Here is a 119080-nt window from a genome sequence, read left to right as displayed (position 1 = left end):
CTATGAAGTTAAAAGTAAAAAAAAGATAGAAATCTTGGCACAATGTATACCAATAAGGCAGGACAGAAGAAAAAATTACGAGAATATTAAACAAAAATAACAAATGTTAACGTGAGGTCTCTGCTTGGAGGGAGAGGAGGTGATTATACAGGTGGGTTTTAAAGGATGAAAAGGAGGCAGAGTGACGAATAGAAAGGGGAAGGGAGTTCCAGAATTTAGGGGCTCGGATCAGAAAGGATCTTTCGAAGGTATGGGTTGTATGTTGCGGAAGGATAAGGTCGATTGGGGATGAGCGGGTCTTACGAGTGAGATGTGAGGGATTGGATGATGTGAGGAGGACGAGTGTGGAAGGACTGGAAAAGAAAGCAACCTAGGAAATAGGGGTGCACGGAAGGAGGGGAATAGCCAGGAAAGTTGGGAATACAATTCCGACACCCAGGATCCCGTGGGGTGGCGTACACAAATCTTATGCAACAATTCATAATACTTCAATCGCGCGTTCTCCCCCTCCGAGAGACCACCGTATGCCAAACAGCTATAATCGAAGAAGGGAAGTATAAGGGAAGATACAAGGAGTTAACGGGTGGAGAAAGGTAAGAGAAGCCAGAAATTCTTCGGACAATTATTACATTTCTTTCTTACTAGAACTTACGAGGGATGTGTAGACCCCCTCAAAAGTCAATAGCTTCAATTTCGCCCTTGTAAGGCAGGCCATACGAGGCGCTTCCGTTTTCCGACCAGCAATGCGATCCCACAATCCATCAATCCTGAGCCCCATGCCATTGACCTTATTAAATTTGAATAAAATCAAATTTTATTGTTGCAGAAAGTTGTCACGTACACTTATATTATTATAAAAAATCATGTTATATTTTTGTAATCAGATTGGATTACTTGACCAACTCGAAAACATTATAGATGTTGCTGTCATCATTAACATTATGTTTATCTCTTAATTGGAGAAACATTCCATGAGTATGTGATTAGTAGGCGCCACATTGTGGTTCGGTGGGGCTCATGGCTCATAAGGTACCCATGAGTGAGTCAACGACAAGTAAAGTTTTCTTTTTTCTTATTTTTCGGTTTCATTTCGCCTAGCTTTTTGTTTCTCGTGCTACTCCACTCTCTCTGTCATTGCATTTAGATATATTTCTTTTTATAAAAGAGTTAAGGACACTGATACTTCATGGGCTCTTCTAACTGTGGTGATTTTTGAAACTGGTGATTAAATGCAATGTTGATTGGGAGGACTTATTTTTAAGACTTTAATATTAGATAAATTTTAATAATACGATGAAATGTTTATAATATATAACTTCACAGATTTTTATTAAGACTATTTCTTCATTAACAACTTACATTTAAACAGACAAACACACATCAAAACTCTTAAATAAGTTCAGCTAAATTTAAAAGTTCTGAGGTCTTTTTTAATCCTTTCTCAACATTTGCTTATAAACCTAATATAATTTAAACAATTATAAAAATTGAAGCCAAAATCGACCTATAAGAAGTTGAAACTGAAGGGATATGGTGCAATTTCATCGACAAGGATGATTTTTGGTTTTGATCAGTATGGTTTGGCCGAGTGAATGGTTTTCTATTTAAAGTGTTTTATTTATTTATTTTTTAATAAAAAAAGTTTTGCTTTGCTAATAAAAAAAAATACAAACAAGTTAAGATCCCAAAGCTAAATTTATTTTATAGTCAATATCCTGAACTCGCAGAACCTCTATTTCAGACAATTCTGCTTGAGATTCGTGATTGAAATGTTCTCTGATGAAGACCTGAAAAAAAATCCTTATATAAAAATAAAATAGTCTAATGACAAATTTTTCAATGTTTTCTTGAAAACAAAATGAAAAAAAAAAGGAAATATTAATATTGACTAAGGGCAAATAATTTGTATTTGGTTCACCATTTGAGATTTAAGTCAAAATAATAGTGTCACCAATATTTCTATTTCTTTTCATTCCCCACTAAACAAGCTTTTAAAAAAAATCTAGCATGTACCATTTTTTTGGAAGCTTCTTCCACACTCGATTGCAGCGTAAATAGCGTTTTTGTATGCATCAGCCGCATGTAGTTCGCTGTCGCTCAGCATGAGCCTGACGCCTTCCAGAGCGGGCTCGCGGCCTGTGAAATACCTGAAATATGGCCATTCTGGAAAACTCACTTCATTCTTTGTAAAGCTTTTCAACCCAGAACTGAATAGCTTGTAAAAATAAAATCTGACAAAAAATATTTGTCCAATTCTGTGTTAAATTGTGGTGAGATCTGCATGGGCATGTAGCATAACCATTTCATCCTGCTCTGCCCATGGCCTCATTTATGATTCAATTTTGTTATTTTATACCGATTTTTCAGGTTCTCAAAAGTGATGAATGAAAAAATAAAAATAGACACCCTGAGGATGACAAAAGTGGTTGTTTGAGAAGACAAAAAAAAAAAAAAATGTATCCAGCCCTTATAGTTATGCTAATATTTTGTTGGAGACGGGTGTTCAAAGATGATCAAACAACATTTACTCATCTTGTAGGCCTCACTTACATTTAATGTAATTTAATTTTAATCTAATTTAATTTTAATTAATTTAATATAATTTTCATAATATTTCATTTGCGATAAGTTGTCTTTTTTTATTTTAATTTATTTTTAAATTATATTGTCTGTGTTGAGGTTATGTTAATTTATTGGAATAAATATAATTTATTAGCGTGAAAGAAGGGGTGGTTACCCGAGGAATATGGGGTTCTCAGGGGTGAGTGTGCGTCGTCTGGAGAGTAAAAGTAAGTTATTAGCGAGAATGGAGATATTTTTAGATTGATAGGCCAATTTTTTTTTTGGAGAGGGTCTGGAACTTGGCCCTTTTTTTCAGTTAAGTTTTTGTTTGGATTTCATGAACAAGAAATATTACAAGAGTGGTCATATGATTTTTGCTTTTAAACTGTAAATTTTTTTTAGTTTTTAAATTTTGTGACTATCAGTTAAATTATTTATTAACCAGTTAGGTAAATACCTCGAGAAGTAGTTTTTGACGAGAGCTGCATCCGCGGAAATCCTCCTCGTGGGCGAAGGGTCGAGCATAAGCTTTACGATTTTTTGACCATCCTTCGGCAATTCTTCTATTTTCCTGTCGAGCTCGGGAAACTTGCCGGAATTCCAGCCTGCGAGACGAGATCCTATCCCGTCCGGATCCAGCCCGAATTCTTCGTAAGAAGCTACAAAATAAACTTATTTTGATATCGATTTTTATTAAATTGGTCCTCTTATTCTGGCCGGTTTCTTGATCAAAAGATTGGTTAATATTTATATTTTTTTAAAGAAAGGCATTAATAGGGAAGAGTAGGTACCGCAGTAGAATGTGCTTACTCATAGGAATGGCAGTTAGGATAAGTTCAAGTTGGTGGATTGTCGTCGTTCCTGGAAAAAGTGGTACCCCGTTGTGCATTTCGGCGATTATGCAACCCAAAGACCAAATATCGACCGATGTTGTATATCTGAAAGCAAATGAACTTTATGTATCTGCAGCTGGACAAGAGCTTGCGAAGGTACTTCTTGCCGTTGAGCAACAGTTCCGGAGCCCTATACCATCTGGTGGCGACGTATTTCGTGAGAGGAGATCCGTTCTCGACCGTCCCTCTGTCTTCCAAGGATCTGGCCAGGCCGAAATCGGCGATCCGGACCTCGCACCGCGCCCCGAGCAGGATATTGGCGGGTTTCAAATCCCGGTGCACGATATTCGCCGAGTGGATGTATCTGAGAGCGGATAGGATCTGGTAGGAGATGAAGGACACCTGGGGGTCGGTGAGAAGGTGACCCCTGTCCATGTAAGCTCGGAGATCGAGATCTGCAAAAATGAGCTTTCAACACTCAAGGCGAACTGCCAATATGGGCTGTTGTACCCATGTGTTCGAAGACCAAGTACAAGTCTTTGTCGTTCCACGCCGGATGAACGGCCAGGAGCTTCACGATGTTCCTGTGCCTCCGCAGTGCCGTGAGGTATCCGATTTCGCGGAATGCCATTTGTGCGTCGGAATCCGCCGAAAAAGCTTTCTCGATGATTTTAATAGCGACAAGTCGTGCTCTAGTCCTGTGAAACGCCTTCCACACGATGCCGTAGGACTGAAAGAAACTGGGACTGTAAATAAACCCTCGACCCCACAACCGAATTCTCTGCGACTCACCCCCTTGCCAATTTTTTTGATGAGCTCATAACGACACTTGAGGTCTAACTCGTAATCTCGGATATTCTCACTTTTGTCCGACGCGTTCATCTTAATTTTTTGGGATTAAAAACCGTTCACCACAACGGGTAAAACGAACAAACAATAACAGCAAAAGTTGAAATGTTGATTAAATCAAAACAAGATAAAGTGACACTGAACGCCAAACGAAAAAAAATGTTATTAACAATCTAAATCTATGTTTTCATACTCTGTCATCTGTTTTCCTTTTCGGTGATAGAACAAAACTGTTTGCATTACTCCTTAACAACATTAACATTGAAAATCTGCACTAATATTAACAAAAACCGCAGTCTTCGTCAATTTTTTATGAAACAATTCTGTAGCAAATCGTACGGCGTCGATCCTGAGTAAAGATCTGAATCTTCTGGTTAAGTCTGCTTAATAAGAACACCTTGGGCTTTTGAAAATATGACAAATCGAAATAATCAACTGATACTCGATTACATGGTAGGCTTTGTTTAAGCCCTTTAACTTAAAACTTTTAAATACTTTAAATGAAACACTCTTAACAATGTTATGGAATAAATCTTTTTTCAAAGGCTTGATTTTATGTTTGCTATAAAAACATGGGGTTTTCAGACCTTGATGATGACGGATTGCGAAGAAGCGGGGGTTTTATACAACCACTCCAGCCTTCTGCCTTTTTTTTACCTCTCGTAGTTATTTCCTTAGTTCATTTCAGTCGATCTATCCTTCTCTAAGATAATTGAACATCATTGATGCTATTCCCTTCCCTGGGTCTTCTTGATGCCATAAGTTTTGTTTCTATTGAGAGGTTGCTTCACAATCGAAGATAATATGGATGACAGTTTCATCCTCCTACGTTCTATAACCTACAAATGAAACCATCATTGAATATATTCATATTGTGTAAATTGTGTGGGTATTTTCCCATATGACAATGACCGGTATAGTCCCATCACTTCCCTGAGTTTTATCCTTTATAGCTGTATGTGTTTGCCAGTTTGTTGAGGGTTTTTAAATCATAAGTTTATTGTGTCTTGAGTGCGGCCACCTCTCTTTATGCTTTTTATGTTCGCATTCTGAGATGGAGGATTCTGTGCTTCTTACTATCTAAGCCCTATGCTCTGGTCTTGCATGCAGTTTATCTGCTTTTTTTCATAACTAAGAACTCCTTTGTGTTCTAGCACCCAAGCAGATATCAGGATATCTCTGGATGTGATGCACCTCACTAATGATGACCGAACGATACAGATCAACAACCAAAGAAAAAATACTCATTAAAATATAAACTCCCTCGCATTATTATGAAAACATGTCCTAGATTTAGCACGATGTAATTTCAACTCTTTCTACCAAATAAAAACTTGGGCCCCACCAAAGGTGGTTTTGCTTGCAAAACCAATTGAATTATTAAGCACAAACGACTCGATAGAGTACCGAACAGGTCTTATAGCTATGAATAAACTTTAACCCTTTCCTCCAAATAAGGACTTCAAAGGAAATAATTCTCAACATTCAGAGAAGAATCACCTGGGGATTAAGTATTAAGGTCAGACCCTGGTGTGATGACATCCAATGGTCATTGCTCCGAGAGATCACAGCAAGATAATTTCCGTTATTGTTGGAACGTGAAGGATCAGCACGGGTAGGCACGTCAGAATGATTGAAGACACGTATAGGGTACGTTGATGGATCTTTGATGCAAAAAGGAACAAGTGCAGTACTCAGTTCGTAAACGTAGTCAGAAATCGTGAGATGCGGTCTGGTGTGATGTAGGTTTCAGAAAAACATTTTCTTTATCGTGCCAACGTTTCGATCTTTATTGAGATCATCTTCAGGGCCTGGGATTTACAAACATTTTTTACATTTAACAAATACATTTAGGATGTGAAAAAGTGAATTTATACAATGCAAAATATATTTGTTATATATTCAATCAAAGTATTTCTACTTACTCGAAGTGTTTGTCCTCTGTGTAAGTGCCATTCTTGCGTGTCGTGTTGAGAGTGCCAGTGAGATATTGCTGTTTTATGTTTATATATGTTGGATTTTGAAGGGGTGGGGAAAGAAGTCGGTATAGAAAAGACATTTTTGTATAAGGCGTCGGCTTCTTTGAGGAAGATTCTTTTTTTCACCTCAAAGAAGCCGACGCCTTACACAAAAATGTCTTTTCTATACCGACTTCCTTCCCCACCCCTTCAAAATCCAACATATATAAACATAAAACAGCAATATCTCACTGGCACTCTCAACACGACACGCAAGAATGGCACAATTTCACAGAAGACAAACACTTTGAGTGAGTAGAAATACTTTGATTGAATATATAAAAAATATATTTTTCATTGTATAAATTCACTTTTTCACATCTTAAATGTATTTGTTAAATGTAAACAATGTTTGTAAGTCCCAGGCCCTGAAGATGATCTCAAAGATCGAAACGTTGGCACGATAAAGAAAATGGTTTTCTGAAACCTGCATCACACCCGACCGCATCTCACGATTTCTGACTAATTAATTATAGAAAAATATGATTTCAAATAGGTTGAGCTACTCCTGGGATTTTTATTCACACACCTTGTTTTGGTTGAGATCATCAATCAGCCCTGCTTGAACTTAATCATCTGCAGAACTGAAGTGGATACTACCTGAGACGTTTGGACGGTCTCACAGGACACAACTACCAAAGTATCTCTTAGCAAGAGACCCAATGGACATCTGAAGGTTGGAATCAATGAACAAGAGATGGTTAGATTGTGCAAAGAAGCAGAAGTGAACCTGGCACTGTTGTTCGAATATGGTTTGTCCTTCAAATAACCATTGCCAATAAGCAATTTAATCGTATTCGATCTATTAAATTCGTACCAGGTTACATACCGTACTAAAGTCAAAAATAAATCAAAGGCATTGTTGTAGGGTGATACAATATCTGCGTCAGTTTTATTGAGATTTTTGAATATTAACCATAGACCACTTTACAGGACGAGAAATATTGTACGGCTGAGAGCCTATTTCGTCGAATTCGTAAAACATCGAACTCATTGTTGGAGGGAGTCGCCGAGGGTACAGGATCCATTTGCCTGATTGTCCGTTCGCTGTTCATTGTTGTTCGGCTTTTGTTGATTGCAGCCACTTCTCTTTTCATTCTCTTTCCTAAAACGGAGTATTTTTCAGTGTTATTTCTTTTTTAGTCAAGGCAATTAAAATGAAATGGTATCTCAATTCGGGATTGTACCGGTCTTATTATTTCGAAGGAATTGATAAAGTAGGTTGGATAATAAAACTCATTTCTTCTTGCAGTATACCAATATATTTGATTACAATTAAAATCTTGCCCTTAACAATTAATTAACCGATCCTGTTTATATATATCTTTTTTTAGAGAGAAAAATATCAATAGAACCAACAGAAATCACCGAATGGGTAAAAGTAATTAAAAATAGTTTAAAAAAGCCATAAAATCGAATAAATATGGAAAAAAAGTGTATAAATTATGTTGTATTTTTCTCCCGAAAAAAAGAATCTGAAAGACAGTTTTTCTTGGGTAAACCCAATAAATTTGTTTAAATATTTTTATTTTAAACTGTTTTTATATATTTTTTAATATAAGATATGTAGAAATTCCTTACTTTTCCGCACCAGTTTATTAAATGTTTTGTCAATTTCATTTCATAGATTTTTGCATTATTTTAATTGTACTTATATTATAACGCCTAATGCTTCAAAATCGAGTTGGAAAATAATTTATATAACCCAAATATTAGGGAAAGACTAAAGAGACAGATATTATTTAGAATACTGTAATTATAAAGAGAGAAAACCCTTCTAATCGAACAAATCAATTATTTTTATTTAATTAGCTTTTAAATTTAATTATTTTTAGCTTTTAAATGTTTATTTCTCTACAAATAAAAATGTCAACGAGAAAAAGGAGCTTTCCGCGAGGCCTTTTCCCAAGGATTAATCGCAGCGTTGTTGCCTTTCTAAAACTTTATTTTCGAGAAAACTAGGTCCAATTTTCAACTTAGAGTTATAAAGCTTTTGGGCAGCAGCGCGAATAAAACCGGGTATTAGGACTTGAAAAGTATCTATCGATTAACTTTAGGGTTTCGACTTGGGTATTTTTGGACACAAAACAGTGGAAAATGCAATTCAGACGCTAATCCCAAAGTTCATTAGCCGTCTAATCGGTTTATTAATTAATTAGTCACCTGCACATTGGTTTAATTAAAGGGTTGCATACGTTTCAACAAATTTCCATGAACCGGACTGAACTTTGGGATTTAGTTGAACCCTAGCAAACTTGAAACTACGACATTGTTTTTTTTTACGGGCAACAAAGCCCTAGAGCTAAACACTACATCAAATTTATTTCCACTACAAAGTACATTAGCACAATTAAAATTATAATGAAAGTATTTCATATGCTAAAATTGCAATTTCCAGGTTTTCCGTACGTTTCAAAAGTGCAAAATAATGTGGCCAGTATTCAAGTCCGAAACCCTATCATTTCTCATAAATTAAAAAGCCTCGCGCAAAACGTTCCACTACGCATAATAAAAACACGACATCAAAAGCGGTTTTTAAGTTTCTTGATTTTTAAACATTTTTTTAAATTTTTTAAAAATGCTTTTTAAGTTTTTTAAAAAGATTTTTTTAATACATATACCTTTTTTTTTAAATAACTTTTATGCGCCTCATCTAAAAACATTTATGGGACAAACCAACCATGTTAAAACATTTTTACTTAAGTGTTTTGTTTTTTTAAATTTTGTTTTAAGTAAATATAACAATTATTAAATAAATTTTTGAGCACTTTCATGAAATAATATAATTTTTTTAAAAATTAATAATAATTAAAAGGTTAAAAAAAATATCAAGGAACTCAAATCCCTATTTTTATTTTGTTTTTGGTCCTGACACTCAAAACTTCGTCTCTTCATAAAACCCCCTTTGGCCCGGTTTTCATTTCGTCTTTTTCTTTGGTCCATATAACAATTAATAATAGTTACCAGCTATTAATTAATTATCGTTAGTCAATGATAATTATAACATTAATACTACAATAGTTAATAAGTGTTAGAAAAAAGAAGATAATTTTTATTGCACGTTTCTCCCTTGGGACCGGTTCACAATGTCAAGGTCTCGCTCTTTAGTATTTTATATACTGTTCCATTGGCTAAGAGGGGCTCATTTGAAATAATCCGTTTTGCGGATTGTGTGCGAACAACGTCTCAAATTTATAAATTTGGTTTTACTAAATTTTGTTTAAGAAAAAAAAGTTGTTGGCCTTGGTGCTTTCCGGGTTTGCCTTTTGACCGTCTCACGAAGCATCTCAGGGAAGCGGGTGTCACCGGATGCGAGGTCCATACGAGGGGAAGAGATGAAGTGCCAAATGCAAACAATAAAACTAAAATATTTCAAAAAATAAAGAAACGGGGCAATATATTATTTGATAATTTAGAAATTAAGTTTAATTAGGAGTATTCGAGATAAGCAGATGCTAGATATGAGAAATACATAGGATCTTTTTTTTTAATGAATATTTCAAGGTTTTTTCTCATTAAAACAAAAGATTTAAATCTATTTGAATTCTCAAGCATTTTTCTCTTTTAAAGAACAATTTACGTCAGTCAATCAAAAATAATTGTCGCCCCTTGTCGTTTTGAACTCGCCCGGTTTTCCACCCGAGATCCTGAAAGTATTTTATCTTCAAAACGCCATTCGCCTCACATCGCAAAAATATTTGTTTATATTAATTATTTAAATAATCGAGAGTGAAAAAAATGAGTCCCTCCGGCAGAAGCTCGACGTTGTCCCGGCCGGGAGAAACGGGGTCGCCCCCTCTCCAACAATTTTTATACTCAAAAATTTTACTCTTTTTTTTTCTTTTTTTAAAAATGGTTTTCTTGTTTTTTAAAAGTTTTTAGTCGTTGGTTCAGAGTTAAGTCCGGATCGAAAGCCTTTAGGTCCACCGTTTTAGTTCTTGTTTTATGTGTCTTCTGGCTCCTTCCAGAAACCTTTTTTAATTGATGATGATGTTGCCCGTCATCAGATCGCCCCGTAGTGTCGGGACGACGAAAGGGCGCCTGTAACAAACAAAAAACAATGCAACTGAATTTAAAAAAAAGATATATATGTCAGTTGTAAAAAAAGATAAAATATGAGGGCAGTTCCAATTGGAAAAAGATGTCTATGAACGAAGCCAATTGGCCTGCTGGAACACATAAAAGGCATAAAAAATCTAGCTAAGGACGATTAAAAACTTTCATTTTAAATACAGTTTTAAAAAATATATAAATTATGACTCTTTTTAAATCAAGAAACAAATTCTAACTACGTTTTCATGACCCAACATTTCATTCTAAACCGAAAATCAACCTAGAAAATAAATAAACAATGAAGTCAAGTCTATGCTTAAACTGATGATTTATAGGGGGCAAGATTAATTCGATATTTAAGTAAAGTTTACGCTTGAATTTATTCTCTTATAAACTATGAAGTGTTCAACTCGCTTTAAAAGCAGACAAGGGTGAAAAAAAACACCCCGATAGTAAACTCCAATTTATTTTTTATTCTGCTTTTAAATCCGTTGGTGTTCCAAGCCACTCGGACGAGATAAGGTGGGGGGTTCAAATTTTAAAACCAGCGCCGTATTTATTAAAAGGGTTATCTTTTTTTTTTTTTTAAGAAATCAATTTATACGCAACATTTGCAAGTATTCAATTGTATGCGTGATTGTTAATATTTAAGACCAATTTCTTTGTAGGTTGTGCTCGTTATCTAAACACAGACGTTTTCGGTTTTGAAAATCCAACAATTAAAATTAATAAGACAATTTTGGTCAATAAATGGCGAGGGTGAAGAATCCGGCAGAGAAATATTGTTTACATCTAGTGCTGTTTACTTGTACAGTTCTTTTCAATATGGCTTATTTTCACAGCGATGATCATCGTCAACGGCTGCCTGGAAAAAATTGATTCAAATTCGAACCCGTCAATAATTTAAGATCATACCCAAAGAAATCAAAATTTGGCAATTCCGAGCATAAAATCGTGCAGAGAAAAACATGTTTTGTAAAATTGAGCGATAGAGTCCGTTTTGCGCTTCAAAACTAAATGACATGCTTAATTTTAATTATTTCTAGATGCTTATCAACTATTAAATATCAATTAAATTCTATTGTGAGATTTTTTCTTGAGGTTTGCTGGGAGATGAACCTGTTGCTTCGTCGTTTCCTATCATTTTATTTACTTAATTTTGTTTGAAGCACCGAAACTAGTCAGACGGACGAAATGATCAAAAATCGAATTTGTAATTTTTGTATGTCAGATCTTCCAGGGCAAAAAGACACTATCGGAGGTGGTGAAGAGAATCAAGGAACTCCTAAGTTTACTATTAATTATGTAGGAAAGCTACTAAACAGTGGGATTTGGTAGATAGGTTTACTTATGCTCCAAGATTAAATTGTTGAGAATCTTAAGTTGGGGGCGTATACGAAATCCTGGACATCCTATACCAGTTGGATTGGGCTGACTGACGCGTTTTGGCACAGTGTCATTTTAAGTAATCATCAACAAGTATTCTTGATCAATCAAAAAACACTGACAAAATATGTTACACTTTAAAGTAGGTAGACACTCTAATTCGCCAGTCTGGCTATCGTGGTACTGGCAGTATCCAAATAAAAATTTCTAATCTAAGGTTCAATAGGTACACAATATTCGAACTATCGAGGCTGGTAGTATCCAAACCACATACCTAAGGTTCGATAGGTACAGAATATTTGTCTATCGAGTACTGGTAGTATCCAGGCCATATAACTATCCTAAGGGTCGATAAGTACACAATATTCGGACTACTGAGTATTGGTACTATCCGTACTATTGTATATGACTACCTTAAGGTTCGATAGGTACACAATACTCGACTATCGAGTACTGGTAGTATCCAAACCATATACCTAAGGTTCGATAGGTACACAATATTTGACTATCGAGTACTGGTAGTATCCAGGCCGTATAACTATCCTAAGGGTCGATGAGTATACAATATTAGGACTACTCAATATTGGTACTATCCGTACTATTGTATAAAACTACCTTAAGGTTCGATAGGTACACAATACTCGACTATCGAGTACTGGTAGTATCCAAACCAAATAACTAATCTAAGGTTTGATAGTTAAATAATATTCAAAAATCGTGAGATGCGGTCTGGTAGGATGTAGGTTTCATAAAACCATTTTCTTTATCCTGCCAATGTTTCGATCTTTATTGAGATCATCTTCAGGGCCTGGGATTTACAAACATTGTTTAAATTTAACAAATACATGTAGGATGTGGAAAAAAGTGAATTTATACAATGCAAAAAAAAATATTTTTTATATTCAATCAAAGTATTTCTGAAACCTACATCACACCAGACCGCATCTCACGATTTCTGAATAATTATGGACTAACTGTCACTAATCACCACACGTTATATAATATTTTAAACTATCGAATACTGGAAGTATCTAAACCACACAACTAACCTAAGATTGATGAGTTCTCGATGAATGGAATATCTAATTATAGAAATTACGTAAGGGTTGTTGATTACTTGAGATTCTATGCACCGAGTAGTGGTAGTATCCAAAGCATATAACTAACGTAAGATAGATAAATAAATTTGTACACTACGTCTATTAAATTGGACTGTTGTTCCCCTTCTTGTGTGGGTTATAGCTTCAAGCTGGATCCTCAGTAAGATTTTACTTTTCTTTGCTCGTGAGTGAAACCTTTTCCTTATGAGGCCTTTACTATATAATATGCACTGCGGTTTCCTCTTCTTTTTGGATGTACTTCTTGTTCGGCTGCAGTACGCCTGTAGTAAGTTTAACATAGACTAGATTTTACTGACCAATTCTTTTGCTTATCCCTTTCCTTGGGAGTTACCCGAGAGTTGCTCCTCTTTTTACAGAAGTTAGAAATTTTACAGAAGTGACCTTTGGTGTTACTGAGTCTATCATTCTTCAGCCCTAATACCCAGACAATAAATTGTTTTCTATTTCTCCCAACGTGGTGTCAAAGTATATTGTTTTGTTATGTGTCTACTTCCAGCATTTAAATCTTTCCTGCGCAGATTGCGACGTAATACTTAAGAATGATTGATTACCTGATTCCATCCATCGAGAATTGCCATTATTCAAACTATGCAACTAACCTAAGAGTTGATGACTTCTCGATCATCGATGAGTATTGGTAGTTTCGAAACGATATAGCTACGTTTGGTGAAATCGATTCTCACATGTGATTATTTGATTATTTTATAAAAGGATACAAGACAAAAAATAACGAACAGACCGACCTGTAAGGATGGTTCAATGAAAGAAGCTAAGAAAGGTTGACCAGTATGAAAGGAAACGGCTAAACTAAAAGTTGGTCACTCCACAGACTTCCACAAGAAATCTCTCAACTTAATATTAAATTATAGTGATTGATTTTTTTGTACTTTACCGTATAGTTAAACTTACGGATGGATGGATCTGAGGGCGCCCTGGTTTTGAGCCGCGCGAGCGAGGATGCTCAAGACAGTGCGTTTCGTCGGAGACATCTGGGCCAGGGCGAGGAGAGGCCTTTTTCTTCCGTTCCTGGCAGGGCTCTCGCCCCGTTCTTCCACTCCGGTCCCCGGGCCCGGAGGTTCTTCCTGGGCCGTGGGCGGTCCTCCGTTCTTCATGTGTGCCATCTCCCACATCTGCTCCTGCCGGATATCGTCGTTCATGTCGGGTACGAGGAAACGACGGATTTCAGCGAGGGCGTAGGCGATCCTGGCGTGCGCTTCCGCGGGTGGAGCGAAAGCTGTCACTTCAACGTGAAGTTCGTCGAGGAGATGGGAAAACTTCGGATCCCCCGAACCTCGAAGCTCTTCTTCCTAAAATACGATAAAAGGTAAATGAAATGCTTCGAATTTTTGAAGATTCAACTTATACCTTTTGGCTGTCCTTCATGCTTCCACGGCCCAAAATGGCCATTTTCGTCATCGTCTCTTCTTGGAGCCTTTTGAGCGAATTTCCCCTCGGCCCGAGAAGTTTTCCGACAAAGTTAAACTAAAATATTAACAAAGCATTTATTTATTATTATTTTTTTTACTTCATTCATTTTTATCAACAACTGAACATCTATTATATACAACCTGCAGATTGGATTTCAATTTATGTTTATGGCATAACGTGCGTTATAGAAAAAGCCATTGGCAGCCGCTCCGGATTAATAAAATGATATTAATTTGTTGAAGTGGAGTGGTCAAGAATGAGGTAGTTCACAAAAACACGTTTTTCATGTTTTTTCAACGTTTCGACCTTCGGGTCATCTTCAGAGCCTGGGTAAATTACCAAACATATGTTGATTGGAAAAAAATACAATTTAAGCTATTTTATATGATTTGCTATTAATATTATTTGAACCTGACGGTAAAAACCATATTCTAAGTTTGTTTGAATTAAAAAGGTTACTTCTTTTTATAGATCATGTAGTTTTGTTTTTGTATGTAGAACAGATACAACAAATTATGTACAAAACAATTAGATGTATAGTTTCTACATAAAAAAGAAAGCTACAGTTTGTACGGGGTCCCTATGATCTTGAAGTTGTGTTTTTGTAACTTTAAGAGGATAAATACGATTTGTAGAAGTAAGACCAACCACATTAATTGACATTATTTATCCGTTCAAATTTTTTTTATATATATATAAACTACGGGAAAAGTTATAAAATCAAAACAATATGGATGCCGTAAATTTGTATAAGTTTCCTTTCTTTCTGGATTTGAGGGCGCAAGTTTAGCTAATATTGCATACATGAAGCATAAAGAGTCATCGTTTTTTACATTAATACATGCTTTTTTATGTTTTTATTGATCTCGCCAAGGGAATCCGTTTTCAAAGGGCAATGTTTATTTACCATTATTCTTATACCATCGACAGTTACGAATCGCCATCCACTCTTTTGTAAATTGCTCTCTTCAAGTTCTTGTTTTAGTTCAGTAAAAGAATTTTCTAAGAACTCATCTATGTCAGAGTCTCTGTATAAAACTTTATTTTTCGTCTTAAATGCTCGGTCTGTACTTTCATTTAAAAAAACATTCTACTAAAAAATTGATTTTTAAAGAATTGTAATTTTGAAATAAACCTAAAATTTTATTAAAAATCTTCGGTTTTACGTTATTTAAAAAAAAGAGGTTAAATCAAAATTGTTTTCAGAGCGAAGAAAAGAAGATTTAATGGGACCTTCGAATGCGGTTTCATATTCATCGTTAGAAGGAAGGGCTAAGACTTCTTTTTTCTTTGGTTCAACTTTTCTCAATGGAATTTGTAGTAGACTACAGTTTTCTTCGTGTCTTTGTAAATTATGGTAATCGAAAAAAAAGCTACCACATTAGGAACATAAACCAACTTGATGCCGAAGAGTACAGTTGTTATTTTCATGTATTTCCCTGCCTTCAGGGATGAGAAACGATTGCTCACATCGACTACATATCAATGGAATTGCCTCTTCTAGATCTATAGAATTTTTAATAAAATCTTCCCTACATCCTCCTTGTTGAGAGCTAGTAGATGTCTACTAAATTTTGCGTTGCAAAAAGGATACCACATATATAACAAAAGGAGGGAAAACTCATAAGGTGGGGTTGAGATGGGGAGTTGATGTCCGAGTGGATCGAGGTCACGATAGCTCAGGTGGTAGAGCAGCGGCGTATCAAGCCGAAGGTCGTGGGTTCGAATCCCTCTCGTGCCATTAACTTTTTTCATCTCAACTAAAAACCTTAATTAATTGTAATATAACAAAGGGACTCATTTTTACAATTTGAATCTGTGTTACGCAAACAAGGATAATTTTTACATAGAGAGCACAAGTGAAAACTAATTCTGTCGTCAACTGCCATATTGCGTTTTTGAAATCAGCAGGATATCATATTTTACCAAGATATCAATGGAAATATTAAATTTGGAAGAACGTCCTAATTTCGATGAAACTGTAGAATGTATAGAACTAAATTCCCATTATCCTTATGCATCGACGAAATTACAACCTGGCGATGAGATTAGAATCACTGTTCAACACCAAGATATTTACACGTTACCATGTGAGTCTTATCTACTTAGAGGGCAAATTTTTAAAAGAAGACGGATAGGGTTTACCAATGAACAGTGAACTAACCCAGAATGCTTTTTGTTCGATGAAATCAGAAGTTCTGCGGAACAGAAATTGATAGAATTAAAAATCCCGGGATTGCCAGTACTTTAAAGGGATTGTGTTCTATAAAACGTGGGGTGTTATTGAGAATGCTGGATGGATCGCGGCAGAATCTAAGCATCTTGCTGTAAATTCATGTGAAGGACATTTTAATGTTTCCAAACCTTTAAGATTGCTACTCGGGTTTGCAGAAGATTACCAAAAAGTTATTATCAACGTAAAGCAAGAACTTATATTGATACGATCAAGAAGAGATGAAAATTCGTTCATTTCTACAGACCAGTCGGAAAAAGCGAAAGTAGAATTGACAAATCTACCGTGGAGAATACCTTATCTCTATTTAAATGAATATCAAAAACTCGTGATGTTGAAACATCTGAAAAGAGAAAAAGTTATAGAAAGTGGGAATTGTACGATTACCCACTTCTTCCTACGACTTAAAGACAATTGTGGGCTGTTAAGACTTCTACGCAAACGGGAAAGCTCCGTTTTGTACTGTTGGCTTTTCAAACATCGAGAAAAAATAATTCATTGGCGGATGCGAGTAAATTCAATCATTGCAATTTGACTAATGTAAAACTTTTTTAAACTCGAAATCTTATCCGTATGACGACTTAAACGTGAATTTTTCCACTAACCAGTACGGAATGTTATATTATATGTGTACAAATTTTCAAAAGAATTTCTATTCAGATCTTAATCCATCCCATTTATTTTCATTATCCCAGTTTAGAGATGATGCTTCCATAATTGTAATTGACTGTGCTCAACAGTCCAAATCCATAAAAACGGGCCCAAATTCAAAGTTAATAACCTTTCCTCCCAGAAACAACTGCATATTGTCTAATAATACATGATAGAATAATGGAATACAACCCACTGTCCAACATCGTTCATAAAATGGTATAAATAAAAAAAAATTGAACCTTTCAATCTATTCACCATGATGACTTCGAACAGAGCATGTCTCGTAGAAATTCAATGCTTTAGAATGCATAGATAGTGAAAGAATTGTCGATGGTGGATCTCGATTGCGAATCAAGTCAACATTGGAATTTCAAACCTCCGGAAGAATGCGTACTGAATATTTCAAGTCTCAGGGTAAATAATTGGTTGTATCGGTATTTCCACAATATAAAATGGGAAGACGGCGATGCAGACTACGTCGAAATAAATCATATTCTGCACTGTAATCTTGGTAAAAATCCTAAAATATTTGTCAATGGTTTGGAAAAGAAGACGTTTCTTTCAGTGTTTACTGATTGTTATCGATCTCGAAGATTTCGGTTGTCCACAAATTAAAATTTTGACATCAGTGGAAAAAGGTCCACGGTGTTTACTGCACACTTCTGCAGTTAGATGTGTACTCATTTTCGGGCGCACGTGTTGGCCAATTGGATAGATAATAACAAGTTACTACAAAGGTTATAAATTAAACTCATTTTTTTCATTTATTTATATTCATTAAGAATAATTCAATTTTTTTTCATTTTATATTCTTTAAAGTATAAAATAATTTCGTTCAGTATTTTTGTTTTATTTGAAATAAATTTCCTGTAATTGTGTGGATGTTTGGTCACTGGCGTGGTCGTAAATACCCGTAAACCATTGATATTACAATGAATTTATTTCAAATAAACCTCTTTAATCCCAGGATTAATTACGCTATAAATAAGAGTGATACAAATTTAGGGATTTATAAATGTATCAGGTTCTGTCGAAAGAATGTGCTTCCTGTAGAAAAGGTGTTCTGGCAACAGAAATACAACGTCAAGTGTGAATTTTGTTAAAATATGTTGTACCATTTATGCTTTAAAAAATATATTATGTTAATTTACGTGTTTATGTTAATTTATGTTAATTGATTTTACCACAGTGAAACCCATGAAAGATGCAAAAGCATGCTCGTTTTCTCCACGTAGTGGACAGGGCATGCGCATACACAGTAGTAAACGGAGTTACTATAAAAAACAATTTTAAATTAAGAAAAACAACTTCGATTTCTAGTGACTAATACTTAAGTAGAAATCGAAAATGTAACTATATCAACACATTTCGTCAACTCCCTTTTTTTTTTTTCAAAATTGGCTCCTCCGCCTTGTGATCTGTCAACGTCACCACTTCTCACACACTAGCTGGCAACACCGCCACCCTCCCCCCACACACACACCTCTCGTGTAACGCACATAGAGCTCACGGGGTCTGACAACGTCGCCACCTCCACCTCTACCTCCCCCCACCACAAACACCTTCTCATAGAACGCACATAGGACCCATGGGGTCTGACAACACATCCACCTCCACCTCCACCTCCTCCACCACAAACACCTCTCTCACGGAACGCACATAGGGCCCATGGGGGTCTGACAACACTTCCACCTCCCCACCACCACAAACACCTCTCTCATGGAACGCACATAGGGCCCATGGGGGTCTGACAACACCTCCACCCCTCCCCCCACAGAAACACCTCTCTTATGGAACGCAAATATGGCTCACGGGGTCTGAAAACGTCGACATCTCCACCTCCAACTCCCCCCCCCCACCACCACAAACACCTCTCTATTGGAACGCACATAGGGCTCACGGGGTCTAACAACACATCCACCTTCACCTCCACCTTCCCCACCACAAACACCTCTCTCACGGAACGCACATAGGGCCCATGAGGTCTGATACACCTCCACTTCCCCCACACAAACACCTCTCTTATGGAACGCTCATAGGGCTCACAGGGTCTGACAACGTCGCCATCTCCACCTACACCTCCCTCCCACACAAACACCTCTCTCATGGAACGCACATATGGCTCACGGGGTCTGAAATCGTCGCCATCTCCACCTCCACCTCCCCCACAAACACCTCTCATGGAACGCTCATAGGGCTCACAGGGTCTGACAACGTCGCCATCTCCACCTCCAACTCCCAACCCCACCACAAACACCTCTCTATTGGAACGCACATAGGACTCACGGGGTCTGACAACACCTCCACCTCCATCACCACCACCACCACCTCATCCACCATGCCTACTGTATTTATTGACGTCAATTTGTAGTTCAGGAGGCTAATGGCGGAATATTAAGACCCATCGACCCTCAATTAGTTTCGTTATATAATAAGTGTAAAAGATGATGGAGGAATTTTAAATTTTAAATCCTAAATTTTATTGATCTATGATCAATTCTACATCCATTATCAATTGGATATATGACCAAATCATGTGGGTGAACAAAAGGTCTAAATTTCTTCCATGCATAATCCCTAGGACATATCATTTCAGTATCCCAAGGTGATTCATGAAATTGGAAAAATTATGTAAGAAACAGAGGTGTACTTCTAGACAGTCAGGCGACAATAACAGCATCAACATTTTATAAAATAAATTTGGGTGTAAGCGCCTAACAACTCGCCAATTTCTGGAAAAAGGCAAGGAGACTGTTACCGTACAGGAGAGTACCGGAGGATTTGGGAACAAACTAACGTTCCTAGATAAAAGGAGCATTGCAGCCCTTTGAATCTTCTAGGCACCCCAATACACGATAGAAGTGAAACTGAACTAGGCTGTACAAAAATCTCCTTCTGTTCAGAAAACATAATCAGGGATGAAGCAATAATATAACTATCTTCAAATAGATGACAGACGTGTATTACTCAGCAGACCATCGAGGATGATCTCATTTCATAGTCTTTACCTTCTGTACGTTTGGAACGGAAAGAAAAATTAAAGGAATTAGCTAAGTACACTCAGATAGTTTCTCATATTTCCAAAATAGAATGTATTGTTCTTTGTTTTTAGATGAAAGGAATGTCTTTATTTGGCAATATCAAACAAATAATATGGTTATATATATACCTAGAGGTGCGCCGAAAAACGCCCCAAAAATTGGCAGTTTTGTCGGGGCGAAATAAAAATAAGAGCAAAGGGAAGGAAAGAAAAAACATCTCAACGCAAATGTAACCAGTATGGTTATTGGTGATCCAGAAAAATAATCAACATAAAAAAACTATTGTAGATAGTTTAAATTTCCTCGGGCTATTGGCTTTAACGAATTAATTGTATGCAAGTAAATTTTTAAACAATGTCACTTGTAGTGTTATTTTTAAGCAGACAAATTAATCAAAAGTTTTCACGTGTCATTAGTGTTTTTGTTATTGTAAAACCGCCGCTCCACCCCCAGGCCGAATGCCAATTTTCAACAGAAATCCGCACAGATCTCGATTAGGACGAGTTGACGGGCCGATTTGGGGGCGGTTGAGCTGAAATGGGGGCGGAGAAGACAATCGATAAGCGTACGTCGTCGGTCTACCTGGGCGTTTGTGGGGAGGAACGTCTTTGTTTTTCTAGGGAAAAAAAGGGCGCGTGTCACATTCCATGTCCCATTTCGACATTTTGTTTTAAAAGGGTTTCGACACTCGCACGACCCCAGGTTCCGTGTGGGCTTTTCACCCCTTTCCGTCATGTGCACGAGTGGAAAACTTGTGCCAACAATTTCCCATTCGATTATCGTTAACGTTCGAGTGTATTTCCCTAAACAAAATTGATGGATTATACTAAGGGCCTGTTAACAAAGATCCTGAAAAGGACGATGGATGATTAATGGACGGGACGTTATCTTAGTAGCTACATCTAATCAATGAGGAAATACCTTTTCAAAAGATTCATAACTCAATTTTTTAACGTTTAAAACATGTTAGCAGAATTACGCCCAATCATGTAAGAAAGGGAAAACACTCGCTCGTAAAAAAAAATTCTTTTGCTTCAGATATTTTTGTTGAGCGATAATATATTTAAGATTGGGGCGCCTTAATTAGTTACCATGTATACTAAACCCGCACGACCTGTCAGTCTTGCAAAAGTGTTAGGCTTGCGCGCCGTTAGAACAGACTTACAAGCTAAATCAATAGCTAATATATTAATTGTTTATACAAACATTAATAAAAAACAAGTAAACAAAGTTAATGATTAATAACAAAGAAGGACAGGTGGTCATAAACCTGATTTACTGGTTGAAAATTGTTTTGGGTAATTTCCTATCTTTTCCTCTTTCCATTTACCTTTTTGACTAGAAATGCTCCTTGCTTAGTTATTTCTGTTTGACATCTTTTGTTCTTTGATTATAATTCTGAATGGGTTCGACAATAAATTTGTTGAAATTCTTTTATTTCTATTCATAAAAATTATATCATCATAATTAGATGATATTGTTATATTTATCTTCAATAGTTTGTTGTAAAAAAATTATTTTTCATCTTATTGCCTACTCGATTGATCGATGTTCTTAACTAGTCAACTAATGAAATAGTTGATGTATTAATTGCTGGAGCTGACAGGTCATATGCGGAACGCTGCACATGCAGAAACCACCATCCTCGCCACAAGACACTTTCGCTTAGTTGTTAAAAGTAAGGAAGGAAATTTGTCTGGAAAGCGCAGAAAATGAAAGAATTGCGACATGAAGTGAACAATAAACCTCTATACAGTCATTCTTCTTATATCCAGGACGCCTAGGGTTCAATTTCTCTTGATGCGATTGTCTTCTGCAGACGGGGACTCAATCACAAGAGTCAAATCTGGGTTTCTGTAGAAACGTTTTCATATCAGATGAAGCTACTTTTAATAGTAATAGATAAAAAGTGATGTGAAAAGAAAATGAAAAAGAAAAATGTAAATAAATTTGTCACTTCTAATCAATAATGATTATTTTGAGATCGTGATATGCGGTCTGTTGTGACGTAGGTTTAGAAAAACATTTTCTTTATCGTGCCAACGTTTCGATCTTTATTGAGATCATCTTCACGGCCTGGGATTTATGAACATTGCTTAAATTATACAAACAATGTTTTCAGTAATGTGTATAAATCCCAGGCCCTGAAGATGATGCCAATAAAGATCGAAAAGTAGGCACAATAAAGAAAATATTTTTCTAAATATACGTCACAACAGACCTCATCTCACGATCTCCAAATAATCATTAATTAACTGTCACTAAATACCACACTAATCAACAATCTTAATATGACTTTAATTTTAAGTTTTAATGTTTTAAGTTGGAATAATAAAATAGATAAATTACATTATTTTTCTTTTACTAAAACGTCCTCGTGGCATAGCAGAAGGCACAGATTACTTATCGATATCTCAGGGTTGTAAGTACAGTATAAATCGTTTAAATGAACACCGATTGTAAAAACATATCGATTATAAGAACGAAATTTCCAGTTCCTTTAATGCAACTTAATGTATAAAATATCTGGTTATAAGAACATTGTTAGTAAGAACATATCGCTTTTAGTGACCTAAAGTTATTGTATTTCTGAGAAAACAAACCTTTTGTAAGAACTTCATGAGAAAATAACAGCACAGCAGAAAATAAACACTTCAAAACTGGGCTCAAGGTTTGCCCATTGATACCAGTTTGCTTCAAGGGTATGAAGACATAGACTTGAGTCTTACTACCCATGGAATCATCACAGATGAAGAAAGTGTTGCAGGGGTCAAAGCAGAAGAAAATGATTTAGAAGAAGACACACTGCCATAACAGATGATTCAAGCGAATTTTCGTGCCCCACTTTGAAGGAAATGTTCTCAGCTATAAATGTGGTAAATAAATTTTTAACATGTTGTTAACAACAATTTTGCAGAGGAATCTATGAAAATGACAGTGAAAGAACTTGTCACCATTACAGAAAATGACTATTTTTCAGTTTTGCAGTAAATAAAATTTTTTTGATTAATCCTTTTGTTTTTTATCTTAAAACCTAAACAATGATAATTAAGCAGGGTTTGAAATTCGTAAACGCTTTTAGTTCTAAACTTGTTACTAAATGGGATTGCTAATTTCAACCCCTTAAAAGTAGTTCCAGAGGAATGACTGAAAAAGCCTTCAACTTTCAAAAAATTGATCAATAATTAAACAGAAAAAATTGATTAAATATGAATATAGCAACTATCGGGCTTAAGAACCATGTTCAGACGGTCCCTTGGATGTTCTTATAAACGATTTTTACTGTATTTTGAATTGTATAATAGATCTTTGCGCCTTTATGTATGTGGTATTGTATAGAGTATTCTGGGATAATCTGAATGAATATTTGAATGAAATTTATTAGCGTGAATGGAAGAGCTTATTTCTAATTTATCCGAGAAATATTGAGTACTGCGGGGTAGTGTGAATAAACTGAAACGTGTGATTGTAATTTATTATCTCAAATGGAAGGGGCTTATCTATTTCCCCGAGTATTTGTCCTATTTGAAACGTAGGTAAGTGGAGAAAAAGATTTTGTTTATTTTGTAAGCTTTTCTAGGGGGTACGGAATGGATCCCAAAAAGATAGTTGCGTTTATCAAAGAGCATTGAAAGGATGTGAAATTAAATAGATCATTCTGAAATTATCTGAATTTACAGGAAAATAAATTCGCAGGTTTAAAACGGGAGAAGTACAAGAAAAGAAAACCTATGAAAAAAAAAGATTTGATGTATTTGTCCTTTTTGAAACGTAGGTAAGTGGAGAAAACGATTTTATTTATTTTGTAAGCTTTTCTAGGGGGATGACGGTATGGATCCTAAAAAGATAACGTTTATCAAAGAGCATTGAAAGGATGTGAACCTAAATAGATTATTCTGAAATTATCTGAATTTACAGGAAAATAAATTAGCAGGTTTAAAACGGGAGAAGTACAAGAAAAGAAAACCTAAGAAAGAAAAAAATAAAAGATTTGATTTGTCCTTTTTGAAACGTAGGTAAGTTGAGAAAAAGATTTTGTTTATTTTGTAAGCTTTTCTAGGGGGATGACGGTATGGATCCCAAAAAGATAGCGTTTATCAAAGGATGTAAACTTAAATAGATCATTCTGAAATTATCTGAATTTGTTATAATAAATATTTACATTTTAATGATATGCACTATTAACAATAATGCTTTTCATACCTTACTCGCTTATGAAATAACATTACAGCATATAATTTTATTTTTAAGCTGTTGTATTATATTTGTGTTACTCTACCACAGCAAAGTGTAAATGCTTATTTTATTCAAAATTAGTAATCTGTACTTGGTATCATAATTTTACATAATGATTATAAGCGTGTATTTTTAATTTTTTTTTTTGAAATTGCACAATTTTAGTTTAATTTTTGATTGGAACTTCTCTTTAATGTGAAGAAAGTTTAGAAGAAGATTGAAGAAGAAATAAAAAGAACTTTTATCTTATTATTATTATTATTAGTGATGGATTATTAAATCGCTACGATAGCCAGTGATGTTGAACATTAACATTGTTGGTCGGTAAATGCTTTGGTAAAATTTAAGCTCTTTAATACTCCCTCTTTGAGAGTATTGTGAATGGACAGATGTATGAAGAACTTTTGAGGGAAAATCAAGCTAAAGTTTTTGTGAGGACTAAGGTAAGAAATTATAACATTAAAGGAATTGTTGCCTTTTGAAAACCATCTCATCAAATAATACTGAAGATTATTTGCTACTGTAAGAATGTGTTCAATTTTATTTCTTGTTCAATTATTTATATTTATTTTGTCTTAATCTAAGAAGGCAAGATTCTTATAATAAAACTCTGCCTTTTATGGGTTGCAACTTTTATGTTTACGTTTATGGTAACTTTGATGTTTTATGAGTTTGCTAAGGTCAAATCATGTTCCACTGGGGGCATTTATTCTCCCCCCCCATTTTCAATTGTACAGTAAAGTAAGAAACACTTGCACGAATTCAATATTGACAATGCCGTCGGGTTGAAGAGACTTTCCTCGGTAGATTAAAAAAAAATCTTGGTTGTTTAATTATTGAAGTTATCCTGGGGCGAGGGGTGGATCGAGGAAATTTGTGTCCCTGCCGAAGAGGCCCTCTTTTTACAGCCGCTCTCGTAAAACGTGCCCCGGCTGTGAAACTAGCACCTGTCACGCGATCGCTTTTACCTCTGGCATCCTCGACCGTATTTTATCACGACATTCTTGCACCCCGATCTTTTGGAAAGGGCGGACAAAGAGTGTATTTAAACGTAGATAAGTCCAATCTACACTCACACCTTCAAAAAATGATCAACAACATTGATTATATAAATAACAATAATAAAATGCTGTGGTTTCTTCAAAAGGATTCATTCTTCATCCTGTACATAATTGAATCCAAAGAGAAGTTAAAATATTGTTTTGTTAGGTTGAAGGTCAACCAAATTGATCCGGCGGCATTTGCCCGGTTGTAGTTCATACATGGAAAGATCGAACAGAAAATATGGGCAGACATATCAATGTTTACACTTAAAAAACCCACAGTTTTAATAACGCTTCCGAATTTTGTTCAAGGTGATAATTATTGCCAAATTATTCTCGATATATGAATGAATAAAGCGTTAAAACCATCAATTTTCCTTTTTACCAATATTTTTCGTATGCTCAGAATTGTGTTTTTATGATATAAATGTCATCGGATGGACAAATAATATTGTACATATATTTTCCATTTGTTATCTCCCTCGTCCCTGTCTACTACATTATTCTTTTTCTGTACATCATTCCCTCTATATCACGCTCACCCACTATATTTTTCACCCTTTTTCCCCTCTTTTTATCAATCTATCGATGTGATGATCTTTGTCTCTATAACGTCCGTCGGTCTATCATGTTTCTTTATATCGTTATCTTACCTGCCTACATATATCAGTATCTTTCTGCTCTATTTTATATAATCTCTCTCTCTCTCTCTCTCTCTCTCTCTCTCTCTGCCTAGGTTCATTATTCGTCCTTTTCTCTTTCTTTTTCATTACCCCATTATAGGGCATTCATATTCTCTCTCTCTTTCTTCGAATTTTCTCCATTTGTTCTTCTTATTTGAACACTTGATCGCATTTGCACACTTTTGTGCTTTTATATCGCTCTATAAAATTCTAATTTTTAATTTTTCTAACTCTTTCTCAATCACTTTTTCCAATATTTTCCGTTCTCTTTTTTATATACTCCTCTCACTCCTCTCTCTCTCTCTCTCTCTGTCTGTCTCTCTCTCTCTCTCTGTCTGTCTCTCTCTCTCTCTCTCTCTCTCTCTCTCTCTCTCTCTCTCTCTCTCTGTCGATCACACTTTGTCCCTCTATTTTCGATTCTATTATACTCTCATTCACTCACCCATTCTTTTCCCCTATATTATTATTAATATGATCTTCACAATTAACGTGGTATTTTATATAAATATAAGTACTAGTGATTAATTATGTAATTTTGCACAATTTTTAATATGTATAAATATTTTTACTTATACATAGAAAAAATAAATCTAATTTTAGACAACAATAATTTTATGTAAGATGATTTTTTAAAGTTTGCGGAAGGATGGTTCAGTAGTCTTTGGTTGTTTAATAGGTTCTCACGATTTATATTCATTTCTCTCAATCTTTCCATCAGTGAATAGAATATAACGAATACGCAACGATTTTAGCTCTTGTTCCTTCCCCTCTCTCACACAGCGCACTCTTTCTTTTTCTCACTTTTTTCTCTCCCTACCTGTCTGTCTGTCAAATACTGCCTCATTGTATTTCTCTCTCTTTCTCTGTCTGTCTGTCAAAGGCGCACTACCTCGATTTCTTTCTCTTCCTTTCATGGACGCTCTATTTTTTCCACTTTTAAACTTTTTCTTTGTCAATTATTTCCATGAATTTTCACGATTTTCGATATCTTTCCTTTTTCCTTTCCATTATTTCTCTCACTCCCACACACACACACACACACACTTTCTTTATATCCTCACTTCGTCTCTATTATTTTCGATTTCAATTACTCTAATCACACTCACACGCTGTTTTATTTTGGTATATCTCCCTCCCTAACCCTCTCTCTCTCCCTCTCTCTCTCTCTCTCTCTTTCTTTCTCTCTCACTCTCTCTCTCTCTCTCACTTAATCTCTCTCCTTTTCTCTCTCTCAACCTTACAAACTCTCTTTTTGTCTTATTTTTTTTCTTACTCGCTAGTCTGCTTTACCGGTTTTCTTTTTCTTCCTTCTTTCTCATACTCTTTTTTTCTCCCTCATTACTTGTATCTATCTATCTATCTCTTGTTAATTTTCTGAGAATCATCATAATTACTCAATATCAATTATACGTTGATATTTTGTAGTTTTTCATTTATATATTAATTTTTCTTCCAGATAAACTGAAAGAGAAAGACTCAGCGCTTTCAGAAGCGAAAATTTGGAACAAAATTCAATCCAAATTTTCTTTGCAATACACTTTATTTACTAAACCATACAAGAATGAGGTTAACAAGGTAGAGCATGTCTGTCTGTGATGAGAATGCAGCAAGTTCAGAGCGACGTGGTATCTCGTTAATTTAAATATTATATCAGCGCACAACTTCCGCAAACCCTATTTCTCAAGACGCTAATAACGGCCCTTATTTTCCCTATGTTAATAATTCAAAATTACTCCTAGCGTAGTTTTAATTAGCCGTTAATATTTTATTTGTATGCCGTGTCCTACATCATCCCGTGTGTTGAGGTAACGAACATTAATCAGGCGAATTTAGTACTGAACGACTAGCTCGAGTTTTCGAAATTTTCTTTGTTTCTTTATGTTGTTTTCTTTTCTTTTTTGTTTCTTCCATTTCATTATTTTAACATGTAGACTTATAAATAAAATATAATTGAGATGTTTACTTACAACTGGATGGTCTTTGACTGGTACGACGACCCTAATGCTGACTTTGATCGGCTTGTCTTTGGTTATGTCCACCATACGCCTTCTCTCCTCCCTCGTGTTGTTTCTCATATCTGCAAAATAAACAGAGCCGGGTGAGTCATCTACGAGAAAATGGGCGAAAAGAAGTCGTAAAATTTATCCGCATCGAGGATTAAAGGCCGTTTGTAGTTTGCTGGACTGGCAAAGATAACAGAATGCAAAGAGTGTAAAGGGGTCGTTAAAAGTGTTATCGATTAATTAATTAGGAGGATATCTCTTGAAGTCTGGGAGAAAGGGGGAGAGAGTGTGTGTCAATGAGACAGATAATATGAGTGTGCTTAACTAAGGGATGGAAAAGAAAGAACAAAAAAGGCCAAAATTATGGCATAATTGGGACGGAGAGAGAGTGAGAGAGAGAATATGAATGTGCTTTAGAGAGGGTATGGAAAAGAAAGAAAAGAAAGAAAGGAAAAGAAATGACGAGATAATGGCATAATTTGGAGTTATCGAGAGAGAGAGATAGAGAAAGAAAGTAGATAAAAAAGAGAACGGAAAATATTGGAAAAAGTGATTGAGGAGGAGATAGAAAAATTAAAAATTAGAACTTGATATAGAGATATAAAAGCAAAAAAGTGTGCAAATGTGATCAATTGTTCAAATAAGAAGAAAAAATGGAGAAAATGGAAAGCGAGAGAGAGAGAGAGAGAGAGAGAGAGAGAGAGAGAGAGAGAGTATATAAAAAAGAGAACAGGAAATATTCGAAAAAGTGATTGAGGAAGAGTTACAAAAATTAAAAATTAGAATTTTATAGAGCGATATAAAAGCACAAAAGTGAGCAACTGTGATCAAGTGTTCAAATAAGCAGAACAAACGGAGAAAATTCGAAGAAAGAGAAAGAGAGAGAGAGAATATGAATGCCCTATAATCGGGTAATGAAAAATAAATAGAAAAGGACGAATAATGGCATAATTGAGAGGGACCTAGAGAGAGAAAGAGAGAGAGAGAGAGAGAGAGAGAGAGAGAGAGAGAGAGAGATTATATAAAAAAGAGAACGGAAAATATTGGAAAAGTAATTGAGGAGGGGATAGAAAAAATTAAAAATTAGAACTTGATAGAGAGATATAAAAGCGCAAAAGTGAGCAAATATGATCAAGTGTTCAAATAAGAAGAAAAAAATTAAGAAAATGGAAAGAGAGAGAGGGAGAGAAAGAGAGAATATGAATGCCCGGTAGTGGGGTAATGAAAAAGAAAGAAAAAAGGACGAGTAATGGCATAATTGGGAGGGACGGAGAGAGAGAGAGAGAGAGTGATAGAGAGGAGTGAGCGTTTTTTTTGCTTCTTCGGCTGAAAGAACGAAAGAAATACTCCACTTTCTTGACAAAAATTAAGACATTCATCAAGTTACAACTTCCACAGAACCATAGTCCAAAATCTGTACCCTTATGAGACAAACGTTTACATATTAACAAATACTTTAATTATTTAAACAATATATCTTCTTTAACAAATAATTTATAATTAGAAGACTTGTTTGTTCCTATCTTTATCCGTAAATATTTGATCCGAACGCCACAAATGGAATGTTAAATTAAAGAGAAGAAAACGTCTTATGTGACATAATGGACGGGGTGTTATCTTAGTGGTTACATCTAATCAATGAAATACCTTTTCAAAAAATTCATAACTCAATTTTTTAATGTTTAAAGCATGTTAACAACATTACGCCCAATCATGTAAGAAAGCCAAAACACTGGATCGTAAAAAGAAAATTCGTTTGCTTCAGATGTTTCTCTTGAGTAATAAAATATTTAAGATTGGAGCGCCTTAATAGGACACTCTGTATATTAAACCCGCACGACCTGTCAGTCTTGCAGAAGTGTTAGGCTTGCGCGCCGTTAGAGCAGATTTGCAAGCTAAATCAATAGCTATTATCTTAATTGTTTATGATGATTTGGAGATGTGAGATGCGGTCTGGTGTGACTTAGGTTTTATAATAACATTTTCTTTATCGTGCCAACATTTCGATCTTTATTGAGATCATCTTCAGGCCCTGGGATTTACAAACATTGTTTAAATTTTGCAAATATATGTAGGATGTGGAAAAAATGAATTTATACAATCAATTTTTACATTCAATCAAAGTATTTGTACTCGCTCAAAGTTTTTGATTTTCTGTGTAGATGAGTGAGTACAAATATTTTGATTGAATCTAAAATTTCTAGCAATGTATAAATTCATCTTTATTCACTTCCTACATATATTTTTAAAATTTACACAATGTTATAAATCCCAGGCCCTGAAGATGATCTCAATAAAGATCGAAACGTTGGCACGATAAAGAAAATGCTTTTCTAAAACCTACGTCACACTAGACGGCATGTCACGATCTCCAAATAATATATTTAAGATTAGAGCGCCTTAATAGAGACCATATATACTAAACCCGCACGACCTGTCAGTCTTGCAGAAGTGTTTGGCTTGCGCGCCGTTAAAGCAGACTTGCGAGCTAAATCAATAGCTAATATATTAATTGTTTATATAAAAAGAAATAAAAAAACAACAAGTAAACAAAGTTAATGATTAATAACGCTGAAGGACAGGTAGTAATAAACTAGATTGACTGGTAGAAAATAGTTTTGGGCGATTTCCTATCTTTCCCTGTTTCATTTAACTTTTTGACTAGAAAAGCTTCTTGCATACTTATTTCTGTATGACGTATATTGTTCTTGTATTATAATTCCGAGTGGGTTTGGCAATAAATTTGCTGATATTCTTTTATTACTCATAAAAAATTATATCATAATTTGATGATATTGTTATATTTATTTATCTTCAATAGGTTGTTACTAAAAAATTATTTTAATTATATGTCCTTCTCGATTACTACGGACGGAGGTAGCCAAAAGAGTTTTATTGCTATGGTTCTACTAGTCAGCTAATGAAATAGGTGATGTATTAATTGCTGGAGCGGAAAGATCATATGGGGAACGCAGCACATGTAGAAACCGCCATCCTCGCTACAAGACATTTTAGCTTGGTGGAAGGAATGTGATATGAAGTGAGCAATAAACTTCTGTTATCATTCGACACATATCCAGGACGCCTAGGGTCAAAACTCTCTCGAAGCGATTGTCTTCTACAGTTTTGCAGATGGGGTCTCAAGTCATAAATGTGAAATGGGGGTTTCTTTAGAAACATTTTAATTTCAAATGAAGCCACTTTTAATAGTGATGCATAAAAAGTGAGGGGAAAAGAAAATGAAGAAGAAATAGAGTGTAAATAAATTTGTCACTTCTCGTCACTAATCTTAATATGTGTTCAATTTTAAGGTTTAATTGTTGTAGGTTCGAATAATAAAATAGATAAACTACATTCTCTTTCTTTCATTAAAAGGTTCTCGTGGCACAGCACATGGCAGAGATTGCTTAACGATATCCGAGGGTCTTAAGTATTTTGAATTGTATATCAATATACAATACAAGGATCTTTGTACCTTTAGGTATGTGATATGTATGGAGTACACTGGAATAATGTGAATGTAATTTATAAGAGTAAATGGAGGGGCTTATCCCAAATTTTTCCGAGGAATATTTTGAGACGAGGTAATGGCATAATTTGGAGTAATCGAGAGAGCGAGAGAGAGGGGGGAGGTATATAAAAAAAGAGAGAACGGAAAATATTGGAAAATGTGTTTGATGAGGAGATAGAAAAATTAAAAATTAGAACGTGATACAAAGATGTAAAAGCACAAAAGTGGGCAAGTGTGTGCAAGATGGAAAAATGGAGATAATTCGAAGAGAGAGAAAGAGAAAGAGAAAGAGAGAGAAAATGGAAAATATGAATGCTCTATAATAGGGTAATGAAAAAGAAAGAGAAAAGGACGAATAATGGTATAATTGGGAGAGAACTAGACAGATATATATATATATATATATATAAGGTATATATATATAATTGGAAGGGACCTGGACAGAGAGAGAAAGAGAGAGTGAGAGAGAGAGAATATGGATGTCCTATATTGAGGGAATGAACAAAAAGAAAAAAAGACGAATAATGACATAATTAGGATGGTCCGATAGAGAAAGAGAGAGAGAGAGAGAGAGAGAGAGAGAGAGAGAGAGAGAGAGAAAGATAGAGAGAGAGAGTACATAAAAAAGAGAACGGAAAATATTGGAAAACGTGATTGAGGAGGAGATAGAAAAATTAAAAATTAGAACTTGATAGAGATATAAAAGCACAAAAGTGAGCAAATATGATAAAGTGTTCAAATAAGAAGAAAAAATGAAGAAAATGGAAAGAGAGAGAAAGAGAGAATAGTGCCCGGTAGTGAGGTAAGAAAAAAAAGAAAAAAGGACAAATAATGACATAATTCATAATTAAGAGGGACCGATAGAGAGAGAGAGAGAGAGAGAGAGAGAGAGAGAGAGAGAGAGAGAGTGTATAAAAAAGAGAACGGAAAATATTGGAAAAAGTGATTGAGGAGGAGATAGAATTAGAACGTGACGAATAATGGCATAATTGGGAGGGACCTAGATAAAGAGAGAGAGAGAGAGGAGAGAGAGAGGAGAAAGAGAGAGAGAGTGATAGAGAGAGAGAGAGAGAGAGAGGAGGGAGAGAGAGTGTGAGAGAGAGAGAGGAGTGAGAGTGTTTTACTTTTTTACTTATTCTTTTGAAAGGACGGAAAAAAGCCTTCATTTTCTTGACAAAAACTGAAGAAATTCATAAAGTTACAACCAACCATCATTCCACAGAACGTAGACGAAAATCTATACCGTTATGGGAAAAACGTTTACTTATTGTCAAATACTTTAATTATTTAAATAATATTTCTTCTTTAGCATATGATTTATAATCAGAAGTCTTGTTTGTTTTTATCTTTATCCGTCAATACTTGATCCGAACGCCACACAAATGGAATGTTAAAATAAAACTAAGAAAACATCTTATGTGACATATTTTTAAATTAAATATATATTATTTGCATTGTAGTAAATATATTTAAAACAAAAATAGCAGAAACAAGGGCAAAACATTAGGATCAATTTGCCAACAGTATTGTAAACTCGAACTCGCATCGAACTTCCAAGTTAGAATCGGGAAAAGGGATTTTCTTGACTTTACTTCCCTTCTTATCTTATCCGATTCTTGATCGGAGCCGAGTTTAACTCACTTGTTAAGTTGAAGCAGCGAAAAACATATATATCTTTACCTTTTTTTTTTGTACATCTAGGGGAGAAAACTTCGCCAACTAAGCACTTTCTTTTATTATTTGTACATGGTGACAGATTGATATATTAAAACCGCCCCTGTTTGGACTCTTGCCGAAAATGCACTTTTTAATAGTTATTTAATTTAAAAAACTATGAAAATTGCTAATTTAAAACAAAAAGTTACATTACAATACTTTGCATCACCATTTTCCATTTGGCTTTCCTGTGTTGACAGGAATCAGATTTGTTGGAAAATTAGGAAAACTGTCAAAATATCTTTATTTCTTTGAATCTTTGGAAATATTTGTAGAAGTTCTATTTAAGAGAAGAAGGAAAAGAAGCGATTCAGTAGTTCGGCCACGTCCGATCTATCGACGAAAGCACTACTCCATCGAGAAATTGACGAACTGGGAAATGGGAAATGAGGTGGCAATCCATCGTTTTCGCCAGATGTTTTGATCGAGCCTTTTTACCCCGGCCGGGAAATGTCCGTCGTATGCTGTGATTTACCTATCAAACTCTGTTAACGTCCTTAATATATGCTGCCGTCGCTGTCCCGACATACAAAAAACGGACGAGCATTCGAGATTCAGCCAGTAGATTAAATCACACCGATGGCAATTGCAGTGGAATCCAGGTAGACACCCGGAGAAACGGATAAAACATAAAGAAAAAAAAATTTCCCCCCTTGGTGAAAGTAATGTTTGTGCTTTTACAAAATTCCAGTCTTCGCGGGTTGATTTACGTCCAACGGGGCGGTGAGCATTTTTTTTTTGGAAATTCCGCCGGTTATTTGTCAACTCCGTCCATTCTTCTACCCCGGGCAGAAAAGCACTTCTGATTGACTCAGTGAATTTTAAAAATAATTTTCTCAAGATTTACGACTCGCCATTTTTATTTATTTTTCAGCCTCTCTACCTTAAATCAAATAGAACGTTTCCGCTTTATATAAACGTAAAAAAATAAACTTTCGAAATGAATATTCCAACCACTCTTTTTTACTCTTACTGGGAAATAATGTAAACAAATTAATGTTATAGAAGCAGAATGAAAGTTAATCTTTTGATAAATATGTTAAAATCTTTAAATTTATCTTATCACCTAATGTATCTGTTTAAATTATATATATATATATATATATATATATATATATATATTGGGTTGTATATATTGGGTTGTCCGGAAAATAATGCAGGATTTTAAGTTTTCATTAAAAAAAATCTATATAAAATATTCTGTTTACGTTTACAGGATTACTCATTTGTATGAATGTCAACACTTATTAATCCTCTTCCAAATGATATTGTTTGTTTACCTCTGTAGCATTCCGCTACTTGGAAATAATTCAGTCATCCTTATAATGTCAAAGCGAGAATTTCGTACGATTTTCTTTTACGAGTTTAAACTCGGCCGAAGCGGAGCCCAAACGGCTAGAAACATTAACCAAGTCTGGGGCGAGGGTTGTGTTAATGAGTGCACTGTGCAAAGGTGGTTTAAAAAATTTCGGGAGGGAGATTTCAGCCTTGAAGATGAAGAAGGTCGTGGAAGGCCTTCCTCTCTTAATGATGATGTTCTGCGATCAGTGGTGGAAGAAAACCCCAAAACAACTGTTCGAGAACTTGCAGAGCAACTCAAAGTCAGTAAAACGACCGTCGCTGACCACCTCAAGGCGATTGGAAAAGTGAAAAAACTCGAAAATTGGGTTCCACACTCATTAAACGATCGCCAAAAAAATCAGCGCTTTGATGTTTGTGCATCACTTCTTTGTCGAAACAAAAATGACCCATTTCTGGCCAGAATTGTTACATGTGACGAAAAGTGGATTCTCTACGATAACACTAGACGTTCTGGACAGTGGCTCGACAAAGGAGAAGCTCCAATACATTTTCCAAAGCCCCCAACTCATCAAAAAAAGGTAATGGTTACGGTATGGTGGGCTTCATTTGGTTTAATACACTACAGCTTCTTAAATCCTGGCGAAACCATCAATGCTGAATCATACTGTAACCAAATTAATACCATGCATCAGAAATTGGCAGTAATGAAGCCCTCTTTGGTCAATCGGAAAGGGCCCATTTTGTTGCATGACAACGCTCGACCACATGTGTCACGTGTAACGTCACAAAAATTATTGGAGCTTGGCTATGAAACTTTGCCTCACCCACCCTACTCTCCGGACCTCTCGCCTACTGACTACCATTTTTTTAGACACCTGGACCACTACTTACAACACATAATATTCAAAAATCAAACGGAACTGGAAAATGCATTTATTGACTTTATCAATTCTAAAAATTCTGAATTCTACTCAGACGGAATTAATAAGTTACCAACACGTTGGGAGAAATGTATTGAGAGTATGGGAAATTATTTTGATTAAAGAACATTGCTTTAAAGTAACTAGTTTCTTTTTTTTTGTTTAATACCAAAATCCTGCATTATTTTCCGGACAACCCGATATATATGAAAAAACACAGTAAATCAAAATGTGAGACAATAAATTCTAAGATAATAAATATATAAAGATAGGCTACCACATGGTTCGAACCAATCTTGATTGCTATTTATCATCACGATAAATTTAATTATTGAAAATTTAAATTTCTTTAATATCATAATTTATTGATGATTTACAAATAAATGTTACGAAAAGGATAAAATTGTTGGAACTTTATGCTCAATAAACGCATAATTAATTAATATTAATGTATGGTGCAAAGCGCAGTGTTTACTAATCAACCCTAGTAAAACACAATCAATAATCATTGTAAACACTAGAATCTCCCAATGAACTACAAAATGCTTCTATCACATTAGAATTCAACAAATCGTTTATAGTAGAAGCAATTTCAAAAATTTAAATGTAGAACAAGAAATAATAGCAAGCAACAGAAGAAAAAATATTTATTACGTGTTAAATAACTTCCTATTGATGTACTTGTTGTGTATAGAGACGGATTTGATGCACTGTAAATGTACAATTATTAGATTAACTATTTATTTATTCTCATTGTACTGCCTTATTTATTGTATTGTTAAACTTTTGGGAAAGACGACACACTTTCAAATCGCATACTTTTGTTATTAAGTAAATTGTTTAGATAAATAAATGTAAATACATAATGCAAAAATATACATAGCACACTGTAACTCGATACAACACTGCACGTTAGGTAAGAAAGGACAAAAATGTCCAAAAATGTGAACGTAGTATAAATAAAAAGAAGCCAAGTCTTTCTCACTGTTTCTTCCTCTTTCACCATCACGTTCTTTCTTTCTCTTCCTTTCCCTTTCTCCATCTTTAATTGGAAAGAGAGGTCGTTAGGGACTTAAATTGTGAGCTTTTTGAAAATAAAACAATATTCCTTCATTCTCTCTCTGTCTCTCTGTCTGTCTGTCTCCCTTTCTCTCTGTCGGTCTGTCTCTCTCTCTTTCTCTCTCACTTTCTACCGAACAACTCCATAAATATTTATTTACCTAATCTTTCTCTTTCTTTTCCTGTCTTACTGACCCTCTCTCACTCTCTCTCTCTCTCCCTCCCTTTCTACCGAACTACTCCATAAATATTTATTTACCTAATCTTTCTCTTTCTTGTCCTGTCTGACTGACTTTCTCTCTCTCTGTCTGTCTGTCTGTCTCTCTCTCTCTCTCTGTCTGTCTGTCTCTCTCTCACTCTCTCTCTCTGTCTGTCTGTCTCTCTCTCTCTGTCTCTCTCTCTCTCTCTCTCTCTCTCTCTCTCTCCCTCTCTCTCTCTCTCTCCCTTTCTACCGAACTACTCCATAAATATTTTTTTACCTAATCTTTCTCTTTCTTTTCCTGTCTGACTGACTCTCTCTCTCTCTGTCTGTCTGTCTGTCTGTCTCTCTCTCTCTCTTTCTCTCTCTCTCTCTGTCTCTCCCTTTCTACCGAACTACTCCATAAATATTTTTTTACCTAATCTTTCTCTTTCTTTTCCTCTTACTGACTCTCTCTCTCTCTCTCTCTCTCTCTCACTCACTCACTCACTCTCTCTCTCTCTGTCTGTCTGCCTCTCTCTCTCTCTTTCTTTCTTTCTATCTCGCTATCTCAGTTTATTTCTTCATATATGCGTATATACCTCTATCTTTCTCTTTTTTTACTGTCTCTCTCTTCTTCTCTCTATTTTTCTCTCTTTTTTCTTTATCATCTCTATTTACATATCCAAAGGTCCGAATCTTCATTGTATAACAGTAATGAATGAATCACTATCATGCAAAGAATTTGTAAGGCATTTTTTGAGTATTATCAATATAATGATATGGTTAATACTAGCCTATTTATCTGTACAACCTTTTGCCATTTTTTGATCTCTGTGAATATGTATATTTATTCCAACTTTCATTTTTAATGTATTTTTCTCCCTCTCACTATCAATTTATTTATCACTTGCATGGAAATTGAAAACTATACTAAATAAAAATATACAATTTGGTTCCTGAAGATGGCCAAAAATTTTTTAAAGAGATCTGAAACAAAAACCGGAAAAAGAAAACAAAATACAATGATTTAATATTAATAGTTAATTCGGATTATTTTGACTTGTATTGTATTTAAACTCTAATAAACCACGGTGGAGAAAAGCACTCCTCTTGGCTAAATTATTCAAAACGTATTCGCTTAAGTGATTAGAAAACAAATTGGCCCAGTTTATAATAACACAATTTGCATATTTCATTATTATTTTACTAACATAATAAATAGTACAATGTTGATCATTTGCGACATTGTTTGATGTACAATTGTTTCAATATTAGCTGATTTAATTTGCCTATAGTTACAGTTTAAGGTTTAAGATTTATTTTCATGATTACGAAGTGAATACTAAAAATACATGTTGCAGAAGGTACAATGTTATATCTGACATTTTAGATAGTATTGTTGAACATGTTTTTCACACCATACGAAGATAATACTTGAATATATTTTATATTCGTTTTATGTTTGAAAAGTCAAAAGAGGTTATTTAACAAAACAAAGAACTTTCCGACTTGAAGACTTCCTAAGTGCCTTTGTAACAGGGTTTCGTGACTTCTCCGTTTACAATATTATTTTTTATGACGCTGTCGGCAAAGATAGAAATGAAAGGAAATATCTTGTCATCCCAGCGCGGTTTTCATGTGTAGAGTTTTCGTGTCGGCGAGTTTTCCCTTTTCTTTTTCTGTTGGCCCATTTCTCACCCTACCGCCTCCGGGCTCGCGTATTTATCGTTCACGGTACCGTCAGGCGATCAGGGACCGTTAAAAAAAACTTCTATTTTAAGAGATTATCGGTTTTCTCAGTGTCGGGCTGTCATGAATACAGGAGGAATGTGACGATGTATCGCATAAACATGTGAAATGACATGATTCATGTACTTGAAGTTATGGGGGGGGGGAATTCCTTACCGTTTGAGCCGTTGTACATGCTCTTCTGGTGTTGCTGCCTTGAGCTTTGCCCGAATTGCACTGGAACTTCTTCACTTGCAGGCACGACGTCCATCTCGGTCATTGTACACCTAAAAACATCAACATATAAAACCAATATTTAAAGATTATTAATTTTTAAAGCCATAGCTATAAAATGTTTATGACATTTATAATTTATTAAGTCGAATTTTTTTCACAAAGGCTAATTTTATTTTTTTTAAAAGAAGTTTTTTTTAAACGTTTCATGTTTCTCTTTTCATTTTTTTGACCAGAAAATAACAAAAGTTAAACATTAACAACTTTCAGAATCTAGAATTACAAGGTAAAGTTATTTTTATAATTTCATTTTTAACAAGTATACGATTAACAGCAAAGGTTGGGAAGATTATTAATGAAATAATTAAACAAAAATATCGTTTGCTACCTAAACAGTCTTACCGAATTAACTTAAAATATTGTTATTGATCTGTTCAACTTGAGTAGGTAACAAATCCGATTTTGTTGATTATAATAAATAAATGCTTGCTTTGTTATTAGAAAGTATCATGAATTATGTAATTTTTTTTTCACTTCCTCTGGAATGTTTTGAAAATGAAAATGTAAGATGAATTCAGCATTTCTCGCATTAACTTTAATAATTTATTGTCGTATGATTATTATATTCTGGAAATTGGTAAAATTAATTCGTAGTAATTTAACACGAGAAAAACTTAACACTCTCAAAAATTAATTTAAAAAAATTATTTTGTACGAAAAAAATTAAAACTTAATAAATTTCATACGAGAAATTTTAAAATGGATATTTAAGACGATCGCAAATAGTTCTTATGTAAAAAAGAAAAGAAAATCCACTATATTTTATATATAGCATTGTTTAAAGCTTGTGATATTAAGTTAAATTAAGTTTCAAATTACAGCTTTCTAAAAAAAACTGCCTTTTTTCACTAATATGTTAGTTTCATCCATCAGACCTGATCAATTGAAAAGACATTTGATTCTTCTACATTTGATGAAATACATCAAATAATTTATATATTTTCCTCAAATCCACCAGCACAATCGTTTTGCAGTCAGCTTCCACATCGTTGTAGGGTTTTTCGTTGAAAATAAATTAATAATAATTCATTTTAAATAGCTTTTAATATTTCAATTGTTGTTGGTAAATATTTGCTACTGATTTAAATTTATTCTATGGGAAAGTGTTTAATATTGTAGTAAAACTAGTAATAAAAGTCAGTTTCTAGTTCAGGGATGGTTCCTATGCTGGTTATGATTTGATTTAGTTTACTATTCGAATGTCTTATTTTAATAATGATGTTAGAACAATTGAAGAAGAGGATTGTTTACAAATTTTAACGAAAAAGAGAAGAGATTTATTTAAACTGCTGTGAACTTAATTGAACTTGGTATAATGAAGTTGAATGTTTTCAATCGCCAAAACAAAAACAATTTTGAGCTGTAGTTCAAGTAAAGTACAGATTACAGATAAAACATTTAGCTTACCTTTGTAATTGTCGTTGTAGCTTTAATCCAAAATTTGAGCTTACGTTACAGGGTTTTATCACACTTTTAGTCTTGAGATTTTAATGTATAGATTTATTTGGAATAACTAAAAATTTTGGACCCCGTGAAGAGTTGAAATAAATAGAAAAACGACAACAAAAGGTCTTAAGAGTCGACCGGTGTTTATCGGTGTATCAGTTTTAAGCTTTTTGGGGGAGGGCGCGGGAGGGGGAAACTATAATACGAGCGAAAAAAAAATTCAAAAACCGCCCCCGGATTGTGCTTTACGGCTTCACGAAGGGTTGTTCCACGAGAACGGGTCTCTCCCGGGTACGGGCCTCTCTGTGTGTAATTGGGTCGTAGGGTTTTTGGGTATTGTCAGAAGCGGGTGCTGGGAGGCCAGCAGGGGCGGCGCAGGCGCCCGTTTCCGCCCCCACCAGGGGAGGAAAACTGGGGGCCAGACCCGGGAAAACACCCGGATTGGGTGGACGTACTTTTTTCAAATCCGAAACGATCTTTCCAACTGTTGGAATCCAACCCGAGGCCAAGATCACCTGAGAATCAGTCTCAAATTTAAAAAATATGTCAATGTTTTTTACAATCCAACAATCAAAAAGTATCCAGTATGCAAATCATGCATATTTTTTGAAGTTTTGAAATACACAATGAAAACGCATATATTGGATTTTTAAATTTAGGCTAATTTAACATCCACACATTAAAAACGGTAATGTTAAATTTTGACGCGAAGCACAATCTCGGATACGTTTTGTTAGTATCAACGAGGGTTGACAATTTGAATCAATCATATCCGATTCCCCTATCCACTCTTTTCATCTGTCAGAAGCTTTCAGTACGTCTTTTTACACAGAGATACCTATCGCATACCTATCATACAACATTATTGACGGTTATTTGGACGCATTTTCTCCAGAAAGTATTTTCTTGGGAGCTGGAAATATCTGGGTCAGGGGGAGAATTTTCCGCAATTTATTTCAGACATCTACACTTCTTTCGAACATTTGCTTAATCTATGACAACACTTGATTGCCTTTTATTAATTACAGATACCCAAAATCCTTATCATTCAAATTCTTTTATCACACCAATAAATGAGTCCTAATTTTAATAATTCCCATGGGTAATCAATTTGGTAGCCTATCTTCCTGGAAATTCCCAATTTTCTTAATAATCAATTTTTAAATATTTTGATATATGTCCTCCATTTCTTTTCAGGCCTTAAAACATAAAAATTCATAGTAACTTTGAATAAATGTTTAATAAAACATTTCCTTTGCAATGGCGCAACATTTTTGCAGAACTTAAAATTTCGCTCAAAATAAATTCGATTTAGTCCCCTGTTTGCCAAATAGGTTGTTAATATATATAATAATTTTAAAGTTAACATTGTTCATCCTATGGGTGATATAGGGTGTCTTTTTTACATAAATATTAAATCCTGTTCCACCGCCCTCTAGGGACGTCATTGTTAAGCCGAAGCGCTTTTTTTAAAAGCAAATCCTCATGAAACCTCACTTGCAAGATTAATTTTGATTAGATCCTTTGTCAAAGGGAGAAAAAAACTGTTTCCATTTCAACATTTCACAAGCCCAAATTCGAACCAATTGTAAATATATGATATGAATTTTCTCAGAAAACATGGGGGACAAATAAATTGTAATATATCCTTGTCCTTAAAGTGAACTGGAGCAAATTACAAAAAGTGCAAAGATTATGTGGATTATGGAGGCGTCACTGGGTCAGCCACCTATATACATTCAGAAGATAAAAAAGTGCAGACTTTTTGATTATGGTAAGAAAGAGAAAACAGTTTTAATGAAAATCGATAAGAAAATTTTGGACAAACGAAGGAAAACACACAACCGCTCGATCATATTGAAAAACAGAGATTTTTCTGAAAAAATCCAAAATTTAAAAAGTATCCAATAAAGGATTTTAAAAAAGGTTGTACGAGCAATGGGGCAAAATTTGTAGCTGGTAAGGTCCTTTTAATAAATCAAGCTAAAGTCAACGAAATGAATTCAGAACATTTTAACCAGATTGGATGTCCACGTTCTTTAAATTTTAAGCATTTAAAACTAACATTTTTAGGGCCATGGGAAAAAGTAACAAGATGAGAAGAGTAAACTTGCAAAAGATGAATCATTCACTCCTATGGAACTTGAGCCAGAACGAGTCACAGAACGAGTTTGCTCAAGTTAAACGTAACTCATAGTGGGTAGAGATAAAGGAAAGCTCGCAATGAAATTAAATGCCAGGTATGTTGTATCGAAAAGTCTGGTATTTTTAAAATATGTCTTTTTCTCGAGGAATCATTCTCGAGACGTTCGGCCATTGTCCGTTGAAACACAACCTTGGGCCAAACTGAGACATGATTTTTCATGCCCTCTGAAGAAGCATAATCAATGGACCTGGGATATCACCACTTTGCAAAGATGTAAAGAAATTCGTGAACATAATCTACAAAGTGGGGAAACTCCTGAAAGAGAGTTTTTTAAAAATATTTTTAAAGATGTCCATTAGGAGTAATGGAACGCATGTGTATCCACTGGTTAGGTCGCGGTTTTAAAACCACCAGAAACGCCAAAATTAAAAAATAAATCCTTGTCATTAAGAAAGATCTGTATTTTTCTTATCTTTAAAAAAAAAGTATTATCTAAAAACATGTTGATTGTAAATTATTAGGCTTATCTTATTAAAATTATCCAAGTGATTACATGCTGAGAGTTTTTAATTGATTGTTTGTCAATTTCTGCAGCCTCAATCACATTTTTTATTATCTTTTAATGTTTGTTGTTTCGTTTTTAAACGAAAAGGCATTTTCGAGGAAAACATGTAACATTTTAATACTTTTTTTCTAACATAAAAAAACTAATGTCGGAAGAAAAGGAAATATTTTTTTATATTTATTGTAGATGTTATCTGTGATAATTAATATACGAAAATAATAAAAAAACGGGAAATGCTAGTACGTATCCTCCCTGGGTCTAAATTCGCAACATTCTAACTAATATGGTTACCACAATACTGATGTTAACTCAATCAAAATGATTCTACATTAACAATTGTATTGCAGACTAAAAACAATGCCTATTTCTCCTATATAAAGCCCAAAAAATGTTCATCAAACATAAAAAACATAAAAAAAAAAAAAAAAAGATCAATATAAATCATTGGAAAAAAAAAAAAAAAACATAAAAAAAAAAAAAAAAAAAAAACGTAAGCGAAAATCTCCTCACACATGTACATACATACTACATGCGTATACAGAGTTGAGCCTGTGACTTGTAGTCAGCTGCACTGGCAATTCACTTTTGTAAGTTACAATAAATTACAGCGGGTCTAGAGAATCACCCAACCCGGGGTCAGACCAAGGTCTTATCCGTCTCCATGGGCTCCAGGGGCTGTCAGTCAACTGCTAGATCGTTTCAACCCCCAACAGAATCGTTCCTGAAAAGACGGAATTAGATATCCTTAATCCTCCTTTTTAAAAAAGATAGTTCCTACTCACAGAATGTTGTTTTCCAACGATCCGGATTTCGAGCCCTTAGCTCATTATCAGGTTGAAGGATTTCTACAACCATGTCTCTCGACATGAATTGCAAAAGTGAACCCGCCAATACCCCCGCCAACGCAACGTTCCAATGAGAAGATGGTTTTTTAATGGCGCTCAATTTGAACGTGCGAAAAAGGGGAATTACAACACAAGTGCTCAATATTAATTACATTACGCCACTTAAATAAATTAAAACACACGCTATGGGATACGAAAATACCGGTACTATATAAATAAAACAACCCTGTTTCCTCCAAGAATCGTAAAAGTGGACCCAAATACTCGCTGCCGTAGCACAATTCTCATTCGGGCGGGATTCCTACGTGCCCTCTTCATTAGGTGGGAAAACTAGCAAACTTGCTCTATATAAGGACACACAAGCGGACTTTGGCCCAAAAATGTCAACCTCAGCCAACCAAATGTCCTATCCTTAATTGGGTGAGGATGACCCTTCTTCTACGAGTACTTTCAAGGTCTACCTACCGACTGTGCTCTTTGTACGTTTTAGCTTCTCTGCAGATCCAGCCCACCGATACTGCCCCTTTTTTTTAGTCATACTTTTTATTGCATTTAGAGAATCAGGGGGCCGAATCGCGGGAGTTAATGCTTGGTTAACTGGATGGTCCCGCTTTAGCCCCCTCGACCATTAGATATGAAAATAATGAATAATTGCAATAAAAAAATTATAGTTTCCTGTTTGTTTCATAAGTTACATTTGAATTGTTTACTTCCCCAAAGCAATCAGCTTCAAGATCCAAACACTCCTAGTTACATACTATTCACTCAATTAAAGTGGAGGAGCATATACCTATTATGGAACTAACCTAATTGAGGGTCGATGGAGTACTCAATATTTCGCCATTCTCTCACATTACACGTTCATACACAACATACACAAGAGGACACCAAACCATACATATATCAGTACTATGTACAATAAAACAACCTTGTTTATTCCGAAAATCGGAACGGGGTTTCCAAAAACTCGCTGCCGTACTCAAGCACAATTCTCATATCAGGAGGCATTTCTACGCGCTCTCTATATGGAGCCAATGAATAGCACCCTTCGACTAGGTGGACACATCGAGTAACCTTTCTTTACATGAAGGACAAATACGTTGCTTTGGCCTAAAAGTAAGTCCCCGTGTGACTTACCCTTCCATAAATACGTATGAGCCTCTCTGCCGATCTGGCCCACCTACACTGTCACTTTTAAACATGTTGTTAATGCATATTTAGCGTAATAGCTGATGGCAAGCCGCTAAGTCCGGAGGTTGGGAACTTAGCCGCCTCGTCCGCCTTTTTGTTACTCTTTAGACCTATTTATCCTGGTACCCAGTCAACAACCACCACTTGATGGCATCTAATAAAAATTATTTTCTAAAAATGTGGGAGGTAAATGAATTTTCTCAAATTAATTAACTGCAGGACAATTATTGTTTCTTTATAGATTTCTACTTTATTAGCTTTTTTATTATATTTTAGTTAATCGTTTATTAATCTTTTCGGTAAATACAAAATTTTAAAAAATGTTCAGGTTTTATTATATTTGTGATTATAAGAAAAAACTCATGTCGGAAGGAAAGTAAATTTATTTTTGTACGTTTATTATGGATGTAATTAACAATAATTATTTTAAAAAAATAGACGAAAACAAGTCACGGGAAAAAAGGGGCATTTCAGAGCCGGCGGTTTTTATGTTGGCCAGACTGCAGCTCCAGGTGCCGGCCATAATCTTTCTCGACTCTCGTTTGTTTACTTGACCCAAGTTCTCCTGTTTTCGGCGTTTTCCCGATTTGTTTACATTATCGCTTGGAGATCCGAAGTTCGTCAGGTCTGTCTCTTCTCTCAGAGGTCGGCACTTCTGTTTAAATGGTGGCCGAAATGGATCAGAGCAACCCAGCGGAAGGCAAAACGGAGTTCGACCCCAGGACGGCCGAGTTCATAAGAGATTTGATGAAGGAGAAAATCAATCTCGACCCGATACTTTTTCCCAACGCGTCCCGGCTCCTGGAAGAAGGTGAGTGGAGTTCTTAAAGTTTATGTTTTCATTTCAAACAGTTATAACTCACCGTACAAGCTCTGATACCGCTTAACCACACTTTTCACTAAGTTTTTTACACGACATTATTACCCTATATAATATTCTCCTTGTTATGCCTGTTTTAAATCCATAATATCGTCCTAAGACTATTTCAATTCAATACTAGTACGAAACTCTTGTGAAACTACCACCCTGACAAACGTAATAATTAAAAACGCGCAATTATAATTAAAGTCGAATCAAATTTTGTTAAATTTTGAAACAAGGAAGTTAATTATTTATTATTGAAAACAATAAAAGACGCTAGACACTGTCTGTCCGTTAGAATTCTCTATTTTTCTTATAAGCAGGGTTGCCAACTTACGCTACCTATCCGTACCGGCGCCCTCACCTATGCCACGATAAATAATAAAATACATTTTAACACAAGGCGAAGTATTTTCGAATGGAATTGATTTTAATCGGTGTATGGCCGTAATGTACAAATGGAACAAGAACATGAAAAGCGCATTAATGTAGAATAGCATAGACGTCGGAAATGCCTCTATAAAACATGGATTCGGCTCTCCTCTAGAAACAAATGAACTAAATTATACTTTATGACGTTGTAAAACTTCCGTAATAATAAAAATGGCAGCTTTAGACTTCAAACAATTCAATTTTAATAGATTATCATAATGAACCGATATAACATGACATAGACGTGTTCGATAAGATGAAAAACATAATAGTCCATTAGTTTTTACGTAGTTTCATAATTTTCGTATTTCTAAAAAATATAGACGTCAGAAATCATATCTGTAAAACATGGATTCGTCTACTAGGAACAAATGGATGAAATTGATTTTGAAAACTTTTGGTTTAAAACAGGAATCTAAACAACACAATTTTAATTGATATATCATCGTCATGTATCATGAAATTCAGACACGTTTGTTAAGGAGAAAATCAATTTTTTTCTTGGTTTTTATATAATTTCATTATTTTGTCGTATGCTTACTCTCTAAAATTAAGTCAAGACAAGAAGAATTTTAGGTAAATTGTAGATTTTCATTGATTCTTAGAAGATCAATATGAAAGTTAAACTTATAATAAGTATAGAGATTTCAGAAATCATTTCTCTAAAAAAATGGGTTCAGCGTCGTCTCTGAAAACAAATTTTTACATTAATATTCTTTATGTAGTTGCAAAACCTTTTTCCAACGAGAAAAACCGCAACTTTAGACTTAAAACAAGGTGAAGTACAACCACACACTTCACTCCTCATAGTCATCTCCTCTAGGAACAAATAGATTAAATTGATTTTGAAAACTTTTGGCTGTAAACAAGGCGAAGTACATCTAAAAAACAATAATTTTATTTTATATATCATCGTCAAAAACCGACATAACATGAAAATCTGGCATGTCTGTTAAGAAGAATAACTAGTCATAATTTTATTATTTTCTTGTATGCTTCCTGTCTAAAATTAAATCAAGATAAGAATTTCAGGTGAATTGTAGATTTTCATTGATTCGTAAAAGATTAATTAAACTTAAAAAAGTACAGAGACGTTAGAAAACCTATCTCTAAAATATGGATTCAGCGACGTTTCTAAAAACAAATTTTTATATTGATGTTCTTTATGTCGTTGCACAACATTTTTCCAACGAGAAAAACCGCAACTTTAAGCTTAAAACTGGGCGAAGTTCTTGTAAACAAAATTAATTGATATATCATAGTAATGAACAGAAATAACGACATTAGACGTGTAAGATAGAAAGACATAATAGTCCATTAGTTTTTACGTAGTTTCATTATTTTTTGTTTGCTCTATGAAATATAAAGACGTCAGAAATCCTATCTTTGAAAATGAATTCGGCATCGGTTCTAAAAACAAATAGTTTAAGTTACTATTCTTTATGTTGTTGTAAAATGGTTCCAGGCGTGAACAACCTCCAACTTTAGACTTAAAACCAGAGAATTACATCTAAAGAACATTAATTTTAATTGATCTATTCTACCCAACTGATGTAACATGAGTGTGAGATGTGTTTGTTAAGAAGAAAAACAATTGTATATTGGTTTGTAATTGTTTCAGTTTTCTTACAGGCCTACTCGCTAAAATTAAGTCAGGATAATGAGAATTTTTCGTAACTCGCGGATTTTCATTGATTCTTAATAGATCACTAAAAATGGTTAAAGAAATATAAAGACGTTAGAAATTATATCTCTAAAAATGGATTCGTCGTCTCCTCTAGGAACAAATGTATTTAATTAATTTTGAAAAGTTTTGGCGTAAAACATATATACGACATTAATTTTAATTGATATATCTACTGGCAAATTTCATTGATTCCTATCAGATTATTACAAAAAAAAAATTAAACTTTAAGAAACACACAGTCGTCAGAAATTGTATCTCTGATAAATGAATTCGGCATCTCCTCTAGAAACAAATTGTATAAATTCATATTCTTTATGCTGTAAAATGTCATGTTCATTAGTTTTTACATAGTTTCATTATTCTTCCAAATTAAATTAATATGTCGTAATGAACAGATGGAGTAGGGACATGAGAAGTGCATTGATGTACTTGTATTTTAGGAAGGGAACCATTATTGTTAATTTTTGACCCAGTTTCTTTTTTTATTATTATAAACTACTCGCCAAATTTAGTCAGTATTAAAAAAATTCTTCTAATTGTTGACTTTCAAGCTTCTTAGCATATCAAAACATAAAAGTTCAATTTAAAGAACTAATGCGACGTCTGAAATTATATCTATTATAAAACGTGGATTCGGCGACGCCTCGACTAGGAATAAATTTTTAGATAAAATTCTCTCTGACATTGCGGAAACGTTTCGCTAAATTAAAGTACATCCTAATAAAATTAATTTTAATTGGTGTATCGTTGTAATGCACCAATGGAACATTAAAATGAGAAATATATTTATGTAGTTGTATGTTTAATGGGAAATGTTTGTTACTTACTGGAGTTATTACGTTTTAGAATAGGAAGAAATTTTGGCAAATTGCTGACTTCTACGCTTTGTTATGCTTTAACTAGTTAAATATAAAATGTTTGAGATATATAGTAAAGAATCTTATCTTTTATAAAATATGTACATATTCGGCATCGCCTAGAACAAGCAAATGGTCTAAATATTCTTTATGCCGTTGTAAAATGTTTTCGCAACGAGAAAAAACTTCGGAAAATCGTACATTCAGAATCGGACCATTCTCGTAAACGGTTCTCGAGACGGTGTCAGCATCAACAACGAGCTTCGTAGAATTTTTTCAAAACAACGTCGAACGCGCATTTATTTCTTGACCCAAAGTCAGGCAGTTTTATTTCACACCCGGTTGTGATGTTTTTATGGACTGTTTTATTACTATTTCATCGATTAAATTTGATGAGAAAATCATTGATGAGAAAGGAGAATTGTAAAGTAAGAAATATTAGCAAAGAAAAATCAATGATAACAATTTCCTCTCAACCTGAGTAAAACGATAAATGTAATTCATGACAGAAAAGGTCAATCCTTATTCTACTACCTTATTTATGGTAAGGCCATGAAATCAACGGCACATTCGTAATAATAACTTTTGTCTTGGACATTTTCCCTAACTCAGCAAAATAGATTAAAAGAAAGAAAAGTATTTTCCTGGTTTTATCCACTCGAATCCCGCGATTGGCTTGAAGGAAATTAAATTAAGGATGAAACGGTATAATCGACCCTTTATAGATCGACTGCGGCTCCCGGCCACATGGGATTTTCCAGTTATTAACGTGGATGATAGGTTCTGGAAAACTCGATCGAACATCTGCCCTTCAATGCTGCAAGTAAAGGAAGAAAAAGAAGGAAACTCAATTTGCAATAATGACCTCGCCAAGTGGTTCCGACCACCATCTGGACCCAATGGGGAGGCAGCCATTATTTTTTTCTTCATTTTTCACCATCTCTTGTTACATTCCATAAAATGAAAATTATCAAAACGCTATGTAGTTAGCATTATTTTGACCAACGTTGAAAATAAATATTAAAAAAATCCTAAGTGGTGTCTTCGGCTTTGTTTACATATCCGGGGATATAAACGTAAAAGTTACAATGGCTAACTTAATAGATAAAGTCTCAGATCCGAACAATAAGATCGAAAAGCCCTGTTTTTTCCTACAGCCTACGTCAAAATTTCTTTCTTCCCTTTTCCTAAAAACGTCGCATACCCTTTCGATTTTACAGATTGTGAGATCTGCTTTAAAACATTTCTATGCTTACCCAATATTTTAAAGCTTAAACAAGTAATTTGATTGCATTTGATATTAGTACGACAGCGTTGGTAAAATTTAGCCGAATATTTGCATGAGTTATCGATTGTGGGATTTTTTGTCGAGTCTGCACGGATGATGAATCTGTAGTTTGGTCGACTCAGATCATCCTAGTTCCTTTGGTCTGTTTCAGAGGGTTGACACCTTATGAAAAACACAGCTGAACAAAAAACACACAACCACTGACTTCTTGTTGATGTCTGCGGGGACATTGCAATGTAGTCCTCTCTCATCATCTATATTCCTTGTGAGGGTCGACGCCTTATAAAAGGACACAACTGTCAAAACTGCACACAGACCACCCACTGAATTATTGTTATAAACATGTAAACTTTTGTTGTTGTTCTTGTCAACAACTTGTAATTTGATAGTTTCCGACCGTTTAGGTCTTTGCTCTGTTTGTGAGGGTTGACACCAAAAACACAACCAATGAATTTTCTTTGATGTCTCGGGGTTATGGACTTTACAGTTTAGTTGTCTCTCAGCATCCCTCTCTTTGGTTTGTTTAATGCCTTCTCCTGATTATCATCTCCATACAAAAGAACACAACTGCCAAAACAGCACTCAGACCGACCACTGACTATTTGTTTTGCAGGGTGATGAACATGTAGGTCGTATCAGATCATGTCGGTCTTTGGTCCTGGTATTTCTGTTTCTGAAGGACAGAATAAAAGGACAGAAATAGACACCTAATAAAATATCACAGATATCAAAACAAAACACTGAATTTTTGGTTCTGCGGAATGACGATTCTGAAGTTTAATCGTCTCATCACCTTGATATAGACCACTTTATCAAAAGACACACGTCAAAATGGACCACTGTCCTCTTGTTATGCAGTGTGAAATATTGTGCAACCTGAAATATTATTCTCTCAGATCATGCAGGTCTTTAATTCACAGCTGATAATAAAACTAACCGCTGAAGTCTGTTTGGTCGGGAGGTCTTGAAGTTTTGTCATTTGGTTTTTTAAGTCCATTTCTTAGGATCGACACGTTATCAAAGAGTACAACTATAAAATTAACACATCTATCTTATAAAAGGACATAATTGTCAAAACAGTAAACAGACCAACCACAACTTGTTGATGTTTGCGAGGTGCTAAACTTGTAGTTTGATATCTCGGAAAATCAATTTAATGCCCTCTTTTTACGGTCGACTCCAAAGAGCATAGCTATGAAATTAACACGGCCAACTTATAAACTGCCACAACTGTTAAAACAGCAACTGATCAGTTCGGTTCCTACTGTCAGCGTTGATAGAATGTGTTATTTTTTCAGACAACAAGAAATCGTGGGCGATCAAAAGACACTGATAACCATATTACAACTAAGTTTAATCATTTCTTAATATTTATTGGGTTGTCCGGAAAATAATGCAGGATTTTAAGTTTTCATTAAAAAAAATCTATATAAAATATTCTGTTTACGTTTACAGGATTACTCATATGTATGAATGTCAACACTTATTAATCCTCTTCCAAATGATATTGTTTGTTTACCTCTGTAGCATTCCGCTACTTGGAAATAATTCAGTCATCCTTATNTTATTTTGATTAAAGAACATTGCTTTAAAGTAACTAGTTTCTTTTTTTTTGTTTAATACCAAAATCCTGCATTATTTTCCGGACAACCCAATATTTATAAAGTGTTTTTATTGTGTTTGCTTGTGCGGTCTCCTAAGGCAAGCTAATTTGAAGTGTAGGAGCAAAATAATAAGCATAAAACTCTCATTGAACCTCAGCCTTGAAAGAAATGCAACACCGTTTCCTTAAACTCTTCTGACGGATAATAATACACACTATCACAATAGAAAAGGAAATGTGAATTTTGACGGTGAACTGTAGACACAATTGACATTTAAACAAAATAAACTCAATAAAGAAGTGAATTGATTTTGCAGTTCTGTTCTACAGAATCATTCACCGACACATTGCTCCCCCCTTCGGAGAATAAAATGTTGCCGAATCTACAACTCAACAGTTGGCCTGAAAGGAAATACATGGCCTCAATTGGCCCATACCGGGGCAATTGAGAAAATTAATTGTTGGTTTAGAACTCTCACCGGTGTACTGTAAGTACTGAACAGTGGATACAATAGCTTTAGCGCCCTGCAGAGCTGTATAGAATTACTACATTGTGAGTTTGGGTTTCTAGTTGATAGTTGGGTCGAGTTTAAACGTACGTTTAATTTAATGTGATGTTTATAGTTTTCTCCTAATCTGTCATGATCAACAAACAACCCTTATTATGTTAAATTTCAAATTGTTATCTCTCCCCAGTAAATCCTGGGCAAGAGACCGAGACAGTTTATTAATCTCTACATATGATCTACATTAGAGGTCATGTAATTAATTGTATATGAGTTAGAAGTGACTCTGGTATTTATTTTATTTTTTAGCTGAGAATTAGGAAAAATAAAAATAAAGCCAAAATGAAACCAAAACATTGTGCACTGTACATCTGCTTGATAAATTTAGTATTCTTGTCTGCCTTGAGATGTCATGAACATCAAGTTCTTTTATATATCCTTTTTTTTTTATTCTGCTTCTGTTCCGTATATGCTTACGTATCAAAGAAAAGTATTCGAAGTTTTTCGAATAAGTGTTACCAGTTCTTGTTCGTGATATTGATTTTTTGCCACATAAGAAGTAAAGAGTAGCAGATTAAAATTGTCTTGGTGGAAAATGTTTGATGGAAATTAATTTTATCCTACTTTCACCACCTTTTGACCCTTCCATTCTCAATCTTTGTTTTTTCCTTAATGATTATTTCGCTAACACTTTTATGATAAACTAATTGGCGCTCGATCACTATAGTTAATACGAGTTTTGGCTTCATGCCATCGTCATTGAGGCACAGAAAATCTATTAAAACGTATTTTCAGGTTCACCAAGTAAGTTCTTCGTCGTGATTCTATAACAGTTGATTATTTTTGTTTTAAATGTCAAATAATAACTAAGAATATGAAACCAAAATATTTCCAAATGGGCTTTTTTAAACCGAAACCTCGAGGGTTGAGACGCGTCGTAAAAAAATAAACAAGAGATACTAGATTATCTGTGTAAAAGTAGCTTAATTGAAATATTTGATTAAATTAAATTTTATCCTGCTTTCACCACTTTTTCGTTCTTTCCTTTTTTCAATTTAGTTATTTCTTTCTTTCGGCTTCTTTTGTGAATCTTTGCATTATGAAGAAATAACTGAAGCTTACCGTTAAAAGATATTACGAAATAACACTCAGCTTAGCAGACCACAGGCCTAGTGTCGAGTTTGTAACAAAAATTCTCGACTTTTAACCAAATTTAACACAATATTCTTACTTTGAACATATTTATCTGCTTTTAAAGCTTCTCTTTTAATAACTGGGAGAGTTTCTTGTCTATATATTCGTCATTATTCTACAAATAAGCTTAAAAATGGAAACATTTAAACTCGAAGATCTGTTCACTGGTTAACCCCTCCACAATTCATGCTGTTTCATATTCATTGGAAGAAAATGCATAGAGGAAATCAATACAGCTACATCGTTCTGCCCAAATACGGGATGTATGCAAATCCAAATAAAAAAATAAAGGTTTATTTACTAATTCACTGGAACGGAACATATCATGGTTAGATTGAAAAATGTACATGCTCAGAAATTGGGTTAGTTTTTAATTTGCCTATGGGGGTAGCGGGGATTCGGAAATGGGAGCGGGGGTCGGAAATTGAAATTGGTATCTCTCCGCCCCCGAGAACGGCGAGGGGTTCCAAGAGTCGGAAGCACCACCTTCTGATAACGTCCCCCTTTGTCTAAATTCCGCTCAAGTGGTACCCTGATGGTACCAGCACACAGTTTTGCCCCATAATTTACCTATTATATTATAAAAAAATAAGCACATATATGGTACTAGGATTTTAGTGATGCGGAGCTCCTTGACCTATCGTGTGAAAATTTTTAAATATAAAACTCCAAAGTTGTAAGCTTGTGCTTTTAAAGAATAAATTATTGTGTATTTAATTTCACCTCCTTTTGGTGCACTATGTCATTATCATATTGCCCACCCTCTTTGAATTATATTCCGTTCTATTTTCTTCATCGACAGACCCGATTTTCATGCAACATTAATTTGAATTTTATCAGTTCAATAATAGGACGAGTTGAACTGACCGCTTGATCACTGAATTGGATCTGTCTATTCTTCTGAGTAAACAAGCTAGGACTTGAAATCCCCACACAAGACTGCAAAGACAGCAAACGATCAAAATTAGGCATTTCAAAAAACTGTTCATTTACAAGGCAATGATGATTGCCTCTCTGGGCGTACAGTTGTGAAGTGTGGAGGTCAACCAAGGATTTCAATTCCCAATGTCTCCAATCAATTCAGTCTAAAATTCTCCGACAAATTATATATAAATGCTCCTTTTTATGTAACAAATTATACCATTCATCACGACCTATGAAAAAATTGCATAAATCACTGAACATACACTACAATCTATTAATACTTCAGTTATCACTTCCAATCCCATCCGAATATCTTCCAAGAAGATTGAAGCGAAAGTGGCCCCGAGATCTTCTCATTGAATGAAGATTGAGGAGGTTTCAGTGTGAAGGAGTCCACTGGGCAACTTCGACAAGATGCTCAAATGACAAATTCAGCACATATGATATTATTTACTTAATAAACTAATTGGAGTTGGAAATATCAAATAAACTTAATTTTTAAAAAAATCTTAAAAAGAGTGTCATCTGTTGATTCGCTTAGATGATTATGAGCTCGTTTATAAACAGATCTGCTTACAAATTCCCAACTTTTCCCATTTCCTCTTTAATCCTTCTTCCCGTTTCACAATATCCCTAAATTCTTTGTTCCTCTTGCCCTTTTATCTCTTCACAACGACTTTGGATTGCGGCGCGTAGGATAATAAAGCTCATCATCTTCCTTGTGATTACAAAATCGATCTTCTATTTTTCCCTGGATATAAACTTTCACTGTTTGCTCGAGTTTGGCAGATTCAAAAGGGTCCTGTCGGTAATCAAAGGTCGGATAATGGCTTTTTATGAAAAGAGGACAAGTGGTTTTGGCTTCTTGCCTTAAACTTTGCTCCGTCGTCTCCCACTTCAGCAATGGGACGTTAAAAATTAACACACGGATAACCATAATAGACGTTGAGAAATTAGACCCATCTGACTGCTGCTTTTTTGAATAAACGTCGAAATACTAGAACGTAAAATTTTCAAGTGAAATTTAGCAGCAGTAACATAAGCTTCGTGCAGGACATGCAATAATTCATCTTTTGCATAACGGATTTTGCCGCTAACGCTAAATTTCCTGGCGAGTTTGGCGTAGTTCATGTTAAGCCGTATCTTTCAAGCTTGTAAACACGTTGTCGGATATTATGGATTTTGTCTTGATTGCTGACGATAGTTTTGATGCTAAGGACTTGATTAGTTCTAGAAACTCTAACGTACTAAGTAAACATTAATTACTGGGCAATTCGAGGCAAGTTGAGTTAAACGAAATTGAGGAAGAAAAGTCTAAAATATTACATTGCAGTGAGTTAACCATATACATACTTATTATAGCCACGTTCTATACGTTTCTTAGAATCTCAGCTTTTAAATTTTATTTAAGCGGTTCAGCCAAAGGTTCTGTTTTACACAATTACTGTGGCCTCATCGAGGGAAAGATGTATACATTGGTTGTGGTTGCTGTATTTCTAGCCAATGTCATTCCTGATTTTATTTAAATAAATAGCTAAAGATTTTAATGTTGTTAAATTGTACATACAGTCTTAGGAAGTATTCTTGAAAACTTGTACGAATTGTTACAATGTTAACTACAAAATAAACAATTTTATTATGTTTCTGTATAATATTAGTTTTTTTATAATTGGACAATATCTCCAACAAAAAACTATGTTTTGACTTTACCGTTCCCCGTTAAAAGCACGCTATTATTGTAAGACAAATAACGTTGGACGCTATTTCAGATAGCTTCCATTAAAATCTTATTCGTACCGTTCACGTCAATGTTATGCATAATCTCCCTAATGTCAGCTTAAAAATGTTATATATAAGGTTTTTGTAATTTAACCCTAGTTTTAAAAGAAAAGGAAAACATTTAGAGAAATTAACATGAAGATTCTTAAATAAGATAACAGTTGTAAGTTAGTATCTTCAAAGAACTAACTCCTATCGGTTCCTTTTTGCCGTGTTGTTGTTAAATTTGTTACTTTTTGTGATTCTAGTTTCTTTTTCCAGAAATAGTCAAAGCACAGAAAGGTAAGGCGTACAGGGATACTCGAACCCCCGTGGACCTGTACAGAGAACGCCCCATCCGAGCCGTTATAAAAGTCCAAGTGCCAATCAAGGAACACCCAAGGGTAAGTCGGACGCGACTCATTGTTCCCCATACAAAATAAACCAATTCTCAAAAACAATATTTCTAGTTCAACTTTGTTGGGAAACTGCTCGGACCGAAGGGAAATTCTTTTAAGCGGCTCCAGGAGGAGACCATGACGAAAATGGCCATCCTAGGCCGGGGCAGCATGAGGGACAAGCAAAAAGTGAGTGAACCACTTTCACTTTAAGTAGAAATTGTAGTTAGTCTATTAAGGCCGAACCGAGTAACAAGTTTGCACTTGGTTCTTACTTTGTTAAAACAAATTTTACACTCATTTTTAATTATGAACTCTTTCAGTTTATAATCTTCTGAACATCTTTTGTCCATAGTGGTTAATGAAATTTGTTGAAAAAGCAATCCTGCTTAAATTGTAATGAACGGACAATTTAGTTAGGTTAAAATCTTTCTACTAATATCTGAGAAATTGTCTGACGCTTTTATATATGATCATGGGCAAAATATAACAGAGGACGGGTTCTTCAAATCTTAGGATCAAGAACATTGCAGGCTGAAAAAATAATTAAAAGTTTTTAATTTAAAATTTCCCTGAGAACTAAATCAAACAGGTCTTTCGGTCATCAGTAAGATTATTTTAAAGAGAAAAAAATATATTTTACGCGTGTTCATATTACCATATTTGCTCTTCTTCTTCAGGATGTCCTGCAGGTTTACTTCTGAGACTTTAAAAGCAAAGTATTGGAATAATGTCAGGCATTGCATCAGTAAAGCAATTTAAGCTCTTTAGTATCTAATGTCCCACTAATAGACGAAGTTGTAGAAATGCGTGTAACTTTTTCAAGAGGAGTTATTTCCCTGCTCTCCTAGGAATTGCAGCCCAGACTTCCACCTTTCGAGATAAACCCAAGTTTTTACGAGTTCGTGAAACTTCTGACATTTTACAACGCCATAAGGTGTTCTTTAGTGGTCGGTTTTGTAAATTTGAACGAAATACCTGGTCTGACGAGGCGGAATTGTACACCGCAAACTACCCCGATCGTGCACTGTTCGTTTTCTTGTGGTGTTTACGAATCGGCAAAATCAATAATTTCACAAAAATAATTAAAGTTGAATTATGATTTCTGGCCTTAAAAGAGATAATTTGATGAATTTCAATATACATTTCTGTAATTTGAGTTTCAAATTTAATATCAACTTACTCCCTGCAAATAAAAAGGAAAAAACCTTCATAATGCAAGCTTATCATTTTTCCTTTACATAATATTCAGATATTTAAGAATATTCAGAAGAATAATATTCAGATAATTAAGATTCATCAGAACTTTTGTACTACCGTTTGCTTTAATTTGTACTGCTCAATCTGACACAATCAGTTTTTGAATTAACAGCAGTTATTGTAAATATCGAATAAATGTCCATTTTTAATGTAAATAATGTACATTGCATATATGTAGGGCGAATAGCCAGTAGAACAACTAGTGCACATTGTAAGGAGTGGTGTAGCATGACCTACACTATTTCCTACTGTATCGATCAGTGGTCCTTGTTGATGGATGAAGCAGACTGACTGTTTGCATTATCCCTACGTCCATTCCTTATTTAACAATCTTTGCTTTACAAACCTTTTGTTAATATTGACGTATCCATTACTCCAAACATATACCCGTGATGTTGTTTCGGCTGGTTTTTCGCCTGATCACCCGTCTCGTCATCTTTGACAAATTCGTCACTCTGTGACACATCGTACCAGAGATATACCAGTGACTAGTTTCAAGATTGATAAAGAATTGAGAAAAAAGGTACTACGTAAAGTTATTAAAGTGGCAAACACTTAAAGCGGGCGGCAATTTTTACAGGTTGGTCTTCCTATGAGATTTTTGGAATGTTTTCTATTTGGTTAGGAAAAAAAGTTATATTTTGATTCGTATTGTTAACTTCCTGCAGTATCTATGGAAATGTATGTACGTCATTCTCTTACATTCTCAATAAAAACCGTACCGAACTTACTATGTTGATTATTTTTTGCGTTCCCGGGTGGTCCATTCCAAAAAGAAAATACTCACACTTGGCAATTCACTTTATCACATATGTATCAACAAATCATTATAGCTTAAAAAACAGTTTTCGGAAGGTAGAAAATAGTTAATTTTGTTCCAGCTACTGATAGGGGCTTAAAAAGACTATTGTACCAAGCCATTGTGTGAATGACAATAATTAATAATACGAAAATTATTTACATTGATCCATATATGTATTTAGTCGTCATAATTTGCCTATTAATTATTTTAATTATATTAACGTTCATTTAACCTAAAATTAGTAGTTACACTTCCCAACAGAATTGGGGCTACTCCATTTTTTTTAAATAAAAAATCTTTAATTCACGTTGCAAGACTATATCAAATTATTTAACGTTATAATACATGAAAGAGCAAACGAAAACTAACGTTTTTCTTTAAATAATATAAATTTATTCCTGGTTTAAATTAAAAAAAAAAAAAAACGAGCAGGACAAACAATTAATAGGCCAGTCATTAATTTTTATTCGAGGGGACCAGAACTACAAACTCAAAACATATCTGATTCTGGTCAGTTCTTCCTGAATTTATCCTCCCAGGGGTGGGATTTAAAATATAATCTGCAAACCAATTTATTTTTAGGCAGGCAATTTTACGGTTCAATTAAAACAAATATGTCATGAATTTTAGATTATTCCACCAGGTAAATATGCTCTTACGTTAGTTAAGTAAGAACTTTTAACTTTTAAGTAAGAACAAAGAGTCCATAATAAGAATAGATATCTCGTTGTAACGAGATACATTGGGAGAGGGAGAAAATGCATATTAATGCTGCTTACATAATTTATACGAATATCGTCTACACGTGTCTTATATCCGTGGGAAAGTGTAACTTATGCTCTTTACCACTATTTAAAAATAACAATAATTTGATATAACTCCTCCCTCCTCAAATTAGCTTCCATGAAGGTCTAAATCAATTACAATTAACATCAATATTCTTAAGCACAATAATACAATTATTACAATTTTATATCACTAATTACATTATTTAAAGAAATATAACATTGATTAATACAATTGTTAGTGTTTACATCTCCAGAGCATCTGGATTACATTTTGTTGATTTATTTACAATGAAAACATGTTTCTTTTTTAAGAATATTTATTATATTGGGTTGTCCGGAAAATAATGCAGGATTTTGGTATTAAACAAAAAAAAAGAAACTAGTTACTTTAAAGCAATGTTCTTTAATCAANATTCATACAAATGAGTAATCCTGTAAACGTAAACAGAATATTTTATATAGATTTTTTTTAATGAAAACTTAAAATCCTGCATTATTTTCCGGACAACCCGATACAAACTAGAACTAATATGAAGATTACGATGTACAGGAATACAGTCCACCAACTTGGATTAGAATAGATTGTGGGAATTACATTTACAGGGTTAATAGAAATGTTTTTCAAATCAAGTCTTTCGAGGGCGACTCTGAATTCTGGAATTTGCTGCGGCGTAAGACTAAGGTTGATACTCTGTAGTAGAACAGACTTTCAACCTGTAGATTCAGGTGATGAAGTAGATTCATAGATGAAAGTTTTGCCTTTGAAAACAAGGCTTCCACTAGCTGCTTTTATGAGGAATATCCCAGTTTTCGCTTCTGTGGAATCAGGCTTCAAAAAGTAAACTGCTTCTGGATCTTCAAAAATAGCCCAAAATTGATTAATCCGCAACAAAAGTTATTAGATTGCCCTGAGTTTCCAATTCTGTGTACGTGCAGACGGAGCTGGATCCTTTTAGCAAGATGTCCTCCTCGCATGGAGTTTGGTGCGTTGAAACCAGTTGGACAATGATATACCTTGTTCTTCTTACAAATATTATTTATATAAACAATTTCGTTATTTTCTGATTTTAATATATAAGGAGTTTGCGGGATAATTATTACAAATTTGTTCTGATATTTACTTGGGACAGGTTGCATGTTAAATAGTTCAGAATGGTGTTCTGAACAAATTGGAAGTTCCATGAAATAGACTATTTGATTCTCTTCAACTTTACAAATTATCTTTAACATATTTTCGTAATGAAAGATATTATTGATATAAACATCTAAGCACATTTCATTTCTATAATGATTTTCTAATTTCTTTAATTCTGAAAACAATTCATGAACGCTAATTATGGAAGGGTGAATTGTCCCTATTTTACAAAAAACAACTGAATTTTCAATTTCCTCTATGGTGTTCAAAAGTAAGCGATATAATGTTTGTAATTGATGCAATGCATCTTTAATTTCAATAATCGCTATATTTTTCCCACATATTTCCCAATTAAATTTATCTTTACTTCCAACTCCTCGCCATTCATCTGAAGGGTTTTCATAGTTTTGTTGAAATCATTTATTATTTTATTATTTATGGAGTACATTAAATTTAATTGATTCTTCAAAATACTTTCATTGGATTTAACTTTAGCCATGAATTTGTTAAAGGCTTCTCCATCAGAGCTTTTGAGGTTTCCAGTTATAATTTTTATTAGACTGCCAATACCGTTAATATGACCTCTTTTATTTCTTTTTGTTGTGTGGGCAATTAAATGATTTATTTTCGCCTCTGTAAACATTCTAGTTTGGTTGATCAAGTTAAAATTGGATACGGTTTCGTCTTTAATAGAATTATTACGCTTAATAAAATCATAAAGTCGACGATACTGACTATTTTCAATATCAAATTCCGAGAACAAATGTTTTAAATCAAAATAATGAATCAATGTATATGATGATATTTCTAGTTTTGCTGTGCCTAAATTTATTGATAACATTCCTGGATTTTTGGATATGTCCTTCATGGTGTAGGTGTCAGAGGGTGTGACAATCCTGTTGAAGACCGCGACGGTCGTGGAACATTTGGGTCCAAGTTGTAATTACTTTTTCTCGAGCGATTAATGTTTGAAATGTGTGGGCATTATTTTAGCAGTTTTTAATGATTTGTTTATAGTGTCAATGTTTTCGGATTTGTATTTTGTGTTTTTCTTTGTTTTTGTTTGTTCACGTTCTTTTCTGGAATGTGAGGTAATTCCTCTCTGTTGGCATTTATTCGTAGTAGTACTTTTATCTTTATTTTCATTTATGGAGTCTTTAATTTTTATTGTACAATAGTTTGGTTCGTTCTTTATGGTTTTCAATGAGTTATTAATTAATTGATTTTCTATGTACAGTTCGAAAGGAGTGTGCTCTGTTTCAAGATGACCATAGACAATCTCGAATGGGGTGCGTTTTGTGACTGAATGTCTGGTGTTATTGTATGCTAAAATGGCGTATTTTACTTTTGCGTGTACGTAAATACGTATATGTTCTAAAAGTGTACTGTGGAATCTTGCTACCGTTCCATTTCCATCTGGGTGCTGAGTTGAAATAAAATGTAGGTTTATTTTATGCAATTCTAAAATTTCTTGAATTAAGGATTGTTGAATTCAAGCCCGTTGTCTACTACAATTTGAGTTGATAATGGGTTATGTGTTATAAAATCAACTATTTTGTCAACGATTTCGATTCATTGACACGACTTTAGTATATATGGTTGAGCATATTTTGAAAAGGAGTCGATTATGGTTTACATTTTTGCATTGTCTAGGGTGATTGTGTTCATGTGTACAATTTCAAATGGTTTGCTAGGCGTAGGTGTTTTATTGAGAGTTAATTTTAATGGTGTTCTGTCGTATTTAGGCTAGCAAACAAGCTTCACAGTGTTGATAAAGATTTATATTGAATTTTTTTGGTTTGGCCAATAGTACAGTTCTTTTATTCGATTAAAAGTTTCATCAAGACCTCTATGATTTCCTTTGCTTATTTGATAATTTCCAATACTTTCAACAATTTCTCCTCTTGGTTTTCAACGTCTAGTAGTTTTGTCGTACATTTTGTTAAGTCTAATTCTGCGTGTTTGAAGAATTGATAAAGTACATAGCAAAACTGTTCGCACACATCATCTTCAAAATATAGTATTTTGTTTTGGGAACGACGTATGACTACTAAATAATTACGTCCTTTTCGAAGTTTCGTTTTGAAAGTTTCTGCTTGCTATTTTGAAATAATTTTAATATCTTAGGTTCAAATTCTACTTGGGATATTATAATCTGATTTTTTCCGTGATTCACTGGAGGTCAACTATGGGGACAGTGATTATCGTATTGCTATCAAAATTGGAATGTATCGTATAGCCGTTGTTTGAAAGTTCATTTTCAACGAGGTTTGCTATTAGCGATTCGTTATCAATTTCATTTACATTGTTGTGGTCACCTGGTGCCACGTTCGCGTCTGATAGATCGCTTCCGGGGCCCTATAGATAGTCATTCGCAAAGTCAGAATATAGCGAATAAAATTGCTGTAGGAGTTCCTCGAGTTCCTTATCGCTCATGTCCCTTCATCCAGTGTTTCGTTCGCGTTTATCTCTACACGCGATAATCCATCGGCAATAGCATTCTCTGAACCTTTTTTATAAAATAATTCGTAACCGTACTCTTCGAGTTTTAGCCGCCAACGTAATAATTTTGAATTTGGTTCCTTTAATGGCATCAACCATTGAAGAGGTTTATGTTCACAATATATCTTAAATTTTTTTCCGAATAGATAGGTTCTGAAATACTTCGTAGACCAGACGATGGCTAGAAGTTCGTTTTCAATTACAGATAATCTTGTCTCGGTGTCGTTGAGCGTACGACTAGCATAAGCTACTGGAAGATGAGCACCATTAGTTTTTTGACTCAAAACAGCACCAGTGGCGTAGTTACTCGCGTCTGTAGATAATATGAATTGCTTAGTGAAATCAGGGAATTGTAGAATTGGGTCCTTCGTTAATATTTGTAGACATGTGTCGAATGCGTTTATATAATCAGAATCATGACCATTTATAATCTCGTTTTTCTTTAAACATTTAGTTAAAGGTTTTATTAACGGGGCAAAATTTGGAATAAATTTTTGGTAATAACCGAGGAGAAAACTCTTTATTTGTTTCACAGTTTTCGGAATTGGGTAGGTAGTTCTGACCTTTTCTAAATTTGGTTTTATACCATTTTCTGTTATTGTGTGGCCCAAATATGCAATTTCGCGTTTTAAAAATTCCGTCTTGTCCAACTGTATTTTAAAATTTGTCTGCCTTAGTCTGTTAAATACTTCTTTCAATTTTTGAATGTGTTCCAGAAGACTCGTACTAAAGAAAATTATGTCATTGAGGTAAACCATACAATTAGTTATCCCTCTCAGGATATTGTCCATGATGTTTTTGTTGAAACGTCGGGGGCGAATTCTTCAGCCCGAACGGCATACGCAGAAATTCGTAATGCCCGTTTTCGGTGTTGAATGCAGTCTTCGGAATGCTATCGGAGTCCATCTCGATTTGGTGACACCCCGACGCTAGGTCGATTGCAGAAAAGTATTGACTTTTTCCCACTTATCGAGAAGATCTGTGACATTTGGGCATCTGTTATTTTGTCATTTAGCTTTCTGTAGTCAACTACAAGTCTGAATTTCTGCTGCCCGGAAGCATCTTTTTTCTTGGGAACAACCCAAATTGGAGAGTTCCATGGTGAGTTGAATTATTTTTTGTTCTAACATGCTGTTTATCTGTTTGTTTACTTCCTCTTTATATTCATGGGGAAAAGTTTATAAGATTTTAGTTAAGTTAAAAAAAGCTTAAAGTTTTTTTATAAAAAAAGTTTATAAGATTTTGTGTAAATGGGGATTTCGTCTTCAGTTCATATGGTGTGTTTGACTTGATTAGAAAATATTAATGGGTTACCATCGGTGTGGAATATATCTGAAAATTCTCTGGCCACATTTTGTACAGCTGACTTTTCCTCGGCATTCATGTGGTCAGTTCTAATCTTGGGTGGTTTTTAAAAATTTGTATGTGTTTTATACGACTTAGTACGTCTTAGTGGAATCATTGTTTTATGATCGAAAGGTTCAAGATTAATGGGTTTGTTTACAGAAAATTTTGATTCATTTTCATTAAAATTTTTGACAATACAGGAGGCTTCATGATTACTTACATTTACAATACATTCTTTTATCTCCATATTTTTTGTTCGAATATAGGGCATGATTGTTTCACCAGACATAATGTTCTTCACTCGTATTTTAGGACTTGTTCGGAGTTTCCATTTATGCAATAGTTTCAATATTTCAATTGGGGTGTGTACAAGTACAATACATTTATTGTAATATGAGGCAAAATTAAATAGTTATTTTGAAGGTCCACTTGGGCTTGCAATGATTTTAAAGCATCCAATCCTAGTAACATGTCGAATTTTTCATGTAATTTGAATATTCTAAAGTTTAAATTCAAATTTATATTTATAATTTTAAAAAGTTCTGCACAAGGTACCAATGTACTGTAATTTTCGATAGAAGTTGCGTGTGCGGTAGAAATTTTCTGTTCCGTAACAATATTTCGATTAAAATATTTTTCTGCTACTTTAGGGCTAATAAAAGATGATATGCTGCCGGTGCCTATTAGCAATTTTAAATCTAGTGTTTTCCATGATATGTACAGCAGGCATGGGTTTTTGGAGAGATTCAGTAGGTGACATTCTGGTAATTTGTAGGGAACTCTAAAAAAATGATCCGAAGGTTCCAAGCTCGACTAATTGTGGTGTTGTGAATTTTCTGTGGTTGGGTTATTTAAGTGATGAATTTCTTATACAGTGTAATTTGGTCGGTGTTGACCGAAATTGGAATTTTGCTGTGTGAAAAAATTATTGGGTCCTCTGAAAGATTGTCTACTTTGTATCGACATGGGTGTCGGTTTGATGTCACGTCCGTTCGCGGCTTGAATTCGCGGGGCAAACATAGTGTTTTGTGAACTTTGAGTATTTGATTTTGTGTTTTGAGGGCAATCGAAATGTTAGTTGGGGGACTTTGCTGGTTGTCTACTAGGTTGAAAGCGAGGTGTCTGGCTCCTGAAAAGTTTTCAAGAATTGAAAATCATTCGTGCATCTGTGAAATTCCTAGTCCGCATAAGTGAGCCCAGGGGTTCCTTTAGACCTCTTAGTAAGACCCTAACCCCCTAACCATCCCTAAACTCGTTGTAACGAGATAGATTGGGAGAGGGAGAAAATGCAGTTTAATGCTGCTTACATAATTTCTGCGAATATCGTCGACACGTGTCTTATATCCATGGGAAAGTGTAACTTATACACTTTACCACGATTTAAAAATAACAATAATTTGATTCACTAATTTCGTGGTCCGCTTGACCAATTAATATATTACAATTAATTAAGGTTTTTAATTGAGATAAAAAAGTCAATGGCACGAGCGGGATTCGAACCCACGATCTTCGGCTTGATACGCCGCTGCTCTACCACTTGAGCTATCGTGACCTGGATCCACTCGGACACCAACCTTCTATCTTAACCGCACCTTTTGAATTTTCCCTCCTTTTTGCCATTTTTCAAATGTCGTGTAATCGGGTTGGATTCTCGACGACAAATGAAATGGCCACGGAGAGCTTTAGTGAAGTATACTTCATTTTTAATCATTAAATTCACTAATTTCGTGGTCCGCTTGACTTAATGTATTACAATTAATTAAGGTTTTCAGTTGAGATAAAAAATGGCAAAAAGGAGAGAAAATTCAAAAGGTGCGGTTGAGATGGAAGGTTGGTGTCCGAGTGGATGGAGGTCACGATAGCTCAAGTGGTAGAGCAGCGGCGTATCAAGCCGAAGATCGTGGGTTCGAATCCCGCTCGTGCCATTGACTTTTTTATCTCAACTAAAAATCTTAATTAATTACAATAATTTGATATAACTTTATATACCTACTTTGTCGTAAATTTGAAAATAGCAAACAAAAATCGCCATTTCTTTTAATGATACGAATTTATTCGTGTTTACATTTAAATGTAAATTTTAAAAAAATATAATTAAAAAAGTCCAGCGCGACAAAAATATAAGACAGTAATTCTGTTTTATTTATTACCTCATTGCTTGTCTTTTTCTGACAAATGCGTTGATCTTCTGTTGCTCTTTAAAACTTGTACCATCCATTTCGGACGAGTTTTAAAAAGTTTCTTTATGTACTTTTGTCGAACATTGCCTTAATTTTTCCTAAGCAGGAAAATATACATTGTTTTGAGTTTGCCAACTCTACGGGACCTATCTGTAATAAAATAATATTTATTTGCTCCACCTTCGAGTCATTAATTAACTAGATATAAAATGCTTATACATTAATACTACTTATGTGGCAACCGATGAGCAAAGTTTATTGATAAGATTGATATGTCTCAACCAAGACCTTACATGGAAAGAATTAATTAATTGAAAGAAGTAACTTGGTCAATTCACCACTAAAACGTAAATGAATTTAAATAAGGCAAACATGTTGAAAAAACCTTTTTTAGAAAAAAAAATTATTTATTCTCAACATAAATTATCAGAATGTTAATTACAAGGAAGGTAAAGTTTAATTGTGCATAACTTTATATAAAGTAGTTTATAACCTTCAGAAAATCGCAAGGAGTCTGGAAAAAACTGGGAAGATATATGGATCAATTCTCTGATCATGAGTGTATTTATTACTCGCAACGAAATAGTAATTTCCATTCCAACTTCCATATTGCAATTTGTAATTTTGTGATTGGAAAATATGGAATGGCATAAACTGTGGAAGTTGATAAATTATTGGGCTGTATTCTGTATAAAGAAGTGTCGACCTAGCAGTACACAAAGGGAAAATGACCAGATGTGTTGTACTAAAAGTTTGATGGAATTTTTTCTTTACTGATTATTTTTTATTATAAAAAAAAATTTGATTTCGTAACATTCAATTTAAGAAAGGTTATCACTTTTGACGGGCAAGAATAACAAACCACAAATCTTGTTCTTAAAATTTATTTTTTCATGCATATTTTCTTTGCCTATCTGCATTTATTTTTCCAAGGATAAGAAATAAGGATAATAAGTGTTCCGTCTCATAATTTAACATTTCAGTTATGGCAGATATGACGTGAATTTTAGATTATTAGGCCAACTAAGTAAATATCCACATTCTTTTTCTTTCTTTCTTTCTTTTTTTTTTCTTGCATCCGGTATCCGTGTTTTATTCCGGCCTTTGGCGGCGAGGATGGTGAGTACAGATGTAGAGGGATGGGGGAAATTCCGTGAAAGTCTATCGACCCCGTTACCAAGGCGACGTTTACCACGAAGGCCCGAACTCCATCCCCCGGGGAAGGTCGCGGGAACCGTTTCACGATGGACCAATCTTAATGCGATGATTATTGTTTCGCTTTGTATACAAGACGCTTTGTTTTGCATGATTTCCCCATAAAATCAAGTACAAGGGTAGGCGAAAACGACCCCTCTAAACGACGCACCTTTTGTAACCGACGGTTAACCACCCACTCGAGACCCAGACAACACTGGTGTGGGGTTGGAGATGAAACCTGGAAACTCAAAATTTTTCCTAAAGGTTTTATGACTAACTGAGAGATGAATGTAAAAAATAACTGACTTCAATCAACATGAATCAACTTATATTTTCTAAATGCTTCACAATTAATTGATTAATTCCTCGTAAATAGTACAATTTATAGATATATAGAATAAATAATATTTAAAATGTGAAGTTTAATTATTCTGGTCGATGTGAACTTAAGAAGTTAAGATATCTAAATTAATTATTAAATTGTAAGATTGTATGTAGTCAAACCCGTGTCGCTTTGACAGTTTTGCCCTTGTATAAGGTATCGACACTAACAAAGCCAAGTTTTCACCCGAAGAAAAGTAATGTTTAAGATCTCTAGTTTAGTTTCTGATCGCCTTATTCAGCCTTTCCTCACAGGTCGGTCTGACAACAAGTCTTTGTCTTGTCATGGCAGTTGTGACCTTCTATTGACACTCAGAATATCACGACACACTAAATATCAGGCGAAACGACCCTGACAGACCAATTATTTCTTTCCTGGTGGGTACTAAATGGTTGAATGGTGGATAGTACCTGAGCCGAAGACTGGTCCAAAAAGTGGAGGCCAAGACTGTACTGGTATGCAAAACTAAAAATACAAGATATCTAGGCTTACTACTAGTTATGTCGGTAAACTACTAAATTTTAACGTTTAATGACAGACACACTGTATTTTTTCATAAGGTATCGACAATCATAAAGCTAAAAATCGTGAGACTGTTGAGAACAAAGAGTAAAAGTACATACTTACTTAAAGTTCTTGGGTGCGTTCCTAGATGTATGTATATTAGCACAGGCTTTTGATGGGGTCTGCACCCTGGCATGCTTCATAAACTTAAAGGCTCCCTACCCACTCCTTATCTTATCCTGAAGTCCTACCTAACAGACCGCTGCTTCAGAGTGAGGTGCGGCAACGAGTTCTCTGAAATCAGGCCGGTACAAGCAGGGGACCCACAGGGGAGCATTCTTTGTCCCATCTTTTATAACATCTATACCTGCACATCCCCCATCATCACACCTACGCGGACCATACCGCAATTTTGTCCTCTAACTAGAATCCTACCCTAGGTAACCTCCAATATCCAAGAATACCTAAGCCGAAGACTGGTGCAAAAAGTGGAAGCCAAGACTGAATGAAGAAAAATGTACTCAGTATACGTTCACGTGGACAAAAACACTCTTGCTCTCCACTGTACATCAACAGCAAAGATATACCGACTTCCACTTGCAATCCAATAAATTGCACTATACCTACTAGACTTTGAAATAGTGGACTCTGTGAAGCATTAATGTTTAAGAGGATCAGGGTGGCAGATAATTGTTGTCTGTTATTCTAGCTGTGAAATATGTAGTTTGGTCATTTAACTGACTTCTTATTGTTGCTGGTTTCGTCTGTGTGCTATTTTGACAGTTATGTTCTTTATCGCCAGCCAAACCCCGACCACCAACCTACAAGTTTGGGAATTTGGGCATAAAATAAATCCGTATCGGTCTAAATTTTGATAATGAACCTTCAACAACAAAAACAAACCTTGAACCCACCAATATCATTGATTAAATCACTTCGTTTGTACTGTTTACGACTCGATCATCTTATAAGACAGTGCCTTATTTCGAAATCGCCACCCATATTTCCCAAATTTTTTACAGACGATTGTAGAAAACTCGACAGTAGATTAGGACTAAGTAAGTCCGTTGTAATACACCAATTCGTTTTTTGGTGACTATCCAACGCGGTGAAGTCTGTGAACTTTTAACGGTCACATATTTTATTATCGGTTTTTATAAACTTTCTCGGATTAGGCATCAGACAATCCAATGAAAACTGAAAACTCTTAAGGAGACCGCGGTGGCCGAGTGGTTAGGGTGGCCGATGTGTATTTGCCATGCTAGCGGTTCTGGCCATGGCTTTTTAATTGATTTTAGTATGAAAAAAATAAAGTGGTCGCAATAATAAACCCTCGTCCGCGACACCCTTCGGATAGTTGGACATCAAGCCCTCCTGTATAACAGGAATTACATAACTTTACTTATTTGAAAAGCGCTTAAGGCAAAGTTAGCTTGAATCCTACCCAAGCAACCTGTAACATCCAATAACCTTGACCACATCAAAGAATTGTGAATAATGTAGAAAATAAACATTTTCATTGAAAAGTCAAACTTATCCTTCAATGTACATCAACAAATGACCGACATGACTCAAGTTAGGTACTTAGGATTGTACCTAGCCACCAAACTGGTGTTGAATCCCAACCAAGATGTAAGATTTCGCACAACTAAACTAGGTACACTTCTGTTGAAAGACTGTAAAAAACCAACAAACTTTATACAAAACTTTACTTTGAGCAGTTTGGGCATACAGAACTGGTGGGATCTAATAAGCCATGTCCTTACTAAGTGAACATTTCTGTTGTCAGCTTGATCTATTCCCGCTTTCACAAGTTCGCAACCTTTCGATCCATCTTAACCATGCTTAGTCAAACATTTCTACACTATTCCATCATGTTAGTAGTGTTTTAGTGTTTTGGTGTTACTGCTTTATTTAGTGTTAGTATTAGTAATGCTTAACGTACCTTCCGCGTCACCTTAAATGACGATGTCCTCAAAACTTCCCTCAATCCCTCAGATTAATGATAAATGTATGTTATTTCAGGAAGAGGAATGCCGTAGTTCTTTGGACCCGAAATATTCCCATTTGGCCGACGAACTGCACGTGGAAATCGCTGCCCTGGCACCCCCGGCTGAGGCGCACGCCCGTCTCGCTTACGCCCTCGCCGAGCTGAGAAAATACCTCGTCCCCGATCTCAACGACGAAATAAGAATGGAGCAGCTACGTGAAATCGAAGCAGAGGGTGGAATCGTGCATAGGAGGCCTCAGGCGCCCCCTCGCAGCATACTCGCACGACAAACCAATAACTTCCCGATTCGCAGGCCGATAACTGCACCTTCTGGTATGAACATAATTTATTATATTTGAGAGACGACAAAGCGTGCCAACTATAAGTTTTGGACGATGAACTCATGGCGACTTACTGTCTCCGGGGTACCCGTATTCTCATGAGATCCCCTTTATTCCATTGAAAATCGTATTCAGTTGGAAGTTGGAACAGAGGGGGAGTAAAATATTGTAATATTAAACTTGTTTTAACTTAGTTTAAGCAGAGGAGAAATCTGAATACATAATTTGTTATATTAAAATTAAAGGAGAGAATGACCTAGGGTGATGGTAAAATAAAATCTATATAAAAAACAATTAAATTACGATCTATTTAAAGAAGAACACCGAACATTTTGAATTTCATAATATAAAACAGTACTCATGATGTAATTGCTAAACTGTTGGGTTGTCCCACCTGAAATATCCATTTTATTTATAACACTTTAATGGAGTTAACTGTTTATTCCCAGGCGAATGTATATATCTGTAATGAACGCTTAATTCTTCATTTAAGTGCAACGTTTTAATTCCAAGAAGACATTCAAATTTCATTTTAATATTAAACGTGACAATGGAAACAGAAGATTTTCTAAAACTTTTTTTTATGAGTACGAACTCGTTCATTCTTACGCCAAAGCTGAACGGAATATTAATCAAGTTTTTGTATGGAGGGAGTTCTCTAACGAAAGAATTATGCGTCGTCGGTTGGGGAAAGTTTCCTTCAGGAGATACGAGAGAAGTTCTTAAGGAGTCTGGGGAAGAAAATCCGCACCAAACCGTCAGGGAACGGGGCACCTTGACACTAGTTGAACGACAGTTTCTAAACAGTAAACAAATAATCGGAAAAGTTATAAAGCTCCGAGACGTGGGTCTCGCGTGAGCGGAATGAACGTAAACAGATGAAAAGTCGAGCGATTTGGGTTTCAAAGTTTGCACGTTAAAACTGATTTCTTGGGTGCATAATGTCAGCCGAAGAAAAATGTGATCGATGTCGATGAGATTTTCCCATGGATTTACTAAGTTGAGTTGAATCAAACTGAGGATCTTTAACGTCCAGACGCCCCCCCACGAGGGGGTTCTCATATCTTCCTAGGATAGTACTAGGAAGATTTTACATGCATTCACTTGCCACATCCCTTAGCAAGCGAGGTGGTGTAATGTCAGCCAGGTTCAGAAGCGCTCTAGAAAGATCACATCCATGTGCCATTAAAAACTCAGTTTTGTGGCCTCCAGCAAAAGCTTTCAGCCACCCCCGGAGAGATAGAGAAGACACTACGGCTTCGGTCGGCCAGTACCGTCAAGGTAAGGTACATGTTTTTCTCAAACCACGACCACAAGTGCAACCTCAGTTGGGGGCAACTTGGAGTCACCCTCTCCCGATGTTCATTTTTATTTTCATGGTCAGACTGATCGCTAACCCGAGAACTAATAACCCCGTTCCCTGAGGGTACGGGTTCTGTATCCCAGGAAGACTCTGCTAAAGCAGAGGGGATAAAGGAAAGGGTGTAAGGAGAGGGAAAGTGAAAGTTTGCCTCCATCGTTGGTTGCCCCTTGACGCCAGAATTGAGGATAGGACTTGTCTAGTCCCTGAGGATGCGGGTTCCGTATTCCAGGAAGTATCTGCCAAAGCAGAGGGGATAAAGGAAAGGTTGCCACCATTGTAGGTTGTTCCCTAGAAGCCAGAATTGATGGTAGGACTTGTCTAGATCCATAGGGAAGGTATCATGTCGATCAGCCAACTAGTCACATGAAAAAACAAAATCATTGGTGTCTTTTAGTTTATAAGCTGGTTCGGCACATTCATTTTCTTTCCTATCTTTGGGGAAATTATCTTGTAATCAAGAAATTTACCAAATGTATCAAAACCCAAGCTTAATGTCTCATACATTCTATGAACTATAAAGCTTAACTATAAAATTCTAGTACATTCCCCATTTGACAAATATGGATTTTGGTCATTTCCGATCATCAGCCTATCGCAGTTTTTAATCTGACAGAAGAGTATCGACATTTCGCCACCTTCAGTGACTGACTGTGTACTGCTTTATCAATTGTGTCTTTTTATTTTTCATAAGGTATCTTCATTCCCAATGTCATCATTGAAGATTGGTGTGGTACGAAAGACCATTTGTATGGATTCTGGTAAGAACTATGAGCGCAATTGTCATTTAGGCCGACACGGAGCTACACAACACAAACTGATTACTTGCTCGAACTGCCAGTCCTCAATGATTCACTTCCAGCGTAACTGTGTAAACACCGCAGATGACGCTACTGATGATTAACGCGGCTACGTAGTCACTAGTGATTGAAGTTGCTCGCTTTCAGGCAATTTTCAAGTTGGACAATCAACAGGTGAACATCATTAGAGAAGTTGAAAAACTTCTGTTTTATACAACTTTACGCTTCTTAGATACTCGAAGAAAAACGACTCTGAAAAAGCATGGTATAAAATTGGAAAAAGCCGTATTCTGATGATAGCACGATATTACGACAGCTTTATCGCCAGAATCATCACCGTGAATTATCAGAGTCAGGGATGATGATGCATGATTTTACTGAAGAAACTACTAATTTCGACCTTACTAAGTTTCTTTTCTAGATCCGCGTCATTAATGACTAAGTAAATGATTAATATTTCCAGTCACAAACCAGGTCCGTTTATTTTGATTACCTCCGATTGTATATGGCCTAAGAAGTAAAATATTTGTTACTAATCAGGTTGGGTAGCTAGAAATTGAGAGATTTCATGTACACCTATACACGAAGATCAATAATTCGGTCTTTTTCGATCAACCAGGTCTACATATCATCGCAGATTTGGTCTGACCGCTTGGTTGTTCGAACCACAATCCATATAACAGACTAAAACGGCGAGTATAGGTAGACCAAAATGTGTCGATTCAGATGTGACAACCCAATTTTGCCACCTAATAACTTGTTGGATGTTCTTCATCAAAGGAAGATCTCTCAAACGAAAAACTGTATACAATTAGAAATTGAATTATGTTCCTATTGTTTAAAGTGACGATTGACATGACTGTCATCTTAGATATTGTATACTCAGCAACTTCGCATCTATTTGTCTTTACACCGTTGAGAAACATATTAATACCTGTGATTACTGTTACGAAAAACGACTTTTGGTTTCTTTTCCCTTCTCTCTTTTTATTAGGCAATATGCAACAGTACGGACAACAGCAGATGGGACCTCCCCAAGGCGGAGCTCCTTTGATGGGCGGGCCACCGAGAGGTCCTATACCTCCGCCCCCTTCCAATAACAAGGTCATGTCCATCCTCGACCGTGCCCGAATCGCCATGGAGGACAACTACTCAAGCCAGTACCAAGATCATCCCCTGCAGGATTCTGGAGGGTAAGATATCTAACAAGTACTAACCTATTTTACAGTCCGTAACAAAACCATATATCACCTCGTAGTTATTATGCTAAATATATATACATATATATTTTTTTTGGGGGGGGGGGTACAGGAGGCTGATGATTTCGTTTCCTTTTACTTAATCGTAGACTTCAATTTGCTTAATCAGCTGTGACAAAATTACAGGCCAATTTAGCCTTTCGCCGAATTTCTTGGTTAAAGTCATATATTTTTGGGTGGTGATTAATGACCGTTAATCGATATTTATTTGGAAATCGTGAGATGCGGTCTGGTGTGATGTAGGTTTCAGCAAAACATTTTCTTTATCGTGCCAACGTTTCGATCTTTATTGAGATCATCTTCAGGGCTCAAAGTGTTTGACTTCTGTGTAATTGTGCCATTCTTGCGTGTCGTGTCGAGAGTGCGGCAAATAAATGTCATATATTTTATGGAACTTTTCTAATTCTGTATTTAAGAAAAATTCGTAATGGACATAGCTAAATAATGATACAAAAGTCATATGTCTGAAAAAGCTCCAATGGTGCAAAGGATTTTTCAGACTGCAACCCTCTTAAAAGGTAAAAGGGCGCAGGAAAAAAAGCCACTTTTAAAAATTCACTAAGTAGAGCATACAACGCCCTTTTACACTACCGCCACAAAAAGACGAGGGAAAATTCAATGTAAAAAGCAACAATTTTTCATGATACTTATGGCTTTCAGTATGTCAAAGAAACCCAGTTAAGACGAAATGTCTTTAACTGCCTCAATAAAACAGGCCACTTTCAAAAATTCACAAGACAAGCGTACATCATCCTTTTACAGCCGGGAAAGTAAGAGGAAAGAAAAATAACATTCAGTGTGGAAATTTAAAAAAAAAAAAGTTGATCCCGATCCTTTCAGTACGTCTTTAAAGTGCCCAATAAAGTCTAAACGCCCTTAAGTTGTCAGGTGGTGGCGTCGTTATGTTGCCGTTATAGGACTTGAACAAAATTGGTAAATATTGGGTTGTCCGGAAAATAATGCAGGATTTTGGTATTAAACAAAAAAAAAGAAACTAGTTACTTTAAAGCAATGTTCTTTAATCAAAATAATTTCCCATACTCTCAATACATTTCTCCCAACGTGTTGGTAACTTATTAATTCCGTCTGAGTAGAATTCAGAATTTTTAGAATTGATAAAGTCAATAAATGCATTTTCCAGTTCCGTTTGATTTTTGAATATTATGTGTTGTAAGTAGTGGTCCAGGTGTCTAAAAAAATGGTAGTCAGTAGGCGAGAGGTCCGGAGAGTAGGGTGGGTGAGGCAAAGTTTCATAGCCAAGCTCCAATAATTTTTGTGACGTTACACGTGACACATGTGGTCGAGCGTTGTCATGCAACAAAATGGGCCCTTTCCGATTGACCAAAGAGGGCTTCATTACTGCCAATTTCTGATGCATGGTATTAATTTGGTTACAGTATGATTCAGCATTGATGGTTTCGCCAGGATTTAAGAAGCTGTAGTGTATTAAACCAAATGAAGCCCACCATACCGTAACCATTACCTTTTTTTGATGAGTTGGGGGCTTTGGAAAATGTATTGGAGCTTCTCCTTTGTCGAGCCACTGTCCAGAACGTCTAGTGTTATCGTAGAGAATCCACTTTTCGTCACATGTAACAATTCTGGCCAGAAATGGGTCATTTTTGTTTCGACAAAGAAGTGATGCACAAACATCAAAGCGCTGATTTTTTTGGCGATCGTTTAATGAGTGTGGAACCCAATTTTCGAGTTTTTTCACTTTTCCAATCGCCTTGAGGTGGTCAGCGACGGTCGTTTTACTGACTTTGAGTTGCTCTGCAAGTTCTCGAACAGTTGTTTTGGGGTTTTCTTCCACCACTGATCGCAGAACATCATCATTAAGAGAGGAAGGCCTTCCACGACCTTCTTCATCTTCAAGGCTGAAATCTCCCTCCCGAAATTTTTTAAACCACCTTTGCACAGTGCACTCATTAACACAACCCTCGCCCCAGACTTGGTTAATGTTTCTAGCCGTTTGGGCTCCGCTTCGGCCGAGTTTAAACTCGTAAAAGAAAATCGTACGAAATTCTCGCTTTGACATTATAAGGATGACTGAATTATTTCCAAGTAGCGGAATGCTACAGAGGTAAACAAACAATATCATTTGGAAGAGGATTAATAAGTGTTGACATTCATACAAATGAGTAATCCTGTAAACGTAAACAGAATATTTTATATAGATTTTTTTTAATGAAAACTTAAAATCCTGCATTATTTTCCGGACAACCCAATAAAATGGAAAATATTACAATAATCCATCAAGATAAATCACAAGTTCACACAGCAACAAAGTTGGCCAATAACGTCCACTTCGAGCAAAATTCGTCACCAGAGGCTCCACTGATGATGGTAAACTAGGTTAAGCTGTTTGGAAACTTTTTTAAGTCATCTTAAACCTAATGACATCTACTTTTGGGCCGGGAGTATTTTGAGCAAATTTATAAATAACGTCATGCAATAAAATATTTAAAAAAATCCTGACATGAAGTATAATTTTGTCTTAGGTAATTTTTGCCTTTTAATCACGTCTTATGTTTAATCAATTTTTTGCTTACAAAACTATTCAACAATTCATAGGTACCATGAAGTCTATAAAATACTTCATCGTCTCCAGAAATAGTGGTAAAAAAGGTGGTTTGTAAATTTGTCGTGTCTTTGTTCGGTTAATAAGGCCTGTTTTATTTTAAAATACTCCTCATCGTAATAAGAAACTTAATGACATCTCATATTCGACCATAATATGGTATATTGATAAATATGATAAATATAATTATTAAAAAAGTATATATTTAAAAAATCCTTAGACGATCTTTCCTTAGACCATAGCCCAGTTATCCAATCTCTTGATATTTACCCAAAAATAAACGCGCCTCGACCCACTTAAATAAACGGACCAGTTAACTGGGATCCATTCGAAGCATACTTGACCGTAAATCCAAATTAAATGTGCCCTTAACGACATCTCAGCAACTAGACATAGAACAACTAACTAGCTCCATACACCATTACAACCTACCTCTATTTATTATCTAAGACAACTAGTAATAACAGTAAATCGTCGAGGAAGAACCCGCTCTCGTTACCCGTCAGACGAAAGAACTTTCAACCGACTAACTATGAATTATACACAACTTCAACAGTCAATATTCTACTACAAGCACAGTATTTATCCAAAGAATTCCTTCCTGACATAGCCCATTTCATCAGTTTCAGCCAACATCACGTACATCTACAGTTTTCCCTTCCTCTCAAACTATTTTCCCCAAAGAAGTCAAACAGGCTGCTACAATACTATCACAACTCCCTAAAAACATGTACATATCCTAGGCATTTGACAGGATAGGCACCAAGGGCATATTACTACTAATTTTTAGTTTATACTAAAATCATACTTCACATACAGTCACTTCCACACTGCCAAAACACTTCTCATCCATTTATCAGATTATCGCTGGAGTCCCACAGATCTTAATAACCTATCTCTTCAACGCTGCCCTAAACATACAGTCTCTTCCCCACCCTATGGAATTTCCCTTCAATGAACCACCTTCTCCGTTCTTACAGTCCAATCAGTCTTTTGCCTATAAGCGGTAAAATTAAGGAAAAACTACTATTGCTCCGCCTGTACGACGAAATGTTTCCCCTTATTACTCCTAACCACCAGTTTGGTTGTCCCTCGACTATCTATCAAGATCATCGTGTTGTAAACACCATTACTCGTACCATCGAACTGCCCTGGAACTTTCCTTATCACACATGCATTTGACAGGGTATGTCACGAAGAGCTGCTATGGAAGGAGAGCAGTTTAGCACCTTCTACTTATACCTTGTGCTAAAATCCTTACAGACCGTTACTTCCACACTTTCCTAAACACTTCCTTCTCTGCATTTGCCGGATTTTCGCTGGTGTCCCACAGGGTACCGTACTCGCACTTTTATCTATCTCTTCCTCGCCCAAATAATAAACATTTGGGGGTAAAAAACTGGACTTTGTTGTTACAACTACAAATTGTACACTCTATCCAGAAATAATTATTTAAAAAGAGGAGGAGGGCTGTAGGTTTATGGAGGATTCAAACCAGTGATCGATCAGCAAGGCCCGTTTCAATTTAATATATTTACACATCGTCAATAGAAACCTAATGACATTTGCGTCAATGATTGGCCATTTGGATAAAAATGATAATTTAAAAAATCCCGACCTAGTCTATAATTATTTCTCAGTCGATTTAGGCCTTTTTTTCTATCTCTTCCTCGCCCCTTTATTTTATTTTATAATCCTTACATATCGCCATTAGAAACCTAATTTCAGCTCCATATCCTGTACTGATAAAAATTATAAAATACAATACTTAAAAATCTGGTTGTGGTTGAATTTTATATCAGCTAATTTTTGCCTTTATCATTTCCTCGTTTAAAAAAATTCAATTTTTCTTAAGCAAACCGAACTTTATTTTATTAAACATTGTTTGAAATGCATACCACTAAAGTTTATTAATGGTACAATTTCTTGAGAAATTAAGAAGAAAAGGAGATGTCTAGTAAGTTTGTCAAGGATTGTACCATGTGTTGAGCCAACAGGGCATGTTTTATGTTAGAAATACGTGTACCTTTCTGTCTCTTCTCGTGTTGCTCTATCCATTAAGGAAAAATAATATTAATAATAGGCCTTGTAGCTTTTAACGTTTTAACTCTGTCTTTTTGTCTTCAAATTTTATATCCTCGCTTTTATAAATACAATTGACTATTTATTTTCCCAGGCTAATCAGCTGATTGGTAAATACATTAATTTACCAAAAAATATTGATTTTTTTTTTATATCCTTCGTTAGGTATTTTCTACGCATAAGTGAGCGTGAAAAGTGGTTTCCGTTGTTAACGATTATTGCCAAGGGTGCGATAGTTTTTCACACTATTTCAAGGATAAATTTCTGCGGTTTAACCCTGTTAATCTTGTTTTTTTTTTCTTTTTTTTCAGGTATGGCTATGACAACGGGGAGCAGATCAGGTGGAAAGGGGGCCCGTTCAAGCCCGAAAGGGCCGGAGGGCGCTACGCTCCCCAGCGCCCTTCGCCCTACCCCAGACCCCTCAAGTAGAAGTACCTCAGGGAAAAAGCACCCTTCCCAACCTCAACTTTTTTTTTGTTTTTTCTTTAAAAAAAACCTTAACAGAAATACTAAAAAATACTTTTAAAAAAATTTGTCCCTAAAAGAATTTTAAAAAATTATAAAATTATAGGAATTTCTCCGTCCCGGAAGATATTAAAAAGTAATAAAATCTACCAAAAATAAGGGATCACTTAAAATTAAAATAATAATATAAATAAAAAAGAGAAAAAACTATTAGTTATAATGATATAAAACTATTAAAATCATTTTAAAATAATTTATAAACTTAATTTCGGAATCTTTTTTATGTTTTAATGTCCAGATCCTTTTTTTATTTTCTTAATAATTATTTTTAATTATAAAAAATTTGTTACATTTAGATTATTAAAAAAACAAGTGTTTTAAAGAAGTCTACAATTTTTAATACACTTTTTTTAAAAATTTGTTGACCATTTATAAAAGTTCTCAGAAATGTTATGAGGATCACTGATGAGCCTTGAGAAGAATTCCTGTTGTGCCAGCGCCAGATGTTTGACTTTGTATTTTGAATTTTATTGTTTCCTCGATTGGATATAATTTTTCAGGTTTTTATCAATAAATTAATTGCATTGTCATTCAGAGGAAAGCAATAAAAGTGCACAAAAGTTGGAGATCAAGGGCCACATCTGTGATCAGCACTAAGTGAGAATGAACAACGCTAAACAATGATAATGTAAACGGATGGATCAAAAATAATAATGAATTATTTAAATGAGAAAAAAATGACCACCCCCTCAAAAAAATGTAGACCAATTAGATAAAAATAAAATATTAAAAACCAATAAAAACCTAATTTAATGTGATCTCTTTTTCTCTGTTTTTCTCTATCTCTCTATCTCTGACCGATGTCACATGGCTTTCTGATTGATGAAAAGGTGTGGCCGGACAGAAATTCCTCTTTCTCAATCAATAGAATAACATCTCAATACCCAGCATTCTCCTTTTTCCTCCACGAAAACGAAATTGTCCTTAAATACGCTCAATAAATTTACCGATAAACTATCTCATAACTCGAAAAGAAAGATGAAAAAGCGACGACGACAACGACGATTTGATAATTTATCTTTAATAAAATATTTTTTATAAAGCCAAATCGAAGAAGAAAAACTTTGTTAATATAAAAGTTTGTTTATATAAATTATATGTACATATTTGTATAGTAAAGTAGGGTAAGGAAATTTGAATCTTTTAAAAGGATATGTACTATAAAATCTCGTACGGAAAAATACTGCATGCTGTTGCTGAAAAAAGTTAAACTTTTATTTTTAATCCATAAAAAATAGTTAAGGTTAATTAATTTGTTTTTTTCCATTTTGGCATTTGAAATACTTCTGGTTAAATTAAATCAGTCAAAATTTATTAACTTTTAATTAAATTGATTCTGGCAAATCTACTAAATAACCAATTAAATTATTAATAAAAAAAATAATGCTTATCAGCACGTCCTACCTTATAAAAATAACCCCAAAAAATGGTGTCATTTAAAAAATTGACAGAAAAATTAAAACATATTCCTTTCTGCAATTAAAATATTAAAAATCAAATAAAACTTTGTAAAAAATTGTCCATAACATGAAATCGATTCATACAAATGAAAAATAAAAGAACATCGCCTGATTGTGGTAATGGACTTCAATACCCTCTGAAGACTTATCCAACAAGGAGAAAGTTAATTTTTTGTTAACTTTCAACTCCTTCGTTAAAACAAAAAGTAGTTAAATGTGTACGTTTGTTTAAATCTCTTAAAGATTAGAGGTTAGAAAATAAAATCAAACCTTCCATAATAACGCTTCGATGAGGTTTTTTTCATCTGGGATTAAGTGTGAAACAAATGATTGATAACCATCAGCGATAAAAGAATATTTCTTGAAAATGCTATGTATTTCGATCTCCCAACTTCATTTTCGAAAGTTATATTAAATATAGTCGACGAGTTCATCTCTTGCAAGCCATAAAAATTTCATAAAATTCTGCTTTTAAAATATATTGGTTTAACGCAGATTTAGGCCTAAATCTTCCTTCTAAAACAAAACAAACGAACAAAAAATTTTACTGAATTTAAAAAATATCAAAAATATTAAACAATATCTAATTGCCCACGACGTAAGTAATTTGAGATGAATAGATAATGGAACAATATAATCCCATAATTTCTGTGTTGTTTTTACTTTTTTTCAGGTTTCTGGACAAATGAAGTACGACGAATCTAAACGAAGAAAATTGTAATTATTTTTCATAATTTTAATGAATATCGGGTAAAAAATATGTCGAAAAATTGTTTTGACATATATTTAAAAAAAGACACAAAAAAATCACAAATTCAACACACTTTTTTAAAGACAGAAAATAAAACATAAAACTTATTTACACACAGTACTTTTATAAATATATACATATACAAAATGCATATATGTATAAAATTATATAAATGGTTTTAAGAGATTTATATATTATATACTGTTCCTATTTATAATATAATTAAATATAATTTTAAATAATTTTTCTTTTTAATTTTTTTTATTTTCTTTAAAAATTGTTTATATTTTATTTTATTTTATACTATATATATTTTCTTTATATATATTATATACAGCCTATGTATACAGAGGACGTTTTGAGGAATCACGTTTTTTGCTTTTGTTTTGTAGTTTTTATACAGATTGATCACTTAGTGCTTATGGTTAATCTGCTACTTTCAGCAGCTCCTTGAGGACATGCAGCATGTCTTTTTGAAATAGGACGTGCCGCAGTATATCCCAGAGTATTTAGCAAATAGTGCTCTGCAGATCTCTGATGTGTCCTCACAAGGTTCGCCTGAAAAGAATTACAATAATATTAATTCTTACCTGGCATAGGTTCATTTTTTTCATTGTATTATATGAAATATTGTTAAATTGATGGAAACAGACTGGTTTGATCAGATAAATGATGAGACAATACACATCAGGATGAGATTAAAATAGAGTAATTGTTCATCAGTAAAGGATGATGAAGAGAATGTCAGTAAAATCGTGAATTCCCTGCACATTTCGATGTTTGTCAAGATAAATGATGTAAACTACATGCTTAAGAAAACTGTTTTATCAGCTGAAAGCCCCAGCTCCTGATTCATATGAAAATATTCAGAAGTAAAAATGAAACCATTGGGTTTCTTAAACTACATAGACAGCAATGGTTAGATTATCATTATTATTGTTAGATAATTGTACCATACAAGATTATAATTTCCATAGATAAGAAAAAACAATGATTTTATGACAGGACGATAAATGATGGTTAAATCCTGAAGTTGAAAATAATATTAAAAAGTTCAAGAGAAAACGAATTGATCGTCTATTCCGATGAAAGTCGGAAAATTGAAATAAATGGATGGCGATTTAATTTGGAAATTGAAAGATGTTATATTTCAAGACAGTATGGTATCAATCAGATGATTGATGATAAATTGATCGACATCAATCCAAGGGCGCCCGAGCTTTTCTCTTGACTCACCCCCTGAACTATCTGTCTTCCCACTTGCAACTGGGCGTTTGGAGCCCTCGATTTGACGCATTGGCGTCTGTGTTGGTGTGAAATAGCTAAAAAACAGAACATTTGTAAATTTTTGAAAAAAAAATGGGAACGGGACGCTTGATTATTTATTGGATAGTCGTTTTTATCTTGAAACCATTACCTCGATGTCAAATTGAACTCCAGGGGCTGGGTACGCCTCAAATAGGATACAGTGTGCTGGGAATAGTCGGGTATTATGTTCTCGTGTTCTTGTATGCACCTCCCGTTATTGCAAGTCTGTAATAATAAAAAAAAGATTGGTATTATATTATCCTTAGTACTGTCATCATTTCCTTTACCTGTCCATCACCGCACGAAGATCCTTCAGCGGCGGGCCTGTAGGCGACGCAGTATCCGGAACCCGAATCGAAGCAGAAAAGCTGGGCGCAGACCCTCTCGTCTTTCTGTAAAATTAATAACAAATTTGAACAAAGTCGTAAATCCACTGGAATGAGGGGTGCTTACAAAGCAGGCGGATGTTCCCCTGTCCCTCCTGCATTGGGCGTCCAGTGATAAAAGCTTTCCTGGAAGCACTCTCGGAAGTGATTCGTCCTCATGAGGGGAATTAAATAGACACGTAGCAGTCTCGCCACTAAACACATTATAATTTTTATATCAAGAAATCCACTAGTTAAAAGTATTTTTCTTAATTAAAACCTCATTATACAGATTTTTTCGACAGCGTGTTCATTAGTGAAAACGTTTTAGTCAAGTTCCAAGTAAATTTAACATTTGCATAAATTATACGGTAACAGCGTCCCGTTTCTACTAATGCGAGATATTATAATGTCTATACGACACGAGTGGATGATAAATATTGGCCCAGCGTAGATCATTAAGCATTGTTTATCTTACTTGTTTTCCATGAAGTATCTGGGCTGTTTTAGTCTGACAGACGTTTTTCGGCATTCCGCCAAAATGATTAGTCACTGTTCTTTTGTTAGTTTTGTCCTTTGGAGTCTACAAACTCCAGCACGATGTTGAATGTTTTGAGTTTTAGACCTGGATAGCTATGTCATTTTTTTCCATAATTATAAAGACAACATTTTCGTTCTTTCTTGTATATCTTAAATCATTCTTTGATAAAAAAAAAAAAGCACTAAAGAAAGGGTGTTATGCTAGGAAAACGTTATAATTCCCTGTTGAAAGTGCACTTTCCATGGTGCTGATTACCCATTCAGGACGGTCGGCGTGATATCGAGCTATTCGTTCTCCAAGTGAGCTACTGAGAGCGTGGTAATGCCTTCATCCCTACCTCTATGCAGGTACTGAGGGCGTGATATCGCGCTAAAAGTCATTATTTTTAACTGAGAAATTTAAAAAACAAAACCATTGTTTACCGTTTTAAGCAACACATTGCTTCTTAGAACTTAGTCTAAAAGTGAAGAGACTAGAGCGCGATATCACGTTCGCAGTACTTGAGCCGAGGTAGGGGTGAACGTGATGGCACTCTCAGTATCTCACAGGGTAGCAAAAAAGGAAGAGACCTATAGATGTTAGGTCTCAGTAGATCGTAAAAAGAATGTTATTTTAATGGGGTTTGATAAAAATTGAAGGGGTGAACAACTGGAAGTTTTCCCGATACTCCTGATCAACCCTCTTTGTCATGTTAGGCGAGTTTCATCATTTCGCAATCGTTATCGGTCTGTGTGTTTTTTGTCAGTTATGTATTTTTATAAGTTACACCCCCAAACCCTTGCCCAATGTTTGAAGGGTTTGTTTGAAGATTGGATTGCCCTCGTTCTTTGCCGCCCTCTCACCGACAACTGGGTCATTTTTTCTCTAACGCACATATATCTTTACTCATTCTTAACTTTCTTAAATCACAATTCATAGATAAATTTGTTAAAAAAAAAAATTAAAATTATTTGGTTGAAGTACACTTTCAAGTATGGACTAAGGGTAATGCCATCCCGAGAAAAACGGTTATTTTGTGCGGTTTGAGGAGTAGACTGGAAGACACTTTGGCATATCATCTTGATCTGGCACAACGATTTTTCAGGGGTACATCTTGGATGTTGATACCTGATAAAAGAAAACGCCTGACGCTTCTACCACGAGCTATGGTTTCGTCCGTACGGTGGATCTTCAGAACGGAGACATTCCAATAGTGGCATTTAAAATTGGTTTAGAATTAAGACTATAGATTTAGATCAAGAGAGTTAGATATGCCGGGGGCTTTTTTCGAGTCTCTGACTTGTAGAATTTAAAAAAATTGGATTGTAACTTAAACAGAACACCCTACAGCGAAACAACCACACACTCCCATTTCAACAGACAGGTTTACAAGAACAGAGGCCCATCTGACTTAATAGGTAATTTCACACGCTTCGGACATTCAACCGTAGGGAGACCCGTCGTTCCATATTTACATTCTTATTGCTCGTATGCGGTCTCTTTGTTACAAGGTGACAATTACTACTGCAGTCTGAGTGCAATGACCGTTCGTCTCATGTGAAAGGAGGATTTTCAATACTGCCGATCCACCGGATGAGCTTGTCTATGTAACACGCAGAACTATTGAAGGTGGAGAAATGTAAAATAGCGAAATCAGAAACGATAGGTAGTTTGGTAGATAGCAGAAATGGGCGATTATATTGTATTATAAATGGCCAAAACTGTGCTTTATCGACTCACTTCAAAAAATGATGGAAGCTTGAGATACTGCATGGCGACCACCTGAATCCTTTCTCGGTGTGTCTCAGATCTGACATGATGTAGCCGTCTTCCCACCGGCAGGATTCAGCTCCAGGTCCACCGAGGTAGGTCGGAGGCGGGGATCCATCGTGTACAGCGCCGAGTCTGAAACAGTATTTTTTTTTAACTTCTTAGTGCTTTGTCAATTAAAGAAACTTACAGATGGCCGACTTCGTGCGCCGCCACGATGATCCCGGAAAAGCCTCCGGTGTCTTCGATGATCGCGACGCTGTTCACCTTTTCAAGTCTTTTGTTCACGACGCAAGCTCCACCCACGTAGGCGAATCCTAAGAAGGGAAAGGAAAAAAGAAAAGGGGAAAAAAAAATAAAACAAATTAGCCATCAAATTTTTGAAAACGGTCAAATTATGATATAAGAAAAAATAAACAAGGTGCGATTCTTGTTTTCATGTTCGTTCATTTGCTAAACAGTTCAAAAATCGCACCCGGATGATTTTTTTTTTTGTACAATGTATATTATTTACAGAAGAATATAAAAGCAGATCTGTACATATGTAATTGAAATGCCAGTGATCGTTAATTGATTATTCCAGCGTTAGTTCATATTCGAAATGACGGAAGAGAAGAATGTAAATGAGAGGATGCAAAATTAGTCAGAGAGAGCAAGAAAGCCAGAGTCATGCTATTAGAAAGAGACGTTTCACAGCGGTTTAGTCATCATTTAGTATCATTATTTAGTAAAAGAAGTTTTAAGCAGTTTTTCTGAGCCATTTTAATTGCATTTTGCTTGATTTTAGTTTTTAGAGGGGGGGATTCTTACCTCGACAGATCTGGAACGAGTGTGAGCGATAGAGAAAAAAATTAAAAAAAGATTATTTGTCGTGAAAAAAATTAACACAGAAATGGCGAAATTTTAATAAACACTGAGAAAAATAGATAAAGAATTTTTGTGAATGTTTGGAAACTGAAATATTGAATTTGACGAGTTATTTTTTTTAACAAATATATTTGCTAGTTTTAGTCTTCAATCTGTTTACCTGCAGTTCCTCTATTGCACGACTCATTCGGAAACTGCCTTCTACACATGTCCAATCTGGAAAATTGCTATTTATAGAACAAGGCAAAATCAAAATATACAAATATATACAAGAAGAGAGGGGTGAATTGATTCTGTACACAATTATATGGTATTAATCTATGGAATATTAAATAGCGCAGCGGTTATTTTCCATTGTCCAGAGGCAGATATCCAATTATTTCCAAAACCCAAAAAACGTGTTGATCTTTTTGGATTTTCATTCCAGATTTGTTTTCTTTTTATTTCTTACCCGCGGTTCCTTTCGTGCATCTACCTCCTTTTCGACGCCGGCACATGTCATATCTAGAAGAAGACAATTTTAAAGAAACAGCATTACGCTATGAAGTCGGTAGAAAAAATATAAACCCTGTAAAAAAAAGCACATCGCCTAGAAATCCGTTATATACATGTACTTTCAATCTGGCAGTAAAAGTCACTAAGTATCATTTCTGTTTCAATTACACAAAAAAATTGGAACACCAAAAAATAGAGAATTTTGATAGAATACTTTTAAAAAAATTACGTTTAAAAGTTAATTTTATTTTTAAAAAGTTATGCACAAATAGACATTTAATTGTTTAAACTTTATTTGAGTTCATAAGAATTTTGTCTACCTTACTACCACATTTTCAATATTATTTTGTTCACTATATTCAATATATAGAAAAATGTCAGGTTTTTGTATGTTCGTAATAAAATATAAATGATTCTTGAATAGTTTAACTGTTTAAATAGAAATAAATTACCATTAGACATTTGCCATACAGCTAAACTTAAGTGCATCAGAATCATAAGTAATGCAGTCGTAAAGCAATAGAACATCATAGAGACAGCATTTATGCTTTAGTTGCTTAATAATGATTCATTTTAAGAACATCGATCCTTGAATGATGCGATCATGATGAGGTAAAAAGAACGATCCGTTTATTCTTGCATCGCTGGTTTGATCTGAACACGTACGTCGCCATACGTATTTTGTCTGTGTGTTGTTCATCATTTTTATAAGGTTTTTTGTTTAATTCATTTATTTCTATCTACAACTTTATATATATTATATACAACCAGCAGATTGGGTAATTTGTGTTTGTGGCATTACGGGCGTTATAGAGAAAGCTAGCTATTGGCAGCCGCTCTGGATTAATGAAATGATATTAATCATTTAAGAGGTTTCTTATCTTAAGGGGGAGAAACAATTAGTCTTAAAATTTTGGATTGAAAACTTTGTAATCTTTGAATATACTTGGCTGCTGGCGCCAGCCATCTCATTTTTAAATACACTTTGTTTTGGATTATTGTAATCCCTAATCCTACACCCACGCTCCTTGCAAACCCAGTCCTGTTCTACTCCTACGAAAGAAAGTGTCCTTACGCCTCTCTTTAATCTCGTATGTTTCTCTCCTTTATTAATTTAAAAAGATTCAAAATAACGCGAATCTCCGAAAAACCCTCTGTGCTGCTGCATCGATCTCTTCCACCTGAATTCATCGGATATTCTGCGACGAAGTCAGAGGAATCGGGCCCGAGCTCCCTACACTTCGTGCAGCCGGTATCTGAAGGAAGGTGTTAAGTCCCCTATGAATTTCTCCCTTATTTTATTTTAATTTAGATTTTTCTTAAATTTATTTTATTAATGTTTCATTTTTTTATTTTTTTTTTCTTACACGGCATTGGCCGTAAAATTGGCCGATCCATATACTTGGCACCTGTACATCCAGATAGGTTTGAGTGATGTGTATGTCGAAAGTTTTGATTTTAATGGTAATTTTGATTGTCGGTTGAGTAGGTAATAAAACATTTTAAATCGTTTGTTCAGTGTCTGTTTTGTTAATCGTGTGGATTCCAAGTTAGTCTTCTATCAAATGTAAGTCCTAAAAAGTTAACTTTATCGGATTGAGGAACAGGTTCATTGGATAAGTATGTCTTGGGTAAGTGTAAGTCTCACGACAGAGCGTAAAGGTGATATGTTGTGACTTTGAGGGATTAAACTTTATTTTCCAAAGATTGCTCTATTTTTCAATTGTTTTGTAACATGAGTGAAGCTTGTGTAGAAGAGAGGTCGCTTTCTCCCAAAAACTTTGTGTCACTCATCTGTAAGATCGTGTTCGTTTAAGGTACTAACCTCAAAATCTTGATGTTCTTATGTTATAGAAAAAAAATTTTGTTTTCAAAGCCGTTTTACACTACGTGTCAACGAGTCTATATAACCAACTGTCTTTTTAAAAGGTATCGACACAAAGACCACTAAAAATCTAACTTCAAACGAATGCATTTTTGCTTCAGTTCCAAATTAATGGAATAATTTTTAAGAAGCAAACGTTAAATGGAGAAATTAAATCAGATGCTGGATGGGCTGTCACGGCCCACGACCTAACTACAGGTTCATACTGCGCATAACACGTTGTAACTCCAAAGCATAAATAGACCGAAAATCTGAATGATCTGAGACGACCAAACTGCAGTGTCATCACCCCGCAAAACTTGAGGTCATTGGTTGGTCCTACTGTTATTAGTACAGTTGTATCCTTTTCTAAGGTGTCGACCCTCAGACATTACATGACCCATCGAACTATCGAGGTTCATCATCCTGAAGACCAAGACTTCAGTAGTTAATCTTCGTGGTTTTTTTGCTTTGTGGCTCGACAGTTTTGTGATTTTATAAGATGTCTACCTTAAATAATCGGACCAAGTGATCTGAGACGACTAAACTACGGGATCATCTACCGCATAGCAAGAGGTCGCTGGTTGGTTTTTGAGTTATTTTGACAAACTCTTCGAAGTGTCGACTCTCAGAAGTAGGCATTAAACCAAAGACCTGAATGATTTTAGACGACCTAATTACACGTAAATACCCCGCACATGTCACTAGAAATCCGCAGTCGAATGCTTTTGGTCAAATTTGTCCTTGTAAAAACGTTTCTGCCCATAGAAAGCGGGCATAAAACGGTCCAAAGGCTGGGATTGTATGAGACGAACAAACTACAGGCTCACAATCAGTTCTTGGGTGATGCTTATTCTACATAGAGTTTATCTAGACGAGCACGAAAGTTAATCTATGATCAGAAACAAGTTTGTTTTACTAGTAAAAGAGAAATATATGTAAAAAATGGTTTACTACTTGACACAAGCTAGATGGCTACTAATTCTTCTGATTAATGATGTCTAAGAAGTAAAAGAGGCTTAAGTTTACCGCTAATAAAGTTGATAAATATTAAAAATCTGTATTTCGGTTCATCCTGGCCTGTCCTCGCAGTGGTCTACCTGCGAGGTTTTTTGCCAATTGTGTCCCTTTATAAGGCACCCAGACCAGCTAGGCCTGGGTCCATTTGATGATGACCAATTAAACGAAGACTGTAATGTCTGATAATCGGGAAAAACAACCAGCCAGTAAACTACTAGTTTGATAAAAATGTGGATATCATAATGAAAATATTGTGAAGAAGACAGGAATTTATTAACAAACAGACAATATAATATTCAGATCCACTCGATGTTTTCTTATCAACCCAGCATTTTTTTTTTACACAGCCTTACTTTACCTATGATCAAATATGCACTTACATGTATAAATAGTACTGGATATCTGCTTTATTTTTTAAACAATATTTTATTAAGGTAAATTTCGAATAATGGCCGTTGGCCAGTATAACTCGGCATGCCATGAGGTAACCTAAATGATTGCATGATAAATCGATTTTCTTTTAACCGTGATCTCTGATCAAATATTTATCTTTATATGCTGTTCTTAATTCAACAGCCCATTGTTAAATTAGGTTAGTTTTATTTTTTAAATTGTATGCCTTATCGTGATTATTGTCTGGACAAAAGTGTTTCTAATGTGTTCATATTTTTAGGTTTATGAGTACTACCTGCCAAACAAAATTGTAGTGCATTATAAATGATTTATAATGATCTAATATATAAAATAGGGATCGTGGTATAAATATGTGAGTGTATAATCATACTGACTTAGTTATGGCCACTGCGATGTCATAGACGGGTAGACGTCTCTCTCTGAAAAGGTACTTTCCCATGTCGGTAAGGGCTGCTGCGCTGTCAATCGCGTCCCTGCCGACCCTGTTCCTCTCCAGGTAGGGCGTCGCGTCACGACCCTATTAAACGAAAGATCAAAACTGTGATGATGATTTTATCGGATCTTTTTGGATACACTCACCCTTGATATGATGATGCCGGCGATTGATATCCTGACTTTGGGCCCTTTGAGTAGTTTGTACCTGAGATCGACACCGTTCCAGAACGAGATGAAGTACCTTTTGATCTGGACGTTGTCACCGGCGTGGAGCCGGTAACCGTCGTAGTCGACAATGACCAGGATCTCCGGGTATATGACGAAGGGCGCCTCGCGCTTCGAGCGAATCGAACGTTTCCGCCTTATTGGACTCAGTGGGATATCTCCTGGTTCCATTAACGCTAAAAATAAATAAATCACAACATTTATTTTTCATTTTACTCTAATATTTAGGAATAGTAATCAAAAATAATCAAAGACTTTACATAAATCCAAAGCTAAGAAGGCATCTATAGCTTACTTTTGACAAACAAAACTCCTTATTTTAATATTCCCAAAAATATAAAAATTCGGTATTTTTAATGTTCACTGGAATTTTGTACTGCCGTGTAAATACTAAATATATAAATATTTTTTGGGTTTATACCAGTGTTTCCCAACCTTTTTTGTCTCATGTCCCACTTAGACTTTTTTAATTTCCTTCTGTCCCATTCCTCAACATAATCTATAATGTTAAAATATTCACTGAATAAAGTTAAAGATTATTGGGAAAATCACTATACAATAATTGATAGAACACAATATATTTTAAAACTCAGAAAACGATGCTAGAAGAATATGAGAGTTAATAAATTATTCGATCTAGAATTCATTTTATGATGTTATTCAATTTTTAAAATAAGTTATACTCCTTTAACGCACCAATCTAAAGAGATTGCGATCAAACGTGATCAGATCGTATCAGTAAGAATCAATCTTTAATTTTTTTTTTTTAAATAGCGGTTGTTGAAGGACGCTAAAAAGTTTATTGGAACATGACACCTGAGATTCAAGTAGTCCTTTTAAAAAGGGCATCTGGTAAAATACTTGACTTTTAGCACTTTAACAGGTGCATCGTTGAACAATATTTGCTTGGCAGTAATTAAACATAAAATAGTAAATTTCAGTGAAATTCGTAATAAAACTTTATTTTCTTCAAAAGAAAAAAAACTCCCATTGATTTGGTTGAAATTCCCAAATTTAACAAAATATCAGATAGAATGCAGTTCTGCTCGAAATTTATTCCATTCTATTTATTTTCCTTCCTGATCAATGAGTTATATTAGTCAGCATTAATATTCTTTCATGTGAAATATTGCTATCCAAATATGTTCAGTAGGTTCAGTAGTAAAATCATCACTTGCATTGATCTGGATTTCCAAATTAAATAGGTTTATTATGCGGCTCAGCATCATAAATTTCATTTAACATTGAAATTATTATAGAAAAAGGTACGGAATATAAATTTCACATTATTGTTTGTACATAAAAATCGAAACGCCACATTTTATTTTCAATTCTCTTCTCTATAGGTTTGGAGTACACTGTAGAGGTGTTGCTATGCAAAAGCCAACATTGGGAAGAAATTCAATTAATTAAGGTTTTTAGTTGAAATAAAAAAGTCAGTGTCACGAGCGGGATTCGAACCCACGACCTTCGGCTTGATACGCCGCTCCTCTACGACTTGAGCTATCGTGACCACGTGAAGGTCGTGGCAATCCCGCTCGTGCCACTAACTTTTTCATTTCAACCAAAAACCTTACATAAAAAGATTAATTAATTGAAAGAAGTAATTTGGTCAATAGGCCACTAAATATTAATGAATTATTAAGATTTTAGTTTTAAGTTTTTTCCATTTCATAAAAACGCGAATATCTCTTATCTATCTGCATATTAATATTAATGCTAAATTTACCCAGATGTAAAGAAAACATTCGTTTGTTATTATCCTAGAATTAGGTCTTTTAAAAACTAAATTAATCTAACTTGACAATTTAATATACATCATTTATCTGGATTTTAATAAAATATACTGCATTATGAAAAAGCGAGGCTTTACAAAGATTTTAACAAAAATAAATTTAAATTATTGAAGCGATGACGATAAGCCTTACTTGAAACACCGTTCTACTGACAGTAATTATTACGGGATATTGAAAGCGTGAAATGCTTGAGGATTGGAATAGCCCGAAATCCGACAAATAATTTCAGCAATTTCATGGCGAACAGATACTGCTATATTCTATATAACTGCTATATTCGATGATTGTTGAACTAAATGACGAATCGGCAAAAAACGTGATTAAAAATCTAAACAAGTTATTTTCGAAATTGCTCCCCGCTAAAACTCAAATTGCTCCCCTGTGGGGTGTAGGCCCCACGTTGGGAAACACTCGTTTATTCCATTAACATTTTAATGATTTAATTATTTTAATAATATCGGGAAAAACCCATTTAAAAGAGTATTTCGTTAAGATGGTTACCGTAATCAGAAAATGGCCCGTTCTGATCGGTTTTCCTTTTGAAGATGACGTGGCTTTTAAGTCCATCGCTGTTCACATCGTTGCTGATTTTCTCTCTGATCCTCTTTGGTAAAGGTCTTAGTACGAGCTCGTGTCCAATCGTTCCCTCCTGTAATCCAGCAATTATATACGTTTTACAACTAATCCCAACCTAAGAATTTGCTTGGTGTTTGAAACGAATATAATCCTTTGAAGAATTGCTGTTCTAATTTTCGAACTTCTAATTTAAAACACCAATTATTATTATCAAAGCTCCTATTTTCCAACTTTCAGCCTTTATACTTCTGGTTGTCTTGTAATCATCAATATATTCGTTATTTTAGAATTTTTCCCTCTACTATCTTTGGCAGACGGAAGATACAGGAAAAAATGTAGGTGACGGAAGTACGAATTAACAACATAGGGAAACGTACTGGTATTTCTATAAGTTTTATGTTATAACAATACCGATTAATTCCCTTGATTATACACACTGACCCAATATTACTTTATAGTTTGGTTTTCCATGGTTTCCAAACATTGTGTACAGAAAAATATCGTTGTTTTTAGTCACATTGTTAGTCAGACATGTTTCAGCGGAGGTTTTTGGAAACCATACCTTAAAAAAGCCACAACTGATACTATGAATCACAAGCAACCACTGAAAATAGCCAGAACTTTTTCTGCTATTACTGACAATCAAATTATAGGTTCATCACTCTGGAACAAGAAGTCAATGATTTTGTCTTTGTGTTATTTTGGCAACTGAGTCTTTTCACAAGACCCTAAGAAGCAGACATTAAATGAACCGAAGAACATGATTATCTCAGACCCAATTCGATGGTTTGTTTGTGTATAATTAGGAAAGCTGTATCATTTTATGTGGTATCGATTCTAGTAAGTACATTAAATCATTAAATGTACCAAAGACTAGAATGATTTAAACGTCCAAGCTGATTAACCAAAAAAACTCAATGTATGGTATGTGTGTTATTAGGACAGCTGTGTCCTTTTATAAGGTCTCATAAGCAAGCATTAAATGGACCAAAGACTAGAATGAACTGAAACGTCCAAGCTAGTTTATAACTCCACAGAACAAGATGTCAGTGGATGTTCTGAGTGTTAGTAGAACAGCTGTGTCCTTTTTTAAGGCCCTCATGAGCAAGTATTAAATGGACCAAAGACCCGGACGATATGAGACGATCAAACTACAGGTTCATCATTCCACAGAAAAAGAAGTGATAGGTCTTCGTGTTATTTTGACAAAGGTGCCGACTGTAAGAGTAGACATTCAGTGACTGGGGACTCTCCTAAACCAAACTGCAGGATCATCACCTCGCAGAATTAAATGGTTATATGTGTTTTTAAAACAGCTGAGTCATCTTATAAGGTGTCGACCTTCAGAAGGAAGCATTAAATGAATTATGATTATCAAAAATGCTCAAACTACAGGTTCACTATCTCCGCAGCTTAACAAAAAATCTCATATTCCTGAACGGCCTGAACGGTAGAAAATATACGGCCAAAATTCCTTCACAAAGTACTTACATCAAATGGAATCAAACTACTTGATTAAATTATTTAAAATTGGAATTATTGGAAATAATTAATTAAGGTTTTCAGTTGAGATAAAAAAGTCAATGGCACGAGCGAGATTCGAAACCACGATCTTCGGCTTGATACGCCTCGATCCACTTGGACACTAACTTCACGATAGCTCAAGTGGTAGAGCAGCGGCGTATCAAGCCGAAGATCATGGGTTCGAATCCCGCTCGTGCCATTGACTTTTTTATCTCAACTGAAAACCTTAATTAATTGTAAGATATTAATTGGTCAAGCGGACCATTAAAACTAGGGAATTATTGGCAATGTCCGATGCGACCATAGTCGGTAAAATCCAAAGAAGCTACCGACTATTCCCTCGCCGACCTCAAGAAGAAATATTTCTAAACAAATTATTTTCCTCTGTGTTGCCAGAAATATGTCGTGTACACGAATTTCTTTCTGCCCTTCATCATCCGAATAGGTCAAACAGAGAAAATGTACGTTAGCCTATTGCGTAAACCCGAAGGGGGCGAAATATATGAAAGTTGTAAGGACGTGAAGAAACACGAGGTGATCCATGCAAGGAATGAAGGAAATTCTGACAGTCGTATTCGCAAGTGTTTGTCTATATTTACGTATAACGTAGATCCATCTTCGTCCTTGTGGAGGAGCAGTGCAGCGCCGTTTTCCACGTCCTGATACGTGTCGCCGAGATCTTCCTGCAAGAAAAACAATGAGAAGAACAATGAGACAAGCTTGCAGACACAAAAAAGCCTATTTATCTTAGAAATGGCGGAATTGGGAAATAGAGGATAGTAAGGATTTTCCAGTCGATAATAAAGCCGGGCGGTTATGGAATCGTCCTGTCTCTCTCCTCGCTCCGTTGCGTAACGAATCGGCGTCGATCTCCGAAGTGAAAGTCGGACGAGTGTTGAGTAATTCAAAAACGTGGGGAAGGGGTTCGTCAAGAAGTACGAGCAAGGTCGATGCCGTGTCTTTTGAAAAATTGTCCGTTTTTTGAAAAAAAAAAAATGAAGGTTTTTTTCTTAAAGGTGGTAGAAAAGTTGAAAGACCTGTGAGAAATTTGAGATTCTATGTTTCATATTATTCACCGGTTGAAATAAAGTGTCCTTTTTACATCCAACCATTGAATTTACCGATTCATCATCCTTTTGTTGTATTTATCAGGTTGAGAAATCTTTCTGGTTTTTGTCGGTTTGAAAAATGTTCCTTTTCTGTGTGACAATCGTGTTAGGTCCATTTTGGCGATTGACGACATCGAGTTGTTTATTTTAGCATGAAAGATTAATTTGCCCGCGGGCCCTGCGCGTTTGAAGCTCTCAGACAATTTACCAACGCGAGGAGATTTTCATGCTGGATTTCGTGATATCATTGAAGGGCAAAACACTTGGGCTCAGCTGATGTGATGAAATCATCGCGAGACCGTGCAAGAGCTCAGCAAAGCGAAACCGCCGGACGAGAAGAAATCCAGTCTTGAATCGTAGAAACCATTACGATTTAAATTGTTCCCACAGTTTTTACAAAAGGATGTCGCAAATGAAAAGCGTACGTACGTCGTGGTCGAGCCGTTCGTATGTGAGGTGGCCCGAAGAATTGGCGACAACGCCGAAAAGTGGCACGTCCCTCGACGCTAGACGGGTTTTCCGCAAGTTCAGGACGTGCTCCTTCCCGAAAGCTTCGAACCGCAGGTTCTTGAAAGGGCTGTAATCTCTCTTGAACCGCCTCTGGATGTGGACGAGCCTGTAATCCGGAACTGTGAACATGGAAAATCGATCACATTATTAAAGTCGATCCAAAAAGAAAACAACCAACTTATTTCAACAAGCGACTTGTATCTACCCTCAAGCAAACCGTACCTTCAGCCTGTAACTATTAAATTCTACTGAACTTTTTATGAAACAATATCTCACCATTGTTCAAGTTGTCTACGTGAAACAGGGTCTTGATTTCATCTTTTGTCATTCCATAATTAATCTGAAACAACAAGAACACAGAAAATATTCAATCATTTTCATAATGTATAGGTAAAAAGGAATAATTAATTACTAATCCTATACATGTAAATGGTATATAATAAACTTAACTTTTAATAAGTTACTAATTTTGTATAAGCAAATGTCTGTTTTAAAAATCACTGTTTAAATCAAAAACAACCATATTAATTGATGTAGAAATAGATTTTTCATTGTTTTTTTTATTTTAAAGTATTTAACTTTAATTTAAGAAAATTTCCTTTTTTTTTCTCTCTTCAATTGTATATATTACTAAAATTTTATGTCTTTACTAATCTCTCTTATCTATGTATCTAAATATATTCCTCTCTCTTTTATTTATCTCTTTCTTTTTTTTCTCTCACTATTTATTTATTTCTGTAATTTGTAACTTTGATTTTAACCCCTCCCCATCACTCTGTCTCTCCTACCTTTCTTTGTCCTTCTTCCTCCTTCCTTTCTCTCTCTTTCAATTTTTTTCTCTGACTGCCATGTTCGCAGGAAGAAAGGATTTCTCTATCTATCTCCATATTTACCTATCTATCTATCTGCATATTTATCTATGTTTCTGTGTTTCTATATATTTACTATTTATATATCTATATATCTCTATTTATGTTATCTGCATATGTATCTCTCTCTCTCTCTCTCTCTCTCTCCCTACCTCCCTCTCTCGCTCATTCTCTTTCTTTCTTACTCACTCTCTCTCTTTTTCTTTCTCTCTTTCTTTCTTTCATTTCTCTTTTCTTCCTTACTTTGCCTTTTTTTCTCTCTACTTTTTCCCTTCATCTCTCTCGTACACCAAATCTTTCTATCTACTAATCTTTATCGCCAGCTGCCTGTCACACACAAATATTTTCTTTCTCTCTATATCTATTTAAAGCGTTAGATGTACGAACCACTTACTCAAGAATAATCCCGATCTCAGTTTAGTTTGGAAAAAAACAAATTCAATTGTTACTGCCAAGCTTTCGACTTATTTTAAGATCATCGTCAGAGCAAAACAATCTTAAAATATATTTACAAATGACACAATTGAGTTTTTGACACATTGTTTCAAATTTCTTTGAAGGCCGACGCAGTCGACGAAGAAATCTTTCATCTATTTAAGAATATAACTATGGATATATCTCTATATCTTACTTTTACTCTAACCGATTTCACCGACTCCTTTTCTCTCTAATACGTTTTTACTCTTTCTGCTAATATCTAGATATGTATATTTTCTCGCTTGCCAACCCTCACACTTTCTTATGATTGGTTTCCTTAAATTTATATTTAATTAATTAATTCGATTATTATACGTTGATAAGATTTCACAGAAGGTCTCTGACCATATCTTTAGATTGTAGAATAGTTTAATTTAATATATACGCAACGTGAAATAATTGTTGAACATTAAATTTTAAATTCAAAGCATTTGGCCATATTAAATTTCAAGTTTGTCCAGTTTTCTGCAATTACTTTCATTTAATATATCAGGAGGAGAAACTCTGGCAGACTCGGAACATATTATTTTAAACGTTCTGTTAACTATTAATTTTTGTCTTTCTCGCAACTACTTATTTATATTTAAACTATACATTACTAAATATGTAGTGGTTTTTTTTCTATAAAAACGAACGAGGTGCTGAATAATTATAAATTAAGGATATTTTGATATAAACACAAATTTACGTTGTTTTGTCCCTAATATTCATAGGGGGGGGGGTCTATAAATTGCATAGTTCTGATAAGATCCATGCAGTATTATCGTTGGAAGGATAAACGATAAATTACGTCTGTCACGGAGACATTGAAATATAACAATGCGTAATTAAACAATAATTACGGTGCAGAGACAGTCAAGACATAGCTGTCTTGCGGGTTTAGCATTTCTCGACTCACGTTTAACAAGTCGAACACGTTTTGAAATTTGTGGTTTTTGCCTACGTAGCCTCGTTTATCGGCTGTTGATCATTTTTTTGCATTTAAGCAATATAAATTCACATTGGTCGTTGAAATCTCAAAATTTTCAAAATCTCTCATTCTCTCAAAATTGCTGTACGTTTGCTTCAATCTACTTGAATTTCATCTTCCATCATTTCTAAGAGAATGCATGCGAAGCGAAACGGACCAAGGTCGTTGCCACGTTTTCCCTCCGGACAACAGATCCTTCAAATTTAATTTTTTTTTTCCAATTTTGCCTTAACTGTTTCGAAGATTATATCAGAGAGGAGGAAGTCGTTTTTAGATTTAGAAAACCGAGACGTGGTCATTAAACGGCAAACACGAAAGGCTTGCCTCAGCCGTTAAAAGTGGGAAACAAATAAATCCATTACGTAAATGAGCGTAAACATTTCATGCACTTTTCGACAAAACATCGTACCAGATTTCGTTTTGCCTTTACAGCAGATTTTAACTTTAATTGTCTTCGGTGCAAACGAAAGACGGTGCATGTTGCAACGTTATTGCTTCCGGTTGAAACGTTTCAATTACCGATTATAAGAGAGAGAAAGGTGAACCGAATTCTACTACAATGCTCGGCAAGATTTACTTATTTTAAATTTACAACACACCGTCGTACTGAGCCCCTTATTTTAACCGTAAATTGACGTGAATCAATATTCACGCATTTTTTATTATGAAATTGAATTTATATTACTTTTGTAATCAGTAATAAATTCCTTTTACTACCTAACGTCCTGGGAATATGTATGGGCAAAGACACCATGCATTCATCGCCCAGCATTTTCTGTCTGTCTATCTCTATCTCTCTGTCTCTGTCTCTTTCTCCCTACCTCTATCTATCCATATATCTATCACTTTCTCTATCTCTGTCACTCTCCCCCTTTCTGCCCTCTTCCTTTCTCTATCACCCTCTCTCTCATCTACTAACTATATTTTATTTACCCCTATATCATTCCAAATACGTATCTGTGTAAATCTATATAATAATAATCTCTCTCATAACGTTCTTCATGCACCCACAGTTCTATTTTTTCACTACCTCTTACTCTCTTTCTCCTTCTCTCTCTCTCTCTCTCTCTCTCTCTCTCTCTCTCTCTCTCTCTCTCTCTCTCTCTCTCTCTCTCTCTCATTCTCTCCTACCTCTATCTATCCATCTATCTATCACTTTCTCTATTTCTCTAAACACTCTTCATGCACAGAGACCCACAGTTCTATTTCTTTCGCTACCTCTTACTGTCTCACTTTCTCTCGCTCTCTCTCTCTCTCTCTCTCTCTCTCTCTCTCTCTCTCTCTCTCTCTCTCNTCCTCTTACTGTGCACGTCTTTTTCTATATTACCGTCACTCACACACTCCTTTATTTTTCTTCCTCTCTACCTTTACTCTGTCTGTCTCACTTTCTCTCTCTCTCTCTCTCTCTCTCTCTCTCTCTCTCTCTCTCTCTCTCTCTCTCTCTCTCTCCCTACCTCTATCTATCCATATATCTATCACTTTCTCTATCTCTCTATCTCTGTCACTCTCCCCCTTTTTGCCCTCTTCCTTTATCTCTCTCCCTCTCTCTCATCTACTAACTATATTTTTATTAATCCATACCTCTGTATCATTCCAAATACGTATCTGTGTAAATCTATGTAATAATGATAGGTTGCTTTTTTTAGCAATAATTACGAAGAATTACCAGTATTAAGTAAAAAGCTATATAAAACCATTTACGGCTTGGATAGAAATACTGAAGAAAACTCTCGTAAAGAAAACGAAAAACATTACAAGATTACAATTATCTTCTTTTTTTAGTAGTTCTTTTAAATTTCTTTCTTTCACAGAACGGACATCAAAGTGTCCCATTCTGAACTCCGCTAATGAAGGGCATACAGCCAGTCGTAAACCTCATCCTCCCTTGCTCTCACTTTACAAAATGAACAAAGCTCCAAAACTCAAAGTTACTTATTTTTAAAAAGCGAACAGATCCTTCGTTATCGATAGTTTATTAAAAAAAAAAAAAAAACAACAACTTACAATGTTCATGGGATGGTTAGGGGAATAGAAGTGTGTGTGTGTGTGTGTGTGTGTGTGTGTGTTGTTGTTGTTAGAATGAAACTGAGATTGATAAAAATAAATATGATAAATGAAAAATACGATATATAGATGGCATGGTCGATATAAGGGCATAGAGAGGGAAAAAGTGAGGACGGGAAAGAGCAAGAAATTTATAGATATAGATAGAGAAAAAGAACGGCAAAACATAGATTGATAGTTTATGATTGATAATGTGGAAAAGAAGATAGATATACAGCGTACACAGGATATAAAAAACAATTGCTAGGTAGATTGATATTTAGTATTTTCCTCTATCCCTCTCTCTCCCATTCTTCTTTTCGACTCTAACTCTCTCTTAATCTAGATTTATTTTCAACATTGAATGGACTGGTTTTGTTATGTCCGATAGCTGCTGTAAACAAAACCTTAATTATCATTATACAATAAGAGGCAAAAAAGTGGCCATCCTTGGTTATTTTAGTAAATACTTGTCATCGTTAGAATTTTTATATTTAGTTGTTTACTGGATACTAAAGAAAAATAAACATTTTAGATATATTAAAAAAGCCAATAAAAAATTAAACTGAATAAAACCATTTTATCAAAAATGTTGCTGTGGAAACAATGAAGGAAATCCCGCTCGTGACACTAATTTTTTCATTTCAAACAAAACCTTTCATAAAAAGATTAATTAATTGAAAGAAGTAATTTGGTCAATAGACCGCTAAATATTATGGAATGAAGAATATATTCAATTCAATACGGATTATTTCCTCCTCTTGCGATGATCACAGATTGCATTCGTCGTGAAAGATTTTATGAGGTTTTGAGTGTAGCGCTTTGGAATATTTTCATATTCCTCCGACAGCGCCATTCTTAATTCCTGCGAATTATATGGAATCACTGGACGACTTTTTACCCTCTTTGACAACTCTTCTCAAATGTGTTCGATCCCTAAGTCGGGACTGCATGCAGACCATTCCAAACAGTGAATTGAAGCCCGATCCAAGTAGTCACCAACTATCTTAGCTGTTGGGGCCTTGCATTGTCATGCATAAAAATAAAACTGTCGCCAATTAGGGGCTTATAAGAAACAACTTCTGATAACACAACGGCAACGAATCAAGCAGCTGGTAGGGAATCCTCGATTATGACCAAATTTGTGCGACCTTCCATAGTAAACCATAACCTCTACATCCCACTTCTCCGGGGTGAAAATGTTGGTGGGATATATCGCTTTCCTGTCGTTGGCCTCATGGTCCTCAGAACATCTCAAACAAATCCTTGACACATCCAAAAACAAGATTTTAGTCCAATCTTGCTCATGTAATTTCTTGCGTAACTTAACCTAGATGTTCTACGTCTTTTCAGAAGTTCTGGACCAGTGCCAGGCTTCCCGCACGAAATCTAGCTTTTGAAAGTAATCGACTTACAATGCACAAACAGACATTAACATTTCTAAATTGTTGACGTCGTTGCTTGAATTCAACAACGGTAGAATGTCGATTACGGAATATATTCGAAACAATAAAACGATCATCTATCTTAGATGTGACACGATGGCGACCTGAATCATGCCTTTTTGAGTAACCTCAAATATCTTTTTGCGATGGAAGACCCTTCGGACAGTTGTTCTTGGAATGTTAAGCACCCTGGCCATAATCTTGACTTCTTCCATCCTCCAACAATGCATTGTAGCCACTTAAAACTATCACTCAAACAAATTTGAAACCTAAAAGTGGTACAATTTCAAAAAAATCAAACCAGCGGAACGTTAGATAGAAGGTTTACAGAAAAACCAACATAAAAGAGATTGACTATTCAAAGATTTATTTACAAAATCCAATTGTAAAAGCAAGTTGAGATTTTATCTGTTTTATTTACCTACCTCTAATCCTTTAAAACGGACCAAATATTGTTGTAAGATAATCAGTGGAAGATTGTCTAAGAGATAATTAAAAATATGGATGGCCTCATTTTTGCCAGTCAGTGTGTATAATATAAGAAATTACTAATAGTGCTATGGGGGAAAAACCCAGTTCACAAATAGTTCGCGTTACTAAGAATGGATGTCCATAATAACACAAACCGTTAACAAATCTGGATAATAATAAATTTAACAACTATGAACTCATACAAACGATAGTGCTTTTTGTTGTTTTCTTCCTGGCATTGATCAGGATCTTGTTTGGCAAGGATGAAGTGTTTTTAAATAATAAGCGTTTGTTTTCTTTTCATCGCGGAAGCAATTACAGAAGAGATCGTTGTCTCGGCCGCTTCAAGGCCTCAGAGGTCAGACTGCAGATGAACCATCTCAGTCGGGAAGATGGCCATAAAGAAGCGATAATCCCGCATGGGATTAAGTTAAAAAGTAATTAATCGGAAAATGATAAAATACAAAGGACTGTAGCGTATCGTAAAACGTTTTGAAATAATTATCAAATTTTGTTTTGTTTTTGAGTAGAAATTAAACGACTCACCTCTGTTGACGTGACGTAATGCAAGAGAGCGGCTATGAGATAGAACCACATCCTTGGCTCTAAAAAGAAGAAACAAAAATATTAAAAATTAAACAATATAATTTTATACACAAATAGAACAAATTAGCAAACATCAATTGTAATTTTTTTAATTATACTTCTATTTTTTTTTTTTTTTTGTACTTTCTCCTTTGTAGGTGAAACAATAGTTCCTCCAAAAGGTTCTTAATTAGTCAAATAAAAGTGTTGAAAATTGAGCCAAAAGTGAAACTGTGGGAGTCGTTTTGGGGCAGCCCTTTTCACTTTTGTTTCCGTCAGATGGAAAAACGATCCTCCTAAGATGGTCCGCCTGTTCTCGCTGCTTCTCGGCAACTTTCCCCGGTGCATAATGTACATCTAACCGGACCAAAGTTCTTTTTTTTTAACACAATTTAAAATACTTAAATATGCTATTTGTGAATGTATCAACAACACAGATCATTAAACATTAGCGAAACATAAAATGTTCTAAAACCGGAAGGATTGAATTGGGATAAGAGTTTCGAGTTAAAATAGAAGATCTGCCATATCGAATAGTCAACAAATACTGAATCACTGATCATATGATACTTTGTATGACCTAATATTTTTTTGATCATAAGTTCCTTCAAAGAACTTTCGACTATATTGATTTGTATGAAATATAAAATTAAAATACACTAAAGTTATTTTCAGTTTCAATGTTAACATTTGATTTATAATTTGATTTGCTTCTACCGCGGAACTGGGCGATTATTTTCGGCAAAATTTTAAAATTTCCGCAATCGAAAAGAAAATTAATTAATTTACTGGCCAAGGACTGCGTAAATGAGAATGTTTAATCGATATAATTAATTTATACAATTTTCCAGATATAAAAGGTTATCCTTCGAAAGATAACTGGTCTTTAGTCTGCTTATAACCGTTAAAAAATGTTATAATTTTGCTTATGTTGATAAATGAATTAATAAATATCAAGAGTTACAATTCCTGTTTATTTGTTACAACTATAATATTGTTTTAATAAAATTTTTATTTTTATTTTGGGTATATTTTTTTAAGTTGATTGAATACCCTTTTTTTATTAATTTGTTTTATATTCGTTAAATATATATTTGATACTTATTGTTTAAAATAGCATCTTATTTTATCAATTTTGCTTATTGATTGTGTACACTTTCTTCTTTTATCCAGATCACCAATCATATCTGACGTGATTGATTCAATTAACTAATTGCCTGCCCTCTTCCTCCCCCAGGGCTGTTTTCTCAGGGTGTTCCATCGTTTTCCGCGAAAACATTGCGGCTCATTGAGTTTGGGGTGTTTGTTTTAAAGTTTCCTGCGGTTTTACAATCCAATGAATCGGGCACCGTGTGCTCCCTCGGTCTTTTTCTGCTTTTTCGACCTTGGGGTTTTTTTTCGACCTCAAACTGTCCTTGTTCTTTAAACGATTCGGTTTTTGAAACGGGGGAGGGGAGATTTTTCGAAGCCCGTTTACACGCATTTTGCGTAAATTGAGGAAGAAAAAAAATTCGCTTTGAAAATTGAAAATAGTTGGATAGCAGGCTGGATTGACTACTGGGAATGTCTGTTTTGAATGATGTCTTACTTAAATCACCAATTTATGTCCATATTGTTATAACACAACTCATAAATTTTGTATGTTTACTTAATACTGAAATTTATCAGTAATTAGTAACCAAACGTCTTCCCCCTTTTTACAAAATTAAAAATTGACATTGAACAAATTTGAATTTTAGATCAATTCGGAATTTAAGTCCAACTATGGGTCTTTTAAAAAATTGATTTAAAACAAAAAGAAGTTTTGTATTTTACAAACAACATCCTTTTCAATAATAGAATGTAGAAAGAAAGCAAAATAATATTATTCATAGATTTATTTTTGATATTTGTCAAGGTAGATAGGTAGATGCCCCCTCCGACGAATAACTTTCAATAAAATTTGCCGTGAACGGCGTAATTTTAATACCGATGAAAAATATGGAGTTTTTGAATATTCGTAAATAACAAAACTGTTGCAAATTAATAAACAATTGTATTGATTCCCCCCGCATGATTATGAATGATCCCCGAGCGTTGAATTTTGAAACAGATGTTAATCACTGGCCATACAGGCCGTGAAGTGGTTTATTTTAATTCAAATTTGACGTTCAATGGAGTGGAGAGTTAACGGAATCGATATTAAATACTTTTGTTTCCTAGTTTCAATAATTTTCTGATTTCATCATTTATTCAATCTTGCTTGGTACAATTTTGTTACAGATTTGTCAGAAGTGTTACAAACTCTGTTTTTGTTCTGTTTTTAACTGTACATCATTGGGATAAATTTCGATTGAAATATAATTCATAAAAGTTGAATGTAACTTTCTCGGCCTTGGTAAAGTTCGAGCCTGGATGAGATTTGCGGCTGGAAGAGCGCCGTTGTGGATTATCGTTTTCCATGTTACGAGTGGCAAACTCGTAAACAGTTATCAGTTGTTCAACTGCAACACGTGTCCTTAACTGAGTAGCCGGGTTGCCAGTAAGCCTGTTATCGATTATATCACGGCATAATCATCAGGATTTTCCGCCAGTGATTCAGCTCTTCAAACGGGCCCTTCATACGGGCTGTGGAGATAAACCCCGGCTGGGTACATTCCTCGGTTGTTATGGCGATGATTACAGATGTAGATTAAAACCGCTGGAAAGATGAAGATGATAACGGGCAATTATAAACACAGATACACCATACAGACTATCAATGTCAAAGAAGACTCTTTTTTTAATAAAAACCTCATGTACAAACGTCTTCTTTAAAATCAACTAGTCCTTTTTGCTTCTTCAGATAAAGACGTTATTCATAATCAAACCATCCTTTTAGACATCATGAATACTAAAACGTATATAAAATAGTTGTGTGTGTGTGTGTGTGTGTGTGTGTGTGTGTGTGTGTGTGTGTGTGTGTGTGTGTGTGTGTGTGTGTGCGCGTGTGTGTGAATAAAACAGGGTTTTTCACCACTAGGGGTGGTAGGGGTAAAAATATTAGTGATTATTGCTGTACTCTGTCAAACAGCGGCTTCTCGCCATCTTCAGTGCTGGGTGTGTGTGATTTCCGTTCAATCATTATGAAATGTATTCGACTGAATCCAGACTCAACAGAAATTCTCTGACATTAAAACAGCGATGACAGACCAAAGTGATAGGAAACGACCGATGAAACTTTTAGATACATTCAGATCCACTTATGATAATATGAATATTCTAAAACGACATAGATTATAGCGAAATCAATATTTGTTACACCAAAATATTTACATTCATGGGGAAGTAGATGAAGGGAGGATGAACAGAGGGAGAGGGAGAGGGAGAGAGAGAGAGAGAGAGAGAGAGAGAGGGAGAGAAAGAGTCAGACATAACGACAACGACAGACAGAGGGAGAGAGAGAGAGACAAACTAACAGAGAGAGAAGCAGACAGAGAGAGATACAGAGATACAACCAGGCAGGCAGATAGCTAGAGAAAAGGAGGGAGGTAGCGATAGAGGGATTGGAAGTGAAACTGATGCAGTGAGGAAGTGACAAATAAAGGTAAAGAGAAAGAAAGAGGGAGGGGGAGAGAGAGTGAGCGAGAGAGAGAAGGAAGGAGATTGGAAGTGAAACTTATGCAGAGAAGAAGAGATAGATAATGGTAGAGCGAAAGAGAGAAAGAGAAGGAGATAGAATATGAAGACTTAGGCAGTTAGGATCTTCTTATAGAACATCCTTCCGATAGATAAAGATAGAGCGAGATAGAGAGTGTGAGAAAGAAAGAGATAAATAAACAGAGACGCAGAGAAAAAGAAAAGAAAGGTAGGAATAAAATAAACAGAGAGATACAGTGAGAGAGAGAAATGGGAGGAAAAGCGAGAGCGAGAGAGGGAGAGGGAAAGAGAGAGAAAGAAATAGGAGGAGAGCGAGAGAGAGAGAAATGGGAGGAGAGAGAGAGAGACACTGGAGAAGAGATGGACAAACCGACAGAGATGGATAGAGAAAAAGTTATTATATATATATAATACATAGACGTATTTAGGTATATAGAACGATATACATATATATATATTGAAAAAGGGAGGAAGCTGGGTGGGTAGAAAGATATAAAGGCACATAGATAAGTAGGTACATAGGTAGAAAGAAATGGAAAAACAATGGTTGATATGAAAAAGACATTCAATAAGGTATTTAAAGATTTGTTATTTTAATTACAGAAAGAAAATATATAAACAAAATAAATATTTAGATAGATAGATTATTAAAAAAAGAAACCGATACAAAAGAAAGAACGAGAGAAATATGGATACAGACAAGAGCAAAGAGATCGATAGAGATTGATTCATTGTAACTGGTAGTAAAATCATGTTGATTGTTGAAAGAAAGATACATATTGATAAAGGAAGAGTGAAAGAGAGAGGCATTTATAAATATAGATAAAGAAAAAGAGAAAAAATAGATAAAGAACTTACTTAATAAAAAAGGGAGGGAGAGAGAGAGAGAGAGAGAGCGTAAGGGACTGACAGATAGTCAGAGATTGATTGATTACGATTGATAGTGTGTGAACGTACTAGACATCCATTAAAAAACAATTAGTTCAGAAATATTTTAATTGAGACCAATCTTTTGAACATACTGAATCAGTTTTTACATTATTTCAGAGAGGTAAATATACCTACATGATATATTTAATAATTAATAGGTAATAAATGGAACAGTTTTATGTGTATTTAATTAAGTATTGCACAATATATAATTTCGTGCAAAGACCATTCTTAAAAGTGGTAAAAATTTGTAATCAAAAAATTCTAACTTCAGGCGAAATGAATTTTAAGCATAAAATGCTCTACTTTTAAATAAAAATAAGATCAAATTTTCAGGGCTTATTTTATGTCGATCATTCCTTTAAAATACGGGTTTTATTATCGTAGTGGTTCAGCGACAAATTCTTTTGACAACCTCCTTCAGCATTTTACAAGTCACACTGTATGCATGTTCATTTCATGTAAAAATCAATGGGAACAAGATAAAATTAACAAAATAAAAGCAGTATTTCGGCGAACCTATATAATTATTACATTGATTTCATAATGAGTTCTGCTTCTTATTCTTCAATTTATTTTTTTCAAGAATATTTTATCTGTGTGGTTTGTATACTAAAACTTGATTCAATGGGATAAATAAAAATTCATTCAATGGGATGTTTTTTCGACAGGATCTTTTCTGGTTCTGCCCATTGTCATTGTCGTCCTTGGTCAACAGTGTTCGGCTTTGTATAATCAGAAACAGGGCCAAACATGTAATTCGGCCCTTTTCTGTTTCTTTAAATTGTAATTTGGACAAAATTACAAAAGTTACATCTGAGACGGGTTGAAGTCCAACCGCTGAAAACAGCTCAGCGAACTACCCAACCGACTGAACCCGTTTGAAATCGCCCTAAAATAGTTTTCTCTCTAATTACAAAAGTTAGAGAGAGAAATTCTCCCGGTCTCTCGACACGTTAGAACCTTGTACTAATCCACAGAAATAAATGTTTGGCATAAAAAATACACGTAAATATTTTATAGGAGGTATTGCACATAAGCTTAAGACTTGTTTTATCAAGCCTCAATTGGATTTTTATGAATTTTCTTTCTCTTAAACGGCAAAAGAAAAACACCCTTGAAGGAAGTGGTCCTGACCCGGTTATCTGGGAAAATGGTTTTTCTCCAATTTCCCCCGTTCTGTGAATGTTGGTCAAGATCTTGGGGTCAGGCTATAGCCGGCCTCGCCGATGCGGAGGGGGAAAAGTGAAAGGGAAAGTTTTGTGGGTTACCGTGACTACAGCCGGCGCAAATGATCTTGCGCAACTTCCTATATTACATACGATTATAAAAGCCAGCCTCGGCCAAGCATGATCCCAATATGCTGAATGTATAATGCTAATTACGCTCTAAAACCTGTAATCGTGCCAATTTGGAAAATGGCTAAACCGCCTGGAAGAAAAGCACAAGCTCTGGGCCAATCTGACAAATCTGACAAAGCTGTCAAAGTCTGTTTGTTTTCTTTATGTGTATTGTTAAAACTTCAAAGTGCTTGATCATTAATAGCTTCCTGATTTCTCAGAAATACACCCAAAGGCCGAGGAGCAGAACTTTTGAGCAAAGTTAGTTTCCCTAACCATTCCCAGTCTTGAACTCTTGACTTATCCCACTTCTATTACAATTATAATCGATCCTTAGAATATTTGCCATGAAACAAAATACTATAAACAATGTGCTTTTTAGTTTAACGTTATCTGTAGCCTATAAGAACAAAGTGTATGTGGTCAATCAGCGTTCTAGGTTAAGGTATGTCAAGACCTTTCAATGTAATCTACACTATAGACTAAACCTGACAAAACTATTTTAAAATTGACGAAAGGAAATCGTATAACCCAAATTAAGTTTGAAATCTCATTAGGTTCTAGGTTCAATTAGAAAAAACATACAATTTTTCTAGTTGAAAGGGAAAGGAGACATTTTTCATTTGGACTTGACTTGAGATTGTTTCTGTTAGTCACGAAGTAAAATAAAACCTGTATCGGATAAAATCAAATGCTTCAAGAAGATCTTGAAATCATACTGGATTTAATGAATAAATATGAGCATTTATTAAACGCTGTAATGAATGCCAATGGGAGAATGTAAATATTCCATCGCAAATATACCTTTAAAAAAAGTCCTTTCTCGTTTTTCAAATAAGCATTTATTCAGTAAACCTACGAGACCATGCAACCCGATGTTCGTTTAAGGCAAGCACTGTGAATTTAAACGAGCATAACTCATTGTGTTCGGAATGGCAAAGTAACGTTCACCTTGACACCCCGGCCATACGAATGTTACGACCAAATCTGGAGTCGACCCGGGGGTAATGAAGATCCTCCGATCGGCCGACGACGGAAACATATGCAAATCGATCCTTTCAGCGGTTGAAGGACGTGCGCAGAGGACGGACGATATTCCATCGGCCTTCCGTCCGCAGTCTTGCTCAAAAGATGTCTGGGTTCAAGTTTAAGAGCCGTCGAATCACTATTGGACAAGGCCTCGTGAAAATAAATCCAAAAATAGAGAGCCAAGGATCTTAGTTGAAAACACATAAACTAAACGGATTTGCACACCGTGAAGTTGAAAAAGCTAAAAGCTTGACATGATGACCCCAGTGAACTGATGAATTTGGCATCATTTTTTCTGGCCTTTTGACTAATTCTCTATTGATTCTTTTTTGGCTTTTCTCAAAGACTTCAAAGCTTCTTCAATTTTTTTTTTTTTTTTTTTTGAACTGCTAACATTATTTATGCTTTATAACTAAACTACAATAAAAACGATAAATCAAGTTCTACAAACGATTCTCGTTTGGAATCTCCCATTGTTATATTTAAACGTACTTTTACTCCTTTTTGCTTTATTATTCCAGTTGCGCATGACGTCTCTAAACCGCAGGATAAGTTGTTTTTTTAAGGATCGATTTTCCCAGGGAGAAAATCTACTTGATTTTTGTCTTACCTTGAGATGGAATTTTGTTGATCAGGCGTTCTCCTCTGCCTTGGTCATCAATCTTGCTTCGGCGTTACTTTTACACTCAAATTCATTTTAATAACGCGGAATATATGACAAATTAATTGAATAACTGATTTTTTTGGGTAAAAAAAAGATATTTTCAATATTTTCGCACTGTTTAATGGATTATATCTCTTCACTCCCGAGTCTTCATTATCCTGTTCCGTGCGTGTTTCGCTTGAGTCTGCACCTACAAAACAAAGTTTTTTAGTTTAAAATAAAACTTCTTTTTAAAATAGTTTAAATTTGTTCATTTACGTATTAGGGAAAAGGTAAAACTTGGATGATTTATCAACCCTCAACATCAAAATTATAAAGTTGTGAGAGAAGGTTCACAGATTTCTAGCAGTAATGTTTTTTTAATAAGATTTATATAAAAGGGAAAGTATATTTAGCCATTTTTAAAATGAAACAGTATATTAAATATTAAACTGAAATGATCTTACAAAATCAACTTTTTTGGTTGGATATGTTGGATTGTTTTAATCAAATTCTACATCGTGTCTTTATTTCGTTTTCTAACTTTATTTTATCAAACGACGTAATGCGTTGACGCAAAATGTAACATTACCGATAAAAGTATCTATTGTTTCCTCCCATAAATCTGAACTAATTTAATGCCAAAGTGGAATTAATGTCAAACATGATAGTCATTTGTGACACTTAAAAGAGATAGGAAATTTCCCGGAATAATTTCCAACCGAAAAAAGGCTAAACGTGTAATTGTACATCATGACAAAGAGATACTTTAACGGCAATAAAATTATTTAATTTCTTTTTCGACATTTTCTGTTACTTTTATACTGTTCTGATGTACAAATTTCATATTGGGAACTCATTAAATCCTTTTCCATCGCCATCGATGACTTTATTTTTTTAATTAACAAATAGTAATAACGAGTCATTTAATATCGTTTGAAACAAAAGGTTTTATTGCTAAATGATAATTTGATTTTGATAAAAATGTGAAAAATCCAGTTGCAAACTTTTTTTTAAACAGTTAGTTTTTGATATCTAAACAGCAAAGTTTTTCATTTGAAAGCTGTTTAATTACTTTTACGGTTTAACATTAGCATAAAATGTTATCGAGTTTGCTGTTATCATATTTTGAAGGAAATTATGACTACTCCATTGTGACAGTCATTCGGCCAAGAAGTTATCTCGAATCATTTATAAATAAATAAAAATAAATTTCTAAACACAGGTTCCAAATTTAGCCTAAAAGAGAAACTTATTGATCTGAAGACAATAAATTTGCATTTTGCATCGTCGTACAAGACTTTGATCATTCACAATAAACTATTTGTTTAATTATTAAGGTCTAATTAAAAATTGAAAAGGTGAGCTTTTTATAATTTTAAACAACTGCATATATGTAGTTTAATTTTTACACTTTTTTACATATATGTAGTTTTATTAAAAATCTACCTTATTATTACGGTAGTTTGAATACTTTGTCAGATTTTTCATGAAATTGATCAAAGTATATTTTTTTTTATTGTTACATATTTATATGTTCTTGCTTATAATGATCGATTTTCTGTAAATAATTATGAATAAATTTAGTTTTTTTTTAAGTTGATAACACTGACAGTAAATACTAAGTATAGTTTTTAGTAAAGCAACTGTTGTATTGAAAAAAGTTAAAGATCTGTAGTCTTCGGAGTCGAACTCAGGTCCTCTGAGTATTTTACCGCAGAAATGTTTCTCCTTTTTTTCTTTGCTTGAGTACCTCAAGGCCTTAATGCTATGAATATATTTTATCTCTTGTAAAAGGGTTCTTGGAGGCCATTTTAACAGCCAAGGCCGTTTGAACCCTTCCTATGGTTGTCCATCCGAGATCTCATGCCAATCTGACAATTTGCAATAAATCTGATTATTATGCCGATTTTAAATAATATAAAACAGAGATTTCCCGTTATGTATTTAAAAAAAAGACCTCTATATTTTGTGTTCAAACCTTCAAATATACATTAAACTTTGGCCGTTCAGGAAAACAAGGTATTTTTGAAAAACGTTAAATAATTTACTTTTGTTGAACCGGATTATTAACCGAATGAAGTAAAGACGACAAAAAATGAGATTATTTGCTTTATACATTATTTTGAAAAATAAAAAGTAAACGATAATGAAGAACAAAATAATGTAATATAGTGTAAAAGGTTCAGTATATACAGTTTATTAGTGTAAATTCTTAATATTTTGTACCCTTTTCTTAAAAAGTTATACAACGTTCAAAAGTTAAATTTTGAATTTTAGGCACTTTTTAATCTCGGGTAAAATCCGAGAGCAGTGTATTGAATTTTTTCAAGAACAGATTTTTTAAACAATTAATTAATTGAAATTAATTTAAAAAGCACTGCACTTTACGTTTTTAGTGGTCGATTTTATAGCATTATTTTGCAAAAACGGTTGGATAAAATTTATCATTAGGAAGTTGTAAGGAAACGTCCATCCTGCCCGGAGGGCCTAATCGCACAAGAAGCATATGGCGGTGAGAACGACTAGTTTTCAGACCGCTGGTTTATTTCTATTGATCGTTTAAGCTCCTTAAGTTTTAGTTTTAAAAATAATTTTTTATTCGCAACAAGAACTTACGGTTATTATGCACTTGGCCGGCCTTTCTCGTTCTCACTTGGAAATAAATCTCAGCGAAAATCAATCGGCTTTTTATGTCCTCTCATACAGTCAAAAGCGCACTAGGAAAATAATCGACTATCACATTCAAAATTTATCCCAAAGGGTCCGAAAAATCGAGGGATCCGAAAAAGAAAAAAAACAACCCGAGGCTCTGGGAAGCCAAAACGAAACTGAAAAACAAGTGAAAGTGAGTCCCTCTCTCTCGCTCTTTCTCTCTCTCTCGCTCTCCGGGGAGGAAGGTCGGGGAGCGGGAAGTGGGATCTGGGAATGGGTGGGGGATGAAGAGGCGGAACCCTAGGGAACGGAACCCTAGAGCTAGAACCTTATGGTTTAAAGCCATAGCTATACGGCTTGCTCCTGAAAGCTCCCCGAGGGCTGTATCTATAACCTTTTTGATCAAAGACGTCAAAATATGACCTTAAAACTGGTCACTTTTGACTGCTACAAATTATCAAATTTAACCACACTAAGAATACTTTTGTTCTAACTTTTATCGCCATCCAATTTTTATCCAACAAAAACTGTGGTTTTTTTATCGTTTTTTAATGATGAAAGGTAGAATTCACACCGCGCCCGGAAAAGGTAGCGGGTAAAAACGCATAACAATTATGTTAAGCAATTCAGTCTAAAATAAAAACAGCATGAATCACATACACATGTAAATAAATATTCGATGAACGTGTCACCGGATGTGCCGATGCTTTCAATGACCCATCCGCCAAATTCTTCATCTTTGTCACACAAGGAATTCCCTCCTCTTAACGGAGACGTTTTACAGGTGAGAGAATGCATTATGCTTTCCCATAAAGCAATATAAATCCATTAATTAATTATTTCAACACGCTGACCAAGCATTTTTCCCACTATGTTGGTGCAATGCGTATTCTTCAGTATGCACTAAATCGTATTTAAATTTTGAATGTTTTTGCTTTTATATCTGCATCGAATTTGCCAATTTGAAAATAATATGTGAGCCTTGGGTTATTTTATAAAAAACAGCTATTTAATGTTAACAGTTTTATGGCATGTAGCTATTTTGGTCGGCTGGTTCATAGGCAACAGGTCCATCTTCCCCGCAGACGTCAACTGAAAATCACCCAATTTCGTAACAGTCTAGACCAGCAATAGTTCCACAAATTACTTACGTCAGTTGAAAAATAGAATCCTCATAAAAATTGTAAGGCTGACAAAATTAAGTTTGACCTTAATCAATGAAGGGACGGTCTGGTATTTTAAGGAAATCTGGGTTTTAACTTTTTAATCCGGAAAGAACGAATGATTTAAAAAATACATCTCGTATTTTACAGTATACTGTCTTATTTGGTGGTTATTCTCATTAAAATTTAATTGATTTGAACAATAGTTCAAAACTCGAAGGTCCGCCTGTTCTCGCTTTTTCTTTAAGTTAAACTGAATAAGACATACAGATTAAAACGTTGTGGCTTATAATACAAACTTCTTTCAAAAGTCAGACTCAAAAAAGGAACTTCACAAATTTTTTTTTAATCAATCAGGAAAATCTATGGAGTACTTTAAAAAAATATAACATGTGTTTTACGTCTTTGTGGTTATTTTCGTTACAATCTTTTTGGTTTTAACAATGGTACAAAATTCGACGGTCCGCCTGTTCTTGCTGTTTCTTGAATTTAAATCAACACAAACCTACAATTGAAACGTCGAAGCATAAAATAAAAACGTATTTAATAAGACAGATCAAAAATAGATACTTCATAAAATTTGTGAAACTGGTCAAAATGAAGTTTGACCTTAATCAATGAAGCTCGCTTTTTCTTTAAGTTAAACTGAATAAGACATATAGATTAAAATCGTTGTGGCTTATAATACAAACTTCTTTCAAAAGTCAGACATAAAAAAGGAACTTCATAAAATTGATTAAGCGCACAAATGTCCAAACATTCAGACTAAAATGAAGTTTATTGATCAATGAAAGGACGGGCAGTTTGAATTTGTTTTTGTTTTTAATCAATCAGGAAAATCTATGAAGTACTTTAAAAAATATAAAATGTATTTTACATCTTTGTGGTTATCTCGTAATGGTACAAAATTCGATGGTCCGCCTGTTCTTGCTGTTTCTTGAATTGAAATTTCCACAAACTTACAATTGAAACGGCGTAGCATAAAATAAAAACGTATTTCATAAGACAGATCAAAAATAGATGCTTCATAAAATTTGCGAAACCGGTCAAAATAAAGTTTGATCTTAATCAATGAAGGGACACGGTCTGATATTTTATGGAAATCTGAGTTTTAACCTTATTAATCTGGAAAAGCCAAAGAATATATCTCGTATTTTTACTGTATATTGTGATTTTTGGGGGTTATTATCGTTAAAATTTTACTGATTTGAACAATGATTCAAAATACTATGGTCCGCCTGTTCTCGCTTTGCCTTGCAGTTAAAACTCCCACAAACGTTCAGACTGAAACTTGTATAATTAAAATAAAAACTTATTTTATAAGTCTTAAAAAACTCCATAAATACTGTGAAGCTGACCAACATATAGAGATCTAAACCAATAAAGAGACAATCTGGTATTATTAATAAATCTGGAATTTAATCTTATTAATCCTCAAAATCCAACAAGTGAGTTTAAAAAATATATCTCGTATTTTACTGTATATTGTGATTTTGGGGGTTATTATCGTTAAAATTTTACTGATTTGAATAACGGTTCAAAAGATATGGTCCGCCTGTGCTCGCTTTGTCTTGAGGTTAAACCGAGTTCCCATTAAAGCGTTGTAGCATGAAATAAAAACTTATTTCATAAATCAGTTGGAAATAGAAAATTCATTAAATTGGAGAAGCTTACAATGTCCATTCTGGCCAAAATGAAGTTTACTGATCAATGAAGGGATGGCCTGATATTTTAAGAGAATCTGGGTTATATCATTAATGCTGAAAATCTAAGGAGAATCTTAAAAAATATACCTTGTATTTTACAAAATAATGCGTTTTTTTGGGTGTTATTCTCGATGTAATGTAAATGATTTTAACGATGGTTTAAAACTTGACGGTCCGCCTGTTCTCGCTTTGTCTTGTAGTTAAACTGAGTCAGACGTTCAGATTGAAACGTAGTCAAACAGAGTAAAAACCTCTTTTTATAAATTAGATAACAAATGATTCGTCATTATTAATTACAAACAACGAGTTCCACAAGGGTGCCGCCCTCGATGTTACGAAACCGCCCTCTTTTCAAAATGATTCTATGCCATGATTTTCGATATTCTTTAAAGGCAAAAAAAAGGCAAAAGAAGGGCAAAGTTGCGTAAAAAAATTAACCATCCGGCGGTGTATGAAGGCGACAGAGCGATGAACGAAGTGAACCGAGTGCTTTTCTCTCCCTCGCACCTTTGAGCAACCGGCATCGCTCCCTCTCTCAGGGACGGATTTCGTCCTGTTACGAAGGAAGGAGGACAGGCCAGGCGGAACATGAATCTTTTAAAATCCTTCTGACCCGTTTCTGTTTGCATTCTTTCAACTCTTATCGGTCTCCAACTCTGCCCCTAATACATACGGAATTGTTATTCATACATTCGTTATTATTACAAGCGTTTAATATTCATATTCGCTCTTAGGTAATGGAGATTGTGACGATATCGCACATCCAGCAAGGATTTGAGGATTACAAATGGAAATGTAACATCCCCCGAAGAAGCCGGGATATCTCAAGATCCTGAATTTCTGGAAGCTACTGAATTAACCAAGAACTTCAACTGCGATGTTATACTACAAGGACAGCACCTCCTATCCACTATATTCATGACCAGTTGCAAATATTGCAAAATGATAAAAAGGTATAATAAAAATTAAATTGTTAATATACCAGACGTGTCTTTTACCAACCAACTAAACTTGACGAATAATTCAGGTATCTTAACTACATACAGACATTATATGACCCGATTTACGACAACAAATTGGTAGAAATATATAATGTTTACATATTAAAAAATATGCTTGAAGTAAAACAAAATGTCCAATGCTTTTAGCTTGATTAATTGAATGTCCCAAATTAAATAATCCTGGGTCTGTGTGTTATTTAAAGTTGGTTTGCCTCCGATTGTATGAACTCGTGTTAAACTGAAAGTTACTTGGCGGTTTGTTGGATACGTCTATTTTCCCTGTTAACATTCGGTTAAAAAAAATCAGAGTAAAATCTTCCGAAGTAAAAACCTTCAACAAGTTCAAAAATAAAATATGGTTGAATAAATCTATTCGCTGAGCTTACAAAAAGCAAAGTCGACAAAGAACTCACAGAAGGACATCAACACTCTACAGCCTCAGAAATAACCACTGGCTTCAATAAAACCACCTAGGCAACACACTAAAAAAACTAATTCAGTACCAGCGAGAATAAACGGACAAAGAAAAAATTCTTATCACAACCAAAATCAGTTCAATACGTGTGTTATTTAATCAGTTGAGGCCTTTTTATGCGTTTTGGAAAAAGAGACAGTTATTTTAGAAAAAAAACAACTCAGCAATATTTTTTAGGAATGGTTGTTTCGGAACATCCTGGTCTGTCTAGTCTCTCTGGTTTTTGCCAAGTAAGGCGCGTTGAATGGTTCGTCTGTGTGTTGTTTTCTCGGTCGTGTCCTTTTATTGGTTTGGAAAGAATATACGTAAGTGTTAATAGATAAGCAGATTAGTTGGGGTTTGGGTGTTTCGATTATTCCGGTCTGCCTATCTCTCTGGTTTTTCCAGTAAGATGCCTTCGGTCTGTTTGTTGTTTTGTCAGTCGTGTCCTTTTTATGCGTTTGGAAGTGCACACGTACGAGATTTGGAAGAAAGCATGCAGCGATCCTATTTGCGGTTTGCTCCTGGTCTCACTGGTTTTGCCCGTCAGACGCGTCTCAGCAATGCAACTTGTTTAGTGATTGATCTGCGATTTATTTTGCAATTAATAACAAACTGAACAAACAAATTTAAGACTGATTTAACTGAACAAATCAAAGAGCAACAGATAAACATCCATAGGAGTTATTTAAATTTTTACCAAATGGTGTCCAACTTTTAGCCAATTTATCAGGAACGCACATGAAAAAATGGGCATTTAATGTTTTCAAACTGTCGAGGAAATTATAAACGAATCGGTTACGGGTTTCATGGGCGGGTTTATACCGCAAAGAACCCTTTCGGTTAAACTTTAGGGTTGCGGCCGTCTCTGTGTACCCTGTACCCTGACCTTTCGCCCTTCAATTTCCTATGCCTCTCCTTGACACGGAATCTACGTGATTTTTTGGCATTGATCCACAAGTAGAGGGTCAAAACCGGGTCAAAACATGTTCCGGCACCCAACGACCCCGCGATGACAAATGTATTATGTATACGTTCTTAATGCACTCAGGATTACATCTCGCTTAAATGTGACCTCTCT

The 119080-nt window shown here is 34.9% G+C and overlaps 4 protein-coding genes and 2 long non-coding RNA genes across 11 annotated transcripts; 2 read left to right on the top strand and 4 right to left on the bottom strand.

Annotated features, from left to right (window-relative positions):
• Positions 1-1676: 1676 nt before the first annotated feature.
• On the bottom strand, positions 1677-5134 carry LOC106662368 (mitogen-activated protein kinase 15-like). 2 transcript variants are annotated; one of them, XM_014386429.2, is made up of 7 exons: positions 4188-5134; positions 3906-4135; positions 3556-3850; positions 3373-3500; positions 3020-3221; positions 2014-2147; positions 1677-1787 (listed from the first exon to the last, which is right to left on the bottom strand). In XM_014386429.2, exons 1-7 carry the CDS (start codon positions 4214-4216, stop codon positions 1738-1740), a joined length of 1068 nt encoding a protein of 355 aa, XP_014241915.1. In that variant the 5' UTR covers positions 4217-5134; the 3' UTR covers positions 1677-1737. The 2 variants fall into 2 exon arrangements, with proteins under 2 accessions (XP_014241915.1, XP_014241914.1); XM_014386428.2 differs by having other exon boundaries at positions 3906-4125; positions 4188-5132.
• LOC106662369 lies at positions 4609-7365 on the top strand. The gene is made up of 4 exons (XR_001339887.2): positions 4609-4697; positions 5399-5894; positions 6759-7014; positions 7196-7365. It is a non-coding gene; the product is annotated as an uncharacterized LOC106662369 (long non-coding RNA).
• Positions 7366-9058: 1693 nt separating this feature from the next.
• On the bottom strand, positions 9059-43708 carry LOC106662085 (KH domain-containing, RNA-binding, signal transduction-associated protein 2-like). Of its 3 annotated transcripts, none has more exons than XM_024225833.1 (6): positions 43534-43708; positions 38738-38847; positions 28108-28217; positions 14188-14304; positions 13715-14129; positions 9059-10303 (listed from the first exon to the last, which is right to left on the bottom strand). In XM_024225833.1, coding segments are annotated over exons 1-5 (741 nt in total). In that variant the 5' UTR covers positions 43536-43708; the 3' UTR covers positions 9059-10303; positions 13715-13727. The 3 variants fall into 3 exon arrangements, with proteins under 3 accessions (XP_024081601.1, XP_014241382.1, XP_024081599.1); XM_014385896.2 differs by having other exon boundaries at positions 13732-14129; XM_024225831.1 differs by lacking the exon at positions 43534-43708 and adding an exon at positions 40262-40618 and having other exon boundaries at positions 13732-14129.
• A 1706-nt stretch (positions 43709-45414) lies between these two features.
• On the bottom strand, positions 45415-46602 carry LOC106662276. Its single transcript, XR_001339866.2, has 2 exons — positions 45911-46602; positions 45415-45848 (listed from the first exon to the last, which is right to left on the bottom strand). It is a non-coding gene; the product is annotated as an uncharacterized LOC106662276 (long non-coding RNA).
• LOC106662275 (KH domain-containing, RNA-binding, signal transduction-associated protein 2-like) lies at positions 45585-79676 on the top strand. The gene is made up of 6 exons (XM_014386253.1): positions 45585-45858; positions 56441-56562; positions 56629-56745; positions 70679-70976; positions 74139-74337; positions 79378-79676. The coding sequence occupies exons 1-6, from the start codon at positions 45711-45713 to the stop codon at positions 79493-79495; spliced, it is 1002 nt and encodes a 333-aa protein (XP_014241739.1). The 5' UTR covers positions 45585-45710; the 3' UTR covers positions 79496-79676.
• A 2403-nt stretch (positions 79677-82079) lies between these two features.
• Positions 82080-113864, bottom strand: LOC106662281 (venom metalloproteinase 3). Of its 3 annotated transcripts, none has more exons than XM_014386262.2 (17): positions 113640-113864; positions 110988-111231; positions 103422-103480; positions 96877-96940; positions 96520-96719; positions 95581-95664; positions 93383-93530; positions 91005-91261; positions 90800-90942; positions 87084-87136; positions 85956-86082; positions 85736-85900; positions 83564-83690; positions 83398-83502; positions 83220-83335; positions 83039-83124; positions 82080-82360 (listed from the first exon to the last, which is right to left on the bottom strand). In XM_014386262.2, the coding sequence occupies exons 3-17, from the start codon at positions 103470-103472 to the stop codon at positions 82242-82244; spliced, it is 1845 nt and encodes a 614-aa protein (XP_014241748.1). In that variant the 5' UTR covers positions 103473-103480; positions 110988-111231; positions 113640-113864; the 3' UTR covers positions 82080-82241. The 3 variants fall into 3 exon arrangements, with proteins under 3 accessions (XP_014241748.1, XP_014241747.1, XP_014241750.1); XM_014386261.2 differs by lacking the exon at positions 87084-87136 and adding an exon at positions 86793-86848; XM_014386264.2 differs by lacking the exons at positions 83039-83124; positions 87084-87136 and adding an exon at positions 86793-86848.
• Positions 113865-119080: the final 5216 nt, after the last annotated feature.

The sequence above is a fragment of the Cimex lectularius genome, unplaced genomic scaffold (genome assembly GCF_000648675.2).
Source record: "Cimex lectularius strain Harlan isolate CLEC.00 unplaced genomic scaffold, Clec_2.1 scaffold3, whole genome shotgun sequence".
NCBI classification, from domain to species: Eukaryota; Metazoa; Arthropoda; class Insecta; order Hemiptera; family Cimicidae; genus Cimex; species Cimex lectularius.
This window is presented reverse-complemented; position numbering and strand designations above follow the sequence as displayed.

What these genes read in the sequence shown, in the direction of transcription:
- LOC106662368 (XM_014386428.2), bottom strand. Translation starts at nt 4,277, where the DNA reads ATGAACGCGTCGGACAAAAGTGAGAATATCCGAGATTACGAGTTAGAC. An exon ending in CCTAACTGCCATTCCTATGA is followed by an intron (nt 3,222 to 3,372) that starts GTAAGCACATTC and finishes TTTATTTTGTAG; the next exon opens with CTTCTTACGAAGAATTCGGG. An exon ending in GTCAAAAACTACTTCTCGAG is followed by an intron (nt 2,148 to 3,019) that starts GTATTTACCTAA and finishes GCCATATTTCAG; the next exon opens with GTATTTCACAGGCCGCGAGC.
- LOC106662085 (XM_014385896.2), bottom strand. An exon ending in GCATGAAGGACAGCCAAAAG is followed by an intron (nt 14,130 to 14,187) that starts GTATAAGTTGAA and finishes ATCGTATTTTAG; the next exon opens with GAAGAAGAGCTTCGAGGTTC. An exon ending in GCCCTCAGATCCATCCATCC is followed by an intron (nt 10,304 to 13,731) that starts GTAAGTTTAACT and finishes TGTTTGTTACAG; the next exon opens with GCGCCCTTTCGTCGTCCCGA.
- LOC106662275 (XM_014386253.1), top strand. Translation starts at nt 45,711, where the DNA reads ATGGTGGCCGAAATGGATCAGAGCAACCCAGCGGAAGGCAAAACGGAG. An exon ending in GTCCCGGCTCCTGGAAGAAG is followed by an intron (nt 45,859 to 56,440) that starts GTGAGTGGAGTT and finishes TTCTTTTTCCAG; the next exon opens with AAATAGTCAAAGCACAGAAA. An exon ending in GCCGATAACTGCACCTTCTG is followed by an intron (nt 70,977 to 74,138) that starts GTATGAACATAA and finishes TCTTTTTATTAG; the next exon opens with GCAATATGCAACAGTACGGA.
- LOC106662281 (XM_014386261.2), bottom strand. Translation starts at nt 103,472, where the DNA reads ATGTGGTTCTATCTCATAGCCGCTCTCTTGCATTACGTCACGTCAACA. An exon ending in ACGAACGGCTCGACCACGAC is followed by an intron (nt 95,665 to 96,519) that starts GTACGTACGCTT and finishes TTTTTCTTGCAG; the next exon opens with GAAGATCTCGGCGACACGTA. An exon ending in GTGCAATAGAGGAACTGCAG is followed by an intron (nt 86,083 to 86,792) that starts GTAAACAGATTG and finishes TTCCCTTCTTAG; the next exon opens with GATTCGCCTACGTGGGTGGA.